The following is a 135,000-nucleotide window of genomic DNA, read 5'->3' as shown; positions in this document are numbered from 1 at the left end:
CTCTGACTGGAAGATACCGCGGCTGTCAAACGGCCTCGTCTGGAGAGATCCAGGAAACGGCGGCGTTGAGGTGTTCTGTGCTCAGGAAAATGAGACTGTCAAACACCGAGCACTTAAGATTCCCCCGGTGAGCCGCTTATTAATCCAAACTGCGCTGGTCAGCTGAGGACAGGCAGTGTTCCCTCCACCGCTCGTACAAGCAGAGGAACACGCTGCCTGTGCATTGTTCCTGCTGTTAAAGTGTGCCGTGTTTTACTTGGGTGTCGCTTTTGCTTGCTTTACTTTGCATAGTTTCTAAATTTGTTAGTATGAAATTATGATTTTTAACATGTCTACTGATAAATCAATAGATTTTTATTTGTGGTAAATCTTTTGATAAAAGTATTAAGTCTTACAGACATTTCGTTTTTTTTTTTTTCCTTTTAATGGACAGATTCCGTTTGAGGTTGAGGCTGATACAATGCATTACACTCCTGTGTCGAAAAGGTCATTGCCAATATGATGGAGGTCAAATTTATGCCTTCTGCTTACCTGAAACCTACTACACACATTATGATTTTTGCTCTTATTAATCTCTTTTTACTATATTTTAATTATTTGCATGATTTTAGAGAGCAGTTGACATTTTTAGATTTGTCTAGTCCTAAATTTTCTGTTGCAATTATTAAAATTCTTTGAGCACAACGTTGTTGTTAAAAGGAGTGGCACCAAAAGGAGTGCCCTGCACTGTATCTTTGAAGAGTAGCTTAGCAACCGTGGATCGCCATCTTATTAAGAGTCTACAACTGAAAATCAATTCAAATGAATTTATTAATTTCCTGGATGTACCACTATTCTAATGAATTGGTCATTGCGGTGGTGCATTGGGCGTGCCACATTTTAAACGGTTTATGTCTGAAGTTTGAGAGTGGATTAATCGTGTTGGTTTGTGGCGAATGGCAGTTATCTGCTTTCTGACTGTGGTGCATCGTCACGTGTGTTAGTCACAATACATGGCATGTCAGAGCTTTATAGCATTACATGGCTAGCAGTTATAATGGTGCACCGGCATTGCATATGGAATAAATGACCAAAATGTGAGATGTTTGTGTTTGTGCTTTTAAATGCTGAATGTTTTAAATGATCTCTGTAAATGTATGGTTATTTTTCATAACTCTCAAAAAGCAACAGAAAGCACACACACAGAAGTGGAAGTGGTGTAAGTGTTTGTTTAATCCATCGGCTAAATCACGTCAGAAGCAGAACAAGCAGAAAGAAATGGGCTGCTTTATGGAAACAGTGTCTGACTGTGTGTCCTGAGACATTGTAAGATGCTGTTCGTTGTTAGTGGACAGGAGTCAGGACTGTTTGTCTCTGAAATTGTTTGGCAAGTCCGCGGGTTTCGTGTTGCACATTTTCACGATTTTAAAACTTGTGTGGCGCAACGGCCCTGTTTCTCCCCTGAGTCTGTTTCTGTCTCAGGTTCTCTCGCCGTGTTCTTAGAGAGCCATAAATGTGTCCACCAGACTGTAGTCACACGTTACGGTGAGCATTAGAGGTGGTGGAGGTTGCAGCAGGGTACATTTCTGGGATAAATTTACTTCTCAGCCTGTTGAAGGAAAGCAGCGTTTGTGTGGAAACACCAGGCTGTGCTCTCTCTGAAGCTACGGTAAGGAATGAGCTCAGACCTGGCTGGGTCAGGGAGCTCTTGTGAAACACTGGCATTTTATATTTTAAGGGCTGGGCATTGGGGCTTTACAGATGGGCCATGTCAAGGACAAGGGATGATTTTCCAGCCTGGAAAGGTAGGCCTACTGACCTGGAATAGTAAAGAGTTTAAGGAAGTGGTGTCAGTGGACAGTGCAAGGAGTGGAAAGGGTGGGGAGAGGGGGGGTGGTATATGCTCAGGCCAGGTTTGGGAAAGTGACATTGGGGGTGGTGGCTGTGATCACCCCACGTACGTGCCCATGTTCCCATGGGGGGTAGAATTGGCAGGACCCCCCTCTCCAAGGTGAAAATAGCCCTACAGCGCTCACAGCACAGTTTCAGTTTCAGGTGCCTAAAGAGGATATCTCAGGCAGCACAGGACTCTGCTGTAACAGAGCACTTCCTGTCACATGAGCACTACAGTGCACACTTCCTGTCACATGAGCACTGCAGTACACACTTCCTGTCACATGAGCACTGCAGTACACACTTCCTGTCACATGAGCACTGCATTACACACTTCCTGTCACATGAGCACTGCAGTCTTCTCATTGAATAGAGAGAATCTGTGGATTATCATAGATAATGCGCCTACACCCGCACCAACATTCATAACAAAAACTGGGTTTCAACTCTGGTATTAATTACTTGCCTATCAATGACTATAAAGTACAAGGATAAACTACAAAATACTGAGAATGTGTTGATGTTGGTTTAATTCATTTATGTGTTAATTTAGTGATCCGTTGCAATTTTCCTTTGGGTGAAATGATATTGAGTTCTTCTGTTCTCCTTATTGAATAGCCAATGAGAATAACCCCCTACCCCTCCACTATCAGGATTTGCAGACAAAGCTGTCATCCTAGTTTTCCCAAAAATAATTGGTTTACAGGATTTTTTTTTGAATTGGATTGGCTGTGAGTTATCAGAGCCTTCAGTGGCTGTGAGTTGACTATTTTAGACTACAATAGAAAGGAAAGTAGAGAAAGTCACTGTCTGAATGAAGACAGACCGCTGTTAGGAGGCAGATGCTAACTGAGCCTGGTTTTAACAGCCGGTCCTGTGCATGGGGATTTGTGCTTATCGGCAGCTATGCCCCGCCCCCGCCCCCCCGCAGATAAAGCCGTCTGTGGGGTGCTGGTGGGCCATTGTTTTCTCTAGACGTGTTTGACGGGGGTGAGCTGGTCTGCAGGAAGTGGCAGGTCTGTAGAGTGTACCCCGAGCCCCCAGGCTGCGTGGGGGCTAGGGGGGGTTTCGGGGGGGGGGGGTAAGTGTGACAGGTCCTCACAATGAGACGGCCCAGGGGACCGGTGTGGGGCTCTGCCTGCACGGTGGGGGTGGCCAGTCTTTGGGCCAAATCCACCCACACGGGCCTAATGGGGCATTAGATCAGCCGAAGTGGCTGTGTGGTACGGTAATAGTGCCGGTGTAATCCAGCGTACAGTACGTCTACTGTCTGCACAACCCCCCCCCCCCCCCCCCATTCTACAGTGCATTTTAAAGAGACGTTTTTTTGGCTGCTGCGAAATTAATTTCCGTCACCAAGCTATTTAGCTTCTCTATTTTTTTCCCATCAAAACAGTAGGAAATTGGAAAAGCGTTTTCTAAAAATCAGTTGCTTCCCCGCCGTTGTAACATATTTGGAACACATCTCATTTCATGCAGCCTTCAGTTTACAGCAGGAGCACCTCCCGCTCCTCTCTCTGAGCTCTGGCCATCTGGAGGACTGTCTTGGTGTGGTTGGAGTGATCAGTGGAACAGGCTCATTGACAAAATCATGTACCGGCTTAAGTGTAAATGACAGAATACTGTTACCTTTTAAATAAGAGAAGGTAAGACATCGTACAGATGTGTAATACAGATCCGTCTTCTTTAGCACGTGCCGCTCATTGATTATTAGTTCATTTTTGTTTGTGACTGGACACGGTGTAAGACATTCCACAGCACATCTTTCACGTCCTGCGTTGGGTTGGGGCAGGGCTGTTCCGGTGCCTTCTGGAACCATCCAGGCCTCTGAGTGCAGCTGTGATTCTCTTAATGCCCAGCGAGCGTTTCTGTGCTGAGGGTCCCCCCGCCCTTATGACATCACCGGGCTGATTGTCCCCCCGCCCTCATGACATCACCGGGCTGATTGTCCCCCCGCCCTCATGACATCACCGGGCTGATTGTCCCCCCGCTGCGTCTCTCTCTCTCTGCGGCAGGGAGGATGGACCCCAACGGCGTGTCCCCTCGACACATCAAGAGCGACAGCGAGGACGACGACCTTCCCAACGTGACCTTGGACAGCGTGAACGAGACCGGCTCCACGGCTCTGTCCATCGCACGGGCTGTGCAGGAGTGAGTACCCCCCCCCCCCACGCCCCCCCCCCCACGGCCCCCCCCACCAACCCTAACCCTAACCCTCAGAGCGGGTACAGGGTGCCCCTCTCCAAACGCATGCCTGCGTGCCCAGGACACGCCGCTCATTCCTAAACAGTAACAAGCAGGCGGGGGGGCTAAGCCGTAAACTAAGATAATTATCCGGGAGATTAACCGTGAGTTTATTTAGAAACGCTTGTTGTAGGAAATGTGCTTTTAATCTGCTCTCGTGTTAAATGCTGCTATGTGGAGTGACCTGCTGACAGAGGGAGGCAGTGTGGCATCGTGGGTAGAGGTGCACTGGGCCTGCTGCTCTGAGGTTGCAGGTTTGAGTCCCAGGTGGGGAACTGCTGTTATACCCTTGAGAAAAAAACACATAAATTGAACTGCGTCAGTTAAATATCCAGCGTATGCATGGTTTATATGTGAAAGAATGTAAGCCGTGTGATTCAAGCAGCCAAAACATAGAGGTCATATTACTTATTACTCAACTATATGCCTACAGTGTGTCAGCAAATGGTTCCATAAATAAGTCATACATATGCTGAAAAACACATGGACTGGCTACTGAATGTTTGAGGCCTTTCAGACGAAACTGGCCCAGTTTTGACTTGTTTTCTTTATGGTGCACTTCGTTGAACTGAAATTCCCGGCCTGCACCTGTGGAATGTGCGTTCCTGGCTGCCCCGTGAGGTGAGGGTGACAGGCTCAGAAACGGCGCTGTTTATCAGCAGGGCAGACCCAGGCTTTAGGCCCCTGCTGAATGGGCTCCCTGCTGATGGTACTGCAGACAGCCATGGCTGTGTCTCATCTGTCTGTACCCGCACGAGTCAGGAGGGTGTACCTCAGCCGGCAGCGGGTAGGGGGCAGTGGGCAGGGGGTAGGGGGCAGGGGGTGGGGAGGGACTCCAGACTCAGGCCAGGTTTGGGAAGGTGACGAGGGGGGGCCATTAATCACCCCCGTGTTCCCATGGGCGGTAGAATTGGCAGGACCCCCCTCTCCAAGGTGAAAATAGCCCTGCAGCGCTCACAGCACAGTTTCAGTTTCAGGGGCCTAAAGAGGAGGACTCAGGCAGCACGGGACTCTGCTGTAACAGAGCACTTCCTGTCACATGAACACTACAGTGCACACTTCCTGTCACATGAGCGCAACAGCGCACACTTCCTGTCACATGAGCACTACAGCATACACTTCCTGTCACATGAGCGCTACGGTCATATACATATACATTCAGTGATACATCCGTCGCCAGAAATGGCTGAGAATGTTACCGAAAATATGACTCCTCCTGCAGATCAGTTCAGAATGTCGCTGGATTTGTTCCATCAGAAAGACTGAGCAGTGGAGTATGCTGTTGTGGAAGAAGCGTTAGTGTGCCTAGTAGGAACTACACTTTCCTCCCATTCTCAAATTCACATTCTAATTAAAGTAAGCTGCATTGGCATGATAAACACAATGCTTTTATGTATTGTAATAAAATAATCAGGAGAGACAGTAGAATATTTCTAAATATGTACATATTTTAATAAAAAATATACTTCTGAAGACACTATGGACACTTGAGGCATGAGGAATGAATAATGCTGTTTATAGAGGCTTAAGTGATGTTCCGAACCTGTTCTCTACGAGCTATTTCTCACAGGTCTGTGAACATATCCGGGGCAATTTGCTAAAAATGAACTTCAAACACCACGGCTTCTACCCAGAGATTTTCCAGTTCTCTGAGACCAACCGCAACACAGGTTATTTTCCATTTATAGGACAACAGACAGCAGAAATGAAAGCTGGACTCTCTCCTTCCCTCTTACCCATTTGTGTAGTGCCATTGAGAATTTTAATTTATGCCTTTTCATGACTAAAGGATCAGATGTTTAATTGTGATTTACATGCTGTGTTTAAATTCCACATAATCCCACAAGGGCTATCAGGAGCTGGCTGGTTCAGTGTGGTTCAGGCACACAGATGGAGATGTGTGTACACACGCAATCCTCTCTCTCCAAGCGGATCATTTGTGGTGAAACAGTTAGAGAACTGGGCTTTGTAACCTGAAGGTTGCAGGTTTTATTCCCCGCTGTGCCTTTAGCAAGGTGCGCATCCTAACCATATGTTTAATTACAGTTTAATTTTCCACATAATCCCATATTGTTTATCATGAGCAAGCGCAGTGGTGTCAGTATCAGGGTCTAGTGTGCAGCTGTGTAAAAGGAGACTGTGTAAGAAATGCAGAAGTCAGTCAGTTCACTCAGGATAAGAGCTTCGCCTAATTGGCAGTAGCGTGAATGTAATGGGGGGGTTTGGGGAATTTGCACTGCTGCCCTTCGTACATTTCCCCCTGCGGCGTTGTGTGTTTTTTAGGAGTGCAATTGATTGCCTTTCATTAACAAATTCACACACACACTCACACACCAATGGTGAAAGGCTGCAATGCAAGCCTCCCCGACTGGTACTCTTCCCTCTCTCAGTGCACAGAGCTGAGAGCTGAGCACAACGTGAGCAGGAAGTACTGTACTCCGCGTTCTTCACACTTGCACACTCACATTTGCAACCCTACAGTAAATCTGTCAAAGGAGAAATTGGCCTGTAAAGTGTGACCTCACTTCCTTAGCGACCGCTTGGAGATCCACACTTCGGAAATTCCACTGCCTTTTGCTGGTAACGGCTCTTTCCCCTGTACCGGTAGGGGTGTTAGAACTCTGATAAACAGCAGTAGGTTATTAGGTTAATGGTGAGAATTTGCTGATATATTGGGGATGTTATATTCTTGCACGGCTCCCAAAATGCAAGTAACATTTCTCAGACTTCAGCGTCATGCTGTGGGCGATGGTCTGCTGTGCCCACCGTGCTGAGGGAGGGGTTGGGGAAGCAGAGGCTCAGTGGAATGTTTTTTTGTTTCTCCAGATTGTGTTTCACGCAGAGTTAGCTTTCAGATTCAGTCTTCAGGTCGGGAGCAGCAGTCTGACACCTCCGAGCGGTTTGACAGCGCTGTGAGCGCAGAGCTGGGCGCAGACGTTTGAATGCTGTGTGAAAGCTCTGAACACAGGCAGCCTTCTCCAGCACAGAGCCTTTGGCAGGTGTTACGGGAGGAGTGGGGGGGGGGGGGGGGGGGGGGGGTGGAGGGTGTGAGGGGAGGGGGGGGGGGGAATTTGAACAAAGGATGAAAAAAATAAATCCTGTTTGCGAGTAACCCCAGCTACACTTCCTCTTCTCTGACTTGTTCACAACAAACAGGGGAATTCAGCGAGCGTGCTTGCCAGGGGTCACGCAGGGGTCACGGCAGTACTTCCCAAACTCGTCTCCAAACTCTGCTTCATGTGAATACACTGTCCCTCCGTGACTCTGCCTGGAACTTGGTGTTTTTGTTGCATTGTGTTACTGCATTGTTTTTTTCCATTTATGGCATTAATAGGCATTCAATAACTCTTGAAATATTGAACCAAAAACACTTTGTGACAACGCTGGCAGGAAAGAAAACAAAAGTTTGTGAATTTTTTATTTTTACCATTCATAATTTGTTGATAATTCACGTATTATCACCTCAAGATTATATTTTTGTACTTAAATTGCTATAAAAAATATGTACAGTGCGTGTTTATTAAATCTGTGTCAAATGTTAGTTTAAAATGAGTGATGTTCTCCGTGGATTTGAGTGGGAATCTCGGAATGTGATGGATGTGAGTTTCCGACCTGTTCTGTCGGCAATGAGCTTTTCCTGCCAGAATTCCAGACCAAACCGAGGGGGGGGGCATCAGTGAGTTTCCTCCTCTTCTGGACTCTGCACTAGCTGAGGGGGGGGGCATCAGTGAGTTTCCTCCTCTTCTGGACTCTGCACTAAGTTTCCAGTTTCCAGTCGTAGGCTATTTTTAATGGAGTCTTATCTCAGGATCCGTCTCTCCCCTGCCCCCCCCCCCCCCCCCCCGCGTTCTGGGACCCTGTTTTTCCAGACTTTCCATCACGTCGTTTTTCTCGTTTTTTTCCTCCTCACAGCCTCCCTTTGCAGGCGTACGCCGCGCACGATGTGCGTTTGCCTTTTTTTCCGTGCGGACGCCATGTTCGCGAGCGCCTCCTTTTTCTGTGTGTGGGGGGGACAGGGCCCTCCTCTCTGCGCTGTGGGATTGGGTTGGGGGGGGAGGGGGGGGGGTAGGGGGGGCAGCAGGAGTTCAGCTCCATTTCTGACCCATTCGCTCATTTCCGCCGGGCCCCAGCGTGGCAGCCCGCCAAAATCAACAGGTGATCCCAGCAGCCCGGGAGAGACAGGAAGTGGGCTGCGTGCACTGGAGACAGTTCACCAGAGGGCCCGCCTAGCCCCACCCCTCCTCAAACACCCCCCCCCCCAGCTCCACCACGGGGTATGACGCCCCTCCCTTTCTGCTTTGCCCCCCCCCAGGTCCCCAGTCAGCTCTGAGGGGCAGGGTGCTCTCTCTGGGGTACAGAATCGGACGGGATGTTGTCAGATACAGACTCCAGGCACCGGTCTCTGAAGATGCTGGAAATGACCAGTAATGTTAAAAGTTTTTTTGAAAAAATTTAAACTGATACCAGAGGGAAGGGGAGGGGGGTTGTCAGAGTTTCAGGGTTTTTTTTGTTTGGATGGGCGGGGGGTTTAGGGGTGTTTACGCTGACATAGCCTCTCTCTACCACTGTCTGTGTCTCTAGCTTTCTGTCTCCTCAGCTGAGTCAGACAGTGACTGATACTACAGTCCAACTTCCTGTATCCTGAGCTGACTAAAACTCCACCACTGACCCATCCGTGTGTCCAGCAGGGGTAAAACAGACTCCCCACGCTGCTGTGGAGCCCTTCCTGTGCGTCCCTGTCCTCAGTGCAATAAATGGCTCCCTCTAGTGGTGCTCCATGTACAGTTCAGCTTGCGCGCTTTGTTCTCCATCAACACCGTGAGAGAACGGCTCCATCTAGTGGTGAGAGCTCCCGTTGCGTGCCTCCATCAACACCGTGAGAGAACGGCTCCATCTAGTGGTGAGAGCTCCCTTTGCGTGCCTCCATCAACACCGTGAGAGAACGGCTCCATCTAGTGGTGAGAGCTCCCGTTGCGTGCCTCCATCAACACCGTGAGAGAACGCCTCCATCTAGTGGTGAGAGCTCCCATTGCGTGCCTCCATCAACACAGTGAGAGAACAGCTCCATCTAGTGGTGAGAGCTGCACCCCTCTTCCTGTCAGGAGCGGAGTGAATCAGAGCAGAGCAGGAGACCCGACCTGTCCGTCATCAGCGCTGAGGATCCGCAGCGTGTCATTTAGCTCCGCCCCCCACGTGCTTCTGCGCACGCCCTCTGACCCCGGGGCGTATACATACCCGGCCTGCGGCTGGGGGAGTTTGCTTTTTAACCCACCAATGACTGGAGGTGGAGCCCTCTGTCCGAAGTGTCTGCGCTAACATACACACCGCTAAAGGAAATGAAATGGCTGCCAGAGAGCGCCACACAGTGGAACAGCGAGGAGCCGCGGGGTCTGGGGTGGAATCCGGACCCCGCCGGCGCTGACTGTGGCCTGAGGCTCCACAGGGCGGTGTGCAGTGGGAAGCTGCACAGGGTACGGGAGGGTCCAAATGGAAGAGCGTTTTCACTTTAAAGAGTATTTTATTTACATTTCCTTATTTCATGAATTACATTTATACTTTCAGATAAAATAAACATTGTCTGGGTTACACATGCACTAATATACTTTGATCAGTTAATTCTTTAATTATGTGTGTTGTACTTAGTAGCAACATGTCTTATATAGCCAAGAAATAGTGGATAATTGAGTTGGACACTGACTTTTTGAATACTTGTTTGCTGAATGGCCATTGCATTGGAGTGTATAGTGGAGGGATGAGTACTTTACTGGATTTATTGATGCCAGGGTTCGAAGCCACACTGGAGCCATTTTAGGAGGCTTTTTTAGACACTAGAAAGCTGTGAAATGTTTCCAGCCGTGCAGTACCTGCTAATGGGCTTTAGGTGGCGCTGCAGTCATGGTTCACCAAAGTTGAGTAAAGCCATTTCTGTATCTTGTAGCCAGTATTAAACTTGATTAATAGTCGGACATATCATCGACTGTAGACTTTATTAAAAATCTGAACATTTAGGGCCACTTTAAATAAAGTTTACCTGAGTATTTCATGTTATTACCAAACGAAATGAAATCTGGTCTATTCTTAACACAAAGCTCTGTTCAGCTGACTCTTTAGTAAGCAGTCCAGATATTCTGCTTTGTCGGCCATGTTCTTGCATTTCGCTCTGACGTGATAATCGTTGTGTAATGAAGGCTGTGCAGCGATGGTGGATTTGTGCGATATATATTATATATTATACTGACTCTCCTATTGTGTTTTGCTGCAGCGCCATGTCACTTCAGTATCGAGGGTTATATATTATATATTGCAGTATATATTGTAGTGACTCTTCTGCTGTGTTTTGCTGCAGCTCCATGTCTCCGTTCAGTATCGAGGGTTATATATTATATATTGCAGTATATATTGTAGTGACTCTCCTACTGTGTTTTGCTGCAGCTCCATGTTGCAGTTCAGTATTGAGGGTTATATATTATATATTATATATTGCAGTATATATTGTAGTGACTCTCCTCCTGTGTTTTGCTGCAGCTCCATGTCTCCGTTCAGTATCGAGGGTTATATATTATATATTGCAGTATATATTGTAGTGACTCTCCTACTGTGTTTTGCTGCAGCTCCATGTTGCAGTTCAGTATTGAGGGTTATATATTATATATTGCAGTATATATTGTAGTGGCTCTCCTCCTGTGTTTTGCTGCAGCTCCATGTTGCAGTTCAGTATCGAGGGTTATATGTTATATATTATATATTGCAGTATATATTGTAGTGGCTCTCCTCCTGTGTTTTGCTGCAGCTCCATGTTGCAGTTCAGTATTGAGGGTTATATATTATATATTATATATTGCAGTATATATTGTAGTGGCTCTCGTCCTGTGTTTTGCTGCAGCTCCATGTTGCAGTTCAGTATCGAGGGTTATATGTTATATGTTATATATTGCAGTATATATTGTAGTGACTCTCCTCCTGTGTTTTGCTGCAGCTCCATGTCTCCGTTCAGTATTGAGGGTTATATATTATATATTGCAGTATATATTGTAGTGACTCTCCTCCTGTGTTTTGCTGCAGCTCCATGTCTCCGTTCAGTATTGAGGGTTATATATTATATATTGCAGTATATATTGTAGTGACTCTCCTCCTGTGTTTTGCTGCAGCTCCATGTCTCCGTTCAGTATCGAGGGCCTGCGGCGTCCGAGGAGGTCCGAGTCTCCCGACTCCAAGAAGAGGCGCATCCACCGCTGCGACTTCGACGGCTGCAACAAGGTGTACACCAAGAGCTCGCACCTGAAGGCCCACCGGCGCACACACACAGGTGAGGGGCGGGGCATGGGGATGGGCGGGGACACCAAGAGCTCGCACCTGAAGGCCCACCGCCGCACACACACAGGTGAGGGGCCATAAAACCGCACCTGTCTGGTCCAGCACCGTAAAACCGCACCTGTCTGGTCCAAATGCTCCACAGCGACCACACCTGCGCGGGATGAGCGTCAGGGTCAGAGCGGGACAGGTGTCAGGGTCACACCGGGACAGGCGTCAGGGTCAGATCCTTTATTACAGGTGGCGCAGACTGAAGACTCTAAACGGTGTCTGAGTCATGATGTGGCGGGACAAGCCCTGCACTGTGCCATTGTCTTGCTTTGGGTGAAGTCCAGCACACCCCTGCTGAAACAGAATAAACAGGAGAAGGGCGTCTTTAAAGGACACTGAGGAACACAGACCACGCCAAGCATTGCTTTTATTAAACCAGCTATGCGTCAGTTGTGATTTGAATCACTCGCTTGAGGGAGGCAGTATTGGGTCTAAAATGCATACCGTACATCGTTGTATTAGGAATAATTGCATCAGCCTTTCATAATGAATGCCAAATTTGTGCTTTCACAATAACTGTGACCTCCTCCCTCTCTCCTCCGTATTTAACGATCTAATGATAACCCCGTAGGGATAAACTGTGCAGTTAAGAGTTCTTGTTCTGTGCTCTTCTTGTGAGAATGGGCGTACTCCAGTTTACTCACAAACAGTCCCGTCTATCTAAAAGCGTACATATTTATTACACGTTTTTTATCACACACTCCAGAGTTTGCATATTTATTACATATTTTAAGATGGACTGAACAGTCATTGGGTCCATTGTGACAAACCAATTTCTATTCATAACTAAAGAATGGCTGGGATTTCAGGACAGTGTGACTGGAAACCAATGACCCCTGATCTGGTCCAGCAAGCCACTGAGTAGTGTGAAGGATTGAGCTGGTTCTCATTGTGCTGATGCGTGTGTCTGTGAAGGATTGAGCTGGTTATCATTGTCCTGATGCGTGTGTCTGTGATGGATTGAGCTGGTTATCATTGTCCTGATGCGTGTGTCTGTGAAGGATTGAGCTGGTTCTCATTGTCCTGATATGTGTGTCTGTGAAGGATTGAGCTGGTTCTCATTGTCCTGATATGTGTGTCTGTGAAGGATTGAGCTGGTTCTCATTGTCCTGATATGTGTGTCTGTGAAGGATTGAGCTGGTTCTCATTGTCCTGATGCGTGTGTCTGTGGAGGATTGAGCTGGTTCTCATTGTCCTGATGCGTGTGCCTGTGAAGGATTGAGCTGGTTCTCATTGTCCTGATGCGTGTGTCTGTGGAGGATTGAGCTGGTTCTCATTGTCCTGATATGTGTGTCTGTGAAGGATTGAGCTGGTTCTCATTGTCCTGATATGTGTGTCTGTGAAGGATTGAGCTGGTTCTCATTGTCCTGATATGTGTGTCTGTGAAGCATTGAGCTGGTTCTCATTGTCCTGATACGTGTGTCTGTGAAGCATTGAGCTGGTTCTCATTGTCTTGATGTGTGTGTTTGTACAGGGAGGGCCTCAGTGCTGATGGCTAAACTTTCATGGACTCTATACATTTACATTTCCATTGCATTCCATTGATTTCAGTGCTAGTTTTGTACTTGGCAGGATTGTTTTGTTTATTTGCTGAACAGGTTACCCTACAGGGTTGGAGTCCTGATCTATGTGGTCACTTATGGCACTACGATCTTTACTTCACTCTAGTGTGTTTTTCTGCACCTCTGCACTTTGAACTGATGCACTTGTTGTACGTCGCTCTGGATAAGAGCGTCTGCTAAATGCCTGTAATGTAATGTAATGTAACAAGATGAAGAGGAGCCATGAAATGACTGACAGTGCAGCCGGAAATACTTTGTGCTCCCAAAAATATCGGTGTTCTTATCCTGAGTGATCATAACTGGCCTGTTGTGCAGGATAACAGGGCAGAATACAGGGCGGCCCAGCCCTGTTCCTGGAGATGTACCTTCCTGTAGGTTTTCACTCCAACCCTAACAAAGCACACCTCATTCAACAGCTAGAGCAAGGCTGCCAAACCCTGTTCCTGGAGACTTACTGTCCTGTAGGTTTTTATTTCAACACTAATTTGGCACACCTGATTCTACTAATTAGCAGAGTGAAAACCTCCAGGAACAGGGTTGGGCAGGCCTGGTCTGTATTGCAGAGGGCTTTTGGTGAATAACATGTGAAGATGTTTTACATTAGACAACAAACCTGACTGTAATGCTAATGAATGCAGGGTTCCATGTTTTTCTCGACAATCGTCCATGTTTTGGTTCTGCTAAATCTAAGAACATGTTTGAGCACAGTGTTTCAGCATTTTATGTGCTTTTTCCCATAGTGAAGACCAGCAGAGCTGGAAAATCCAGGTTCAGAAGTAAAAAGTACTCCCCAGTATTTTGTTCCAATAACCTGGATTTGCTAATTAGCACGGTTCTTCAGGATGGAGGTAGAACTAATGAGTGAAATCAGCTGGCAGGAGTTCCTGGGTGGTGGAAACACGTGGCAGGACTTTTACTTTCTGACCCCTGGACTCTACCCCTCTGGAGACCAGTGGTAGACTACACATATTTTACAGCCTGCTTTGACGTGAGGTTGGGGGGCTGGTTTCTGGTTGGGCGGCTGGTTTCTGGTTGGGCAGCTGGTTTCTGGTTGGGCGGCTGGTTGCTGGTTGGGCAGCTGGTTTCTGGTTGGGCAGCTGGTTTCTGGTTGGGGGGCTGGTTTCTGGTTGGGCGGCTGGTTGGGCGGCTGGTTGCTGGTTGGGCGGCTGGTTGGGGGGCTGGTTGGGCGGCTGGTTGCTGGTTGGGCGGCTAGTTGGGGGGCTGGTTGGGCGGCTGGTTGCTGTTTGGGCGGCTGGTTGCTGGTTGGGCGGCTGGTTGCTGGTTGGGCAGCTGGTTTCTGGTTGGGCGGCTGGTTTCTGGTTGGGGGGCTGGTTGCTGGTTGGGCAGCTGGTTGCTGGTTGGGCGGCTGGTTGCTGGTTGGGCGGCTGGTTGCTGTTTGGGCAGCTGGTTTCTGGTTGGGCGGCTGGTTTCTGGTTGGGCGGCTGGTTTCTGGTTGGGGGGCTGGTTGCTGGTTGGGCGGCTGGTTGGGCGGCTGGTTGCTGGTTGGGCGGCTGGTTGGGGGGCTGGTTGGGCGGCTGGTTGCTGTTTGGGCGGCTGGTTGCTGGTTGGGCGGCTGGTTGCTGGTTGGGCGGCTGGTTGGGGGGCTGGTTGGGCGGCTGGTTGCTGTTTGGGCGGCTGGTTGCTGGTTGGGCGGCTGGTTGCTGGTTGGGCAGCTGGTTTCTGGTTGGGCGGCTGGTTTCTGGTTGGGCAGCTGGTTGCTGGTTGGGCGGCTGGTTGCTGGTTGGGCGGCTGGTTGCTGTTTGGGCAGCTGGTTTCTGGTTGGGCGGCTGGTTTCTGGTTGGGCGGCTGGTTTCTGGTTGGGGGGTTGGTTGCTAGTTGGGCGGTTGGTTGGGCGGCTGGTTGCTGGTTGGGGGGCGGGTTGGGCGGCTGGTTGCTGGTTGGGCGGCTGGTTGGGCGGCTGGTTGCTGTTTGGGCGGCTGGTTGCTGGTTGGGCGGCTGGTTGCTGGTTGGGCAGCTGGTTGCTGGTTGGGGGGCTGGTTGCTGGTTGGGCGGCTGGTTGCTGTTTGGGCAGCTGGTTGCTGGTTGGGCGGCTGGTTGCTGGTTGGGCGGCTGGTTTCTGGTTGGGGGGCTGGTTGCTGGTTGGGCGGCTGGTTGCTGGTTGGGGGGCTGGTTGCTGGTTGGGCGGCTGGTTGCTGGTTGGGCGGCTGGTTTCTGGTTGGGGGGCTGGTTGCTGGTTGGGCGGCTGGTTGCTGGTTGGGCGGCTGGTTTCTGGTTGGGGGGCTGGTTGCTGGTTGGGCGGCTGGTTTCTGGTTGGGGGGCTGGTTGCTGGTTGGGCGGCTGGTTGCTGGTTGGGCGGCAGGTTGGGCGGCTGGTTGCTGGCTGACTCACTGATGTCAGTGACTGTGACACACGTGGTGCGTTACCCATTTTAATATTCTGGTTTTAAAACACTGCCAATGTCTTGCAGAATTGCTACATTTGACTCAGTTTCTCATTATTCTGGTTCCCCTGTGATGTGAGACTTAAAGCAGCCATGTATTTTTGATTGAAATGATGTTGTCAGAGGATGGGCTCATGAATGCCTCTGTCCCGGGGCAGTGAGAGATAGGTAACCCTAACCCCAACCCCCAACCCCCAACCCCTAACCCCCAACCCCAACCCTAACCCCTAATCTTTGACCCTAACACGTGCCTGTTTGGCTCAGCTCGCTCTGTTTTATCTCATCCAGGTGAGAAGCCGTACAAATGCACCTGGGACGGCTGCACGTGGAAGTTTGCGCGGTCGGACGAGCTGACGCGGCACTACCGGAAGCACACGGGCGTGAAGCCCTTCAAGTGCGCCGACTGCGACCGCAGCTTCTCCCGCTCCGACCACCTGGCCCTGCACCGCCGCCGCCACATGCTGGTGTGAGGCTGGCCGGACGGACGCACGGACGCACGCACGGACAGGCGCGCACGCACGCGCGGGAGAGCTGGGACTCTTCCGGAAACGGGGTTCAGCTGGGCTGAGCGCCTCGTTTCCCCTTGCCCCCGGCGTGAGAGGCGGGACGTCCGGCCGGAGAGATAACAGGGTCTGGCTCCTCCGAACCAGCAGGGGGCGGCCTGGCAGCTGCCCCTGCCTCCCGAGTTCGGAGTCAAAGGAACCTCTCGTTCCAGCACTGTTTTTAAACAAGTTTCCCGTGGTTTTTTTGTTTTTGTTTTTGTTTTTGTTCCCCCCCCCCACCCCACCAAAAGCTTTTTTTGCTCCTCATCTGGATGCACCAGGTATTAAGGCTGTCATCCACAGCAAGGTTTTTTGTCCCCCGCCCCCATCTTCAATCAAACGGCTGCTTTCCTGCATCTATAATGTGAAAAAAGACTCGAACCCGGAACGGCTCAGTTCACACTGGGGCCCCCGGTGCTCTGCCCAAACCGGGCCCCTGGGACAGACAGCGCCCCCTAGGCCCCGAGGACAGCATTGTTGCACAGTTTGCCCCCCTCCCTTGGCGTGCCCCGCGCCCCAGCACCTCAGCGAGAGGCTGAAAGAGACGGTTCCCCAGGACGGGACGGGACGGGACGGGACGGGCGTGTGAGCCAGAACCTCAGAAAGGCCAGAGCGGGTTTCACTGCGCACAGGGTGGACACCGCTCAGAGGAGTAGAACCACAGAAGAAGAGGTAATCAACGAGCCCCTTTTAAAAAACAAAAAATCATACAGTATATAGTGCACACGTTACATATATGTACACGGTTACATATGTGTGGTTCAGTGTTTGTTTTCATGAAGTGAATTTCTTGAGCACACGATCTTAAAAAATGTTTATGTCTAACAGTGTATAAGGAGGCTACAGAAGTCACTTTGCCAGTAATCTATAACTGTCCTCATTTTATGCTTTTTGAGAGCCTATAATTTACTTTATTAAGTTTTTTTGTCTAGAAAAGCGTTATTGGTGCATTCTGTGCTGTGATTAGCAATCAGTAAAGTGCAATTTCATGAGTTATTGTAAACATGAAAATATGTTTGTGTTGAGTTCATATCTTAATTTGCCTGCTTTGGAACAAAACCCGTACTAAAAACACAGTATTTTACAACCTGCAGAACTGTGATTATACCAGTATGTATTGATTAAGACTCTTTTAAACTCTCTACGCTCAAATTGAATGTGACATTGACATAATGAAATCCCAAAATAGGATGATTATTTTAGTGTCGCTGGTGAAAACGTTGGTGTTTTGTGTGAAACTATGAGCACCAGCTGCGGAATGTTCCGGGCGGACTGAGTGGCACTGCTTCGACCGGCGAGCTGTGTCATACGACCGTGTCATACTTTCACCGGTGAAGTCCCCCAAGCTACTGATTCCTCAATATCAGTACCAAAACTTTTAGCTTTGGCATTTTATGACACTCAGAAATATGTTATCGCTTCCATAAAGTGTAGCTTGACTTCCTTTGACACTTCATGTCAACTGAAATGGGCATTTTTGGTCACCTGACTAGGGCTGCTGGCGGTAGGTTAAAGTCAGTGGCAGAAAGTGCCCCACGTCATGAGTTAATCTCATTCTTTCTTTTAGTTCATGCTGAATTATTAGCAAATGTAGGCGTGGTTACTGAAGAAAATTGATTCCATTTGCTCATGGAACAAAATGAACTGGTCTGGTGGCGTCACAGGCTATATAGACAAAGCGATGCTAATTAGGCTGAAGGTATAGATGCTTTTCCATTACTGCCGTCGCCTAAATACTGCCAGTATAAGTATTTCTTTCAGTTATATAAAATAAGTATTGTCCCTAATACTCTCTATCTTACTCAATATTTATATGGGCCACACACACATACACACATTAACCTTTTAGCTATGGTGTACTTCTTGCTGACCAGTGCAATTAAATAAAATTTAAATTATAACAATTAATTGACATTAAATGACAAACAAATATGAGTTCTACGTAATATTTTTCCCTCGAATAACAGGTTTCTCAGCATGTAAAAGCACAAGCCAAACATGCATTCATAGTTACATGATGTGAATAAATATTATGTTAACATTAAGTGTATTGTTTTCAGAGATTAAGGTCTGAAATTTGTGATATTAAGAGGACAGTGCCGCAAGAGGGCCATTCCATCCTGGTCTTCTTAGACCAAGAAATATCTTCTTTTTTATTGGAGTCCTTTCCTGCCTAGTTCAGCTACAGGGAGAGCAACTACAACATATCAGCTGTTGGTACTCTGACTGGTAGTCTGACCACCCGGCACATATCCCAGCCAGGACAGTGTCTGCTTCTGCACAGCGTCTTCTCATTCTTACTTTCTCAGAAAAATAATATGAACCAAGGCTGGTATTACGCTCAATTTTTTACATTTATGATTTCAGAAATCTATGAATGTGTGTTTTGCACTAAACTTTCATACAGACTTGATCCAAAATTTTCAGAAATAATTTTGTGAAAAAAGTCGTCCATTTATTTTTATTGGAACAAAAGATTTTTTCCAATTCTTATCGCCATTTCAGATGACTCAAGATTTTGACTTTAAATTTGTACTGAAATAATAGATTTATAAATTAAGATTTTTAGTGGATTTGACATGAAATTAGAAGCATCAGCGAGTAGAAAACGTAAACGAGTTTGTTTTTATTCTGTGGCAGGCCGTCCCCCGTTCAGCAGTTGATCATTTGACAGCTGAGATGTTTCTGAAGTTTTATGTAAAAGTTCCTTCCTCTGAGTAACACAAGGATGCAATAGTTAATTTAATAGTTGATTTAATTGTTTTTACCGAAAAATGTGTTCTTTGTCAAATTTTAAAGAGGAATAAAACTCGTAAAACACACACATGCGCGTTTGCACAAAAATAGTGCACGATTTAAACACGACTCCTGTCACAGAATAACCAAGAGAAGTGTGAGCGGAGTTCTGATATCTTAATGTGTGACATCTTAAGAGTTAGGTTATGTCTAAATACGCCTTCTGTAAAGCATTTTACTCCTGTGCTGTTCTGTGTGCACATTTCATAGGACAGCCACAGGTCACATGACCACCCCAGTGTGAAGCGTGCCATAGGCCAAGCTGGCCAGTGCAGTATAGCTCCCCCTGCTGGCCAGTGTAGAGTAGCTCTGTTCTGACCCCACTCAACCAATCCTCAACACATTTTGTGCTCAACTGAAGAAACTCAAGCGAGTGTAGCTCGCTGTGTGAAAGGAGAACTGCGCAAAAACATTCTTCTTTGATTTATTTTATTTTAGTCTGAGCTCGCTACACCGCTTGTGGGGTTTAGTACATTACATTACATTACAGGCATTTAGCAGACACTCTTATCCAGAGTGACTTACACAACATTTACATAGCATTTACATTGCATCCATTTCTACAGCTGGATATATACTGAAGCAATCCAGGTTAATTACCTTGCTCAAGGGTACAACGGCAGTGTCCTACCCAGGAATAGAACTTGTGACCTTCAAGTTGAAAGACCAGTTCCCTTACCCATTATACTGCACTGCCACCCAGTACACGGCTGTTCTGTTTAATCTGGGCCTTTGTATGGTCAAGTGTCTTTTTGTATTAGCGATGCTCTGGGTGAAGTCACATGACAGGATCAGGGTGGAAAAATGAACTGAAGGCGAAATAAAATAATTGTCCAGTCTAACAGCAGTGCTTTCAGTCCTATATGTAACAGCCTAAATTTAGGCAAGTGTTACTCTTAAACTGCTTACACAGCATCAGGAGCTCAGTTATCACTAAAATAACAGACAGCTGAGCTCATAAAAATAGCAATACTTGATTTTTAGTCTTTGGACATATTTGAGGACAAACTGCAATGCTAAATAATAGAATAAGCCCTTAAATTGCAAATGCAGTATTCCTTTATTGAAGTAACAGTAATATAATAAAATTTGTTAACCTGAGTTAATCTAAATCAGAAAGTATATATATCGATATATTCAACCTAAAATAAGACCAATATGTTTATTTTATTTTGCTTGAGTATTTTATGTGTTTATGTTTCCTATCTGTGTATACATTAATAGATCATTTTATCATTTTACCATTCAGTTATACGATTGATCGCCTTTTGACCATCAGACATGTCATCAGCACCTTGTTTATGTGTATAAGAAAATCAACCTAAATTAGAATGATAAATGTTAAATTATACGCAGTAATATTCATCTACATACTTTCATATAATTTACTTTTTTGTCCTTTTTGAGATGAGGGGAACTTCCTTATAGGGCTATCTGATGTATAAACAGTGTTTTCAGATAATGTCATTTATATGTAACGGTGAGGCAAGCATTTCGAAGCTCAGTTTTGCATAGACTGTACATAGTGTTCAGTGAAGGAACTTGTATTTTTTATTTTAAGAAGTACCTTTAATACATTTTTACAGATGATAAATTGTAGAATTTGGTATTTTCCTCTTGAATTTATGCATAGAAACAATCAACTACAATCTATGTGGTTCTGGAAAAAACAAATATTTGGAAAACAGGTTTACCATGAAGTGTATGCCCCCCCCCAAAAAAAAATACCTTGAACATGTAGTCATTTAGTCATTACTCGCATGTTGAGTTCAGTTTCCAAATTTGTCCATATTTTAAAGATAAAGGGTCATTTGGGGCTATCTAGGGTAGTTTGGGATTAACTTCTTCAAAAGGCGCAGGTATATGTGGTTAATGAATTCCTTTTAATAATCCTAGCAGTAGTAGCTACAAGCAACAGTATCCCTTCATGCCTGTTTTGAGGTATTAAATATGATTTCTGAAGTGAAAATAAGGCTGCTTTATATCACATTTGAATACAAAAAACCCATTTACTTCTTTATTTCATGTGTTTGTCATGGGAACTCACAGTAAACCTTTTTTTGTCTCCCTCATCCATTCTGAAGATGAACACATCAGATGCACATGCAGATGTACACAAATAAAGTGCTTTCTTTTTCTTTTTTTTCGTATGTTCTTATGTAAGGGAAGAATATTGCATTTTCTGTGGCATAATTTTGTAACGGCAAGCAGGGTCAAAGTTATGCAATAATGACTAGTGCCTCCTAAGAGCCTACTGCAGTGTGTGCAGATGAGGAAGTGATAATGCCAATATGGTTACTACAGTACAAAAGTGCACGGTCAATACTGAACAAGTGCAGATTTCATTTAAAATAAGCACAGACACCCCAAAAGCAACACTCACTTTAAACAGACACCCCCAGCATTTACCTTTCTGTCAGCCTAATGACACTGAGCCTTATCCTTCAGAACCAGCTGCAAACAGCCAACCATCACATTAAAAATATATTGTATGTGTCTCCTATGGAAATGACATATGATTCATATGGATGTATAACCTCACATACTGAAATACTGAACAGATTTATTATTATTATTATTATTATTATTATTATTATTACAAATTGCATATCTATTGTCATGCAAAAGCAGGCAATGTGGAGTCATGATTACAGTTGAACCACATGATTCACACGGCGTCTGCACTGCAATTCACAGGAACTCTTCTGAATGTGAGCAGACTGGGAAACCAACCTCTGGAAACTTTTTTTTCTGTGAATAACGCCCAGTTTCATTAATGTATTTGTACAATGTTTTTTTTTTTCCATTTAATATTGGTTCCAGATTTGTTCTTTGCATTGTAAACTTAGTAGATTAGCTAATGCCTATGTTAAAAGTTTAATGATATTATGTATGTGTTGTTCTTGTATTTATGTATAGTGTATGTATTGTAAATATATTCAGAGCTTTTCATCTTACTGTAAAATTGTGATTTCACCCTGCAGTGCTTTTCAAAGGGAGTCCCTGTTTGTTAAATTCTGTCAGAGAATTGAAAGTCCCCGTCTCTTTTTAAGAGAATGAAAAGAACAATTTTTTTCTTCTTTTTACCGATAGAGTCTAAACATTCTGTCTGTGCTTTGCTTTCCTTCCTGTATTTTTTCCTTCTCTGGATTTGGCTGTGAATTGAAATTAAGTTTAAACATATACATGTATAATAATCTGAATGGAGGCATGAAGGCAAATAAAGTTGAATTTTGTATGTAACAGGCGAGAATGGTCTGCAGAGAAGTGTTGGGGTCTCTGGCAGAAGGAGGCCTTGCATCCCCCCCCCCTCCCCTCCCCTCCCCTCCCCACTATTCAGAGGTGGCAGGCTGGGATTGGGAGGGGTTGGGGGGGTTATGAGCTGGCAGGCCTGGCTTAAGCTGCTATTACTGTCCTATTCAGGGCTTATTCAAAGTAAAGTATGGTGGCTGAACAGGGACACCCTGCCTGCGTTAGTCAAAAGCCAAACGGAGGAACAATACATATCTACACGAAGAATATTTCACACCATTTTCAATCATTGGGTTTATATAACAATAAAGTGGTTTCAATTTTTTCATCATCATTTTTTTTTTTTTATTAATGCTTCACAAGAAGATTGATTACGTATCCATACTGATTTCATTTAATCTCTGGGCATTTACAAAATTTCAATCATATTTGCGAGATCAAGACCATGTGGTCAAACATGATATTGTATTCAATAGCAGATGCTCTCATGCAAGTGTACAACGTAACAACGGACTTCGTTGCTTTCATGCGGGATTTAATTATTCTTTGGTCACATGTCAGCAGTGTGCTGCTGCGGTTTTCTCGTTTCAAATATAAGCTGTAATAGCAAAACAAACAATTAATCCTTTAGACTACATTTAGAGTTTTAATTAAAAATGTATTTGGGAATTTTTTCTTGCAGTCGTTTAAATGCAACGCAGTTCAAATTGATATCTGAGCGTAGACGCGACAAAACAGGTTCCCTTCCAGTTTTCCCCTGTAGAGGGCATCAGTTTCCCGTGTTTCCTAAATCACAAATTTCAAACGTACCAGCTGTTTCAAATCAAGCAAACTGCCTGTCACTTTGCTGTCTTGTTTTGACAGTTGAAGACTTTTATTTTATTCGGTTTCTTGACAAACTCATAAAAGTCCACCCAGCAAACAGGCACAACAAATAACTTCAAAACTGTCTGAACACTGCGATTCCAACCTTAAGAAAAATGTCACCTCGTAAAAAGCTTCACCTAAAATTATAACACGATAACGCATCAGCTGAAGCAATCGTGGGGCGATCTCCTAATCCTTTCTGAAAACTCCCACTGAAAGAAGAGTGCGGCGTTTAGGTTGGGACACTGCACTTGTTACTTCTATTTTTGTGGTAGACCCACATTGCTGCAGTACCAGAGCGGTTTTACATGTAAGAAAAATAAATAAATAAACAGACATGACAGGAGTTTGGCGGCAATCCATCAGAAACGCCTTAATGACAGCTGTAGTCATTACAACACTAACCTCACTTTAGTGTGCAGGAACTGAATTTGACTCGCTACCGACTGCACATTGGGAACTGGAATGCCGAACCGAAGCGCTCGGTGCTCAATGAACAAACATCCCCGAGGCAGAGCATAATTAAATAAATCTCTTTGTTTTACTTCCATGAATAAAAATATTGGCGACTGCAGCATTCTATGTTTGCACACCATTACCATAATTGCGCAACATGGTTGAATTTTTTTTTTTTTTTTTGTCTGTCTTGAATATGTTAGATATACAATATATTTAATAATCCATTAAAGTCATTTTGCATACAAATCTGCCTCTAAATCTGACGGTAAGTTCCTGCTGTCTTCAACTGCTCTGGTCTTGAGTGTGTGGTTTATTTAGATAGCTTCAGACAGAATTCAGCTCAATGCGTTTGAGTTGTTCTCAGTAAAAAAAAAAAAAATTAAAAAAAAACATTGAACAGACTGAAACTATTATTCGCTGTTACCAATAGATGCTTCAGGTCTTCGTTAGCCTCCGGTATCAGTGGGTGGAAAATGATGGGAAACAGCAAAAGATAATAAAAATAATTCCTGCGAGTGAAATAATAAGGATTGTTATTGAAATCGCCGCGATGGCTTTATCCAAACAAAATAATTACTCTCATGACAAGACCTCTGGGTGTATTACGAGGAAAAGTATGTTGACAAGACATTCCCAAGCGAGAGAGTACTTGTTAATATTTCATTTGGCGGCAGTCCCACTTCTCTCTTTCTCCCTCCTTTTCTCTTTCTCCCTCGCACTGACTTTCTCTCGAAGAGTTTGAACTTGAATCACGGTTCTTTGTTTCTCTGTGTAATTGAATCGTAATAAATTATTGATGGTGGGTAAGGTGAGATTCCCCCTTCAGTGTAAAGAGCCTTGATTCAGAAAAAGGCTACATAAATGTGAGCTATTATTATTATAATTATTGTTATAAAAATAGGTAAATATTAAGAAACTGAAACTGAAATACTCAGAAGCACTTTATCAGTTACATATCAATTCATGTGACTGTAGTTATCAAAGGTTTCGCTTGGTTATAACCTGAGTGTTGTTGTGTACTTTCCAGGAAATCAGATAAAGTTTATTTCCAACAGAGGTGTTTCCAAGAAGGTATGATCTAAATTCCTATGAAGTACACATTTAACTCTAACTATAAACAACCTAAACATTTGATAACTACAAAGTAGTTGCTTAGTATTTACCATTTTTTTTAAACCAGTGGTAATTACTCAATTATGTGCTATTTTACCACTTATTTACTTGGTAAATGCCTAGTACTTAGAAAGCGTTACCAAGTTTAGCTTTTTGAAGTCGATATTTTATTTTACAAGAAATATGTGCATATCACACATTGTTACTATCACACCCAGGTATCAAATGAAACCTCAAACTAGATTTCTTTACAGTAATTTAGAGATTCTGATCATTTTTGTGTGGCAAAAACACCATTGAATAAACAACAAGGGTATAAACTGAAATAAGCTGATGAAAAGCAATGTACTGATAATCTGGCATATGTTCAAGATAGGGAAAAAATGACAAATGGCAAATAAACATAAGAAATATAAATGCCATGTGGCATGAAATAAGAACTACAGAACAGAGAGTCATGAGAAACGTTGACATTACCAATACATTACTTCAGCAATTTAATGCAATGCCCTAATTGAATTGGAACAACACAGGGAAACGGGGCTTGTAAAAGCCTTTTTGCTTTTAAAACTGGAAATGGATTCAACAGTAGAAAGTGCATCTGTAGACTTTATACATATTTTAACAACTGACTCCAAAATGTCTCTGACTTGAATTAGTGAAAGTACATGTGCGCTTACGACACAACAATAAGCTGCTAATTATATTTGCCAGATCAAAACATTCATTGATTATTTTCTGAGAGTACTTTTTATAACCACATGTGAGTCATGTGTGCACTATAATAGCCCGTATGAATCAACGTCTCGATGTTATGGATGGCATATCAGTCATAATATTCCGTCTTTATTGACTCTGGATGTTGTTTGGGAGGAGAGAGGGAGCTAAGAGGATGTGCTGAAAGGTTTCACGGCATTCTGATGAGGGGCTTTGGATGGAAAGATCAGACCCCTGTTCTGATTGGTTCCGCTCTTTTTGACGGTAACTCGAAGTCAAACCACCGCAAAAAGGATTTTTTAATTTCACGTTTTTTTTTTTTTTTGTGGTGCAATTTTTTTTTTTCAAGGTCAATTCACGCATTTGAGGCCCAAGTCATGTGAAATGGCAGACTGGTTTAGAATCTCACAGCCCCTGGCATTGAAGCACAGCGCTAGCTATCGGGAACAGGCTGCAAAGCAGTACAGCCACGCACCATTACTGTCATTAGCCTACTTTTATTATTCGTCTAAGCGCAGTGCTTTTTGTACACCTGTGAAAAGTTTGACAGCCAACTGTCGATACGGTTAATCTAATCCCAAGAACAGCGAGCGCTCATCATAAGTGAGCGCTGGAACTGAGCTCCGGGGAGTTCCCCCTCCCGTCCCTGTTCTTCAGGTGGTGTCACTGGAGCAGCGCTGACACTGTTGTGCAGGCACAGGACACGTCTGTGCTTCCGAGGGTGTTTCCACCATGACAGCCGACGTCCCCTTTCAGGCCTGGGGATTGGAGGACTGAAGAGGGAGCGTGTCACCACCGCGTAACCGCCACCGCGTGAACCTGCACCGCGCCGTGACTCAACGTGGAAGAGCTGCCAGTCTCGGGCCGAGCATGCTGGGACAGCTCCACCGCTGGGTGAAAGGGGGGGTTTGCACCCCATCGCCACCTCCCTCCCTGGACCCTGGACCCTGGACCTAACTCCTTCCATCTGCCATGACTCACCAGCGCTCACCGAGCTGTTAGTTTCTCCAGCGGACTCAGGGCAGTGTGGGAACCGGGCTCTCCGCGCCTTGCACGAGCACGAGCAACAGCCCCGCAACGGACCCGCAGCGCCCCCTCCCCCATCCCCCCCCCCACCCCCCTCTGGACCAGAGACAGTTTTAAACAATGAGAGAATAACAGCTTTCCACACCGTGTTCAGGATCCTAACCTCCCCCCCCCCCCCCACACACGCATTCCACCCCCCCAGGTCAGGTCAATGTGAATATAACATCTTCGCAGAACAATGAACAACATCTGCAATATTTCCCCTATAACCAGGGCGGGGTCCGCATCCCACACAGTCCACTGTGAGCGGGAGAGGGGAAGCGGCTAAATAATAACAGCTATGTTTTATGTTATTATGAATAATATCTCAGACGTATAATCAGGATGGTTTTCGGCAGAGCAGAACCTGCTGGATGGAGCATGCAGCTGGAGGGGGGGCGGGGGGGGGGGGGTCGCGGTGCGCTCCGGTCCACAACAGGACCACCTCCGCGAACAAACCCCTCGGCAAAAACACAGAAAAAAAGAAAACCAATGCGGAGGAATCGCGTCGGGAAACAAACTGCAGAAACAAAAGAATTAGCAGCACGGGGAATAGCCGTTTATGGGTGTTGGGGTTGCTGTCCACCCCCACCGCATACCGTCCGGGGCTCCGGAGATGCGTATCTCACACACTTGCTCCTTCAATAAGGGGGGCGCTGGGCTCCGGGAAGGCAGAAACCCTATAGGTGTGTTTCTGTGAAAGAGGCCTGTCCTTTGACTCCTCTAAATGCTTCCCTCGCCGTGCTCCAGCAGATCGGCTGAATGTGAGGCCTCCACCTTTAACCCAGCCGGTTTAGGCTTACGATTCTGCTCCCTTAGCCACCAAACTCCCCCCCCCAACACACACACACACACACACACCCCCAACACACACACACACACACACACACACCCCCAACACACACACACACACACACACACCCCCAACACACACACACACACACACACACACACACACACACACCCCCAATAACATGCACACAGACGCACACACACCCACACACACACCCCCAACACACACACACACACACACACACACCCCCAACACACACACACACACACACACACACACACACACACCCCCAACACACACACACACACACACACACACACACCCCCAACACACACACACACACACACCCCCAATAACATGCACACAGACGCACACACACACACACACACACACACACACACACACACACCCCCAAAAACATGCACACACACACACACACACACACACACCCCCAACACACACACACCCCCAAAAACATGCACACAGACGCACACACACACACACACACACACACACACACACACACACACACACACCCAAAAACATGCACACAGACGCACACACACACACACACACGCACACGTAGATGAAGATGCTTTCCCTCCGTATTATGCAGGCTCATTGACTGAAACATGAAACACGTTCTCAGGAATCTGACTTTTACCTTTATTAGTAACTGTAAGGTGATTATGGTACAAACCAAGCATTAAAATTTTTTTATTTATTTATTTTTTTACAAAAAGGAAGAACACGTTTGACAGGATGTGTAAAAGGTCCCTGATTTGTTTTGGTTTGTTTTGGTCGAGAGGACCTTTGAGAATGCGAGCGGTCCTTTTGTCCTTTTGCATTCACTATGAAAGGAATGTTGACAATGGAAAAAGTCATTTCTATTCAGCGTGCACAATGTCTTAAGGTTGTGTTCCCACCACTGATAATAAGCCTGCTTCCCTGGTTTAGGCCCGAGCCAACTGTGGTTACAGCTCCTCACGAAGCTTCTCCACTAATAACTCAGGATTACTCCTGATGACTCCTTACATACCAGCCCATTATGCATTATGTCCGTATGACAAATAAGATCTGATTAATCGAGGAAACGCAGTGTTTACCTTTGCATGAATGTACACACTAATACCTGCCATTTTCAGTTTTGTTGAAATGCACAACTGTTGTTCACAAGTCAAATACCATGTGTCAGAACATGCAGAAACGCATTAGTGCACAGTATTACAGATGACAGGAATCTGAAATGCACAAACACTTATACAGACATTACTCACACTCACTCACACACACACACACACACATGGCAAACACACACACAGAGCTGACACACAGAATCCATATATAGAATCTTTTTATTCTGATAACGCCATATCACTTGTTCGTTGTGACGGATCTTTATCTTGCCGTCTACACATGACTGAAGTTGAACTACAACAGACTGATTTGATTGGCCGATTGCCTATCTGATTTCTTTATGTTACAAGGATTTCCACACCAGGCACCGACTGCACACATCTGTCATTACAGCACAGGGGAAAAGGCTGGGGTACAGATAAAAAACAAAACAAAAGAGTGCTTGGCAGAAACCAGACCTCTGGCTGCGTGCTGGCATTGGGGGGGGGGGTTCACCCTACCTGGGGCAGGAACTGCAGTTTAGTCACAGACACCTGTCCCCTCTGATGCCTTTGGTCTGACACACAGGGCACCATGGGATTCCTTCTCTGCTCACACCTCAGCAGGAGACCACACTGCTGCACTATAATCAGGATATAATGGGAGTGGTCAAGCCTGGTCTTGCTCAGCCTTTGCTCCCTGTTCCCAAGAACGGAGATTCCACATGATGGTTTTCCTGATGAGACACGTGTAGATATGAGGATGTGTTTCTGCCACAGCTTTGCACACTAGTTCCTTCTGTGCTTGCACTGTAGTAGTTGATGACATTCATTGTTCCAGTCTTCCTGCTAAGATGCCAAAAAAAGTTGAACAAGTAGTGTTTGTCATGTGAGGGAAAATACACTTCCTTCTGTAGGTCTGGACATAATAACCACAAGCTCATGAACAGACAGTAGTACACTATGACTCAGCTTATATAAAAAGATGTCTATGACACCCATGCACTACATAGAGCATATTGGTAGCCAATTTGTTGTGTAACCTGAAGACAACAAAAACCGTTTATCCACATTTATGTGGTATAACCAATATATGCTATACAACTGATTTAAATAGGGCAACACTGTCAAGATGGGCAATAAACAATACAGATATTACTTACCAAAAATGTAGGCCTATATGTAAACTAAAATCAAAATGGTGGATATGCATGGAGTTTTGCAGGTGATACACAGATAAAAAGAAAATGGTCAGAAACCTGTATTCCATATAAATTTCATTGCTTGTGAAGGACAGCTGAAGATTGATCTTGTCAAATGCATTAAATGTTCTACTACCGTCGAATATAATAACCAACTATTAACAGCGATGGCTAACAGGCGCGTGTGCATGGGGCGACTTCACTGACGTCACAATATAATACACAAATACACAGGCTTCCGTTTTTAAATTACCAATAAAAACGGTACTTGGGTTGGTGTGGTAACTAGCCGTTCGGAAAGACCTGCCGTTACCAAAGAAATTACAATTTTTAAAAAGAAAACTCACAAAATATTATTTAAGCAAGAAGAGGAAGAAAAAGAGCGAAGAACGGAGGTGTTTGTGGACGCCGCCTCGCGCCAAGCGCTCCCGGCTTCCAGAGGAACACAGGACACAACTGTTGTTTGCGCCAAACGTTTTCTTCGAGGACAAGGTAGGTTTTTATGGAATAACACGTTTAATTTCAGTCCCGTACTTTGCAAACTACCAAACGAGCATACCTGGCTAGCTAACGGTCAAACAGTTGAGGTTAAATAATCATGTGAGTTATACGCAGGCCTATAGCTAGGTAACATAGCTGTGATAGGTGTTTTAGCAAGCTGTGCTCGTTTGCAAGACTGGCGACAAACCGAATTAAATTTAACCTTAGTTAGCTAAATGTCTAGTTTAGTAGTATATTAGCTAACGAAAATGCGCCAGTAGGTTAATTTAGCTGTATATACTGTTAGATGCATAATATTGTGAAAACAACGCCATTCTGATGATGGTAATTAGCTTGGCTAATTGAGCTATGGTAATGGGTGGCAATAAAAACCCTGCATACACAATTCTGGTGCCCCCTCCTTCGGAGAAATTGCCCAGTGTTCACACTGTAAACATGGTATAGTCATTTAAACGAGTTTGGTTGCTTTTCAGAGTGAGTCTGTTGTCATTGTAATATGAGATTGTGGACTAATTAACATAGCCTAACTTTAAATTAAGTTGTCATATTCAGTACTTGCCTGCAAATCCTTTGCATTTGATGACTGCTTGAGGTGTGTGGCCCATAGACGTCGCCAGGTGCTGGGTATCTTCCCTGGTGATGCTCTGCCAGACCTTTACTGCAGCCATCTTCAGCTCCTGTCTATTTCAGGGGGTTTTTGCCTTCGGTCTTGTCTTCAGTGTGCAACACATCTGTTCAGTTGGATTCAGGTCGGGCGATTGACTCAGTCAGTCAAGAAAATTCCACTTTCTGACCCTAAAAAATTGTCCTGGTTGCTTTAGCAGTGGGGTTGGGGTCACAGTCCTGCTGCAAAATGAGGCGCTGTCCAACGGGTTTTGAGGCATTTGGTTGGATCTGAGCAGATAAGATGTTTCTGTGCACATCAGCAGTCACATCTTCAGTGAGGACGAGTGAGCCAGTTCCAGTGGCAGCCATACATGCCCGAGCCATAACACCCCCTCCCCCACGTTTCACTGATGAGAGAGGTGCTTTGAATCATGAGCAGTTCTTTTCTTTTGTAGTGCTCTTCTGTTTCTATCATCTTAGTACAGGTTAATGCATATCTCATCTGACCGTAAGGGTTTGTTCCAGAACTCCACAATCTTTTAAAATGTACTTTTTTAGCAGACTCTTACCTGGCCAGGCTGTTCTGTTCTTGAAGCTTACCAGTGTTTTGCATTTTGCAGTGTTATGTTGGTGTTGCTGTCTCTTTATTATGTAGCCTAGACACATCTATGCCTAGGCTACATCTCGGAGACTGTTTTTGATCTGTTCGACAGTTGAAGAGCGGTTGTTCTTCACCACTGAAATTCGAACGTATTCTTTGGTCATCCACTGCAGTGGTTGTCCGTGGTCTACCATGCTGTTTGCTATTGCGGAGCTCACCATTGCATTCCTGCATTCTTAAAAATGTACCAAGCAGTTTATTTTGACGCACCCAACGTTTTGGTGATTTTTCCACCCCATGATGGCCTGCTTTGGTGCTCATGTTGAGAGAACAGCAACGGATTCCAAATGCAACTTCTACACCCAGAATCAACTCTGGACTTTTTTTTTAGCTTTCTTGTGCATGAACTAATGATGCAACGGCCAAGTTGGCTAAGAAGCACCCGAGCAGCCAATTGCCCAATTACCTTCGGTCCACCAAAATGAAGGGACTATGTATAAAAGTGGGCTGCGGTTCCTACATAGCTCACCCGATGTGGATGTAAATACTCATATCCGCAAATTAAAGCAGACAGTCCGCACTCTAACCACATGTTCATCGTCTGGTTTCAAATCCAATGTGCTGGAGCACGGCGCCAAAACCACAGAAATTGTGTCACTGTTTGAATACTTACGGCTGGCCCTGTAACCAACCGCTATGCTTCCTCGCCAGCTCATTAGCTGGCTTTAATCAAACTGGTCATTCCTGGCACTTCACTGCGAAAAGGCAGCTTTCAGCAGTTTAATGGGGCCTGAGAAGGTTATCTCTAGCCGGGCTCCCAAATCTAACATTAAATATAGATTTAATTGTCATCATCAAATTCAACAGTGTGGTGTTGCAGGGATAACAGCGAGGTGGGAAACAGCAGTGGGCTAACAAACACATCGCTGCCCCTTCGCTGACAAAAGAGGGCCGGTCCAAAACCTGGACATCCTGGGAGAGACGGGGCTGCTGCTCCACCTGCGCTGTGGGAGACACGGGGCTGCTGCTCCACCTGCGCTGTGGGAGAGACGGGGCTGCTGCTCCACCTGCGCTGTGGGAGAGACGGGGCTGCTGCTCCACCTGCGCTGTGGGAGAGGCCGTCCACCCCGGCAAAGACTGGGGTGGACGAGAAGGTTCATTCCAAATTCTGTTTGCAGCAGGATTATGGCAGTCCTGTACTTGAAGGACAAATAAAAAGCCAGTGTCAGTTGACTGTAATTGCATTTTTGGACATCACAAGCTTGATATGCCACTTTGATTTTCCGTTTAGCCTTTTAATTGGAATTTTAATTGAACAAGCACAGGCTTTTATAGTTGGAAGTGTGGCCTGTTGTAACATGTTGTCAAGAGCATAAACACTGTTAAGTCAAGAGAATCTAATATTAAGGACAGCATATTCTATGAAAAAATAGAGTGCCAATAAAACAAGGAAATTGTAGCTCAAGTCATTGGAGAAAAGTCGTCTTTAATAATAAATCATCTTTACTATTAATAATAGTCATACTCTGGTTAGAAGACCGGTTTTTCCTACATGTGGTTGTACACATAGTAGTAGGCGGTAAAGTTCTTCAAAACAACTTGGCCTACCTGTCGGCCTGCCTACCTGTTTTCCTGAGTAGTTAATCATACACAGTGTAATGGATAAATTGTGTATATTCCAGCAGGAAACGCTGTGGACGTGCGTACACAGAAATGAAGCCTTGTCATTGATTTTGGCTTCCCAACTGTCAAGCACTTCAAGCCTTGATTTAGTTTCACAGTCTGATGTGTGTGTGAATAGAGTGGATTGCCAAATTGGATAATAGTTCTTTGAATTGGATTACTCTTTACTCCAGGGGTGAACCTAACAAATCAGTATTTTTAGAAGGCTAATAAATATCCCTGGGTGAAAACAGTGGGGCCTTACTCATGACAGCTCGGCTCATTGCTGAGTCCTGCCCGAGGCGACAGGGTCAACATCAGAAGGTTAACTTCAGAAATAGTTCTGATTTATTTTTGGTTTGTGAAATTCGTCTAATAAGACGGCTCGCAAATATTTATGGATTTCAGCATTCGTTTGTGGACATTGTCAAACAATAAAGCGCCCTTTCACCCTAAGCCAACTGACTTGGGCATGTGATATCTAAATGGCTGTCATAAATCTGCTCCTCGAATGGCCTGAGAAATGAAATCAGTGTTTACCAAAGGGGAGGGCTGATTACCGCGGGCATAACGCCGCAGTGATTGGCAAATAGCTCCGGAGAATGTGTGTTTTGGCCTCGTTCAGAATGACAAACGATGATAAAAAAAATTTAAAAAAACGACGGCTCGCGGTTCCCTCACAGGTAGAAAGGTAAGAAACGGAGGCGGCAATAAAAGAAATGTGTACATGCCGAAGGGTCCACTTGAACGACGGCCTGGTATTTAGAGAAACATTAACCGTTACCGCGGTAACTCATTAGCTCCCTGCTCCGTCTCCTTCTGCGTGGATTCAGAGCGTGCGCCATGTCCGGGGTTATGAGTGAAAGAGAAATGCATAACTTATGCACACTCTCCAAGATGGAGGCCACAAAAGACTGTATTAACTCTTACAGCACTCCCTCCGAGGGCATTCCTTTCAGGAGCGGGACTTGTTAGATACACTGTTGTGGACTTAATTAATGCATTAAAGTAAAGCAGTTTTGTTTGGCAAAATACAGAAGGCTATATATATATATATATGTTCAAAAATCTCAAAAATATTTGAGCGGCATTTTTTGATCTTGTTTGTATTCCAACCAAAATGCGTCTGAAGACATTTCTGATGATTGTTGTGTTTCACTGGAATATAGCCCTGCCCATCAGATAAGGCGACATAAAACTGCCTCATACTTACCTTAAATTTTAAAGAGCCAGACTTTTGATATGTTTCATTGAAATACATAATTAGCTCTGTTTTTGCGTGGTTCTGATCAGACCAGCGCTATGGAAACTGATGGAGATCATATTATGAAAAACTGCCTTATTAGTATAGTTGGGAAAATTGTCGAAGCTGACTGAGCTAATTGTCAACCATTTTATGCAAGTACATTTAACTCAAACGGCTCAAGTTAAACCAACTCAAATAGGTCCGTCAAAACAGTTCCCTTATTTTTAAATCCAGCGTGTTTCTCTGACAGAAGAACAAACGCATGTTGGCACACTCACAAATAACTAAAATAGAGGAAAGGGGGGCACTTAAATATTTTATGAGGAGTTGCGCGTGGCTGTGGAGGCTATTTAATAAAATGCTGAGTGCATGGTTTGCATTAATACTGCAGGCCAGTGCCGGAGAGCGTGTACCACCCCAAAAACACGGGAGCAGGAGGAAGCGTGGTACAGTCACTCCTTCAGAGGAAGCGCCCTGAGAGCTTTCCTCATCATCCTCTCCTCGCGCTCACTCCCAGCTCGGTCGCGCCGAGCGCCCCGCGCGTTCGTGCCACGGACGTATCGGCCCGGCTCTTCTGCTCTTGTGCTCGCGTTTGCATCCTCAGAAACGCGAGGTCAGGGGTCAGCTGTGGCGCGAGCGTTGGTTAGCTAGCGCTCGAAATCGGTGAAATAACCAGGTAAAATGAAAAGGGGCAAACTCTTATTCCCGGTTGTCATCAGGGTAAAGGTTTCACCGCAGTTTTCTGGCGTTCTCCACCCCTCCCCCCACCCAGCCATTATGACATCACAGTCACCCGGAGCAGCAGTTCCATGTGAATGAAGTGTGCATTGCGCACGTGGTGACCTGTAACGCATTTGTTATCTCTTAAGTGATTTAATTTGAGGAGCAGCCGCGCGTATTTGTCGCGGTGTCGCGGTGCAGCGCGGTCACAGGAAGCGGCTGCGGCGTGCACCGCCGGGCCAGCTGTCGCCGTGGTTTCGCACAGAGCGGTGAAATCGTGGAGGGCTGGACTCAGGTGTGATTGCAGCGCCGGGGAGGCCGCGATCGCCGGGTCACACGGGCAGCCTCGCGGAAATTCCTTGGCACTTTGACGTGGAAACGTCGAGCGTCTCGGAGATAATTAATCACGGAGAACAGCGCGTCGGGGCTGAGCTGCTGATGGGGCTGGGGGGGGAGTGGGGGGGGGGGTGGGTGGAAAAACAGCCCTCGTTATTGTCTGTACACATTAGTTATGATTTTGAAAGAACACAGTCCGTGCCTTCACGAGTATTTGCTGCCAAAAGAAAAATCCCCACACTCATTATTGCGAGCGACTCCCACTCCCTCACCTGCTCTCCTGGAGTCTGGGTGGTCTGTGGAGCTAAGCTGGGAAATAGCACTGAAACAGCATGTCCGAGGCTCTCTGCCAGATACCAGATGTAACTATTACAAATTTAAAACATATGCAGTAGCTCTCTCTCTCTCTCTCTCTCTCTCTCTCTCTCTCTCGTTTTGGATCTCCTTCCAACGGCTACATCCCTGATTAGCGTAGCTGTTAGCCCCAATCTTACGCACACATGCCTTATCGGACATGCAGCCTTATCAGCCTTATAGCACAAGTCTGCTCTTAGCTGCTCATTTACATTCGTCAGGACACCGTACCTCAAAACGGGATGTTGCACAGGAGCCTTTTATAGTCCGTTGTTACCACTGGTGTCAGTAATTAATGAGGTTTATGCCGGTGGTGATCATTGAGGACAAAGTAAGAGAGTGGGTTTCTCCCGAGCCTGACACTGTTTCAGGTATTTCAGGTGTTTCTAGATTATGACGCCCAGTTTAGCAACATTTTGTCAGGTGGGATTTTACGAGCATTAAACTGCCGTGTTTGTCTCCGGCAGGGTGAGGATAGCGGTGCCGTTGTTTTTCACTCTGTTGCATCAGAAGCCGCAGCGTCCGACCGCATTAGAAGACTCTAAAGCTCTCATCTGTGGCCACAACCCTGCGATGCTGTTATTTCCCCTCTGTTGGATATCAGAATGTTGGAACTCAGACCTGGGCTTCCACGTCTATTGTTCCAAACGAGAGTCTTTATCATATGTTCTTACGTTATGTCAGATTAAATGAAATGGCTGCCACTGCAAACTTATTTACTTGCAGTTCGAGATGACGGATGGAGTTGGTCTGGAACATTTAAATCACTGTGAGTCACCCCGTTTCCTTAGTGTTCGTTTAAAAAAAAAAAATATTATTCACATTTATTGAGGAAGCAGTTCCAAGGAACAAGAGCTGGATGTAGAGTCAGTATTCAGAAGGACTTTAGTTTGCAGGCCTTCGGTTTTATTGCTTGTTGAGGAGCTGAGCTCACACATGTTAGTCTTTTTTAATTTTTTTTGCGCGAGGTGGAACGGGGAGCCATCCACCTCCGCTTTCACCCCGGAGGGGACGTCCCGAGGTGGCGGAGCAGCCCCCCCACCCCCCCGCTCACGCTGGGACGTCCCGGTGTCAGCAGAGCTCTGGGTCAGAGAAGAAAGGCCCGTAGGAGGAACCCCCCCGGGGGGGGGGGGGGGGAAACCGGAGAGTTCTGTTTGAGCGCCGTCCGCAGAGACGGCCGGCCCTGTTTGGTTTGCGTTTGACATCTGAAGTGCATTACGTCCAGGGCAGAGGCTCCGCCACCGAACCAACCAGGAACATGTGCGAAGATGAAAAATCCCCCCCTTCCAATCATAAGAGTGTTTATTTTCTTTCTGCATGTTTCCGGATCTGATATAAGAGCTGCATTGTCTCTTTTTTTCCCCTTTTTTTTTAAGGATACAGTACCAGAGGAAGTCATAATGAAGTTACATTGAAGCCCCCTGTCGGAATGTAAATAATTAGTGTCAGATTTGAGAATGTGTGGGTATGAAGTAATACAACTGCAGGCTTGAGTCTTTTTTTGCCAAATGGCCTGTTCACACTGTTCTTCAATATTTAGAATTTGATACAGATCAGATATGATGCAACTATTCAGTGTCAGTGATTTCATTCTGCTGCAAATCTGTTAGTCTTCCAGTCAAAGGTTTACAAGTGCATAACTTTTAAAAGACACTTCACGTTTCAGTAATGTTTGTACAAAATTACTTAGTCGCTCAAGAGGAAATGCCTTGGATTCAATCGATGTTTGTTCTTAATGTTCTCTTGCAAGTGTTAAACTTTTTTTTTTTTTTTTAAACAAAAGTTTGGTTAATTTTTTAAAATCAATTAGTTTGGTGAATTAGTGGTTGCTCAACTCTGAACTATTTGTGTGAAGACAAAAAACGACTAATATATCATTACTATATTAGCTGTTACGATAACTTTATCTCACTTGACATTGTAATCATTTTCTACTTGTTAGAATTGACTCCTGATTTTAGCTTGTTTAGAAACCAATGCCAAATGTCAAAACATTAATGGCTAATTTTTTGATGCAGTAGTTGTCAAAGTGCAGTAATTGTCTAAATAATGCACTTTCACGATTAATGTTTGTCTACCCAGGACTGCTTTTTCAGGTTCACCACTGGAAATGTCACTGTGCTCACAATGGGTCTCATTCACAAAACCTTTAAAAAATTGTTCTTACTTTTGTTCTGAAAAATGTTCCTACGAAAGGAACTGTGAGATTTATGATGCATGTGCAGACCTTTGTTTTTTTGCATGTCACAGAGATGACGAATGCTGGCTGTCTGTCAATGTTATGTGCAGTCCTGTTCATGTGATTAGCATAAGGAAACAGCCATGAACAAACACCGATAAGAAAAAAAATTATGAATGCCAATTCTTGGAAACGTCCTTACACGCAGTTTAAGAGTCAGATGTGATCGTACGCATGTTTGAGGAATGAGGCCCAGTTTGTGTCAGAGGGGAGGGTGAGTGGGGTTCCTCAGGTTACTTAGTTGATGCGCCTGTCTTAACGACTACTTGTATTTTTATTTATTTTTATTTTTCCATAGATTGCGTTGTTGCCGTTCTCGTTGTTAGTGTTAATCAGTTTAACCATCAGGGTCCAAGTTGAACTATGCGGTTGTTCCCTGTACTTGGACCGGTACTTCTCTCTAGGGGTTTCGTCATACTTGTTCCTGGTTATGGTTATACACTTTGTTGTACGTCGCTCTGGATAAGAGCGTCTGCCAAATGCCTGTAATGTAATGTAATGTAATGTTTCCTTGTGAGTGCCTCAAGAACGCTGTGTGAATGACTGAGGGGAAAAACAAAATTATCATTTCAAAAATATCTTTGCTATTAATTCTATACTTGCCCAGTCATTATTATCCCATATTAAATTATCATAATGGAATTATGTGGTAAAATGTGGTGAGATGACTCAACTTATACACGTTTGAAGCTTTCAGCTTTAAATTTTCTCCACAATACCAAATGCTTCTCTTTGAGCCTTATGGGACTTTGAGAGTTATGGCAAATATACTAGAGCCCAGCTGCTAATGAGCATTTTAATCGTCTGAATTGTCCCACTAACAGTTAATTTTCCAGCATAATGTAGGTTTGGCTTGTTGTCATTTTTTTAAGTGACTGGCTGACCGCACTTACGACACCAGTGATTTCACCTGTCAGTCTATAATTGAATCAATTAAAAATGTACCCGCTTTTCAAAAGGAATAATTTGTCATACCGCACATTTCAGAAAATTAAAGCATTAATTGATCTGACTGATTTGAAGTTCTGGGATGTGAATGTCGAATAATTATTGTGGCATCCACCGCAGGAACTTTACCCCGGAACTAGGAAGCTTTTGAGGAACTAAGTGCGTTTCGACCGCAGGAACTAGGGTCTAAATTTAGTTCCGGGGGCTTTATTTTACCCCCAAAAAAGTTCCTGCTCGGGGGGTAGTGCTTTCCAAAAGTACCGGAACCTTTGGGGTGGGGCGCAAGCGCTGAAAATTTCTAATTGGTCGGCTACTTGCAGTGTTTTATTTCAACCGCCATGGTTAAAAAATATGCAGCCGCAAACCGATTTATTTTCATAATAACTTCAAATCAAACATGTATGTTATGCGGCGCAGTAGCCTAGTTTTGGTTATAGCCTGCCAACGTCTTGGAATTATAACGTGTGCTCTTCTGTTCTTTTCTTGCTTTAGTATTCGTTTTATAAAATGCTAAGCATTCGTGCTGGGACAGCATATTATGTACCAAAACATTCAAACGGATTAATTTGGTTGCTGAATATTTTCTTCAGTAACTTCGAAGGAAAGCAAACGGTGGCTGTACCACTGCTAATTTAAATTTTCACGCAAGTCCGAGTTTTTGTTCTATTCTTGTCATTTTGCGATTAGCCTATATGGAATTGACGATGAGAAAGTAATCAAACAGCAAATTGTTTACAACGTGTGCATGTTTTCTGCTGTTGTTGGCAGTTATATTGGAAATGTGAATGCATTCTGTCGCCTCGGATGTCAAGACATGAAAGTGAATGTTCGCATAAAAAATAATGAATGTGTTTGAGAGGATATATAAAACAGTTACAATCTGACTATTGGCCTGTTATATCCTATTTGTTGCATAACAACGGTCCAAGTTCAACTACCAACGACAGTTTTGCTTGACAACGGTAAAATATGCCCAAACGGCTGCAGAAGAATATTTCAATTCCAGGTGATTAAATCGATAAAAATCAATAAATACAAAAGTAACCATATACAGTCATTGTTGGTAGCCCGTTGTATATAAGTGGAATAAACCCCTCCGGGCTGTCCCGGTTATTAGAAAATAATGTAGGCTACTTCGGTGGTAGTATGGGGTTACAGAAGAAATCATAGGACAGATGGACCGACGACAACGTCGTTTTTTCATACGTCAGTGGGCTAATTAGCCTAATCTTCGCAGGACTTTAGACCGTGGTGGAAACGCAGACAACAATGGGCTGAAGGAACCTTTTAGTTCCTTGAAAAGTAGTTCCTGGGACTAAAAGGGTACTTTTGGTGGAAACGCTATAATGTGATCTTAGGAAGCTAAATCATTCTTCAGTAGACATTAAGAGTTTAATTGGAGAACAATTAGCGGCTCGTTACTATTCAGAGGTAGGGATTATGAACCAGTACACACAGTGGGTCCCCAGGATCGAGTTTCATAACCCCTGCTGCGGACAACATGAATGAATGTCATTCCTTTATTTTTAGATTTAGAAGTGCCACTCTGCTCAGATGATTAAAAAAGCACATTCCTCCAGAGAACTTCAATCAGAATCAGTGCTTCATTTGCAAACTCAAATATTCTGTTGTTCGCCTGGGTAATCCTGAGTGTAAAAATCTGTTTCCGTTGACGGCTTTATCTTCAGTATTTAACTTTTGCTGTTTGTCATGCGGCAGTTCACCCCCCCCCCCCCCCCCCCCCCCCCCCCGCCCACCTTGCATGATAACAGCAGTTTGCTCTAGAATGGCCAGCTCCACACGCAAACATGAACTCATCTTTCTCAGGGCATTAGCATTTTGGTGCCAGTGGTCTTGTAAGCATGATTGGAAACACTCAAGTTTGAAACATTTTGCCTGTTAACAGTTTGAGATAGGAAAATACACGACATGGCCAAAGGTATGTGGACAGCTGACATCCAACCTATCATCCAAAAGGATGTGCATTAACATGAAGTTGGTCCACCCTTTGCAGCTATAACAACCTCCACTCTTCTCTTCTGGCAAGGTTTTATATTAGACGTTGTAGCATTGCTGCAAGGATTTGCTTCCATTCAGCCAGAAGAGCATTTGTGAGGTCGGGCACTGATTGGTTGATTAGGCCCGGCTCGCATTTTGCTTTCCGATTGATCCAAAAAGTGTTGGATGGGGTTCAGGTCAGGGCTCTGTGCAGGCCAGTCAAGTTCTTCCATACTATACTTGAGAGAACCATTTCTATATGGACCTCTCTGTGTGCCTGAGGGCATTGTCATGCTGGAACAGCAAAGGGCCTTCCCAAAACTGTTGCAGAATCAGAATCATCTAGAATGTCATTGTGTTTAGTTCCAGTGAAGATTTGTCTTCTCTGGAACTAAGGCGCCTAGCCCAAACTGTGGAAAACAGCCCCAGGCCATGGGGTGTCCTGATACTTTTGGTCATATGGTATAGAAAACAATGCACACACACACCTCTATACTGACAAAAATGAATCACTTATTTCTATAACTTAGAATAAAGCTTGTGAACACACTGAATTCAGATGTATTCTCACATACACTTTCCACGCAGGAGTACATGGTGTGCGTTTGATTTCATTTTGCCCTTAATGTTTTTTTTTTTTGGGGGGGGGGGGGGGGGGGCGTTCCTTTATTTTATAGAGCAGTGTAGAGAGACAGGAAGAATTAGGAGGAGAGAGCGAGAGACGTGCGACAAAGGCGGTCAGATTCAAACCACTGACGTTGCGGCTCGCATTGAGCATGGGGTTAGCGCTCTACGGGCCGCGCCACTAGAGGCCCCTTCATTCTTCCCTCCTTTAGACTGACGCTGTGCAGCTGCTGTTCAGCGAGCCTGTGCGCAGTGATACTTACTCCCGCTCAGATAAGGCAGTCTGCCGATTAAACGGGTTTTTAATCCTGACGGAACGAGCAGCCTGCGTTCGCTGCAGTTTGTCTGAGAGCACTCGCTGGAATTTGGAAAATGAAGTTGGATAAGGATTGTCGTAAGGGCTGGGGATGTCTCAGGACAGGCCGACTTAATTTAGCAGAATTCTGCCGCCGAGAGTCTTGATAAAGGGCAGCTTGGAGATTGTTATAAATAAAGCTTTAATATACAAGACGCTCGCTGCGATGTTAATATACGAGGCGCTCGCTGCGATGCGTGGCAGGCCAGAAGCACTATCAGGTCCATGCAAAGAGGTCACGTCACAACTCAAGACCGTGTGATGACACTGACTTCTTAACTGTCCTAGACCAGATGCACGTATTTGTTGAATATGGGCAGTATTCTTTTTTTTTTTTTTAACCACGTGGTTTGAAGGCTTTTGATTGGCTCAGTGCTCAAGCTGCATGCGTTAACCGGGGCCTATAGCTGGTGGGTTAAGCGTGGGCCAGTCATTGGTCCACTGGGCCCGGGACACTACTCACTCGTCTTCATCCCTGTCGGCGTTTCCTAGGTTACCACTACATATTCATTCATCCTAGTGGTGCACTGGTTGGCCACAGGCTACTAGTTGTCACCGATGAGATGCTATTCAGGCTTTAGCTCATGGGCAGGCGCTCCACAGGAAGTGCATCTGCTTCAGCTGCCGCGCGTTACTGTGGGTGTGGGATTTAACTTGCACTATATAGTACACTGCATGGCCAAAAGTATGTGGACACCTGACATCCAACGTCACGTCCAAAATGATGGGCATTAATGTGGAGTTGGTCCACTCTTCATAACAACTGCTATAACAACCTCCACTCTTCTGGGAAAGTTTTATACTAGATGTTGGTGCATTGCTGCAGGGATTTGCTTCCATTCAACCAGAAGAGCATCAGTGAGGTCGGGCACTGATTGCCCACTGATTAGTCATTGTCAATCTGAAACAGGAAAGGGCCTTCCCCAAACTGTTGGGGAAGCACAGAATCGTCTAGAATGTGATTGCATGCTCTAGCATTAATATTTGCCTTCACTGGAACTAAAGGACCTAGCCCAAACCATGAAGAACAGCCCCAGACCAAGGGGTGATAGATACTTTTGGTCATATGGTGTACTTAATGATGTTAGGCTACATCTTGACTCGCTGGTTGGGAAGATCTGGCACTGTTGCTCATATTAATCAGGTGAAAGCACTTTTTCTCTTGTACTGTAAGTTGCTCGGGATAGGAGATTTTGCTAAATGCATGTAATATGTGGTAAATGAAAAAACAGGGCTGCAAATGAACAATAGATCACATGCTATTCTGGAAAACATCTCAGTACTTCACAGTGAACTTTGGTGGTAGTGCTTAGCAACAAGGGAATGGACCAAGGCTTCATATGTAATTGTCATAAGTACAATAATAACTTTTACAAGTAATAACAACTTCTTTACTCAGGGTTTTTTTTTTTATTCAGTTCTTAACAGCGATGGATGTGTAGGACAACCATTTCAGCGGACCTCATCGTACGGTTTACACAAACATTTTCAAAAACAATTATATAAAAACAGAGTCGTTTAAAACGGTAAAAGTCACGCAATGTAGAAGCAGGGCAGCCTTGCCCTTTTGTTTAAATGATTGGAAGAGAGCAACCAACACTTCTGAAAAACAATATTTACATTTGGATGCCAAGTATTTACATTAAGGCATTTTAGTTACACAAAAATGATCAATCTTACGTATATGATTTAGTTTCACTAAGTGGCACAATAAATAAACAAAAAAAACAAACAAAAAAAAAAGACTTTTACGGTAAGGAACCGAACTGGTTGAAAGAGCTAAGAATAGGCAGCAGTTCGCTCCCGTTTAATAGCATACCAAGAGTAAACCCCACGAGAAACTCCTCCAATCTCCGTCTTCCAAAGTACCTTTTAGCAGTTCAGTTGCATTTCAGAAAACCTCAAAGGCACTTAGGATGAAATGTGTTCACAATGCATATTACAGACAATGCAAATACCCTTTTCTACATTCAGTTGGCTTCATAAATCAGAAAATAAAAAGTAAGTCGCATGCATATGTGTAAAAAGAAGTCTGTACAAATAATACATCCGTTTAAAGTCGTGTGATCCCTCTTCTCGACAATCCCTTTTTTTGTATCCCTATATGGTTTTAAATAATTCATTACGTTATTAAAAGTTCAGTAGCAAGAGATGTTTTTCCCTCTTGAGGTTATAAATACTTCAACATTTTATGTCCAGTTTGAAATATCAGCTTTCAAATTTTCTGAAAACTCTGAATCCCAGTTCTGATAGTGATTATTCCAGTGCTATAAAATGATCAAATTACATTTTCCAGTTTACTAGATAAAGGAAAATGGTGTCAAACATACAGTAATAATGCAAAACCTTTTTCATCTGGTAAAATGTTTTGGAAAATGGCAACACCCTTTCTAAAAAGTGCTCGTTGCTGCACCAAGTTTAAATGATAAGATTACCCCAGTATTACTTTAAGTGTTACATATACAGATGTAAATGGCTTTCTAGCTATTCTGGAAGTAGTGTTGGAAATAGTACTTGGTTTAGGAGAATGTACAGTATTAAAGCCAGAATCATAGTGTATATTAGAATGTACAGTATTTATTAAATCCAGAATCATCTAGTGTTTCTGAGGCTACAAGACTTTGGTAAACATGATGGGCGTCAGTCCCAAAACATAATTATCAGTGTTTATGTTGTTGTATGTATGCAATTTAAAACTGTTGAAACGTGTCATTATTCTCAATGCCAAATATGTGAGACTGAAAATGGAAAAGAAAAATGTTCAAGTAAATTCCAAGCTTTGTTCTTTGGTTTGCAATACCTTACAGCCAACAGGAGTCACCTTATCTGTGTAACCATCTTTGAATGATTAGGAAACACTCTCATTGTAATGAACTGGTGCTTTGGTCAAAAATCAAAAAAATAATTTACAATTGAATACCTAAATATATTCTCCTATCAAGAAGACTTCAGACTTTTGCATCCAACTATTTGGCTATACACTTTAAAAAATAAGATTGAGATGGCAACCAATAAAAAAATAAAAAACGCCAAGGAGTGTGGATGGTTTAAATACAATTTCCAATTTCTGAAACAGCAAAAACTAAAATAATTGCACTGTGTATGCAGTAAATCATCATAAATATAAAAAGTTCCAGTTCCCCACAGATGATTATACATGGTTTATAAAAAGAGCAGGTTTAGTGGCCAGATCGCTGGGGTTGGGGGCAGGGTTGGGGGGCAGGTTTGGGGTTGGGGTGGGGGTGGGCGTGGGGTTGGGGGTTGGGGTCGTTGGGGATAGGATGGGGTTTGGGTCATTGGGGATGGGGTGGAGTTTGGGGCAGGCGGTGGGGTTGGGGTGGGATTTGGGTTGGGGGGGTTAGGGTTTGAGAGCGAGCTTTGGGGTGGAGTTGGGGTAGGGGGTGGGGGTGGAGCTGAGGCAGGGGGTGGGGGCGGATTCGAGTTGGGGTGGGCGTGGGGTTGGGTTAAGGGGTTAGGGGCGGAGTTTGGGGAAGATTTGGGGGCGGGGTTAGGGGCGGAGTTGGGGGCAGTGGTCTAGTTCTGGTGCCTCTTCATGTGCAGCGCCAGGTGGTCGGAGCGGGAGAAGCTGCGGCTGCACACGGCGCACTGGAAGGGCTTGGCGCCCGTGTGCTTGCGGAAGTGGCGGGTCAGCTCGTCCGAGCGGGCGAAGCGCCAGTCGCACCCGTCCCACGTGCACTTGTACGGCTTCTCCCCTGAAACGCAGAGAAGAACCGCCCGTCCCGTCAGAACGCGGAGCAGACGCCAAAATCACCGCGCCCGTTTATTTTACATCACAGACATTTAGCGGACGCGCTTATCCAGAGCGCTACCGTCTCACACAGCATTTACACACTGCATGCATTTATACAGCTGGATATGCACTGAAAGTTAAGTGCATTGCTCAAGGATACAACGGATGAACAGAAAAGAAAGATTTTTTTGTATCTCAGAGGTTGCTGGTTCGATTCCCAGCTGGGACACAGCCCTTGTACCCTTGAGCGAGGTGCTCAACCTGAAGTGGGTAAATAAGAGAATAAAAAGCTTTATGAATGGATTCTGTGTAAAAGGAATGCAAGCTGTGCACGTTGCTGTGGATATGAGCGTCTGCTAAATGCTTCCGAGTGAAGGGAATGTCCGCAGCCAGGGGGCGCTGTGTCTGGACCCTGCAGAAAGGTATTTAGCCGGAATTGCTTGTGTATAAATTTCCAACTGTATAAATACATACAAGATATGCAAGCTACTGTGGATGAGACACACACACATATCAAAATCATTCTAAACTTAACTCCAAAAAAAAAACTGTCACCATCCTATTAATGCCACAAGCGCAGTTATGTAAGGAATTTGCAGCTGAAAGGATAAATTTCCATTTTCATGATATGCGGATTTCAAGGTTTCATCAACAATTTAAGTGGAAGTTGTCAAAAATGTCAGTGGCTGCAAAACATATTAAATTTCCTTGTACCTTACAAATTATTGAAAACCTGCGTTTTTACCAGGGGGGTCTGTGGACCCCTGGAGGTCCTGTGAGGTACTGTAGGGGGTCCCGCCCAGACTTGATATGCAATGACTATATATATAGATTTGGGGAAATATTTTAAAATATAAAACTTTTTTTTTTAATACAGCCTTTCTAAATTATGGTGGGGTTCCCTAGATGTCTTTCACCCTGGGTGTTGGTTCCTGGGTCAGAAATGGACTTAATGCATGGAACTTTCTAGAGAAATGACTTGCATGTTGGAAGCCTTGGTTAGCCAGGAAGTTTGTCCCACTCTCATTGGTCATATCTGCGATTTGACAGCGAGCAGTGGAGCGTGTCATTTTGAGCCTTCGCCAGCGTTAATAAAGACTGCCGCCATTTTGATGCGGCGTTCACAGACAAGGTGACGTGCCGATGCTGGTTATTGTAACGTGAGAAGTGGCCCGGGTGTGGCCTGACAAAGCGAAGCAGTCTGGCTTTCTCAAGGTGCAGCAGATAAGGATTTAAAGGCAGCTCTTCCTGGGGAACAGAACTATGAACGCTGGCTTGGACGCCAGCCCGCGTGTGTCATGCCCGCACTAAATCTGTGCTTATTCTGTTCCACCTGCTGGGCTGGGAATGAGCAATCACAGGCCTGGCTTTAAAAATAGAACCCAAACCCAGAGCCGACAGACGAGCGTGCCACCGTAAGCAGGCCTCATCCTCATCAATGCTTCAGTGAGAAAACACCACAAGAGTAAATGATACAATTATAATGTCAGATAATCTTCTGAAAACCTATCCCTGCACGTTTCGCAAAGACGGTTTTTTAACTCGATGAGGAATTGTTTAGCCTGCTAATGAACACCGAAACCACAATTCTTTGTGGTTTTTTTTTTTTTTACATCTTGGATGCTCCCCACAACTGATTAAGAGCGTTCTTAGCACAGACAGACCACCTTCCCCACAGTGCTGCTGTTTTTAGCCTTGAAGCGGAAACACGCACATTTAAAAACTGCCGATTAATTTCTGAACCGGGGACCCTGGAACATAACGTTGCCTTGCAAAACAAGAGCAATCCTGGAACGGTCTCAGGCTACAACATGCAGAATTAGCTAAAGGAAGCCCAACAGAAACCGGCTCTCTCTGACGAGCCAGTTATTCCCCGGGAGCAGACCTCTGGCATGCCGAGGACAAAAGGGGAGGGGCCTAACCTGAGGGACAGGGCACAGGTAACACAGGTAAATGCATTAACCTGTTTGAGCTGCCAGGAGCCCTTTTCAGTGCAGGAGACAGACGGGATCGTCTTTATCACGGGTGATTATCAGCCTATTGTAAAGGCCTTTTCAGCTTAGAGAAGCCAGCCCCCCTGTCCCCCCCCCCCCCCCTCTTTAAATATTTCAGATAATAGCCGTTGATAGAAAGGTAGCAGGACCTCCCAGCGTGCTCATAATGAATTAGGCAAAATCAAGCACAAGACACGGACTAAAGCTGACAATGGAGAGACAGAGAGAGAGAGGAAAGGGGGGGAGACAGAAGTGGGGTAGAAGGGGAGTGAAGGAGAGGTATAGAAGAGGAAGGGAATGTTAAAATCACTATGGATGCTAAAAATACTTCCTTGGTGCAACCAGTGAAGAGCCGCAGTGTAAGAAGACGAAAGTGAGTCTGTGGATGTTTTCATTTTTATGAAGTTACTTTAGAACACACCTGGCCCAGCACCGCCCTCTCTTACACACACACACACACACACACACACACACACACAAACACTGCTGCAATGTTTGCAGAGCTCTGGAATTTCCTCAACGTGCACGCACATAAAACACGGAAAAAAGTTTTACATTCATTCTGCAATTTTTGTTGCACAGACACGGTTCGTGCTCCATTTTGGGTGAAAGTGTTATGCGTGCGCATCCAAACAGGTGCTGGGTAACAACATTAATCAAGTGTCATGTGAGGTAACATTTGTATACGGAAGAGGAAGTGCACTGTATTGACATAACGAAGATCCTGTTTTGATCGGAACGTTGTCGGTCTACTAGTAAATGGCGAAATGCATTTTTGTGTGCAGGATTCTTTTTGTACGCTGCAGCTATTGTGCTACATTTTGGCCACGTTCTACCTTTTCTTTTTCTGCAATGGTTGATTGTAAGAACTGCTACCCTGCGTACATCTGCTATTCGCAAGGCTAACCGACTCAGTTCTGCCACAGTGAGCTGTACACCACGGTGCAGCTGTTCAGGACCTGTTCTGACGGTGAAGTTGCTTTAAATCTGTGACATGTTTGCAAAGATTCACGCAGAACTGTTTTTCAGTTTTACGCTACGTTTGTGTGGAAACGCGGCAACAACAAAGCAAAAAAAAAAAAAAAAAAAAAAAAGCACCTTACTGGTGCAAATATGCAAATGCGTAAACCAAAAAATGCAAAAAGGAAAAGATACAAAGAGGTGTCATTATTAATTCTAATTCTGTTCATTTAATGTAGAAAAATGTCTTAAGGAGTCTAAGAAAACAAGCACCCCATTGCATTTTCTCCTTCAGAAATGCACAATACTAAATGAATAATAAAATAAGGAATGCGTGCAACAAAAAAAAAGAACTTTTTTGAAAGCCGTTAGCTGCATGTGACTTTCCACCTGTTTTTCCCATGGAATCTGCTGCTGGGAAGCGGAGTGCCGGATACCTTTCAGGGACCCGCGGAGAACGAGCGCTTGCGCATGCCAACCGCACACGTCTGCCTAGCAACACGGCACGGAGGAGCCAAAATAAGGCTGGCCCTCTTCGACGGTCCCGTAAAAAAAAAACTCTGATAATTAAAATGCTTACCCGTGTGTGTCCTCAAGTGGGCTTTCAAATGCGACGACTTGGTGTACACTTTCTTGCATCCTGGTTTTGAGGAGAGAAAAAATAAAATAATTATTAAAATCATTTTTTAAATTTTTTTATTTGGCAGCAGTTGGCACATTTCCACTCAAGATTGCTCGTTCATAATCATCAGAACCCAGAAGGAAAAGCATCTTTCTTATGAAACTGAAAGCACTTTGATGTTATTAATGCAGTCATATCCCACAGAGCACTATTTTCATGCTTTAAAATGCAGCGCACGCTATTGCAGCTTTTAAACTACTCTGTGTAAATGGACTATTAATGTCCATGCCATATCTTTTTTTTATTTGCTTAATCTTTTTGACGCAATGGGATTCGATAGTAATTTCAAAGCCATTTCCTTTCATTTATTTAGAGCTGGTAAAAGGCTCTGGCAATCCCTAAATAATTTAGCATCAAACTTGTCTGGGCAGACCCAGGAAAATGGCACACTTACTCAACACTGTGAAGTGACAAACAAAAAAAAAACAAAAAAAACTTTAATCGTTCCCGTTACCGATACGGAAAGCTCTGCCTGTGTGCACCTCTTACTCGGACACTCAGAAGTGCAGGTGTCAACCCCCCCACCCACCACCCCTAAAAAAATTGTGTCTACCTGCTTTGCAGCTACAAGGCTGATCTACGTGGATTTGTGACGCGACCACTTTTCTACCCGTAACAGATCAGTGTTTCGTACTCATCGAATCACCGACGTTAAGAAAAGCGTTAATTTCTGCCCTGCTGACCGGCGTCATGTGACCTCCGTGCCCGCCGCCGGCCAGGTGCTGATTAGGTGTGTAACCGCGGGCGGAGTGCCCGGCGGGGCGTGGCCCTACCTGGGAAGTCGCAGTGGTGTATCCGCCTCTTCTCCAGGTCGGGGTTGGTCCGCCGGTTGTAGCGGACGGGCATGGACTGCGGGGGCGCGGGCAGGGCAGCGGGGAGACTGGCGCTGTGCCCCCCCAGCTTGGAGGCGATGCTGGCCGCGTACGAGGGGGGGGGGCGACATGTTCTGCAGGAGCTCCTTCTGCCTGTCCGGGCTGCCCGGCTCCGAGCTGGGGGGCGAGGGGGGCAGGTAGGCCGCCTTCTGCTGGGCCTGCGGGGCGAACTGGGCGGAGTGGGCGGAGTGGGAATAGGCCCCGCCCCCGGCGCCGTCGCGCATCCCGCCGTAGGGCTTGCCGGGGCTCTGCGGCGGCGGTAAGTGCAGCTCGCCGTAGGGGGACACGGACGCGGGCATGGGCCCCCCCGACAGCGGGCCCTCCAGCTCGGAGCTGAGCAGCTGGTACAGGGGCCCCTCCTGGGCCAGGTCCAGGGACGGCATCTCCTGCTTGATGAAGATGCTGTTGCCGTCGGCGGCGGCGGGGTTGGCGGGGGACGGGCTGAAGATGCTGGTGAACTCCGGCAGCGTGCTGCTCATGCCGCCGTGGCAGCTGGGGTGCATGAACGGCTGGGTGGGCTCGGCCTTCACCTGGGCCACCGGCGGCCTCTGCGGCCGGCACAGACCAGTCCGCAGGTACGTGAGGTCCGGCAGGAACACGTTCATGTTTATGCTGTAGGGGGAGCCGTGCTCTTCGCCAAAGAACTGGTCAACCACAGAGGAACTGTCCCGCCGCACCTTCTTAGCCTCGGGGATTACAAAGGGCTGGGGCGTAAGGTATTTGTCCATTTCCGATTTGGCCTGAGTGAGAAGCAGGTAGTGATGTCAGCAAAGGCAAGCAGTGCACACCCGAGTGTTTAATCTCACCATTCTTTCTTTTTCAGCCTTAAATTCATTTTGCGAGTTTCACAATAAAACTGCATGTTTACAAATACAATGGAACAGTGGTGGTTAATTATAACACTAAACATCAGCAATAACAGGCTTACACAGTCACGTTTGTTCAATTAAAAACGAATACACTAAAAAAAAAAAAAAATGTACACGTACGTTAAGGAAAGTATACCTGGTAGCGTGGTTAGACGTAATTTATGCTCAAATTTAAACAAATGTGAAATCATGTCCAGGTCATGCCGCTTTGATTCTGCAGCATGATTTCGTGAGTATTAAGCTATTCAAGACGGGACAACAGTCAGTCAAACTGGAACCAATATATTCAAATCTTGATATTACCCAGAGGCATACAAACAAAACGGTGCATGATTTAGACCCCACAAATAATCCATCGTAATTCTCACATATTCAAAATAGGAATGCGAACCAGGCCTAACCAAAATTATGTAGTCAGTTCATTTTTTAAGACGTCAATATTTAGCAACAAAAAAAAACGTGCTGTCAACGGCCATGTTGGCATCCATACTACAATGCTGGAGTATTCATGACATCCCAAAAACGCAATTCATTCCTCTCTCAAAAACTACATTGGATCGCACGTTAACTAGCAAACACTTGATTGTGAAAACTGTCTGTCTGAAGCCGCTCCAGATATATTTAATTCGAAACGTTCTCGGTATACGCGTGCCCGGAGTGTAATGTCAAACGATAAAACTGTAACCCTAGACTCGACATTTTGATGCCTAAACTGTAATCATTCTGTAACTGCGCCGAAGCGTGTGTGGGCGGAGGACGGCCGAAATGTTACTAGCTGGAACAGTCATCAGCAAAACATTTATCAAGTACTCTACACTGAGCAAACGCTACATTCCCCCTTCTCCTGTAAAAAACCGCTCTCGTTCCGGATCCTAAAACAGAACATGCTGACAAATGGAAAAATGTCCACATTCGCTCGCCTTTTCCCGCCCCAAATTATTGCTATCCATCGTTTTTATAAGGCCGCCGCGTGCAGCGCAATTATATAAATTGTGACTCTATAAGAACAAAGGGATTATTTCAAGCGACAGGTAATCGATGGGCAGAACGCGAGGCAGAAAAAGACCCATTCGACAGAGCTAGCAGCCGCCAGCTCGAAGTGCTATGCGTAAGCTATGAGAATCCATTTCTGAATTTAGATCTTCCAGCTGTTCACTGGACATGTATCTCTTTCACAAGTTTTCTGATTAAGGTCGGCGTTGCTGGGAAGTTTCAACTCGGTCCAGAAGTAATGTGCGTGGGCGAGGGGGAGTCAGTTGTTGACGGAATGGTAGTCAAGTGACCAACTGCGTGCTGCTGGTGCCAGCCAGACAGCCGAGTTTCAACCAACCAGCCAGCCATCCACCCACCCAACCAGCCCGTCTCCCACCTTCAGTAGCATAATACCTTACGGGATACTACGCCCTTGCATATCCTTTCTTCTGATTTTAAATATGCACACATAAACGGCAAAAGCACGCGTGCACCGAGTCTAATCGTGCCGCTCCAGACCGCAATAGGCGCACATACACCTATGTAAAATGCAGATTAAAGCCAGGCTTCCTTCAAAACAACTCCGGGTAATGTACCGTATGATTTACCTGGGTGTAGTCGGTCGACACGGTACGTCCACAGATTGTGTTCTTCGTATCCACGGTGAACAGCACCGAGCCCTCTCCTTGGAAACCTCCAGTCAGCGCAGGTTTGAGATGCGAGTAAAACGGCTCCTCTTCTCCCGGAGCTAGTCCAGCGCTCATCGTTAACATGGTGGCCATAAACGCCGATTTTAAAAGTGTAATAAGTCCCAAGCTTTATTTCCCTTAATAAAGCTGTGTATCAGTACGAGAGTACGAAGGAAAAACGTGAGAAAACAAATGTAGACGTGAACTGTTGATAAGCGTGTCCTCTCGTCTACTGTACGGTTTAACTTTCTTGATTTTGTAGCGCTGGGCGAATATATTACGCATCGGTCAGTTTTCTATGCTTCACGGAGGGGCGGGGCCGAGGCTTCTGGATTGACAAAATGACACGCCTATATCTACAGACATCTGAACACTTTACATTCCCGAGCGAGTTCACAACAACGATTAAAGGCGTCACAATAATCCTATCTTCAAGGGTGATTTGGTGATTCTCGACCGGAGGAGCTGTTCATCTGTAGTTATGATAAATATAGTAGCACGATCGCTAACAGAAATGAACATTATATAATGGATTTATGCTTACTCATTCATTTCTTCCGCACATTCGTTTTCAGGCCTATAAAAAGCCAGTTCCAAAATACAACTTGTCCCACACGATTTTAGTCCTCGAATTTGCCACACAAATCACAGACCCACAGCGCAGTATAGAAAAGAAAATTGTATGTGTAGGAAAATGTGCCGCATTGATGTGGTACTAACCGAGACCGCTTAATTGGGGGCGTATTAAAGGCAGATTGAATATGTATTATTCATTTTGAAGCCAAATAAGCGAAGAGTCTTGTGGGTAGGCAAATGCAAGCGCCCCATGCGAGAAACGGGATGCCTCAAAGATAAAGGAATGTCTTACTATTTTAAAAGTGAATGTGGGACGCGCACGATATGCGCCTGAAGGAAAGTTAATACACGCACAACCGTTTTGAACCTTGTACGTTATTGTAGACATCCCGACAGCGTTCAAAGATTTGGCAGAGAACACTGCCTTGTCCATAGGAGTGCTCTAAATAATAACGCAACCCAGTTGCAATGCTGAAAGCGATCAGATCTGAGGCTAAGGAGCAGGTGTTGAGAACTGAACAGTTAAAACGTTTAAAAATAAAGGAAGTGGATTTCCTGTTAGTTTTATTTTTTACACATACAAAATGCATTTCTTGAAAACATTTTACACACCTCAATCTGACCACAAAATTTGGGTAAAAATATACAAAATGTATTTAAAATGATACATGCTGTACATCAGCTGTATAAAATAAATACAAAAAATGTTTTGGTACAATCCTCAGAAGAATGGCAACTACTCTACATTTCACACAAATCATATTACAAAATCACAGCACACATTACTAATACTGCTGCTCACTAAATGTCATTTGGTCCTTTGTTTTAGTTTCTTATACCACTCCGGGACTTCTTTATTAGTCTAGAAAAAGAAAGAGACAACGATTTTCATGAAACAACAATGAAAATAAGGGAAGACCAGCAAAGTATGTACAGTTTATTTTCCCAGATACCCTAACAATGTGCAAGGCCCACTGTGCCACACTAAGAGTGCAGCTTAAAACATAATTGGACAACTGCTGTGGCTTCTCTCGCTACTGTTGACGTCAGTCTGGAAAGCCTACATTAGAGCTCCTGAATGCTGTCCAGTTTCAGCTGTCGAACCTGGAACACAGCTACTGCCCGCATTCATATCTGATTCAACCCAACAGTCTTTCAGCTTTCTCAGGCTTTTTTTATTCCCCCCCCCCCTCCCCCTTCCACTTGACTTTTGTGTTTATTTTGTGTGCTTTGTTCAGACAAGTAGAAAGCAGAGGGAGTAACAGATTGAGAACGGACCAGAGAGAAAGCGCCATGGTGGGGACTGAATTTGGGATTGGTATAGACTGGAGGACTGGGATTGGTATAGACTGGAGGACTGGGATTGGTATAGACTGGAGGAATCGCCTCGTATACGGACTGCGCCACGTGCCTGGTCACACTCAGTGTTCATCAAACGGAACATCTTTACTTAATGTGTAAAAGTAGATTTTTTAAGCGGATAAGACGGTATTCACTCACAAACACGGTGGGTTTGGGTTTGGGCCCGTGCTCCTCGTCCTCGGTCCCGAGGCCGGTCCCTCTGGGCGCGTAAACCGCAGTTCCGCTCGCGGCCTCCGGGCGGGGCGGCGGGGCGGCCCCTCCGTTCTGCCCCGAGTGCATGCTTATGAGGACTTGTTTCATAACAGACAGTTCCTGAAAAGCACAGACAATAGGTGGCCACTGGAGGTAATGCAGTGTAGTACAGACAGACAGAATGGGCTTGATAAGCTGCCCATCCCTGCTGCAGCTCAGATTACCTTTACTTATCTACATTCCTACCTGCCGGTCTTTCTCTTTATTGGCATCTTATCTCAAACGACTATTGTTTCTGTTCCTTCACAATTCAAGCTTGATGTACACCATTGATGGGTCATGGCCACATTCTGGCTTCTAGCTGTACACACAACTCAACCCCTATCATTTAATCTTGCCATTCTGGCTTCTAGCTGTATAAATAACTCAACCCCGATCATCTAATCTCACCATTCTGGCTTCTAGCTGTACAAATAACTCAACCCTGATCATCTAATCTCGCCATTCTGGCTTCTAGCTGTACAAATAACTCAACCCCAATCATCTAATCTCGCCATTCTGGCTTCTAGCTGTACACATAACTCAACCTCGATCATTTAATCTTGCCACACTGGCTAGCTGTACACAGTAAAATGTCCGGTGTTAATTCCACTCTAACAGAGTACATATGAGTCCAATGGGGACCATATATACTCTGTAAGAGTTTATTTTTATACAGTATTTTATTGTGCACCCGGTTTAACCTGAAAAGCGTTTTCAGGTTAGCTCACTTTTAACTCACTCAACCCAGAAAACGGTGCCCTCCCTGGCTCTCTACGCATTAGCGTATTGCCCAACAGTAGCCGCCTACACGGGCCTGTACACTTCATGGCTCCACGTAAACTTCAACACGTCGATGTCTTTCAGTTCAGCTCACGTCTAAAATCAACAGCTCACTTTGAACATTCATCCTTTCAGTAAATCACAAGCATTGAAAGACGGAGTAGTCTTTTTTTAAAAGTGTGGGAGTCACGGTCAACTGGTGGACATACCCTCTCCCAGAGTTCAGCACCTGTTATTAGTCATAAGTGTTTCAGTTTGTAATCACAGTCCTGTGTGCTGGCCTACATAACTGCAAATAACAATCTGTCTTCATCTTAATATACACCAAAGAAGGACTCAAGTTTTTAAAAGGCAACTATATTCACTTCTTACAGAACTACCTTGGCTTCCACACGTGCCATGAGTTTTGAGAAAGTACTATTAAACATTGCGTATTTAACAAGGAAAACTAGGTAAAGGCCCCTAGAAAGACAGCAGGGGGAAAAAAACCAGATTTTGCCGTTTTTTTGTAACGCATTCCTCAGAAACCGCGCTTTCCCCAGCGCGTGGGCATCTTCCGTGTACATGCAGTCTCCGCTTCAGCGGTCAGAGTCTGGGCTCCGGGTCATTTAATATTTCTATTTATCACCCACGGCCATATGCGCTGGCATGTAAAAAAGCTCAACTGCAGAGCAGCTGTCTGCGCGGACCGCATACTTTATCCCAGCATGCCGCTGGAAGTTGTGAAGTCGGCAAAGACGATGCCAGAGGGAAGCGTCGAGAGAATGCCGAGATGAAAATAGCTCGCTATATTATAACCGGGTTATCTACGCTTCCATTCATATAAAGAGTTCTGCGGTTTTTTAACGTTAACAACTTGTGTGTGGCAACCCAGCGTAGTTTTAAAGAACTTGGGCAGTTAAAAAAAAAGTTTTATATTCATTATATTACTGTACAAGCCGACACAATATGATTTAGTTGGAATACTTCTTCACAAATGTATGGCACAGGTAGGAATTGTAAGGATGAATGGTGAGTTTAAAATAATGCGACTGAGAGAAGTCCTACTGCCGAATTCATATTAATCTTTTTCGTGAAGATCAGCAGTTGGTCGGTGCCTTCAAATAGCGGATCTAGTAGTTGCCGTTTAACAAGGGTAACACATTTCAAGGGTAGAATCTGATCGGCTCGACTCAGTAGAGTAACATTAGAAACTTAAGCTGTTCTCCCCTAGGACATGTCAATTTCCAAATTATAAATATAATGAATTTATCATTTGGAACCATTATTAATTAACAATTACAAATTTTCGGTTTTGATATTTTTCTGGTTCACAAGTTAGATCTATAGATGTGGCAAATGGCTGTATTTATCTGTTTATAGAGCACACAAAAGCCCCACAGCACAAAAAAGTCAGAGTTGGCTTTCTGAGCTGTGCCACGATCTAGACCATCTTGCACCCACTGAATCGTGATCCTGATCCAGTGTTTATGCTTTTCTCCACTCATCCCTCACTTCCTTACACCTTTTCATTCGATTCCAGGTTGGCTGCTGATAAAGACAAATTCTTGCTCCCATTATTATTATTATTACTATTATACATACGTAGCACATGAAAAACAGTTTAAACTGCACATCTTTCATCTGCTCCCTAATGAACCCTGAACCAGTATATAATCATATATATGAGACAATAATCATTTGTGTGAGTATACAAGAGCAAACTTGCACAATCTGTATGATGTGCTCTAAAGCTTGAACATTACACCAGGAGTTCCCAACCCTGGAGCACACCTGTGTCCACTGGTTTTCATTCTAACCTTACACCTGTGTGTGCTGGGTTTCATTCTAACCGTATTAGCAATTCCTGAATTAGGAAGAGCTATTAATTGTTTTTAAATTAGAAGTGTTAATGCCCAATGAGAGATGGTTTACTCTCTTAATGCCACATTATATCAGAAACAGGTATAGAATAAACATAACATACTAACTTCATTCAGTTAGATCAGTTCTCAGACAACTTGTGCTTTAATTTTCTATAATGTGCTGTGGCAAATGGCTCCTCCTAAAATGGGGGTTACATTTTGTATTGCTTAACCGGATGCACTGCCACTGCCTTACACCCCAGCCATGGCACAAAGAAATCATCCATGGGGAAAAAGAGAAAATAAAAAACCCTTTAATCTCATTAGCCAGAAACCTCATCTTGACGTGCAGGATGGAATCTTGTGTACTGTTATCGCTGGAGCCAGACAACGCAACCATGGAAACACCCCGACCTGAAGAACCTGTTTCTCCTGTGGAGAACACATTTCCTTTGGAGTTTATATGGAAAACGCTACGGTCTTATATATATATATATATATAATGGTCTTAAATGCAGGGCCTTATAACGTGGCCCATTCTTTCGCTCGGTGTGGTGGGCGCCAGCTCAGACGTATCGCGGCATCGTTTGAGCAAACACTCTTATTTAATTCCGGCCTTTGTGTGTTTACAAAGCGACTTCAGATCAGCCGCTTTTCTGTAGTGGCACTCACTCTCTCTCTCTCTCTCTCTCTCTCTCTCCCTCCCTCTCTATTTTACTCTCCCTTTCACATACATGTAAGCCCATGACAGACCTTTAGAAATCGCCATACTGTACGTCAGAAAGAGGGATTAATGCGTTGCATAATTCCCCATGCCTGTCGAAACGGGGGAAAGGCGAGTGTGCACACGTGTGTTTGAAGAGCGGGCGAAACGTGACGTCTGGACAAAGCGGACGGCTCACCACCCACGGCTACGCGCGGGCTGCTGTTGGGAAATCGCTCTTTGTGCAGCTCAAAAAATGTTCAGAAAGTTTTAGGACGTTCACGCACAAATTAATTGTACCTCCCACGGCCAGTGACACTTTTGAGCGCTCCACGGGTCACGCCTAGAAGAGCCCTTTGTTTCGGTAAAGCTTCACCATTTGACAAAGCAAATACCTGTCAGCCCACACTGCTGAGTCAAAGAAAATAAATAAATAAACCAGTCACCGATGCTCTACACTACACTGAGACTCCAAATCCTTTCCCATTAATTCAAGAATTTGGTAAAAGTACAGAAAAATCATGGCCAAATTACCCTTACATAAAAATCATTTACAATTCTTTGGGCTATACGTTTTGGAAGGGTGCTCACTAGCTGTGCACAGCAACAAACAGGAGCATGTTACAGGGGCATTCGGTCGTTTGTGGTCTAAAGCTAGAAAATACATTTCAAGCAACTCATAAGCAGCATTTATGTAGGCCTATTTAGAGGCTCTTAACATAACATAAGGAGAACAGGCCATTCCAATGTCTGGCCCAACTGAAAACATACACTAAAACGGAAATAATGTTTTAAAAAAAATTTTTTTTAAAAACCCCAGAAAGTAAACTATCTCTAATAGCATAATGGGAGCCTTTTGATAAAACTAGGAATATAATACTCTGCCAACTGAAATGACTTCTCAGGAAGATGGATCACACCATCTTTACTTTGGGTTTTTTTCTGCAGGGTTTTTTTCCTGCACTCTTCCCCATTCAACTGTTTCCTTGCACTCTTCCCCATTCAACTATAACCCATATAACAATTAGACATTATAAAGTGATCCAAGACCCGCCCTTGCTGAACCTAAAACAGTTGTCAGTAGTACATTTAATACAAATCAAAGATGTTTAATCTCGTCAGGGAAGAATCCGAAATCATGACTACCAAGACAAACTGTAATTAATTCACGTGTGCATTTTATGTACTAGCGCAGTCACTGTGCATTTGTTAAAGCAATTATCTTTAATACGATACCACACCGTGAACACGCCTGGTCATGTCCAGGCGAGTACAGTACAGGTTGTCTTAAAAAAAAAAAAACTTTTATTTGCCAATAAAATGTGTCTGAAGGTAGTTTCAAATATATTAAATTTAGCTTAACGGTTGCGCATAACTTGAAAAACTTGAGTAGCAAGTTAGATCTGAGGGCAGTGTCAGAAAGGGACGGTTCACACAGTCAAATCTCACCAATTTCCGGATCTTTCCACCCCTTCAGGCTATTCATGCAGTGACCAACTTCTTTTTAAAAGTTTAATGCTGAATTGGATGGGTCACGCAAACACATGCTAGGCTGTATTATGTATGTCAGCTCCAGATGAACTGTACAAATTAATGTCTTTACTGCTTATACACAGTGGGGGAAATGGCAGATGTTAGCAGTCTTTGGTGGGAATTCATACAGTGGAGAAGAAAAAAAAACTCACACTGATACCATATTGTATTAATTAAACTAAAAAATCCTGAAATACAAAAAAGAAAATTAAATTATCATACTCCTTAAACACTGTATGTAGCTTTCATTTTCTTCTTCTCTGACTGAATAAAGTACAAAAACTATGCAGCTACTGTAATGTGCATGTGTGTGTGCGTGTAATTAAAGTTAAAGTTGTCTTAAATATTATTTATTTTGTAAATTGTAACTATTTACTTTTGCATAAATTTGTGTTGGCTAGCTGGAAAACTGTATGGGGGTGGGGGGGGGTGTTATGTGGTAATGAAACCACAATGTACTAATTATGCGAAAGCAAGAGGCTATTATGCCATTTCCGATAGCTACACACAAAACTGAAAATAAAGCTACTTGACGCAACCGTTAATTTAAAGGGAATTTGGAAAGAGTTCTGATTGGCCAGTGCACGGTCACACCTTTACCACGTCTCCAAATCCTCACAAGCTGAAATGACACCTTACTGGGCCGTAGAAAGTGCTGCTATTGACGGCAAAAATCAAGAGCAGGATTAATAATGAGATGTCAAACGGAGGCTTTAAAAGACATTGTCACTCGCTGACAAGTGAAGTAGCTAGCCGACACATGAAACATTTCAGCAAGGTTAATTGCCTATTACGTCACCCTACTACTAGTTTTCCTTGTTTCCAATAAAGAAACGGTGCATTAAAAATTCCCCAGGGACATGATAAGCCTGCACTACCTCCACCTGCCTAAATCCAGGTGGACTAATTGGTTGTGTTTTTTATTGTCAGGCTTTGCTTTTTGTAATCGCCTTGAAGATGTGCAAACGACAAAGCAAGGTGTCCTCGATAATAACACCAAAAAGCTGCTCACTTTGAAAAGCACATTTTATGATTTGAAGAATGCAGCTGTGTGACATCATCTGTTGTCTTTGTTGTGGGGAAAAACGGCCACTAACCTTTAGGGATAACAACCAAAAGTGAAATAAATACTGAATGTACCCAGAATAACATCATGGATCATGGGGGTGGGTTGGAGGGTTTGAACAGGGATTAAAAAACTCAAGTGCCTGCCCTGCTATATGAGGAAAGTGTGCATGGTGGGACATTGCAAAAAAAATAAATAAATAAAATAAAATAAAGAAGTATGTGTCTGTTTTCAGACGGCCAGTATCATGGAATGTGGTTGTCACGTCCAAAAAGATGCCTTCTTCAGAGCTCAGCTTCTTTTTCAAATATCAAGCGATGGGCCATGAAGACAATCACGTGTATAATCTGTGGTAATGGCTGAGATGTTCGCAGGGCCGGGCAGTGGAGCGACGCGTGAGAATTACCTCCCTGTGATTGAGCAGTCTCTCCAGATCGGCGGCCATGTTGTTCTTCACCTGCTGCAGGGCCGTGTTCTCTCGCTTCAGACTCCTGCCAAAAACAAAACCAAGGGCTGCGAGCTTCACTTCCGCTCTATCTGCCCCACCTGCGGGGGGCGACTGGGTATTTGACCGCGAGTGAGGCAAACGGAAATTTTCTGGCTCTAAAGGACGTGACACCGTCGCTCTTCGCGGTGTTATTGCCGCATGTAAATGAAGTTCGTTTAACAGAAACAGACTCTCTGGCTGACTGAGCACGGCACACAGCTGCTTTGCCAGTCGCCAGCACAGCCTTCCCAGATGCACCCATCGGCAGTTCTGAATAAATCCTAGTTCTTGTCCTGTCATGAACTGTCCCAGTGGCCCGATCCCAAGACTTTTTAAAGAGGTGATTTAAGTTTATTTTTCTGAGAAACTGGTTTGTACCCCGAGGATGACTTCACAAGCAGGCTGCAAGAGGAAACTTGTGCATACATTTTGCATACTTGGGTCCAAGTATGGGAACACAGTTGCTGAGCGATTATTTATGGAATCTTAGCACAAGTGTATGTGTATGTGTGTGTGTGTGTGTGTGTGTGTGTGTGTGTGTGTGTGTATGCCACTGTATTCCCGCTGGCTGGTGTGAAGTGCACCAGGAACACCAAATTAAAGTTTTCTAGGGTCTATGTTTTCTCAGGTTTTTCTCCTGTGAATCAGCGATGTGGGGGTCCGGCCTTCTCTAGACTGGCACACAGTTCTCTCGGGTAGTTAGATTAACACACAGCGGTGTGAGCGCAGCGCGGTACCTGACGTCCTCCTCCAGCTGGCCGACCTGCTTTCTCAGGGCCGCGATCTGGCCGTCCCTCTGCTGCACCGTGTCTATGAGGTAGCTGTACGGCTGCTGAGCTTGCTGCAGGAGCTGATTGGCCGCTTCCAGCTGAAAAATAAAACCCAACAACGTGCCATTGGCTGAAAATGTACTGTTCAGAATCCTGCTGCAAGCATAAATGACTGGGCCAAAAACAGCAGCACGTCAGGTGACAGAGCCATCACTGGGCGGCAGTGTAGTATAAAGGGCAAGGAGCTGGTCTCATAACCCAAAGGTCACAGGTTTGATTCCTGGGTAGGACACTGCCACTGCTATTGCTTCAATATATCTCCAGGTGTATAAATGGACACTGTGCAAAAGGTTGTGCAAGTCGCTCTGCTAAATGCCTGTAATGTAATGCAATGCAACGCAATGCAATTTACCACCACAGCACCACGAGGCTTCACACGCAGCATGCGCGTGTTCAGCTGCACTGGAAGAGCGTGCGCATTTTTCGGGTTCTTTTCCCACATGCCATGAGCCATTTCCACCACCACAAGCGCACGAGACCCAGCAGCGATCGAGACCCAGAGGCTGCCTCTCACAGATGCATTCTGGGGAGGAGCTCAGTGGTGGTAACCCACACAAACCCTCCCTACCTCTAGGAGGACCAAGCCGTCCATGTCCATCCAGTAGCCTGGCAGGTCTTAATGAGTTTATGCTACAGCTCAGTGAGGGCTCACACCAGTCATTTCTCAGACTGTCCTGGCGTTTTGTGAACTATGCCACCAAGCGTCCAATTTCATACGGGCAGCTGTTGGTATCCAGAGGAGGCATACGAGAGATGACCCAATTAGGCGTCTCAGAGAATTGTGGGCAGGTCAAGCTGAAGAGCTACAGGTCAGGCTACTATTACTATTACTTTTCTGGCTGGCCTTCCTGCTTGTGCTGTCATACCATGGAGGCCAGCCAGGAAAGAGCTGCTGTAGTCTTTGCAAGAGAGCATCGGGGCCTGGATACAGATTTGAGTTCAACAAGTAGTCAGTAATAATGAGCAATTGGTGAACTGGCTGAATATTTTAATTAAGGACCACTCTCTAAAAAAACAGGCAGGTCCCTGCAAACATCAAGCTGCACCACGTGTGTCTGTAAACCAAGCAGCACACCTATACAACCGACCATTTAATCTGCCCCACCATCACACACAGCCACAGAACCAGTTTTTGCATTCTTAAGAAATCTACAGAGAATCAGTCATTATGTACGGTTATCCCACGGATGACCTGCACCTTTCCCTCCGCATTGCAGCTACCGCTTCTCATGCAAATCAAAAGTGAAGACACAACCCAAAGGAAGAGAATGTTTTCATTTACTTCATCTTTTTTTTTTTTTTATTTTTTTTTTTTAAACAACCGAAAACCCCCCCCCACGCCACGCCCGGTTTGTTGAGTGTTATTAAGCAGAGATCACTCCTGGCCTGGGTGAGTGTGTACACAGCGGACCACACAAATGCTACGAGAAGCACAGCAGTGTTGCAGTGCATCTGAAGCAGGGCTTGTTCATTTGTCATTTCCAGACACTTTTCAGGAAAACAAATCTAGCCCCTGCACAAAGCATCGCGATCGCTGGCTCGGGTGATGTTCAGATCCAAACTCACTCAAAGCATCGCGATCACTGGCTCGGACGATGCTCAGACCCAAACACGCTCAGAGCATCGCGATCGCTGGCTTGGGTGATGCTCAGACCCAAACACCACCTGGGTGGGGCTCTCCGATCCAGCGGGTTGTGCGAGAGACTGGCGTAGCTGGTTGATGTGACAGCCGTCACACAGAGAGGTCTGCCGGAAAGGAAAACATGAGCTCCTCCCACTTTCACCGCGAGCCGAGCCGTCAATCAAACCCAAGGGCCGAGGGACCCGCCCGCTCTGGGAGGGACCCGCCCTTCGGGTCGCCAGCAGTGTTTATACGGACTTCCGATTGGTCAAGAGGACTTCCCTTTCGCGTTCTGCCGCCCTCACGCGGCGGCGTACACATACACCGACACGTGAGCCGTGTGAAGAGTTCCACAGCTGTGCCGGCGGGCTCCTCGAACACGCCTGTGCGTCGTGAGCAATCGCAACTGAAAGACAGACGGTTTCATTTGAGGCTTCTATGGGTGTTTTAAGCCCTTTAAACTCGTAATTACGGCTTCCATCCCTCCCCAGCACGCCACTTTAGCCTCGTGGTGTGCAAAGTAACGATTAATCATACGAAAAGAAAAAGAGGCTTGCCATGCGGTGGCCCCCCCCCATGTAATCACCAAATGACATCATCAGTACCTGTGATGGTAATAACAGTGGTGATCATAGAGTATTATTGAAAAACAGGTCCTAACTCTCCGCTCATTTGGCTACGGGCTTATCTGAGGGATATGAGAGTACTGTACCTGCACAGGGTGCATGTGCAGACCTGCTCAGCTTTATCCTCTTATGACACATAACATCCTCTAGTGGGGAGAGATACCTCTTCAGAGATCTGTCCCACGTGAGCCGTCTGTCTCTCCAAGTCTCTCCTCAGCAGGGTGTTCTGCTTCTCCAGCTGCAGTAGCCTCCGAGCAAGGTGAACACTGCGCACACAAACACAACATAAACACAACTCTGCGCACAGAAACACAACACAAACACAACAACACTGTGCACATAAACACAACATAAACACAACGCTGCGCGCACAAACACAACAACACTGCGCACACAAACACAACACTGTGCACATAAACACAACGCTGTGCACAGAAACACAACACAAACACAACAACACTGCACACACAAACACAACACTGTGCACACAAACACAACATAAACACAACGCTGTGCACAGAAACACAACACAAACACAACAACACTGCGCACACAAACACAACGCTGTGCACACAAACACAAAATAAACACAATGCTGCACACACAAGCACAACATAAACACAACGCTGCGCACAGAAACACAACACAAACACAACAACACTGCGCACACAAACACAACAACACTGCACACACAAACACAACATAAACACAACAACGCTTCGCACACAAACACAACATAAACACAATAACGTTGTGCACACACACACACTGCTCACACAAACACAACATAAACACAACAACACTGCGCACACAAACACAACATAAACACAACAACACTGCACATAAACACAACAACACTGTGCACGTAAACACAACAACACCGCGCACGTAAACACAACACCGTGCACGTAAGTTTTGTTTCTGCGGGCCCAGGGATGCGACGCGATCACGTCCTACCTTTGCTTTAAACGTCTTTTGGCCGTCGTAGGAACGTTGGCCCCGTAGCCGTATGAGAAAAGAACTCTCTCTGCCTCATCTTCGTTCTCTACTGTAAACAAAAGCGTTCAAACACACAAAAGTTCAATTTTAGAGAGGACAACAAAAAAGAGTGAGCAGCCGTGACTGCTGACAAGATTTAACTGAATAAATGGATTTTATTGAATAAACAGCACAGTAGTGCGTGACACTGAGGAAACATGGTCCCTGTACAACTGCACGTTACTGTATGTGGGGAGTACAGTTACATTAACGTTACAGGAAGTGGCCCATGGGGGGCCAACCGACCCTCCCCCCTCCTCCCCCTTCCAAAAAAAAGAGCTCTTAACCCACACACACAAACCCCTGTCAAGACTGCGCTGGCTTCCATGGGAACCGTTGGGGTTGTGAATGAAAACACGATAGCATCACGCGAGTGACTAACAGGTTTCCATTACACCGGCGACCTACGCTCCGCCGCCTGCATGGTGACATCATCGAGCTCCTGCTCCAGCCGCTCGTAGGTCTCCAGGCGTGCCCGCAGCTCCGCGTTCTGCGCTTGCAGCCCCGTGACGCGCTTCTCCGATGACGTCTGAAGGCCGTAAAACTCCTTCGTCAGGACCTGTCAGTGAAAACGACAGAGACTTCAAAAAAAAACGCACTTGCCATTTCTATTGTTTTTTTTTTTTTCCACCAATATCCACGACACTCCTGAGCAATTACTGCCTGCAGTGTAATGCATATTGACGCAGTCATCCTAATCATCCCATCCTTACTACGAATACACCAGACATGAAGGACTGCAACACTTTTATGTCAATTCTGTCTTTTGTTGACATTCTTCAGGTTTCATAAGCAGAATGACCCTAAGGCTTTCCTTTCACACAAGTATATTTCGTTTAAAATTCAAAGAAAAGACTGCAGTTTGTTTTGTTGCACAGTCAGGTATGTTTTGCTACACACTGTTTAAGGGAGAGGTTCCCTCTGTGGGGATCTTTTACTGGGTTCATCAAAACACCTCAGTTTATATGTGGCAGGGATTTACAGCGGAGATGAATGGGAAAATATGAACACTAAGATCTCCCACATCTCCGCTTAAAGAAACATAAGCCTGGATCTGCCCAAAGACACCTGCTATTACACAATTACTGAGGAAGGAGATTTAGATTAAGGGTTGAAAACGCACACGCACACACACAAGCATGTACGCACACACACACACACGCACACACACAAGCATGCATGCATGCTCGCGCACACACACACACAAGCATGTACACACACACACACACACACACACACACACCACTCTTTCAAAGTGAAAATAAAACACCAGGGACAGAATGACAGCAGTCTGATCGTTGCCTTTTATGTTTATCATTTTTGGTTTTGACTTCACAGGAAATCTGTTTCCAAAATAAGCCACTCTTGCCTCCACTTTTCTCTGCTGCTTCTCACACTCGGTCTGGCACTGGCCGAGGTTCTTGGACGTTTCCTCCAGCACCATCTGAGCGCGCTCCACTTCAAAGGACTTCAGTTTCACTTGATTGAGCAACTCTGCCACCCGGCTGTCTGTCCCGAGCTGAAGCTGTCTGAACCTGGAAAGACGAGACACCCCACAGGCTGCTGTAGCGTATCGGAGCCTGCTAATCGCACCTAAAATTAGCCCAGCTGCTTTCTTACAACATTTATTTATCAAAAAACTGTGAAATGAGATCATCTTACGTATCGCTACCAGAACAAATACAATTTCTTAAAACATAAAATATAAATAAATCAATAAATATATCAATAATAAAATTTAAAAAATGGAAACATGAGCTAAATCAGGGTAGGGGGCTAATCAAAGGCAATTTAAACCTGTTCCCACGCACATTTCTTCTATAAGATATGAAATATACTGCATATATACAGAAATCGTTAAAAACTGGAAAATGCTTCTGTAACAGAGGCTTGGAAAAACTTGGCAATTAAACAGGACAAGCTTCATTAATTTGTTTTCATCAATCTCTTGATTCTTCCAAAAAATATTCCAAAAAAGATTATTAGGACCAGACCAGTTCTCTAATTAGGGGTTGACAAACGATGTTTTCATAACACTTTAGGTTTTCAGGGGTGTGGGGAAAAATTGCATGAAAATGTGACAAAATAGTTTTTTTTTTTGGCAAATCCAAGGACTGCCATCGGTGTGTACCAAGACTGAGCACATCTGCGTGTTTCTGCACACTGACTTCATGCTATAGCAGATTTACTTAGTCAGCCCAAGTAATCCTAAAATCGCTATAATCCAAAAATCACCATTGTTCACAATTTCACAATTAAAAGCCTTAAATTAAATCTAATATTTTTAACTCCAGGATAACCAAAAATTTAAAGCTGTGTTTTCTGTGCTATAAATCACTGACTCCCGATCAAATTTTGAACCCAAACTAGCTGAACCTTAGCTTGTGCGGTTTACCCCCTGTGATGGCAATTTTAACCAGCGACGATCAAATCCTAAATTCTAACCTCGACTTTAGACGTGACAACATCAAACGTGTATTTTTTTCCCCCCGTTGTTTTCCCAAAATAGAGCCGAGAGAGAGCAATTCCTCAAATCTCTGAATATCTCGGCTGCAGGCGAGCATCTGTCACTTTTGGCTCGCGGTCGCTGCCTCGTGCGAATGCGAGCGATCTCTGTCCCCGGCAGAAAAACTCAGAGCACGCTCAACAACTGGAGCGCGGGTCTTGGAGAATGCGTGGCATGCGGCTCCAGCAACACGGCACCACTCCGCTCTGACATGGGCAAATAAGGCATTCAGAACGGAGATGGAGCAATTTAATACCGCCGCCATGTACTGGGATCCTCTTTATTACTGCCCAGTCTCTTCTGTCATTTCATATTATAAGAAGGAAATGTCACTTTCTTCCAGCCAATTTTAAATGAAATTATTCAAATGAAGCATTTTTCCACCATTTAAAAACAAGACTAAGCTCAAAGTGATGACACTGAAGAGGTCAATATGGACACAAACTATATATATATATATATATAGATAGATAGATAGATAGAGTTTAACTTTCTTTAAACCATAGTTCTACCTTTATTTAAAGCAACTCCTGTTTGTTTCAGCCATTTTATATTCACCTTTCTCGGTCTTAAAACATTTGAACCTTTAGGGACTTGGCGCAATCAAAAACAAACATACAGACAAACAGGTTGTTAGCACACACCACTACACAGACAGCATAGAGGTAAAGAGCTGAATTAATAACAGATTACTGTACATGACGATTCATGTTGAGAAACCGCACACACATCCACCAACCGTCCAGGTACCAGTGATCTGAGTGCACGGGCTCACCAGCTAACCAGGCCGGCAACATTCCATTTATAATGAGTACCTCTTAATTAAAGCTGCCGCCTTAATTAAACACGCACAAACAATTCACACAGGAGACAAACACGAGGACAGTGGCCTGCAAACTACTGCAACATGGACAATTTAATAACTGTGCACAAGCTACATTCTCTATTTCTTGCTCATTATTATTTTTTTTGGTTCTTATTGCAGCTGTACACACATTGCATACGTAACTGTTGGCAGCAATTTGCATTCAAATGCATAATAGTTTGAAATGACTTTGATCTAGTTTAATGTCATAGTGATTCACAGGATAGAAGGTTAGCTCCATCACATCAGTATACTAAAGATATGCACACACACACACACACACACACAAATACACACACATGCCCACAGACACACACACTCACACACACACCAGCAGTAAATGAATCTGCTTTGTAGTCTTTCATGCAGAAGCAGAATAGGACATTGCAGAGCTGTAACTTTGCCGAATTGTTTATTTATGGGGGTGTCAACAGAAAGGGTTCGTCACTCCAGAAGAAAGGCAACATCAGGCCCTGATTGAGCTGACCATATGAGGGACCTCCTCATGGAAAACACACCAGCAGAGGCCCTGCTTTCAGCCCAGATTCACACTTTAATTCTCCTTCCCACGTTTGTACCATTCACACGGAAATATGGTGACTGCACACTGAAGACCTTTCACTGCGTAGCAGGTTGGGCTGTACTGGTGACCATAAGGAGGAGCACAAGGGGTAATGAACCACACAATAACATAATGATGCCAACAGCTGTATTCTTTTATCTTGCAGAACCACAGGCAAAAGCAGGCAGCCACATGCAGAATAACACGGACGCTATTAAAACAATATGAGGCAAAAAAAACAAACAAACAAAAAAATTCCGTTATGTCTAAGCTAAGCAAAATGTGAGAAATTTGTTTAGTTGTGGCAAAAGTGTGATGGTTTACACATTCCATCTACAAGTAACTGCCACAGCAGACACAGAAGGAGCGATACACTGGAGGCAGCAGCGGGGAGGCCTGGAGGAAGCAGCTGCTGGCGGTGTGTGCTCGAATTCTGGCCACTAGCTCATTAGCTTAAGAGGGCAGCAAACAGCGCACAGATCTGTATGACTCTGACTGTATGACTGACTGTATGACTCTATGACTGACTGCATAACTGACTGTATGACTGACTGTGTGACTCTACGACGGACTGTATGACTCCATTGGTACAACTGACTGTATAACTGACTGTATGACTTTATGCCTAACTGTATGACTGACTGTATAACTGACTGTATGACTCTGACTGGCTGTACAGTTGACTGTATAACTGACTGTATGACTCCAACGGTACGACTGACCATATGACTGACTGTACAGAATTTCACTGCACAGAATCAATTCAATTATGCTGCGTAATAAAAAATGACATTTGCAAAAAAAAAAAAATTGTTGTCATAAGCAGTATGTTGGAGCTGCATATGCGGGAAGCTGCAAGTCTCCACACGTGAATCAAAGCCCTTTCATTGTTCCACCCTAAAGTAAATAAGCAGGCAAGTCAAAGGGCATGCCCATCTATGGATGTACGTATGCACAAATGATTGTATTCATACATCAGATCATAAAGGCGACCAGTGGATTATGATGATTAGACACAGGGGAATTTCAGCTATTTTGTTTCTTAAAGCAAGTAAACTGTGATACAGCTCATATTTGTTTTATTCCTCTTTAAAACAGCGTATGTCAAAGCTGTAACAGACATGAGCCGCTGCTAAGCTACAGATCTGTAAACGGTTTCTAAGTAACGTGTTAGAGCTTCTTAAGGCTGTTTAACCGAACTCTACAGAAAAGTGGCTCTACCGTTTCAAAATACAAAAGCTCTGGTGAGAAATCGCATGTGACTTGGGAAGAGATGGAACTGAATGTCACTGGCATTAACTCAAGGCTCAATTACACAGCCCTTAAAACTCATATTTCAAGTTTGATAGCAGCAAGCATTTGAACTCGCCCTGGGAAATCTAGCGAACAAAGTTGCGTGTCAAGCTTCCCTTAAAAGAAGACAGACGCTCAAAATAATTATGTGCATTCCTATTAATGATATGATTCACCCACTCACGTTTTAATACGGAAATGGAAAGCTATCGTCCTGAAGATGATCAGCAGTACAGCCGTATGTCCTCGTTTTAATAAATCTCATTTTAAAAAACTAACATTTCTAGATTTTGTACAGAACATCTCAGCAGTATAGATATGTCAGTAGTGATAGGTTTTTGTTGTACCACTGGGCCAGGGGCACTAGGCCTATAACCAGGGTGGGAAATGAACACCAGCCACCCGCCAAATGTGATCTGAGGCTGGGCAGTTTGTCTACTCTACCTGCCACTTTGGTAGGTAGCCACCCTTCATTTGGAGGTCCTGTTCTATGCTAAATATGTAGCCGTGCAGTTGGTGAAATGGTGAAATTAGCTGGTGAATCTTGGGACAAAAAGTTAGTTTCCTGTCCTGCCTACAACTGTCAGCGCTGTGCATTGATTGTAATGACCAAAATAGTACACCTTCAAAGACGTTACTATGTATACCTTACATAACGTGATCTATGACCGCCTACAGAACAATTAGTTTCTTCAAAATGACACATAATTTCATCAATATGAAACCACCCAAGATGCTTTCACACCCATAGTGATATTGCGTCCAGTGTAGTTTTCCTCAATATGCTGCAAGTTACTCAACAAAATCCGGTTTTACTTGTACTCTCACGTTCTGATGACAGAAAAATGAGTAAAATAATTTTCACCAACTGACGCCAGGAAATTCTTTGTACTTGACGAACTCCCTTGGTATAATCACACGTAGAATACCACTTAGAAATATGATACCCTCTGACGAGTGATAAATTTGAAACGAAACATAGTATTAAAAAATTCTTTCTATGCGAGAAACTTTTCATGGAGGTCACACAGCATTGTAGCACTAAACGTATAATGGTTTTGTCAGTGAACTACACCCAGATAATCCTAAAAAGCAGGACAGCAGCTACAATGACCCAGTGGGCCCTACAATAATCCAGTGGGCCCTATAATAATCCAGTGGGCCCTACAATAATCCAGTGGGCCCTACAATAATCCTGTGGGCCCTACAATGATCCTGTGGGCTCTACAATAATCATGTGGGCCCTACAATAATCCAGTGGGCCCTACAATGATCCAGTGGGCCCTACAATGATCCAGTGGGCACGGTAGACTGGAACAGCACAGGATGTGTTTAGCATCAGTGGGACCAACTTTCAGCAGAGGGTGACAAATGCAGTTATAGCCCAAATTCTTTAGGACTTTTCTCCCAATTTGGAATAATGCGGAATAAAAAAAACCTTCATGTCTGAATGCAAGGACAACAAATATGTTTAAATGCTGTCTACTGACTTTTATGTTGCATTAGCCTACAATGTATTTGGTAACAGTGCATAAGATTTTTTCCAACTGACCTAAATGTTTATCAAATGCCTGAATAAACGTTGCATGAGAAATGTGCCTTGTAAACATCTCACGGATGACCGTCTTTCAGGTGTTAGTGAGAACTTGCAAACCATGACGGCACTCGTATTGTTATAGCCACAAAAGAAGACACATTTTCTTGAAGGCATCATGAACAGCAGCAGAAGCTGCCGGCCTGTAGGTCTGTCATGCATCAGGTCACACAGGCTTGCGCTTCAGCTGCCAGCCAAAACCTTCTGTTAACCGCACAACCCCTTTTCTTTAAAAAAGAAAAATCAACGGCAGACTGTACAAGTTTGTGCCTTTCATGGTATCTGCATCTGCCAAAAATGTGATGCACTGAGATTTAAAACAAATATTTCACAATACACTTTCATATCACATTATATTAAGATACACAAAAATATATCCATACGTAAATGCTTACAGTATGAAGTCCGCGCATCTGTTAAAGCCTAGCAACATGCCAATTTAAAATAAAAGGACCACTCTTACCATGTTCAAATGAGACTTCATGTTTATAAACGGATCATATAAATTACATAAATTAAATTTTAATTATTTAATAATCTCAAAACTTGCAAATATGTTCATAAATTATTACCCATGTTCACAAAGAAGTCTGATCATATGATCCTATGCATTAGCAAGTGCATACATATTAAATCGATATGTTTATACACATAGATGTTTGAACATGTGACAGGTGCTAGCAGTGTGAAACCATCTCACACACAGGAAAAGCAGCACGTATCAGATCAAGGATACTCAATTCTACCATTAAAGAGCACCATCATGAGGCCGCTATATGCATGCACAGTCTATCTGTCCTGCTACAGTGTATACCTGCAGGGCTGCCTCTGACATTGAGCAAGATTTTATTCGCCCCCCCCCCCCCCCTTATTGGTGAGCCTGCATATATGGATAATGAAAGAATTCAATTTCAACTCAATTTGCTCAGCAATACTTAGTGAAGACAGTGGGGTTATCAGCTATTATTAAGATTTTTTAATCTTTCCTACGTGTCTTAGGATGCATGTAAAACTTCACCTCACCTGCAGCTTTCTACCTGTGTCAGGCCCTACAGGCGCTCCTTCAGTGGACGTGAAAGTGCAGTGAATGCACAGTGAGAAACGCGAGCAGACTCACTGATCCAGGAGCTGGCTGTATTTTTCAGTGGCTTCTCTCTCGGCTGTGACGGCTCTGTCTTTCTCCACCAAAGCGTTGTCTTTCGCTTCTCGCAGGTTCCTAATCGTATTCACACAGGAAAGACAAATCAAATCAGCACAGTAATTAAAGTTATAAGCTATAAGTTTCAGCTGTTTAATGTCATACTTTAACTTTCCTATTCATTTCTCTGTTGAGTGAATTTACTTAGTTGATGCCACACACTGCTCTGAGAAATGTGCGTGCTTTCGATGAAGTGTGCCCCTAGTGGACATGTAGCACAACTGCTCATTGAATTTGAATAGATTCAGCTCATTAAATTACATACAATGTTGACCCAGTTTTGCACTAACCTTGTTCAGTAAGCTATACATTAATTTGTAAAAGAATAAATCCTTTTCTGTAACTTTTTTAAATGCTAAAGAGTCTTAATTTTTTTAAATGAGATAGTGGGTCAAATTATTTGTAACTTTAGGCCCATAGATTAATTTAACCTTCAGGACTTGGATATGTGGATAAGGAGTCTTATTATACACTGTAATGTAATGTGCATCGATCTAACAAGTATTCGTACCTGTTTTCACGCTCGTACATCTCTTTCGACGTTCTCTGAAGACTCTCAATTTCGTGTCCCGTTTTCAGCCGAATTTGTTCCAGCTCATCGCGGAGCTTGTTTTCATATTCCGTTTTGTAATGGTCTCTGTTAAAAAAAGAAAGCGTACTGTCTGTACAATTCATACCTTTATACAGGCCAATATGTAATTATGTTATTGTGAATGATAGTTATCGATCTGTTTACAGTAATTACAAAATATGAAATGTATTCATTGTGTGGGCAGCCCATCGAACGGCGGCCAAGATAAACGGTCAGTCCCAGCTGGGGAACAGGCTCTAAATGCGGTGCTTTGCAGATCCATTGAGAGTGCTCTTTTTACATTACAGTTACAGCCATCACGCTTTCAGCAATTAGGACACCACTGATTTAGCCCGTCATCCTATACAACTAAAACAATTAAATAAGTAACATCTTCCAAAAATAAGCAATCACTATACATCACATTACAGAAAATGAAAGCAATTGTATCTGACAGATTAAAAGTCCTGACATGCATGCATAGCTAGAGAAAGTATCTTACCAAGAACCATTAACAGCTGGTTACAACTCAGAGGTTGCTAATACGGTTGGAATGAAAACCAATAAATAGGGAGGGTTCCTAGAACAGAGTCTTAAAATTCATAAGAGATGAGATAAGATGCACTGTAATGAACCCTGTGGGGTAACCTGTCCTCTGCATTTAACCCACCCTGGCTGCTTAGGAGCAGTGGGCAGCCACAGTGCAGCGCCCGGGGACCAACTCCAGTTCTGAGGCCAGAGTGGCAGCAGCGTACCTAACCTGACATGCGTGTCTTTTGGAGTGGGAGCAAACTGGCGTTCCTGAAGGAAACCCACACGAACACGGGGAGAACACGCAAACTCCACACAGAGAGGATCTGGCCAGTCAGAACCTGTTCTTGTGAGGCCACAGGGCTAACCGCCACACCACCGCTCATTCTCTGAATCACAGCAGCAGTGTCCCCAGGGACTGAGGCCTTACGCCTCTCCCTGCTCATGAGGCGTTGTGTCCCCCCCTCCACACCGCCGCCACCACCGCCATACCGTGACGCAACGTATTTCTCGTAGGCCTCCTCCCGGGCCCTCTTGGTGTCCTCCAGTTGAACCTGCAACCTCTCCAGCCGGTCCTCCTCGTGGGCACAGCGCACGCTGAGCTCCATGTTCTGCCGGTTCAGGTACTCCTTATCCTTCTGCAGCAGAGTGACAGACTGCTGCAGGGTGGCCACCTGAGAGGGGGGAGGGGTGGAGAGAGAGAGAAAGAGGGGGGGAGAGACAGTGTGAGAGAGTGAGAGAGAGAGAGGGGAAAAGAGAGAGGGACAGAGACAGAGAGAGAGAGTGAGAGAGAGAAAAACAGTTGTTTATGCTGTAACCTCTGTGAGGACACATATGGCACAGGTGTCCTGGTCCAACAGTGGTTGGTTACTGGCTCATTATATGCTCTAACACTGTGTATAAATGTACAAAAGAAGTAAGTATGTGCCGTTAGGTTTGCCGTAAGTACACTGTAATGCGGGCGTAGAGCATCTTATAAGAGACAGTCCATCACTTGTAAGTTCACCTCTTTGCTCAGGTCATTTCTCTCCTTGGTTTGAGCGCTGTGCGCTACATCCAGGACTTCCAGCCTCCTCCTCAGGTCACTCAGCTCCGCCTCAAAGGCATCTCGTTCCCTTCAGCAAGGAGGATACACATAATTAAAACCACCTCAATCCCACCTGACTCACAGACCACTGTGACATTGGCAAACGGGTGCATAACATGCACAAAGCAATAAATAAATAAATCTAATTACAGAGCAAACAATTAAAAAATGACAAAAGCAAAAAAATTTCTTGGATTATTGTAGAATACTTCTTTTATTTATTAATATTTTATCAACCCCAAACTCGGCAGCATATTCTCGGCTTGTCCGTCCGCAGGAGCCTGGTCTGACCAGGAGTGGGTGCTAGAGAGTGATGTTACTCCAGTCCCGTGTCCACTCTTAGGCCTCCCTCACACAATCAGGTCCACAGAAAAGCCCGTTTTCTGCTGTCTGTGACAGAAGGCTGCCCAAGGCTTCGGCCTACAGGGCCGTCCTGTCGTGCCACGGGGAACACCGGTCTCACCGTTTCACTTTGCCATAGTTCTCCCTCTTGTAGTCCCCCTCCTGGATGAGCTGCTTCGTGTCTGCCAGCTCAAGAGTGAGGCGCTGACTCCTGATCTCCAGCTCAGAGCGCATTCTTCTTTCCTCCTCATAGCTCTAGAAAGAGGCAGAACCAAAATGAGTAAAAACAGACACAGACACAGAAGCTGTGAAAGCTCTCCATATAACTGCACTCAAACGGTCGCTGAATAATATAACAAAAACAAATGATAGCAGCTATTCAGTCACAAACTGTTGATTGAAAATTATTATTTTACTTACTAGTACCATGGCGCACTTTCCAATTAAACTCATTCAGTGTTTGTTAGTTCCATTAAAAGTGTGGTCTTAAGTTGTATAATGTTACACATTTAAAAATACTGTTTTGTGGGTATACTCTGTGTTTCCGTGCGTGTGTGTGTGTGTATGTGTGTGTGTGAGTGCATGTGCTTGTTTGTGTGTGTTTGTATATTTGAGTGACAGTGGGAAATGGGAATATGTCAGACACTGTTTCATCCATACCTCCATCAGTGACTTTATCTGGCTCCTGTGGCTGTCCAGGTCTTCTGACAGAGAGTTCTTTTTCTCCTGAAGCTCCTTCACCTGCGTTCTCAGGGGAGTCACCACCTCATAGAACCGCACCTGAATCCCACAGGGAAACCAATCAAAACCCCGGGTAACTTACACAAACTCTCCCCGGTGCTGAGTTTTAGTGCCGGATCCCTACCTGGATTTAGCTCAGTCCATTCTTGCAATTTACTGCTTGTCTATTCTTATTGCAAATTGCCGCTTCTACATATTTTTTGTAACTTAGCCAGCTTTTTACCTGCCAAGGGACTCCAGATTAAATTTAGCTGTCAAGCTAATTCTGGGGCAGTTGCTAACTGTCCATTGTCCCTTTTCAAATAAACAAATAAATTTAAAAATACAAATAAATAAATACTGTCCCCCTTTCCATGAGCCCGGTGCCGTGGCCCATCCCCCTATCCGTGCTGATAGTGCAGTATAAGCGAAGCTGTGATGGAACACTCACAGACACGTATTCTGGGATTGAGAGCCTTTCCTCCGGAAGGTCCTTGAGCTCGCAGTACTTCCCCTCACTCAGCTCTAGGTCCCTGAGGCTGCGTCTTACGTCTCCTGCTTTCTCACTCAGCTGCCTGTTGGTCTCTTCCAGCTGCTTCTGACGCAGCAAAATGCCATCCATTTCCTGTTTCCTGAACGCCTGCTGCTTCCTGTTCGACAAAGACAAATCTGTTAAAAGATTTCAATTAAACTGAACTCATCAATTAAGCTGAATTAAACTGAATTCATCAACTGATCAAAATATTTTCCAGGACATTTAGGCCATTTTCACATTACCCATGAGTAGAACACTCACAAAAAATCAGAAGTATTGTCGGGTTTGTAAAAAAGGAATGTCCGGTTTTGGATGATTTATTAAAAACCTACCAGTGTCCAAGTTGAGCCATTTGGTACATAGCTGCCACATTAAGGGAAAGGATAGGTTTCGTGTTGCTTTTTGCACCAGACCATGAGAACATGGCTGAAGTGAAAACAAGCCGTGAGCTCACACTCACCTGCTCTCTTCCTGCTGCAGCTTGAGTTGGCTGTCGAGCCGTAACGCCAGGAGCTGTTTCTGATGAAGGGCATCATTGAGCCTCTCTTCCAGTTCTTCAATCTGTGTTAGACAAGGACATGTCATGATCACCACCCTTCTGCTCGTAGCGTTGTCAGTGGCGTTCAGAGACATGTGCTGGTGCAAGGTGGTGAACCATAGTTCTGAAAAATTATTACATATCGCATGCAATGCACAGAATGATGCATGAAGTTGCTCAATATACAGTATATACAGATACTGGACAAAAATGGGAATGTCAAGTCAAATTAATATGATGCTGGACCATCAAATGGTCGATATAGCCTGTTTACACCATGGAGCCTAGCACCATCTGGAACTACACAGTAGGATTAATCTGTCACAGTGAATGGTCCAAAATATCCTTAATAATGCTTTATCTTGAGAAACCATAGAATATGGACAGTTCATTGTCATACTTCAATCAACTGGGCATCTACTCCTTAGACAAAGACACCACCTGCATTTTTTTTTTTTTTTCCAAAAACGTATTATCTGTATACTTAGTTTGGTCATTCTGAAACGTAGCTAGTTTATTTTTAATGTAAGAGCAGCAACATTAAGACATCTGTATCTTTCTGTGAGAATGTAGCTACAAAACTCCTTACCTTGGTCAGATTGTCCACCTTGAGGTTGTCAATGATGAGATTTTTCTGCGACAGCTCAATTTTCAACAACTGGAGATTGTGGAGCAACTCCTTTCTCTCAATTAACTGTCTTGTGATTTTCTGCGCCCCATCTCTCTCGTCTGAAGAGGAAATGTCCTCGGTGGGAACTGTGGTTTCTAAACTGAAGTCTTCGGACTCCAGAGAGCTGGAAACGTTCGCTTTGGCATCTTTGTCATGCTTTTTAGGAGGCATGTTTGCGGAGCCTTGATGTCTGTTTAAAGAGGCGGGAAGGGTGAAAAACCGATCACTGTTAACATAGTGTGCTAGCTAAGCTCGTTAAGTTCTAAACAAGTAAATGTAATGTTGCAATAATCAGACAATTTGCAAGCCATATCAACAACTTGGAACCAGGTCGCTAGCTAACATTAGCCAGCTTGCTATAATAACACCCTCTACATGACTGGCTATAACTAGCCACTTCATTGAAAATCTTTCCAAATTAACAATGGAACTGCTTTACTGGTCAGTCGTGTTTAAATACAACGATTATCATTAATGTTTCAACACAGAATTCAATTAATACAAATGACAATGTTGACAGATCTTGACACTTACAACTTAGCCAACTAACGTTAGCTACGTAGACTAACTGTTAAACAAGGCTAAGAGAAAGTTCGTTATGCTTACCAGTTTGATGAAGGGAAAAGTTAGCCTACATCAACACATTTGCCTAGCTGAGTCGTTCAAATTTAAAAATGACTTGTTTCGGAAATGATAATCGCAGAAACATGACTGGCTAGCGAATGAGCCATAGCTAGACTAGCACGGTTTGTTGTCATCTTTTTTCAATGGTCCCGCTCCTGTCTTCAGGAAACCGCCAGCAGTGACCTAAACAAACGGGCAAACTCAACGGGCGGTTTGAGACGGTAACTTACTGCAATAGACTCCCGTTCGTTTTGGGACTAATCCGCACAAAACCTGCGCAGATCCACCGAGCTGTATATTAAATGAATATACCGAAATTGCTTATTCTGTTGTAGACTAAGCCGGTTTTTAATATTTAGGTATTCTTAGTGGATTTGCGCAGATACGACGCATGCGACCAATGCAGTGGCCGTTTCTGTGCACATTTGGGCATAAGTCTAGGAATAACCAACTAACCGGCCTTTGGACACTGCCGTATAATTTTGTCTAACATATCAATGTGAGGGATGAAATAATGTTTAAAAATTAAAATATCCGTCAGCAAATATCTACAATCGCAAAGCAGCGTACACCGATTCAGCACAGACTCCGGGGGCGCTAATAAAAAACACACCAACCTTTTTTTTTTTGCGTTTCTCTAGTGCCTTATGTTAAAGTTCATTGGTTAGATGGCCTACTCTAGTTTTGCGCAGAGTTGGTCATACGCCCAGTGTTTACAAGTTCAACACCCGCACAAATAAATATCATGCAAATGTGTGTTGAGGATAATGTGCTAAATGTAACAATACAAATAAAAATGGTTCGTGGACAAATTAAAACAATTGTAAGAATGCTGACTGAACAGTTGAAATGAGCGAACATACGAACACAATAAAACCCCGGAACAATATTGGTTGGATATCCGCCGGCACACGTTTCTCAGTGGGGTGCTTTAGTTGTGGCGAAGTGGTTTATTAGTCGGGAGACGATTTTATGAATGAAATTTCAAGTTTGAGGAAAGTTGACCAGGAAAATGTTAAAGACGAAAACGTTCGTCAAAAAGACCCGGTCGGGAGGGGTAATGAAGATAGTCCGGGAGCACTACCTGAGAGACGACATTTGGTGTGGAAGTGAATTTTGCGTGGAGTGCAAACAGGATTCCCCCGTGCTGCAGAAAGAAGCGTGCATTGAAAGCAACCTGTGTCCCTTCACTCACTACCTTATTCCTGACACAAACGTCGTGTTACATCAGGTACCAGTTGTAATTCGTACATTGCACAGTGTGCAGAGATTAACTAGCCGAAGTCATCTTGCTAGTCAATGTAGTTTTTTTAATAGTGCGAACTAGTTAAAGTACCTTGCAAATGGAAAATATTTATTTAAAGTTTACGCAAAACATAAAGTGCACGTTTTCTAAGCAGGGTGTTTGTGTCACTGAGTAGAAATTTTCAGATAAGTAATAGAGCTGTAGTAGTCGCTTGTGCTCTGTTTTGATTTGCAAGCATTTGATCAGAATTTGTATGAGGAGGCTTAATGCTAACTAACCATTTATTTAGTTGGTAAGTTTAGCTACTGCTGTTTTCATAGCTGCTGATATTTTCATCGGGCTTACTTTCCTCGACCTAATGTTACGCTTACTGCGTTTTGTACAAATATTACAAATTATTGGATTTTACTTATAATTAACCATTTTAGTAGGCGGTGATGTCTAATAATATATTTTGTAAACACCAGATCGATATCCTGGAAGATCCCCTGATCAAGAACGTCATCATTCTTCAGACGGTTCTGCAGGAAGTCAGACACCGGAGCGGCCCAATCTATAAGCGAATTAAAGATATCATCCATGACGCGGAGAAGCATTTTTATACTTTCACCAATGAACACCACAGGTAATGGTGACAGCGGCTGATTCCGTTCTCTAGAAACCGAGTTGCTTACAACACAATCATTGACTCAAGTTTGTCTGGACACTTTCACAATAAATGAATTTTTACCCACAGATACGTGGTTAAAGTCTAATGTTCCGATTGCGTTTATTTTGACAGCGAGACATTTATAGAGCGTTTGCAAGCGGAAAGCGCCAATGATCGAAATGACAGAGCGATTCGCGTGGCGGCCAAGTGGTACGGCGAGCACCTGAAAAACGCCCCAGCGGCAGAAGAACTGAAGATAGTTCTGCTGACGAATGACCGAGGGAACAAGGAAAAGGCCGAAGAGACTGGCCTAATAGCGCACAAATGTGAGAGAGATTTGGAAACCGTTGGAAATCTATAATTGAGAGCTGTGTCCGTTTTGAAAAGCGTGTCAACAGTGAACGTGCTCATCTTTAATTACTCTCGTTTTATGGATACAGGTGACGAATACGTCAAGAGCTTGATAGCCAATCCTGAACTGGTGGACCGTCTGGCTTTGACGTCGGATGACAGTGTATGTGCCTCAAGTTGCTTCAGCATGTTATAATTGTTTTCATTCAAAATTTGAGTAGAAGATATTGCTGGATATTTATATCTGCTGTGTTCCTGTCCCTGCAGAACGAGATCACGAGCAGCAAGCTTCTGTTTCCGGAGCACCTTCCTTTGTCCAAGATCCAGACCGGGATTAAGAACAACACCTTCCTCCAGGGGACGTTCCGGGCCAGCCGGGACAACTACCTGGAAGCCACGGTCTTCGTCCACGGAGAAGGAGAGGACGGCAAGGAGGCAAGTCCACTGCTCAGCCGTGTGTGTCTCTCGCCTCAGATGAGAGCAGGACGCTAATGGAGAAGCACACTGTTATTCTATTCTTTGATAAGAAGCGCTACACAGATGGAACTGATTTGATTAGAGTATGGAGTGGGGCTCAGTATGATGGGGGTCTCCCGGTCTGATGCTCATCCCCGCACTGCTGTGCTCCGCAGGTCCTGATCCAAGGCCTGCAGAACCTGAACCGGGCCGTGCACCAGGACGTGGTGGCGGTGGAGCTGCTGCCTCGTGACCAGTGGGTGGCGCCCTCCTCCGTGGTTCTGCAAGACGAGGGTCCGAAGGACGAAGACGAGGCAGACGAGACTGAAACCATGGTCAGTCGTGCGGTATATCAGTGGTCAGCAGACTGCAGTGTGGTATTTCAGTGGTACATATTTGTAAATAAATATAAACATGTACTGTAGCTGTAAGTGGAGCTCGGCAGATTTTGTATTTCAAGCGTTAACGCCATCTTTGTTTTCCTTCCAGTTGAAGAGTGAAGCCAGTGAAGCCATGTTGAAGCCCACAGGGAAGGTGGTGGGGATCATTAAGAGGAACTGGAGGCCATTTTGTGGGATGCTGTCTAAATCACAGATTAAAGAGGTACCATAGAGTTCTGCATGAAAACTAGATAACATTTCTTACTTTACTATAGTTGATACCACATTCTGGATATTTTCGAATTACCTTGTGTAGACTTATTTAAACTCATAAGTTCGGATTTGATGATTCAGATGTTTTTTGTTTCCACATGCCTTTGCCACTAAAGCCTTTTTTGAGACGGTTTTATTTATATTTTCCTCACAGGCCACGAGGCACTTGTTTACCCCGGCGGACCGCAGAATTCCCAGGATCCGCGTGGAGACCCGGCAGGCCGTCGCTCTGGAGGGCCAGAGGATCATGGTCGCTATCGACGGCTGGCCCAAGCACTCCAGATACCCCAATGTACGTCATGTGCCTGAATCCCACAGCCAGCTGATGGCTTATATATGTGTGTGTGTGTGTGTGTGTCCTCGTCCTCATCCGCTCTGCACTGTGGCATGTGACAGCTGTCATTGGGCGGCTTGTGTAGTATTGTTCTGTAGTAACACGTCCTGTGAAACCGTGTCGTTTCAGGGCCATTTTGTGAGGAACCTGGGGAGCGCCGGAGACAAGGAGACGGAGACGGAGGTGCTGCTGCTGGAGCACGACGTTCCGCACCAGGCCTTCTCCCAGGCCGTCCTCAGCTTCCTACCCAAGATGCCCTGGGGCATCACTGAAGAGGTGACGAGAACGCTGGCGTTGCGGCAGAAATTCCGTAGAGGCTCACACTGTGACCTTCACTTTCAGATCCCCTTGTAAAGAGCAGAGAGACGTGATGAAACAGTCTACATGATAATAAGCAGTGATGAGACCTATTAATAGTTCAAATAACTGGGCAGTCTCTTAATAATTTTCATGTACAGGTGATTATTTCATAAAGGTGTTTATAGCTTCCATTAAGTGGTAATTACTCACACTGCTGTGTATTTGGATTCAGGAATATCATGCCCCGGTTTCTCCTTAGGAAAGAGCCTATCACTGTGTCACACGCTGGTGTGACACCCCTGGGAGGGAGATGTGGCATTTCCGGGAGTGGACCGTTAGTTGCCGCAGGGAGAAAGAGAGAGCACACCCACACCAAAGCGAAAATAAATAAACACGTTCCTCCTTCCCACTTACGGGTTCCAGAAAAAACAATGAACTAAAACAACAAACTAAAATAACAAAGACACAGGAAAGTAAAACAGAGCGACCGCGTTTCAGCACGTCGCTCGGCGCTGGCCAACTTTTCAGCTGCCAGCTACACTGCTTTTCAGCTGCCAGCTACACTGCTTTTCAGCTGCCAGCTACACTGCTTTTCAGCTGCCAGCTACACTGCATTTCAGCTGCCAGCTACACTGCTTTTCATCTGCCAGCTACACTGCTTTTCATCTGCCAGCTACACTGCTTTTCAGCTGCCAGCTACACTGCTTTTCAGCTGCCAGCTACACTGCTTTTCAGCTGCCAGCTACACTGCTTTTCAGCTGCCAGCTACACTGCTTTTCAGCAGCAGTTTTCTCTCCCGTCTTTAGTGTGCAGAGAAACGAAAAGCAAAAAACTCGCTCTCTCGGTGTGTGCTCCCGGTTCTCGGCCCCAAACTGTGGAGAGGAACATGCCTTTAAGCACCTGGGCTGATTAGTGAACACAACCCAAGTGCGTGTGCTCTCCACCAGCCATCGCAGCCGAGACCAGTCCGCTTCTCCAGCAAACCGAATGCCACACGCACATTTTTTAGTTGAGATTTTAAGCTTTTTTTGTGTCCTGCAGGACATGAAGAAGCGCCTGGACCTGAGGCAGCTGTGCGTGTGCAGTGTGGACCCTCCTGGATGCACAGACATCGACGACGCGCTCCACTGCCGGGACCTGGAAAACGGGAACCTGGAGGTAGGGTTGCGTGTGCGCACAGCGGATAGCTCCACACCCTCTATACTGTCAAACCCTGTGAGAACCCTGACATCACCCTGCTGTCCAGGTGGGCGTCCACATCGCCGACGTCAGCCATTTCATTCGCCCCGGAAATGCTCTGGACCAGGAGGCAGCCAGCAGGGGCACAACCGTGTACCTGTGTGACAAGGTAACGATGTCCGTCAGGCACCGGGCAGGCAAGCCGCTTACAGGTGCCTCTGAGTGGGTCCCTGCCGTGGATAAATCTGCTGAACATGACCGGCCCTCACTTTCTTACCCTCCGTACTGATTCTGACTGTTTGTGTTTGAGCAGAGGATTGACATGGTGCCTGAACTGCTCAGCTCTAACCTGTGCTCTTTGAGGTCCAATGTTGACAGGTAAGAGAGAAGTTTGGATCTCCTGTCATTCACGCTCTTTCCTCTCTTTTCTCATTGGTGCTTTTTTAAGGGTTATTTCTGAAAATCTCTTAAATCTGCAGGTTTGCCTTTTCCTGCATCTGGGAGGTGAACCACGAGGCTGAAATTCTCAGCACCCGTTTCACCAAGAGCGTAATAAACTCCAAGGTAAGCGCGCGGTTTGCGTTTCTCCGTCGGCGTTTGGCGCTCGTTAATCGGACGGGGACTGACTGATCCGTTGTGCCGCCAGGCCTCCCTAACGTACGCAGAGGCCCAGATGAGGATCGACGATGCCCACATGAACGATGACATCACCAGGAGCCTGCGTGGGCTGAACAAGCTGGCCAAGATCCTGAAGAGGAAAAGGATTGAAAAGGGGTACGTACTGCAGGAAGGTGACATCGTGTGTTACATACTCCAGAACAGAGCCAGGGGTGTCTAGACCTTCAGTACCACTGCAAACCCTACCCTCTGTGGATTTAGCTCTGGGACTTTGTGTGCATCACATGTAATAAAACTTAAATTTTTAAGTGCATTTCTGAATGTAAACTTCTGTGATATGTTCCTAATTCCTAATTAAAAAACTAATTGAATTACCTAATGGTGCTTCTGAATATGATAACTCAGCAAATGGATACTATGTAAAAAAAGCTAAAGTTGTGTAAGTTGCTCTGGATAAAAGCGTCTTCTGAACGCCTGTAATGTAATAACAGTTGGCATTAGCATCTGCTAAATGCCTGTAGTGTAGTGTAGTGTAATCTGGTTTAATAATGGTTGACGTTGTTGTTCTTCCAGGGCTTTGACCCTGTCCTCTCCAGAGGTGCGTTTCCACATCGACAGCGAGACTCACGACCCCATCGACCTGCAGACCAAGGAGCTGAAGTGAGAGAACTTTCTGAATCCATCACTCATGACCGTCACACAGCTGCTTCCATGACCAACATCAAGAATCCATCCCACACCTGCTTCCATGACCCTCATCAATGCGGATATCTGCTACTAAACAGTGGTGTTATCAGTTACATTTCAGAGACCAAAAATGTAGTATACTATTACACCGAAGGGCTATCGTGAACACTGTGATATGTGAGCTTTGTGCTGTGTTGTATCTGAATTTATTGAAAGTATGGTGTCTATGCATTTATTTGGACTTGATGACCTTTGTCAGTGTCTTTGTCTTTTTCTCTTTCACAGGGAAACCAACTCCATGGTTGAAGAGTTCATGTTGCTCGCGAATATTTCCGTAGCGCAGAAGATCTACGATGAATTTTCAGAGTGTGCGCTTCTCAGGAAACACCCGGCTCCACCACCGTCCAACTATGACATCCTGATAAAGGCCGCCAAGTCCAAAGTACGATTTCTTCCGACCTATTTCATTTCACAGCCAGAAGGTCTTGGGTTTGGATCCCGGCCTGGGCCTTTCTGTGTGGAGCATGTTCTCCCCGTGTTTGGGTGGGTTTCCTCTCACAGTCCAAAGGCTTGCAGGTTTGGTTAATTGATGAGTCTAAATTGCCCCTAGCTATGAGTGTGTGCGTGATGTGTGTGTGCCCTGCGATGGATTGGCGGTCTGTCCCGGTTCAGGACCGAAATGCATGCTGGGATAGGCTCCAGCATCCCCTGTGACCTTGACCAGGAATAAGCGGGTTAGATAATGGATGGATGAAATTGGTAATGACCTCACTGTGTACTTTTCTAAGTGGTACATAATGCCAGTGATTATTCAGAATTATTCGATGACTGTTGTCTCTATCTTTACGTGATAAATTCTGTTTGCCGTGTATTTTAAATGTGAGAGTTTTAAATGGGCTCCAGAGCCGGTGACTAAGCGGAAATGCTTTTCCCGCCCAGAACCTGGAGATCCACACGGACTCGGCCAAGGCCCTGGCGGATTCGCTGGACGAGGCCAAGGTGGACGGCTTCTCCTACCTCAACACGCTGCTGCGGATCCTGGCCACCCGCTGCATGATGCAGGCCGTCTACTTCTGCTCCGGCATGGACAGCGACTTCCACCACTACGGCCTGGCATCCGCCATCTACACCCACTTCACCTCGCCCATCAGGAGGTGGCGCTGACGTTCCCGTGGGCGGCGGGGGGGGGGGGGTCTGCCTCTGCTTAAATCATAACATAACACAACGACAAGGACAGGCCATTCAGCCCAACAATGCTCGCCATTTTCCTGACTGAATGAGTGCTCTGATTACCTACAGAGTAGATAGTATAGTAGATAGTAACACTGTATCAAGCCTGGTCTTGACAATCCCAAGAGTTTCTGCCTCTACTACATGACCTGGCAGACTATTCCACACATTAACTACTCTCTGTGTGACAACAGTCTTCCTAATGAATTAATAATCGTGTCCTCTGATTCGCCCCCTTCAGGTATGCTGACATCATCGTCCATCGCCTCCTGGCTGTGGCCATAGGGGCAGATTGCACATACCCGGACCTGATGGACAAACACAAGCAGTCGGCCCTGTGTAACAACCTCAACTACAGGCACAAAATGTCGCAGTACGCCCAAAGGGCTTCTGTTGCCTTCCATACACAGGTACTCATTGTAGATTTTCGGTTTTTGTTTGGTAGAAATATCTAGTGAACAGTTTTGAGAGTTATTATTGCGACGCTATTGACCAACTCAACCTTTAATTCCAATCGGGTGATTGTTACAAGTGCGTAACCGCGGAGACCCGGGTTCAATCCCCGGCAGCGGTACTTCCGGCTTGGTCAGACGTCCCTACGAACACAATTGGCAGTGTTCGCGGGTGGGAAGCAAGGGTATGAGTCCTGATCATTGCATTAGCGACTCCTCCTGGTTGGTCAGGGCGCCTGTTCAGCAGGGAGGGGATCTGGGGGAGATAGCGTGAACCTCCGTGCACGTTACGCTCTCCCAGTGAAACTCCTTGTGCCTTACGCTCTCCCAGTGAAACTCCTCGCTGTCAGGTGAAAAGAAGTGGCTGGCGACTCCACACGTATCGGAGGGGGCATGTGTTAGTGCACACCCTCCCCAGACCGACAGAGAATAACGCATCGACCAGGTGATACACACGGGGAATTGGTATAACGACTAAATTGGGGAGTAAATGGGAGAAAAATGGCAAAGAAAAACAAATGCGTAATCATGTGTATTAATGTTTTAACTGTCTTTAAATGTTTTATTTTTAAGCTGTTTTTCAAGAGCAGAGGCAATCTCAATGAAGATGGCTTCATCCTCTTTGTGAGAAAGAATGCCATCATCATCCTCATCCCGAAGTTTGGACTAGAGGGCACCGTGTTCTTCGAACACAAAGACCAAAAGCACAGTCCAAGTCTCACCTTCAACGAAGAGGTAGCTAAATATATCGGGTTATATGCTTACACATTTTAACCATTCACTAACTTACAGATACTAACCAATGTAAATTTTATTTATTGTCTTAAAATTAGTTATGGGCTTTTTGTCTTGAATCCTTTTGCAGAGGTTGTTTGGGTTAATTTTCACACAGGTATCCATTTGGAAATGTTTCATTTGAAAGGTTTGAAATGTCTGTCCTCTAGGGGCCCACACTGACAGTGGAAAAGCACACTTTCAGCATGTTTGACAAAGTGAAAGTGACCATCAGCTTGGACGCGTCCAACATCCAGCATCAGAAAATAAGAATGGCTCTCATTGAGCCTGTGGTGAGTTTCCTACTATTGTATTATAACATGACTGTTATAACATGAAACCCTATGGTTAGTTGAATGTACATAATAGGTATTTACAAGACTGATTTATATCCAAATGAATTCAGAATGCTTATCTTTTTTAATGCACCCTTCAATTTAATGTATACACACACACACAAAAAATTTTGTCTCGACACCAAATTAGCAGTTAGCCATGTTGTTAGCGTGTTCGGCAGCAGTTAGCCGTGTCGTTAGCATGTTCGGCAGGAGTTAGCCGTGTCGTTAGCGCGTTCGGCAGCAGTTAGCTGTGTCGTTAGCGTGTTCGGCAGCAGTTAGCTGTGTCGTTAGCATGTTCGGCAGGAGTTAGCCGTGTCGTTAGCGCGTTCGGCAGCAGTTAGCTGTGTCGTTAGCGTGTTCGGCAGCAGTTAGCTGTGTCGTTAGCATGTTCGGCAGCAGTTAGCCGTGTCGTTAGCGTGTTCGGCAGCAGTTAGCTGTGTCGTTAGCATGTTCGGCAGCAGTTAGCCGTGTCGTTAGCGTGTTCGGCAGCAGTTAGCTGTGTCGTTAGCATGTTCGGCAGGAGTTAGCCGTGTCGTTAGCATGTTCGGCAGGAGTTAGCCGTGTCGTTAGCGCGTTCGGCAGCAGTTAGCTGTGTCGTTAGCGTGTTCGGCAGCAGTTAGCTGTGTCGTTAGCATGTTCGGCAGCAGTTAGCCGTGTCGTTAGCGTGTTCGGCAGCAGTTAGCTGTGTCGTTAGCATGTTCGGCAGCAGTTAGCCGTGTCGTTAGCGTGTTCGGCAGCAGTTAGCCGTGTTCGGCAGCAGTTAGTCGTGTGGTTAAAGCTCGGAATGATTGCCATGTTTCAGATCCCTGGGGTCAGCGTGGCTGCTCCTGTGGACGGGCCGGTGGTGAAGAGGCCCAAGCTGGACCGCTGAACTGTGCAGCTCACACAGCCGCCAATCTGACGTAAACGTTCCTCAGCGACATTCTGTGTGATTTTTATACGCGTTTTATTATTGTTTTCTGTCTGCTGTTTCTAAGTCCATATTTAGGTCATAAAACCTTTTTATGATACTGATGTTTGATATATGAACTGAGTAACACATCTCTAGCTATTAAAAATGTAAGTTGTAAAAAAACACATTTAAAGTGTAGTATGATTGTGTACAGTAGATATAGCAGACAGTGACAGGAATAGTTTCATATATACTGAGAATAAAGAGAATTGTTTAACAGAAACATTAAGGAATGGTTTGGCCAGTTTGGTGTGGAAGGACTCAACTGGCCTGCACAGAGCCTTGACTGCAACCACATCAAACACCTTTGGGATGAATTGGAACAGATTGTGAGCCAGGCCTCATCACCCAACATCAGTGCCCCACCTCACTAATGCTCTTGTGGCTGAAAGGAAGCGAATCCCTGCTGCCATGTTCCAAACTCTAGTGGAAAGCCTTCCCAGAACAGTGGAGGCTGCTATAGCCACAGAGACCAACTCCATATTAATGCCCATGGTCTTGGAATGAGATGTTCTACAAGCACATGGATGTGATGTTCGGGTGTCCATATACTGTATGTGACAATGTACACATCACTAAAAGCAGTTTGTTTACATAAAAATAAAACGTCACAAGAATCGAAAAAAATACATTTATTTTGAAGCAGCATAAATTTAGTGGTTCTCAATGAGTTTCCCCATTTGAGCAATAAAAAAATGCCTAAAACCTCGAACATACAGATTTCCCATATTTTTCTGAGCTTTTATTAATGCTATGTCATGCACCGTTCAAGTCCACAATCAATTCACAAAAATACTATTATAAATAAAACTGCAAATGTTTTGGTGAGGATTTCATAGTCCATAATTAATTCTAGCCTATACGATTATTAAATAATAAAACTTTATAAACAAGAATAGGCATTTGTGCAAGCAAAGGCGTATTCGTTTTTAATATTTCCCTGTTACAATTTGCCCAAGTTCATTCATTTTGGAAACTTGGCAGTTTTATGTTGAGCTTCCGGGGAGCTGGGTGTGCGTGTCCCCGTCATCAGTGGTGCAGAGTAAACATCTGTGAAAACAAACAAAACACGGCATGATGCACAATTTCAAATCAAGCGCAAGTGTGTGTGTGCATTTGTGCGTTCTTCGTGCAGTAATAGCAATACTATGCCAACCTTGGTCAGAATCCTTGTAGAACCATAACCAGTGCTGTACAGATAACCTGATTATGGAATTTAGGAACTCAGTAAATCCCTTCTCTGTATAGGTTACCTTTGATTTAATATGTTGAGTCTTGGTATATAAAAAAGCTGCTTCAGCTACTTGTGGATCCAGCGACTCCTTTGTCTGGCTGTCTGAGCTGGTCCCATCAATGGTGCCGTTTGTCCCGACTGAATAAGTGTTATAACCACTGTCCACCTGAACAAAGAGAGCAGTCTGTCAAAACAAAGGGGTACTCAAAAAACACCCCACCACATTTCGCATGAATTTAAATAATGTCATAAAAAATCAAACAATATTCCCCCCCCCACTGGGAAAACTTTTGTTTTTACATTTTGTACAACATGACAGTACATGGAAAAGCCAACTGCATGATAGAACGGATAGCTTCTACAGAATTACAAATGCACCGATGTGCCAGTCGACTGGCTGATTCCCTAAGAGCACTTGGTGCATTAAAAGCAAACCAACCTGCATGCTGTTATCGTACGGCATGGTGCTGTTCTCGCTGTGACCGTACGGCATGGTGCTGTTATCATACGGCACGGTTCCAGTATCATACGGCACGGTTCCGGTATCGTATGGCGCAGTCCCGCCTTCCGCCAGCAGGGACACAAACATGGCGGAGCTCTCCGCGTGGAACATGCTGGCCGTCCGCGAGCTGGTGAGGCGGGCGGGGCTGGCGTCGGCCGCGTCCGCGTTCCAGGCGCAGCAGTCCTCGCGTTCCTCGCCCGGCTCCGCCATGGTAACCACACTGCTCTCCCGGGTCTCCTCCATGGGCACCAGGTCCGGCAGCGCCGCCCCTTTACCGCCCGGGGCGGGGCCACAGTCCGACGCCGGCAAACACGTCTCCATGGCGACGGGAGGCGCAGAAGCGCTGCTCCCGCGGACGCCTCGGTCTGCAGGGGCAGGGCGGCCGAGGGGCGGGGACAGCTCCGAAAGGGATGCTTTGTAAGGAGGAGGCGCCCGGCCTCGAACCGGGGGCCGGATGGGGGAGGAGCTTTTGATGGGAGAGCACCCCTCCACGTACAGGCTCTCTGGGCGGCTAGCGCCACTGGCATTGCCCACGGTCATGCCCTCAGGGGTCACGAAGGTCAGCTGCTTCTTCTCCCCTGGGACAGAGGGTAGGGGGGAACAAACCTCAGCCCACAGTCATCACACATTTCGCCTATCCTCAAAATCCCAGTGCATTCACTAGAAATGTGCGCAAAGAGCATCCAACAGGCAAATACATTTGAATGCATTTCCACACTTTAACCAGAACTCTAGACCCCAACACAGTATTCAGCCGTTCTAAAGCCAAATGCAACATTTCACTTTAGAGGCCGTACCTGACACCGGCGTCTGCATGTACTGAAGAACGATGGGCGACAGTGCCGGGGACCTGAAGCCTGGAGACGGCCCCTCTGGGAACAGCGGGCTCGCCACGCTGCCCAAACTGTAGGCCCTGCTTCTGCTCTGAATCGGACTCGACGAGAACTGACCCTGAAATTAAAAGAAAAATATTTTAAATAAGCTCATTCACGCAGAAACGTAGCTCCACTGAGCTGGGGGGCTTTTTTAAATCACGGGCCTCATCGTTAACCTTGCGCCTCAGAAGCGGCCCGGTGAGCGCCGTACTCACAGAGGTGGGCGTGACGGCCGCCATCCCGCGCGGAGGCAGCGGCGAAACGCAGGCCGCGTGTGGCGCCCCGCCGCTCCCGGGCCCCGCCCCTCGCGGGCTCCCGTCTGGGCTGGACGGGGTGGACGACTCGGACCCGCTGCCGATCCCGTCCAGAAACAGCTTCCGGCGCAGGGACGAGGAGCTCAGGCTCTCCTGGACCTGGTCTGAGACTTCCTCCAGCTTGTAGTGCTCTCCTGTGGGCACACAGCAGCACAGCCTGGGTGAGTACACAGCAGCACAGCCTGGGAGAGTACACAGCAGCACAGCCTGGGTGAGTACACAGCAACACAGCCTGGGTGAGTACACAGCAGCACAGCCTGGGTGAGTACACAGCAGCACAGCCTGGGTGAGTACACAGCAACACAGCCTGGGTGAGTACACAGCAACACAGCCTGGGTGAGTACACAGCAGCACAGCCTGGGTGAGTACACAGGCATCCCCCCAGCAGCACAGCATGGGTGAGTACACAGACATCCCCACAGCAGCACAGCATGGGTGAGTACACAGCAGCACAGCATGGGTGAGTACACAGCAGCACAGCCTGGGTGAGTACACAGCAGCACAGCCTGGGTGAGTACACAGCAGCACAGCCTGGGTGAGTGCACAGGCATCCCCGAGTACACTGAAAATGCAGCTCATTTGCTCACTCACCCAATATTTTTTCCAGATCAAAATCCACAGGTAAAGACAGCACCGTCTGACAGGCAGCTGAAACACAAAGAGGAACTAAATCAATTATTTTTAATTAAGAAATAATGTCATACTATTCACAAACTCAAAGCTCAGGGAATGCTAATGTAGTGTACCTATAGACAGTGTTTGGATGCAATGATATTAAAGTACAAACCACTGCATTTTCCACCAGGAACATCCTCCTCTGGAATTTCTGGAGACAGGGAACCTTGAAAACATAATTTCCGTTTATTTACAAAAACTGACACTGGATTCAGATACCACTCAGGAACAATGAACAAATGTAGTAATGACTAAACAAAATAAAACGGGTGTGTTTGGGAGGGAATCTAAAAAGCAGCATGTCCTCTAAATTTGGCTGGACTTACTCTTCACAAAATGCATTTGTTTTGATGGTTTGCTTGCAGAAGAAGCCCAAGGTGAAGGAACAATTGGACCCTTTGTGAAAAACTGGATCCAAAAAAGAAAAGTCAATTAGTCTTCTGAAATTAAAGCATACAAAAATTGTAGTCACAAAGACATTTTCTGATTCATTTTCAAAATGAAAAACACCATACCTGCTCAATTGCATTCTGTCGCTTTTCCTCAATTTCTGCATCGGCCCTGGAAATTTTTTATTTTTTCCGAAAGACACGGATTACAATTAGTGGTGCGGTACAAGCCAACAAATATTACTTCTGAATATGCAATAATTTGATTGCCAATCTGAGATCCTTGTTCCTGTGTTCTAGTGCACTCCACGTGCATTGGCTGAATGGAGATTCCAAGCGTGATCAGTGGTTTGAAACATATCAAAACTTAATAGCATGCAGTGAAGTAGTTAAATGTGTTCATACAGCCCATGAGTTATTCTACAGCTTAGTAAGTAAAAATAAAGATAATAAATAGCCTTTATGACATGCAATGGCGGCACAGATTAATACAATTCTGATGGCCAGATTCCTATTGGCAACTCTGAGCTCAAAGTTTACTAATGTCAAAACATTTTAGACCACACATGAAGCAATCATCCTTTTGTAAAACACGTGCGGGAGTCATTCCCAGCGATGTTAATGCAAAATAAAGCAGGACGTTCACCTGGTTTGACTCAAGTACAAGCATTGGCGGTGAATGTCTTCAGGGTCAATTTCAACGGGGAGCAAATTTGCCATTTCATCTATTGACCACTTGAACTTTCCTGGGGTCTGAAAAAAAAGAATTACGAGCAGGAGGGTGTGAATCATACTGTTTTCAAGTTCCGCCTACATACCTTCACAGCAATAAGGTCTACTGCGCCAAACGGTCATTGGCAAGCAATTCTGTACTACAACTGCCAATGTGTCATGAAAACATTGTCCTACATTTTTGTGATTAATAACAACGGTGCTTCGATCTTCCTAAATCTTGTTCTACTGGCTTCCTCGGGTCAGACCACTGAACTGGACGACCGAATTTGTCTGTCGTTTTCAAATAGCATCGCTTATTTCGACCGCCTCTTCTCTCTCCGCATGTGAACTTACGGCTGATGAAGCTCTTGAAGACCTGAATACAGACGGACTGGGGACCGTGGATTCGTGCAGACGATGGTAATCATTTGGGCTTTCGAAAGGGTTGTGAATTGCTGCCCGCCCAGGTGTTTCTGGCGTGATCTGAACTTCGGCCACATCTCCCATGGCACCACTTCACCACTCCAGTAATCCCTAACGTACAGCAGCCCTGAACCTGGAATACAATGAAACAGCAAATCTAGCCAAACACGTATCAGCATGTTGTATAGCAACAAGCAGAGAAGTTAGCTTGCCAGCCAGCCAAACTAACCAATGGGTTTATTTGAAAGCAGGCGAGGTAGCCAGCTAGCTTTATTTTCTGGCTGTCTAGCAATCAGGCGTAACTTACCAACTCAAAATAAACAGCAAATGAACTTCAATAACAATTCATTTCACATATATCACACTAGCTAAGCGCGTTACTCATGTCTAACTGTTAAAGCTGCCAATTTAGCCAGTGAGCAATACTGCTCCTAACACAAAACATAAATCCTATCCTGTGTAGTTCAAACGTCCGTTTTAATTTTCCCTCGATGCCTGCTAACCAATCGGAACAGTGAGGAAGTGCGGAATGACCAATCAATTTGAAGATCCTCTCCGATTTCAAACGTTCTGCATGATGTTACTTCCGTTCAACAACTGAAGCTTTATTGACTGCGCTCAAACCTCAAAACCTCTTGTGTACAAAAATTATAGATGCGTTCCTTGGGTGAATGTAGAAGTAAGAATTTCAGGTGGACAGGTGGATTATATAAATCATACGAATCCCGAAGTTAAACGCCTAGTTTACTTTTTTTCGCAAACTCAACATGGCTAGCGCACCAAATATGAACGCTGTCCGGGAAACCATGGATGGTAAGATGAATGAATGTAGCTAGTTTGCTAACTTAGCTATCGATTTTACCAGCAGCTTCTGTTGGGTGGTAACGTTATCTAACATCAGATAGCTATCTGGAGATGTAGCAACGGTATAATTATAATGCGCTAGCTAGCCGTCATGCCGAGAACCGTTCACGATGGCTATTGTTTCCCTGCTTGGTGAGCGCCTGTTTTCCCGCTGTTCATTCTCTACCAGCCAACCAAAACGCACATCGGGCTTCTATCTTAACTATAAAGGCCACTTCTTTAGAGAGGTGTCTGTTCAAAATGTATATTATTACTAACACTACTGGTGACAGTTGAGGTAGCCTAGATAATGTGGGTATACACAACGTGGAGCCATAATAGAACAATAAATCACACTCTGATTCCTGCTCTGTGTTTTTTTTCTCTCCTTGTTTCTAGTTCTGCTGGAGATATCTAGGCTTTTGAACACAGGACTTGACATAGAGTCCCTTTCCCTTTGCGTGCGACTTTGTGAACAAGGAATCAACCCCGAGGCTCTGTCTTCCGTTATAAAAGAGCTCCGCAAGGCCTCTGACGCAATGAAGGTGATTATGACTGGCTGGGCAATATGGACTAGCATGATATCGCAGTATTTCCAGACCCTTGCAAACCGTGACCATCAAAATTGCGTATCATTTTAATTTAGTGGCTCCTTTAGTGGATATGTAACATATTTGGTCATGCTGTTCTTGATATTTCTTATATATTTTCTGGGGAAACCCCCGATAAGAATGGCTGTAACTGTTGCACTTTACCAGTACTTAACCTAACAGTGTTTTAACAGAGATGAAATGCATTCCTGATCTCATATTTAATGTTCACTGTATTAAGTTTTTGAAATACAAGTTAAGAACTCAGTCAGAATTTGCATTCCCACATAAATAGATTGATGGCTCGAGTCAGTTCTTCAAACCATTACATGCATGCATATGCACGTGTGCATACGTACATACAGTGAGTACTAATTTAGGTGGATTTAGTCGATTGGCTTTTGTAGCAGCTTTGCGATCGGCGACAAGCACACTAATGCTTTATTTCACTTTCCAGGTGTCAGAAAGCAGCAAAGGTTAAGAGCCGAAGAAATGCATAATGAAGGAAAGGATCAGACTGACATTAAACGCGTTAAACAAACGATGATTTCCCATACTTTATGGGATGCCACTTTGGTCGCTTTTAAGTTATGCAGTATGGCAAAGTAATTTGCATGATGTCTTTGTGACAGTTTGAAGCAATTGAATCTGATCATTTTGAGCTGTGGGCATATACATATATGTGATGAAAATTTGAATTTCATCAGGAATGAAATGTATGCTGTACTTAGCTGTGCCCGTTTTTTCAGTTAACTTCCCCCAAAGTGGTGTCCTCAGCAGCTTGGTATTTTGCCTGAAGTGGCTGTCTTGGAAAAGCAGTTGGTTGCTTGTCAACCTGAAACACAATAGAAAGTCTTAAAGACTTGAAAAATGGCTGTTTGTCTGCTTGATGCTTAGCATCTAAAGAGAGAGGAGACAGTGGCCTGTGTTTGACAAGGGGATTTGTGTTTGACCTCAGGCCGTTTACTTGTTTGTTTAAAGTGTCTTCCCTCAACAAACACCAACTCTGAAGCTCACCCTCTGAACTTTTTGCTATATATATATATATATATATATATATATATATACACACACACACAGTATTTTTTTATCCGGTTAATCCTGAATTATTTAAATAATAAGTATGTTTCAGCCTGGGGGAGCTGTTTTTGTGTTGTTAATTTTTGTTACAGCTTTGATGTGAGATTTTTAAAAATTGAGTATTAATTTCTTACACATTTGAATAAAATAAAATCTTGCTGAAGATGTATGGAGTGGTTTAAGTCTCAGTCCAGTAGAATCTACATTTATTCAAGCTGCTCGTCATAAATTAGACCCACTGTTTCATTCTCAGTTTTCTTTTTGCCATCTTATGTTTTAATGTTTATTATCAGTCAGAATGCCTCGTGTAAATTTACTTCAAGTGCAACTGATGAATTATGTCTGGTTTTGTGCGGAAATGTACATGCAGTACTATCCCACACCTAGATACTGTATCCACCTTGCAGTCCGTGTGGTTACTCCTAGAAAATTAGTCTTTCTGTAAAGGATCAGTGATTATACATCCTGTCGCTAAATTAGATTTTCAGATTTGTATTTTAATATTTTTTAACATAAAATCATGCATGCAAAAATAAAGACAGCATTTCCAATTAATACACAATATACAGTATCTCACTTGTCACAATGCAATTTCTCCAGGCAGTTGCATTATATGCCCACAGGGTGGCGGGAGTTAGCTGTTGGAGGAGTTGCCTTTCTAAACATGTAAAACCATGGAAAATACTTGCAGTTAGTCCTCATCAGGGTAGTGAGGATGCAAACTTTGTCAGTGGTTAATTAATCACAGGTATTTGTCTTCACAACTTCAGGTAAATTGACTGAAAATGGCAGTAAGGATGATGAGAGGGAACGTCTATGTATGAATGACATCATATTTCTATATAACCTGCATACTTTTCATATTTGAATATTTCACTGAACCAGATGTAAGTACAGTAGTGTAAATGTAATTATTCACATTGTTTAATGTTTGTTGTTGGCTTTAAATGGAAAATAATACTTTCAAATATCTGTTTCAATTCACAGAAACAAACTGCAGATGCATTGATTACATTAATGCACAGGTTTAAAATGTTTGAAGCAGTTAATTCCATATACTCATGGAAATAAGAACTCAAAGCAGGACTATTTCTGTTAATTTAGTGGCCTCAGTGGCCTTGCTTTCTGTAATACTCAAACTTCCTGCTACTTATAATAAGATAAATAAGCTTTTCTTCATGATCCGACAGTGCAGACTCTACATTATGAAATGCAGCAGTTCCTTTTTCAACTACAGCAACCCCATTTCCTCAATGATTACCTCTTTATTGTGAATTTGAAAAGATCCAACTCGATTAGATTGACACCACAATGCATGTAATATAAGATCTACTACAGTACAACCTGGGACATTACAGATTAAAATAAAAAATATATACTGTTTGCACGGCAGACAGCCTTATCCAAGCCTTACCTTGCGATTTATTTACCTTAGCTTCAAAACAAGCTGAAGTGACTTAGGTTACAGTAGGCTACCTTGCTCAGGGCTGTAACAGCAATAGGCAGTGTGGGTAGCCTAACTGGTCATTTAAACCACAAACACTCTGGCTGCAGGCCCAGTTCTCTCACCACCACTCCGCACTGAATTATTTGGATTCCTTTGTTCTGACCGTTGCAGAACCAAGGCCGCGTTTCTTGCGTCTTGCCTATGTAGATGCATTCAAATGTCTTACGCGATTATTCAGGGACTGCGAACGTGAAGATAACGGGCGGCGGTAGCCGGTGAGCGAGGCCCACCCCCGGGGAATCATAACCTTGTCCGGCTGTGCCGGTATGAGCGCGCCCGGTCCTGAAGCCGGTTCCCCGAGCGTGGCTCCGTGTGGAGGACTAGAAATGTTTAGCGATAGTCTGTCGCTCTGCTGGGCTGTGTCTTTACTGTAAGTCAGGACCCCGAAACTGGAAACTGATGCATCCCTACTCCCAAACCACCCATTAGGAGGCGCTGTTTCCCAAGGGCTTGTGGGTGTCGTCAATCACCGCAAAACGTCAGCAGTGGGGGGGAAAAGACGAATCTTTAATTAACGTTAAGCTCATTTAATTTTTTTAATAAATTAACAGAAAAAAAAACAAGTGCAGAAATTCATTTTTGTCATTCGAATTTTCACGTTTCACGTTTAGTAATCAAAACATATCTGGCCTTTAATTGTGTTAGAATTCTCTTTTCGAGCATTGTTAGAAATGCAGGTCGATTCAGCCGGTCACATGTTTCTGATGTCGAGTCCCCGGTAATAACAGAACAAACAACTTAAAATCTAATTGCTTCAAGTCCGCTCGTTAATTTGTTGTTGTGCGCAATCATTGCCGGCAAAGGATGCTCAAAGTAAAAGGTTAGCACATCTTTGTTTTTGCAGATGAGATCTGACACCATGTGATGAAGGCAACACATTTTGCTGAAGTGCTTGTAATCATTTCTACCTCATGGAAAATGAGTCCCTGTTTGTTAAACACCAGACAACACTGGAACAATCCTCCAGAGAGATGTTCAATATAATGCACTAATTAAATGGAATAATTTAATTACTGTAACTCAGAAAGCATTCATCAATATAAATTGTTCCTTGCAATGCTATTATAATTGATGTTTGAATTGAAATGACTCAGTTTCTATAGAGACAGGTTTCGTCCCCTTGTTCCCTCCTGCTCCCCTTTCTTCTCTCTTTTTTCTCTCTCTCTCTTTTTGTCCGATCTTTCATGTGCCGCTCCTGCCACTGTTTGTTTGATAGGCAGTAATATCACATTAATACACATGTTCCCACAATTTAGTTTAATCTCGCGACATGTATTTGCACAGTGACGAGATGGATATACCTGCTGACAGATAGCCAGTGTCCAACTTTTTTTCTTTTTTTATCAGCCGCGCTTTCATAAAGGGCCTCAGTGTTTGCCGGGATCGCTGAGCATGCCTGACATCGACTCTGTCTTGAATTCCACCGGCAGGGAGACGGCACAGAGCTCAATTCGTCCGAGCAAGCCAAAATAATAAAACATAATTTGGGCTAATCTGCCCGAAGAATGTTGGCTGTTTGAAGCAGACGGTCGTCTATCTTCCGTGGAAATAATCGGCTATTGACTAAAGCGAGAGAGTCCAGTGCCGGGGTCTGTTCTGCGCCCCTTCGCTCGCAGGTGTCCTCCCGGACAGACAATCCCGGCCTTGTTCGAAAGAGGGGGAAAAAGGTCCCCACCGAGAGAGAAAAACAGACAGTGGAAACTCTACCTCTCATTTTCTGAGCTTCCCTGGAATGTGCTGAATAATAAGGACCTCTCAGATCCCCGTGTAGCAAAATGGTAAAAAAAAAAAAAAAAAATATATATATATATATATATATATACATATATAAAACAGAGAGTGAATCAAGGAATCTAGGCTCTCGCATTACAACAAATTACATCCACAGGGTGGAGCTTGTATTATCTATAGCTGGTTTTGTTTAGATTGTACATTTATGGGTGAATATGAAAAATTATTTTAAAATGAGAAATAGAGATATTTGAGAAGTGTAGCTCAGGATTGGTAAATTTGTACTTATCCATAATTGTGTAATAAGTGTTGTGGGGAATGGGTTGTTACAGCATTGTACATTTAGCAATGCTATTTGACCGTGCAAATTAATTCTGTTAAATTAACTTGTCATTTAAAGTCCCTCTTAAAAGCCCATGCATTCCTGGTCAGTAATTCCAAAATATTGATTCATGTTACAGCTCAAAATTTGTTTTTTTAAGTAGACCATTAATGAGATTTCTGGGTTGTTCTATTCAGTCTTGCGTTCTTCAAGGGTCAGAGAACATATTAATCAGCTCTAGGAAATCCAATTCCGCACGAGAGATAATATTGCTGTGGAGTTACGCATTTTTTTTTTGTAATCCCCGTCAAAAGCTTAAAATGGCGATAATATTGCACGGAGAATGACGAGGACACGTAAATTAACCGCGCTACCACCACGCGAAGGCCTTCGTTTCCTATTTCCGGTTTCAGTGCACAGGACAGCAGCTCAGAGTGTGTTTTCTCTCTCCTATTACTTCGACCACTTTGTGAAGTTCAGTAAACAGGCAGGCTGTGGCACTTCTCTAATGGTAGGGGCTGAATATGGCTCTAAACACTGTGCAGCCAATGACCTGTCCAATCACCTTTTCAGAAAGTCAGGAAAGTGCACTGAAACAAACTCCCGAGACAGATTTATTTTCCAAAATTTGAAAGTAATTTAATGTTTCAGTTTATTCATTTTTTTCATTATTTATCAGTGAAATTTCTTTTCCCAATGATTAGTGATGTTCTTGCTAGAACATACTTGCTTTTATCAAAGAGCATTAGATGCACTCTGGGAGAGATTCTTTGCAGTTAGGGTTTCTGATGCACAACTGCCCCACCTCGATGTGAAATGCACGAAAAGCCTCAGATTTCATCCATATCCATTTCTTTAGTCTTTTTATTGAATCTGAAGAATGATTCAAGAAAATTCCCATTCATCTCGCCATAAAATTCTTTGTCTTTCACCAGTGGGTAAGATTAGCTTCTGTATGGGGGATCATTCCTATCAAATGTGGCTTCCCTCTTCCTTGTTGTGTTTTTGAGATTTTAAGGACCAGTTCGTGCTTCAGAATGGAGCATCGTGGACAGATCTTGGTTTCTGAATGTGTGCTGTCCTTTTTTCCGTCAGGTGGAAGAGCCCGTTTTAAAGCTGTTTCGGATTCAGCTATCAGCATAATGGGTCCAGGGAAGGATCCAACCCTTTGGCCTGGCAGCGCTCTGTGTGCGCTGATTAGATTATGTCCGACTGCATTAGTCCTTCGGAAGACATATTCCATTTGGCGTGCATGCATTAATTTACATATCCTATTAAAAGGGATTTCTCACTGTTCACCTTGACATATTTCTGCTGGTGGGAATTTTTGTTTGTTTGGCATCCTTGTGCCTCTGCCCATGGATGTTATTTTTATGTAGACGGTACTGAGAACATGTGTGCTGAAGTTCCATAGGTTGAACCGTAAGTCCTCATTGGACATCCCTGAGCCAATCAGAGCCTGAAGGGACGAGTGTATAACCAATGGCATGGATGTCAGGGACAGTGGATTTTTCTCCAGCACAGAGAAGTAAATGGAAGCGGAACATACAACCGCACTGTAGAAAGGCACAGATGACGCCATTATTTTATAACACAATAAAAAAGCTACTTAGCCAAATTGTATTCTGCCCAACGTCTTGGAATTTGCTGTAATTTCATGAACCTTTGTCAGCTGTATAAAAGTGAAAAAAGCAATGATCAACTTAATTAAATTGCCAGTGATACATTGCCAGTGTGTTTGTTTAGTCGCTTTCGCACACTTAGTACGAGGCCCCGATGGGCCAGTGTGTGTAGATGAGACTATCTCCATTCTGAATTCCACTGAAATGCTCATTTGTCTAGAAGAACTGCCAGTCTATTGAGTTTCCACAAGTCGGCCCGATTGAACAGAGCTCTTCTAATTTCAACTGAAGCCCCATCTGAACAGCTGGAGCAGAAATACTTCAGGACAGTATATGGATCAAAATCAGTTTCGGTAGAAATCCAGCCTCGATGCACAGAACCCAGGTTTACATGTAAACTCCTTAAATGAGTCGGGCCTCCTGGGTTATACTCAAACCCCATCGTCCCCAGCTCTGAATCAAAACAACCCTCCATTCTAAAAATAATCAGGAAAATGACACTTTTGGTGGTGATATCTGTATCTATGCTACGGTTTCACAGTTAGACTCAGAGTTGGAGATTGTGCATACTGGGTCTCTCATGACATTTTAAACTCATGCGAATGGAAGAACTGAAGAACTGGCTGAGATTATTATGAGTTTACCTTTTCCAATATGGCTCCCAAAGCACGTGAAACACATGGTGCAAAAAGAAGTTTGTGCACCTTCGTAGACAATGACCAAAATTGTGCCAAATTTCAGTAAATTTAGAAAATGAGTCAAGACTTGTGCATGCTGGAAAAACAGGATGCCCAAACAATGGCGTTCAGTGCGCTGGCAGACTTTATGTAGAGTGGCCTCTAAAACTAATGATACATTGTTTTTTCATATGTCATTTTTGCCCTCAGCTGGGACCACCAATGACTGAGTTGGTATGTGTGGCTAATTGCAATGTCCAGGTTTCCTGTGATCTGCATCCCGTGTTTAGTGTTCACGTTTCTAACCAGTTGGTGGATATAATGGGCACAGTCTCATTCGCTGAATTTTCAGGGTTTTGATGCATTTTACAAATGTGGTTTCTAAGTTTGTAATTCCTGTTTGTGGGGGGGAAAATCTATTTCCAAAAAAGAGACACAAGCACTATCCTCTCACAAAAGGACAAAGAGATGTCTGGTGTGAGATTATCACAGACAATGGTTAGGAGTCCTGTGGTTCACGTTGACTAGAATTTGGCTGCACAATTCAAGAACACGTTTATTTATGAATTGCTTTTTTCCGTCACGAACATACCTTCAAATCACTGTATTAGACACAATTTCTTTGGTAGTAGTTATTTAAAATGTAGATAATGTAAAATGAACTGAATAAGTCCTATGCGAACACTGCTATACAGCAATTACATGTGTTTGATAAGATACCAAACCTCTCTGCGATTATGAGGTTTTGGGTTTTGCTCGTAGTTCTGAAGTCAGTGAAGAAAAGGGGCACCTTCACGATTAAAGAGATCAGCATCCCTTGAAAAGCAGACCTGTCAATCATTGCTGTGCTCTGAGGAAATCTCATTGCCACATGTTCTACATTCTTTGAGAAAACCTGGGGAAATTAATTTGGTTTCATAGGCTCGGCTACAACAACGAAATCTTTAAAAGAGTGTATATTTCTGGGGATACATTACTTCAGTAGTTAGGAGGTTTCCCTCGTGAGGACTGTAAGGTCCTTACTGTATTGTATTTTATTCCAGGGCTGCGTTCCTCCTCAGTGGTTCTCAGTCAAGCAGATTGCTTGGTTTAATCTCCGTCAGACTTTGTATCTCATGTTGTTTTTTTTCAGTCATGGATGTGCAGTTGGAAATGTTTTCTTTGCTTTAAGAGGATGGCTATGGCTGCTACCCTCAAATTTTCCTCTTGCATTCCACAAATCTAAGATGCCTGATTTTTAAGCCACAGATCTTTACGAGCTTGGTGGTCACTAAAGTTTGCAATAAATATTGCGTTAACCTGCGTCTATAACCCTAATCCTTGTTTCTGAATGGTAAGATAAAGTAAAGTTGGAATGGTATGGATTTCTGAATAATACAGTACAGTTGCCCTGTAAGTAGCAAACTAATCAAAATTGAACTTTTTAAAAACAATATTTTTTGTGCCATTTCATATAAAAAATATTTGTCAATCATACATTAAAATAATCCCTTAATCAATACACATTGTTCCATCCAGTGTCATATAGGCACAGGCAGCTTTAATATAGCATTCAGACTGCATTTCAAAGCACATTGCAAAATGTTCAGTGTTAAATCAACTCTTATGGCATCCATATGGTTCCCTATGGGCTCGTGTGTGCTCTGTTAGAGTCGAGTTAGCACTGGATGTTTTACATTCACAGCAGCTGGACATTCAGCAAAGGCAGGAAAGGGGGTTGCTGAGTGTCAGGCCCTGCTAAGGCACTGATCTGGCATGTGATTGGGCCCCAGGTATGTTCTTGAGGACTAATATACTGCACGTTATAATCTTTCTGCTTGTTTATCTTTCACAAACATTAATTATCAATTTAATTGGAAATTCAAAATTTGGAGAAAAAGGGGGTGAAAACAAGTTAAGTAGAGAAATATAAGATCACTTTTTTAAAAAATGAGAATTTGTTAAAAATATATTATTTATATTTATGGACATCTGCAGAATATTAGAAATAATACTTGTTAAAAAAGGAGCATGAATGTCAAGAAAAAATCAGAGTTTTAATTAAGAAAGGGCTATTTGGAAAACAAAACCATGATAAAGTTTTCAGATTGTGAACAATTTGTAATTTTTAAACTGGTTTTTAATAATTAAGAGCACTTTGGCATCAAAGAGACTGGGGGTTTGTTCAAAGGTATTAATTAGAACTTCATTTATGCAGATGCCTGAGAAATTTGCATAAAAAGCAATTCCACAGATGGGTTTATTGAGTAATGAATGTTTCATCGTGTAGCGTAACATCTGCTTTACTGCAATGTTGAGAGACCCGCTGCTTAAGAACATCTTGACAGAAATGAAGGAAAGAGGTCTTTGGAAAAGTAAGAGGAAAATGGTTGAGTAGCTTGGAAAGTGTAAATCTGTTTGTAAACCAGAAAATCTGTCTGTTGTAATTTTTTCTTATTAAAATGTAACATTGTAAAATGTTTCTTATTAAAGCTCCTTTTGGAACACAGGCCAGGGGTAAGATATTTGTTGTACAAAAAATGTGTTTTTCCTTCTCATTGTGCAGTAACAGAAGTGCTCTTGTTTTCACGTTTTGACATTGTTGCTGAGATAACTGGGCACCCGGGTTCTTGAAGCCTCATGCAAAGTTTCAGAGCACAGGGCTACTAGTCAAATCGCTATTTGTACATTTAAAAAAAAGAAGAAAAAAAACTAAACCTGTCTGCTACAACTGGAATTCACCCTATGTTCACAAATTCAAAAAGCAGTCCAGGATACAGACGCATTGTTTCATCCGCATTAAATAACCCAGTGCTGACTATGGAAACTGCACAGCCTCGTCTCTCCTGCTCTCTCAAAAAACTATAGGCACAGCATAATATACGTTGAGTGGTATTCTTAAAGTGGTATTCTATTCATTTTGCTTACTATTTTGAACAGAACTGAGACTGATACTTTTTTGTATTTTGATATTTATGATGTGATGTGGCTGAACAATAAAAATTTGATGAAATCATATTTGCATGTGCAGTATTAGATAGCCATCCCGGTGTTACAGGACAGTGGTGGCCTTCTATTCACTCTCTGTGTGACCTTTGGATTTACTGAAGATGTCTATCAGGTTAACTGTCTTTTACTTCAATCAATAATGTGTAACACAATTAAATGTCCACAAATCTATACAACCGTTCCATTTGTCCCTGTCAAAACGTACGTCTTTTCAAATCTTTTCCATTTGTTCACTGTATTTTATTATTATTATTATTATTATTATTATTATTATTATTCGCATTTGTAGTAGTAGTAGTAGTAGTAATATTATTTTATTTAATTTGCAAACACCAGCCCTGTAAAATACATATACATACACGCCACAAGCACACGCACGCACACACACACACACACACACACACAGCAGAAATACCTCATCCTTAAACTCAGCCTGCACCCTTCTGATTACACTTAACCAGGTCACCGCACAACTTCCTTACTGCACGTACGTGAGATCACATCTGCTGAAAAAAAATCTCACCCCTCTGCCTTTCAGAAAGAAAGAAAAAGAGCGGGAGTAAAGAGTTGTCCTCAACGCCCGAATAAAGCTTTTCCAGGCGTTTAGTTTAAAGTTTTAATCTCGGGGCGCTAACACAGCTCCGGTGGAGCCGCAAGGTCACTCCGAGTATTGATAAATCACACAGCCGCGATTCCCACCTGACAGCTCAAACTAACATCAAGCTGGATGGGAGAGAACAAAAGACCATCAAGCGGCCCTTTTCCTGACACTTTTATTCAATCACGGCCAGATTGCTTACGACAGCAGCAGCAGCTGTTTTGTCTTCAGCCTTCCCCTCGTTTGATAAAGCGTGTCAACTCGTATTTTTCTAAGTACTCCGCTTCACCCCTACTGTGCAAAACTGCTGCAATTCGGCATATGCATTCCACATGAGGGGACCATCAAATGGGTCAGAGATTAATGATATCTCTCTGAAGGTCATCTGGCATCGAAGAGGAAACCGCGACAAAGCTACAAGCTGAAGGTCAAAGATAAGACCGCGAACAGAGATATCGCAGATAGGAACAAGAAGATTAAACAATGAGGAAAGCAGCGCGATTTGATTGTGTTGTTTTGGAAACGGTTTATGACCGTTATTTTTGGAATGCTGTTCGGTCCATAACCTTGTCCGTACAGCTTTGGAGGTCACTTATTGGACTTAGACTATGAATGTCCATTGTTTGATCGTCCATTGTGCATTGATACCCCAGAAACGAGCTTGCCATATCGTCGCTAATACCATATCGCTTTCAAGTTGAAATACAGATTGCATTTACAGGTGCTACTTTGTGGGAACAGTAATGTGCAATAGTAATTAACAGCTCCGTTTTAGTTCTTCTTCTTAACTGAACGAACACCACATTGGGATTCGGTCACTAGAGAAATAAAAGAGAATACACCCTGATCTGAGAGCGTATCTATAGAAAACCAATATATGCACTCCGCGTTTGTGCACGATCTTATGTAGGCTGTGCGAGACGCATTTTTTGCGTTGGCACCTTTTTTTCACCAGTGGGTGGCGCTGAAAGACAGATCTCAGGCTACCCGGAAATGAAGCTGAATGCCCAAGATATTGACCAGGGTTTTGGCAGCCGCGGCGCTGGACTGCCGCAGATGATTCCGGCAGTTTGTTCCCTCAATTGCGTGACAGGATTAATCATTCTGCTAAATGAACACAGGTGTCCATGGGTTCAAAGAGTGTACTGTTCTGCTATTCTGGGAGACTAAAAAGAACAGCAGATTGGGTCACCCAAGAGGGGAACTGCATGTCCATTAGGAGATATTGTATGCTCAGAGATACACATGATCTTTTTAAAAGCTGTTCTCACACCCACCTTATTTTAAATATATTATTTTTTTCAAGCTTATTTAGGTTTTGAATAATGAAAAATTATCCCGACTATGAAATGAAAGCTTGACTATCCTCTTAAGCTTGTCTTGGAAAAGAATATTTCCTATCTTGGAAAAAGAGCCTGATTAATTGAAAGTCGTATACAGTGTCAATGAAAATGATGGTCTGAACAACACAATTAGAATATAAGGAGATTTTGGCCAATAACCTAAAACCGTTCTGGGTTGAATGATTCAATCATTCCATTGGTCATGGACAGAGAATCATTTGATAGCCAATCACGGACAGCGGTTTGTGTTCTAACCAATCAATCAGGCCTGTGGGTGTTGACAGGCCCAGAAGGATAATGAATGGGAGATGATTTAGAGTCTTAGAGAGCTTTGTTCTCAGGAAGTTTTGACCACATTAACTGTATATGGACAGTGTGGGGAGTGGGTCCCCTGTTAGAGGGAACTCTATATGGACAGTGTGGGGAGTGGGTCCCCTGGTAGAGGGAACTGTATATGGACAGTGTGGGGAGTGGGTCCCCTGGTAGAGGGAACTGTATATGGACAGTGTGGGGAGTGGGTCCCCTGGTAGAGGGAACTGTATATGGACAGTTTGGGGAGTAAGTCCCCTGTTAGAGGGAACCGTATATGGACAGTGTGGGGAGTGGGTCCCCTGTCAGAGGAAACTGTATATGGACAGTGTGGGGAGTGGGTCCTCCTGTTAGAGGGAACTGTATATGGACAGTGTGGGGAGTGGGTCCCCTGGTAGAGGGAACTGTATATGGACAGTGTGGGGAGTGGGTCCCCTGTTAGAGGGAACTGTATATGGACAGTGTGGGGAGTGGGTCCTCCTGTTAGAGGGAACTGTATATGGACAGTGTGGAGAGTGGGTCCCCTGGTAGAGGGAACTGTATATGGACAGTGTGGGGAGTGGGTCCCCTGTTAGAGGGAACTGTATATGGACAGTGTGGGGAGTGGGTCCCCTGTTAGAGGGAACTCTATATGGACAGTGTGGGGAGTGGGTCCCCTGGTAGAGGGAACTGTATATGGACAGTGTGGGGAGTAAGTCCCCTGGTAGAGGGAACTGTATATGGACAGTGTGGGGAGTGGGTCCCCTGGTAGAGGGAACTGTATATGGACAGTGTGGGGAGTGGGTCCCCTGGTAGAGGGAACTGTATATGGACAGTGTGGGGAGTAAGTCCCCTGTTAGAGGGAACTTTATATGGACAGTGTAGGGAGTGGGTCCTCCTGTTAGAGGGAACTGTATATGGACAGGGGGGGGGGCAGTGGATATGTCCCCCAACTTTGGATGATGTCTGTTAGTGCCCCCCCCCCTTCCCAAAAAAATAAAACCCTAAAGAACATGTCCTGTTTGTTGTGCTCCCAAAAGTGGAAATGAGATCTACTTCCTTGCTCTCGAATATTAACACAGTCATTTAGGAGGTGCATCTTATTGGAGCTTAAACCTAATCTAGTAAAAGTCATATTATCTGAAAATGAGCCCCAAAGGAAAACCAGCTGCACTATTAAGATCCACGCGCATGTCTCTACATCCTCTATACAGGCATATAGGTGTGTGTTGGGACACTCTCCAACACCGGAATCAGGACATGTGCGTTTCACTGATTTTAAGCTTCTGCTTTCACACTGAGCTGAACTTTTGTGTTGCTGAAAGTAAGCATGTAGAGTACTGATTTTCACTGATGGAAGAACTTCCAGGAGTTTTGAATTAGGCCACAGGAAATAAAACATTAACCAATTACTGCCTGTTCACTGGAACCCGATGCTCTGGCGATGTGTTATTTAGCTAAGCATGGAATTCAGTCTTGGGCTTTACGGTAATTAGCACAAGGAGAGTAATCAGTCCTTTATAATTAAGGTTATATTCAGTCATTAAATAGGCTTAAAATATTGAAATTTGTTGCCCAATGTGGCTATGAGCATGTCCGATTCCCACCCCAGATTTGGAAAGGCCAATCAATTCAAGGAACTGGATAAAGAACTGAAAACGCATGCTTCCTAAAAAAAAAAAAAAAAAACCAAACAAAACATGTAGAATGGTCAGGAGCAATAACATGACTGCAATAATTTCTTATTAATTAGTCGCAACAAATGGTTGCAATTATACAACAAAATAGCGTGTATGAGTCATATAGTCAGAGCTGGCTGATGGAATAAACCAGGCTCAGATCCACAGTATCTCTGCCATGTGCAGATTGCGCTTGGAAACCTGAATATTTCTTTCTGAGAAGTCGGGTATCTTTCCCCATGTGCTTCATACCTTAATCAGCATTTTATAATATCTACCCTGTATCAAAATGCAATAAGCTTGCCGCTATCTCCACAGAAATCTCAATTCAGGGCCGATTAGCCAGAGTCAATGTTTTCGCTTGCTACTAAGTGTTTGAAGTCATTATCAGTCTATGAAGTCTGGAAGCCATTATCTCTCTATGCTGTGTGTAGACTAAAGCACTCCATCTATCTCTCTTTCCTAATCGCTGTAATTCCAGTGTTATGGTGTAAACAATTATAGCTCACTTAGCTACTGTATTACCAGTTATTGGCCATGTTTGACTAAAATGAGGGTTTTCAAACTTGGTCATGGGGACCCATTGCGTATGCTTGTTTTTGAAACAGCCAATCCCCTTAATCAATTTGCTGGGAAATCCGTGGAGAACACGAATGGGGTAGTTAGTGAGTGTGGGGTGTGTAGTAACAGAGTGTTGGGTAGTTACAGTGCAGTAGTTAGAGTGTGCGGCAGTTAAAGTGCAGTAGTTAGAGTGTGGGGCAGTTACAGGGCAGTAGTTAGAGTGTGCGGCAGTTACAGGGCAGTAGTTAGAGTGTGGGGAAGTTACAGGGCAGTAGTTAGAGTGTGTGGTAGTTTTTTGCATGTCAGGGTTAGGTAAATTCCTGCCATTGCCCTTGACCAAGGCCCTGGTCTCAGAACTGCTGCACTGTGGCTGCCTACTGCTCCTAAGCAGCCAGGATGGGTTAAATGTGGAAGACAAATGGGGTTCAATAAAGTACATCTCTATCTATCTAGAGAGAGAGAGAGTGAGGGAGAGAGGACGAGAGAGAACACTGGAACACTGTCTTCCCTGCTGTCATCTGTACGTAAGGACACACACAATGGCTCACCATGGCTCAGGTGTCTGTGCGTCTGTCCAAGCGACTAGCCGCAACTCTTTGTCCACTCACCTCAGACCCGCAGACAAATTAGCATCCGCAACCAGCTCTCTCCTTTGACTCTCTCTCTGTTCTGCTCCCTGTACCTCTGCAACAATGGTCTAGATGGGCTCCCCAGCCTGAACTGTGGATTTCCACATTGAGAATAAATTATTTTTTAAACAGAGATCTCTTCTTGTTCTGCCTCAGTTTGCCTCTCAAAGGGAGGAATAAACAGAAACAACCTGCTGTAGCCAGACAGGAAGGTTTGCTGAAATGAGAGAAGCAGGGGAGGTGATAATCTTTTGCTTTGCATGTTGCCTCTGTTCTGCGGTTCAGAGCCCAGGTTTTGTGTTTTTTATGGCTGCCTTTTCCTCTTCAGGACAGCAAGATGTTGTCTTGGTATGTTGCACCTGCAAGTTTTTTTTTCAATTGACCCATTGTTTTTGTGTGCGTGTTTTTTCACTTCAAAGTGGGAGCCGTGGGTATATACAAATTAACGCGATGACGTCACGGAAATATGCAAATAAACCTAGACGTCGTCTAACGACAGTGTTGGCTACTCTACTTCCTCTGAGTAATTTTGCGGCTCTCTGGGCCTGAAAATCAACCTATAGCTGGTACTCTCTACACTTCCCTTACTATCTGTTCGTTTCAAATGGCCTTTCACTTTTGGAGGGCAGCTTCAGTTTCCCGGCAGTTATATTTTCAACCAATCTTCTTCTTTGTTGTTATAAAGTGTTACGGAGGCGCGAGGCCAATCCGTCGCTTCTAATCACTGTGTGCGGTAGATGGACTGAGGCAGTAAACTACAAGCTCATCGACATGGTTAGTCAAAGATATCCTTTATTATTTTGAATATACATTGTCTAGGAATAATTCATAAGCCAGAAGGCAATATTGGAACTCGTTTATTGTTTATTCAGTTATTCGTACGCTAGTTTGTAGAAAGCTAGCTTGTCCAACAGGTGCAACTGAAGCGCCTAATCAGTTGGGAAATACTTAGATCTGTCCTGCTAGGTGGCGGAGTAAACTCATTAGTCGCTTTAAAATGTAAATGAGGCAAAAGACGTTCATATTGTTTTTACGATGCTCATCTAGATGCATTTGCAGAGAAGATCATGATATAAGGACGCATTCCTACGACCGGCCTGGCCAGTACAGAAAACACCCCTTGAAGAGAGATCGTCAACTCATGGGGTAGGTATTTAATTGAAAAACAAACAAAAATAATAATTACATTGCATTGTTATGAACTTAATTTCGTTTTTGGAAATGAGTGCAAAGGCAGTATTTTTACAGAGCATAATGGCCAATTCAGCGAGATTTTGTCATTCCTAAAGACCAACATGCCAAGGAAGATTAGGTCCCATCAAGACACACTTAACAGCTTACTCATTAAGCTCGCGCACAGAAATGCACGTACATGCTCCAATAGTGACTGGTTTAATAATACAAGGGGCTGGCATATAACTGGCAGACCAATGTCTGCTATGGAATCTATATTTATGTTGTATGATTATGTATTGACGATTAGTGTTTTTTTAAATGTATTGGCACTGTTCATTGCCTAAACCTATGTTTGCCACTTGTCTAAATTATTGTGGATAACAGCATCTGCCAAGTGTAAATGTGGATTCTACTTCTTATTTTCCAATTTGTTCTTTTTTTAACAGCACATGATAATTTTATGTTTACACTTATTTTATTTTTTCCACATTCTGTATCTGACTGGGCTGTTGTATAAAACCTATGATCAAGGAATAGTTGTCAAATGTTATGAGTGTAATCAAAGTTCAGGTTGCATACTGCCCTCTCAGAAATGCTTGACTCCCTCCAAAAGTGAAAATTGAAGCATTTTATGTGGGTAACAAGTCACAACTAGTCTTAGGTCTCTATTTTAACATACAGCATTTTAACCATTCTTGAGCAGATCAACTTACACAAATTCAGGTCAGCAGTTCATACATAATGGCTAGAGCTGGATTTTTATATATAGCTGGTCGGCTTTCAGTGAAGATGGAACATAGGAATTAATTGGTAACCTGATTAAACATTTCCTCTTTAGTTATACAACTGCAAATCCACTGTCAGCATGTCTCATGTTTAGGAGATTTCGAATGTTGCAGCATGCTGTCCAAAATGGTCCTGGTATTTTTAAAAACATATTTAATGATATGTAGAAGTACATGCTATGTACACGTATGTGAACATTTACCATGTTATCACAGTTCTGCACAGATGTCAAAATTTTGTTCCCCCCTCCTTCATTAAAAAAAATAATAAATATAAAACGGTGACAGGGTGGAAATTTTGTTTTGAAAAGTTTTCAGTCCTGGAATTTGAGGGAAAAGTGCTGAAATTGAATAAATTAAAAATACCCCAAGGATCCTTAAGGTTCTGTATATCATCAAACAGCTGCCCATTTCGGATTCATGACGGTAGGTATGTGAAGTCAGCAAAATATGTTTATAACCCGGGGTTATGTTTGACTTGGACAGTGCAGTTTCTCGTTCTTTGATCTGGAATATGAATGGCTTCTCTCTGAAAGACATGTCTGAATAAATCATTTCACATTTTGTTGTCAATGTCTGGAGATGAGATGAGATCTTACAACAAGCCTAACCTTCAGTTACTTGCTCTTTTTTATTATTATTTTTTTTTAGAAGCTTCAGTACACACACGCTGGAACTCTCTACTGTTCTCCCAGTAACATTTGTAGTTCCATCATCAAGATGATAATTATATTTGCAAAGCTGATTCCTTAATCTTGGTGTAATTACACGGCTTATATTTTACATATTGCCGATTCTTACTGCTTGTTATTTGCTGACATAATGCAGTACCTTTCAGGATTTAAACCTATTGTATATATTTTTGACTATATGTTCTGTAACCCAACCTCCTTATCGACCTGCCCCCCAAGAACTAAGGTTCCCCACAAAGCAATAGTGAGAAATCAAATCTCGGCCTTCTTTTGGATACAGAGTTGTTTTGCAGTGTGCTGCTGGTGTTCAGCATGCTTATCTTATATTGGTTACTATGGCCACACGGCATTCCAGAATTCAACCCAAAGCACCAGGGAATCGTTTGGTTTACAAGGTCCCTGGGAGTAATATTACTGCTGTATTAGGCTGAAAATCAAAATCTACTGGTTCTGTCACTAGTCATTACAGTTTATATAGCTGGGTACACTGGTTAAGACACATGCAGTAGTATAATACTGGTGGATCATATCTCCATGTTATAGCTGCTATACAGCTGCTGTTTTTATGGCAATGCTATTTCAGTCACGGACATGGATTGAACGGCATTGAACTCAGCATGTATGAAAAATATTTAAACATTTAAAACCAAAACATGGCCATAATCGGGTTTTTAAAAAAAATTTTAATTCATGCAAATTCTGTCAGCAGAAATTATTGAACCATTCAAAAAAACAAAACAAAAGCAACAACTGCAGTGATACTGCAGAAGTGATGATGCATCTTTCAGCAGGAACTCCTCTGAAATAATTTAAACAAGCAAACTGCGGTGCGCTCATTTACCCATAATGCCCTTGCTCAGAGAGGCTTCTAGGCCTTGGTAAATGGACTGCATTTATATAGCGCTTTTATCCAAAGCGCTTTACAATTGATGCCTCACATTCGCCAGAGCAGTTAGGGGTTAGGTATCTTGCTCAAGGACACTTCAACATGCCCAGGGCGGGGTTTGAACCGGCAACCCTCCGACTGCCAGACAATCGGTCTTACCTCCTGAGCTATGTCGCCCAATATGTCGGCCTTGCTGCTGCAATCCTCTAAACTACTGCATCCTGAGCTGGACTAGCTGCTTTAAAAGCTTCCCTGAGATTTATAAGGATTTTCTGTGTAGGCGCCTATTTTCCACCTTTTTATCCCTCCTCCATCTGAACCGTCCGGTTGACTTTGAATGGCGGACATTTTGAAACGGGTGTGGACTCGTAATAAAGACCTTCTTATTGTACCATGTTTCCGTTTTTCATTTCTCACAGCACAAGATGTTCCTCTGCATTTAAAATCATTTTTTTGCTTTCAAATTAATACTTAGCTAGTGTATATTATGTTGACTGCCATCTTATTCAGTTATAATGCTCCAATAATACATTTTGATAACATCTAAATATCTTACTTATGGAGGTTTAAAACAGGTAGTTGAAATTGTCATCAGTACTGGGTAATAAGAGTCTAAAAGAAAAACTGGAAAATGTTTAATCTCAGTTTGACTGATAGTAAAGAAGATTACTGCCTCTGGTTTACGAGCTCAGGTGTGAAAAGCGCCCCCCTACCTGTGAGGAGGACCTGGTACAGCCAGCCCTCCTTTAGGCCCACAGCACTGTGGGGCACAGTGGCCAATACTAAATACAGATATCTTGTGTAATATGGCATATTCTGAGGAATAAATAATCGTGTAACATAATTAATATTGATATGGTTTTCTCTTTGCCCTTAGTTTTGAAAAACACACACACAAGCAAGTGTTCATTTTTATCAGTACAAACACAATTCACAAGGACCTGATTCAGTCACACTGGAATCTTTACTTAATTATTATAATAATATTTTTTCATTAATTAAATTCAACCACCTGTATCCAACACACAATGTTGTGTAAGATGTTATATCCTGTTTAAATCTGGTATGGTATTCAACCCTAAGGAGGTAGTACCATGCATAAGGATTGGTACAGGCCGTGATTATTATTATATTTTGTCTGTGACTGTCTACCTCTGTCATTAAGCAGGCCTGGTCATGAAAGCCCATAAGTTTTGCTTGTTCAGACTCATTAGATCTCGGTGTAGAGCTCGATGCCGCTCTCATTAAAGTATCTGTTCTCCTGTAATTAAGATGTCCATATTATAGACTGCCTTGTATCGCTCCCTCCAGTTGCATGCCTATGTTCTGCAGCTCCGGGCGAGTCCCTTGCGTGTGACTACACTCGTCCTTATTTCATACACAAAACGAGCGTCGTTATGCGCTTCGACATCACCGCGGGGAGAAATATCATCGCTTTAAATCGGCTGTGTGTTACATTTGGCGTTCGGAAATTTCCATTTGCGAAAAAATGTAATTAGGTTTGAATTTTATCTTTTGTAATGGTTAATTTTAGTCCGGTTGTCGAACCGTGGGTCTGTTTTTCTCCCTTCGTAGGTCGTTAATCTTGTGTTATCAGATGTACATTACCATTCCAAAGGCGGGTCATCATCTATCAAAATCATTAGTTAAAACAAGTGTCTTACACACTGTGTTATGGTTACCATTTATATGAGCAGTGGACCAAATTCATAAGTTTATGTCCTTCACATCCCAAGAATGTGGAAGTGAAGTTTGTGTAGTATCGTCTTGGTAATAATGTTGTACTGCAGTGTAGACCCCTGAATGTTCCAGGCTTGCAGTGCACATAAATCAGTCTGAGTTTGTGTTGAAACAGAAACTTGTGTGGGACAAAATAATATACTTTACCTCCCATTCATACCTTTTTGTATATTATTATGTAAAATAGAAGTAGTCCGACAGGCCTTTATATTTGAAATACAGTAAAAAATCACATGGGTATTCATTTAATAAAAACTATTCTGTTGAATAGTCTGTTCAGTATTGCTTTAAGGACATTAGCTAATGGAATTTTTTTTCTTTGTGAAATATGGAATGATGGGTCCTATTTGTTAGCCTCGTCCCGCCACTTTATTACGCTGAGTGTAATCAGCATGTGATATATGAAAAAATCAACAATTTGCCCGACATAATTATGGTTCAATTAATATTGTTTCACAACAATGACAAGCTGCACTATTCACATAATTTTATACTGTCAAGGACAATGCTGGGGAATTGCCAATGTATTCATTAAGGGCTGCATTAATACCAGCTCAGTGACATCTTGTGTTTCACAGATGACTGTGAGCCTCTTCAGAGAAATTACACTTTTTCATTAACAAGTCTGTAGCTGGTATTATTAATACTTAATGGATTTCCATACAACATGTAAAAAAAAATGTTTTTATCATATCTCTCCGTGCCAGGCTTTGGAAGCTGTGCAAGCACTTTTTTTTCTTGAAAAAGAATTCTTGACAGCTTGTTTAGAAATCTTAGTTTTTTTCCCTTTTTCAGATATCACAAATGCCAGTGCTTGTATCATTTTACAGGGATCATGTGGTGGCAGAATGTTATGTGTGTTTAAACCTGGACTGATTTAATTTTTGAATGTACACAGAAATGTAACCATGTTTTGTTTTTGTCCTTTTTGTCCATTGGCCAGTTTCATTGTTTTGATGTGCCTGTGAGAGCTTTTAATGAAGAAAGCCCAGGTTATGCTGTCTGAGGTATTTACACTCTAACCCGGAAGTACTTGGTGTTGGGATCCTGCGGCCACAGATTTAAGTCCCCTGCTGAGGAAGATTAATATCGAAAAATTATTATGCTTATGAGGACAAAAGAGGAGAGAACTTGACAAAACGTGTGAGATCGAACCTGCTTTCCTTCTGAGTGGGCATTGGTTGAGCACAAATTAATCACATCACAGATGACTTAGATCAACTTTGAAGAAGACCGAAACAAAAAACCCATAAAATGATTGCAAACGCTGCCGAGAATGACAAGTATTATCAACAAAAATTAATCAGGCGCATCTTCTTGTGAACTCAATTAATAATCTGCAACAACAGGGTCTTTTTTTTTTTTTCTTGGGATGAAAATTAATTAGTGGAGGGAAGGTCATCTGAAGATGCTGACATCAGTCATCAGCCTGCCATCGCAGTTCTAATTATTTGTCTTCTAGGCTTGGGTGATCAAAAATTATTGCAATACCTGAGCAACATTTAGAAAAAAAGTCTTTGTTTAAAGCTCTTTTAATTAGACCTGGTGTTTGATTAATGCCCTGTGTGCAGTTCAGGAGCATCCTTATCAGGGCTCAGATGGGGAAGTTTTTTGGGGTATTGTAGTGTGAAAGACATCTCATTGACGCCGACCAACTGTTTAGCATCCAGCTCCGTCACTTCTGCTGCAATTAAGGAGCTGTTTACCGAGAGAACACCTACTGAGGTAAATAAAGATGTTGTCAACGGCGACAAACCGCCCATTATCAATACGAGACAGCGTGCCAGCAATGTTCAACACTAAAACACGTGTGTGTGTCCTCAGGTTCTTCAGAAAATAAATGCCTTTTTTAAAATTAAAAATATAAAATTAGAACATTCTGAAATTAAGCCTCTTCTATGGCCAGGCTGCAGAGAATTTACTAAGGAGAGGGTGCTTCTCTTTTTCCCCCCCATAATTCAGTGCCAGGAAACTCGCAGATTGTTGCAATAGAATATTAGAGCGTTACACACCATTATCACCCACAGGTCTTTGGCCTAATATAACTGCCCTGTGGGGTCATGAGCAGACTTGGCAAGATTATAATTATATGGGAAAACAGGTATTCCTAGGCCCAACTACCTGACTGAAAGAAGTGCCTGTCAATAGACAGCAATATTTGACAGGCAACCAAATGCCTTGTGGCTCAAATTATGTTTTGTATAAATAATGTGCACTCAAAGAATTATGATTATTTTGGGCTCGTAAGGTTAAGTGTCTCTTCTGGTTTGGTGCAGTTGGCTTGATTTCAGGTATTGAGTTAAAGGTTTATTTGGACTGTGGGGACATGGCAGGGTAGCAGTGGTGCGGGGGGGGGGGGGGGGGTGTCGTTCGTGGTGACGATGGTTTCCGTTCCAGCTTGTGGTGCTTCCCTAGGTGATAGTGAAAGGTATGTACCTCAAATCCACCGACTCCATCCAGGTGGATCCTGTTAAAGGCGACCATTTTGTAGCTTCCTTTAATGCTGCCTCAGCGGGTGATTTATATCCCCCGCGGGACAGCGATCGCGCACGGAGATTTTATTTGGGTTTATCATCAATGTTTTGTGTCATGTGGACAGAGGCAGTAAAGTTATATGATGCGGGAGCATATTAGCTAGCTTTCCAAACGAAGCGAGATCATTACAATTGAACAAATGGGGCAGTTTCTCCGTGCTGCCCTGACAGACAGCAGTGTTTCCAGATCCTGTCTGTTCTGACCGCACGGCAGCTGGGTGTAGTGGTATAATTCTGACTTGCCCGTCTTGCTGTTTCTAGTCGTTAAGGCGATTGCTGTTACTCTGAGCTGTGCTCTTAATCCAGAGCTGTCCTCTTCTTCCGTAAGATGAGACACTTGGATTCTGTAGGGCTTGATTACCATAAATGTCACAGTGTACCATTAATTTACACAGGCAGTAGAATACTGGAAGGTAATGGTCTTGCAAACCCAACAGTGCATGGTACATCATAAAATGTCTTTTTAATTGTTTTATGAGTGTCATAGTAAAATGTCTGTTTTGCACATATTTAGGTGTAATAAATAGATGTTATTAAAGCACTGCTGTGTAGCAGTGAACGAGGTTATTTGGTCAGGTGGACTGAAATCAGAGATGTATTATAGTGTGGCGTAGTGTAGGTACACTAGGAATGTGTTTAACGTGTGAGACTGGAGGAATATCCAGAATTCTGTAATGAGATTACAAGGCCCGCAAAACACAGCAAGCCATCATTCTCAAACGATCCATGATACTACACAAAAGTAGGCTGAACTACAGCTGATGTTATTACTCTGTTTCTCTATTCGCTAGATGCCACATTGACAACTTTACATACTTACGTACATTAATGCAGCTGGACATTTGCAGTACTGATGCGGTTTTATGTGCCTTGCTCAAGGGAGTACACAGCCTGAGATTTGAGCTGGCAGCCTCCAAAAGTAAAGTAGTTTAACCACTATGTGTATAGCCATGGTCCTGCCTCTTACTTACAGGTATGGCTTCATCCTGGTGTCGGACCTGGTCTGGGAGCATTTTGGTAGTAATGGGACACCTGTGGAACCTGATCAGTGTGCAGTTTTCCAGGATTTTCCCTACCCAGTCTCATCTATGGCACAGAATATCAGCACGGGCACCGCAAAACAGAAAATTGGGCCAATGATGAGATTTGTTTATGAGTAGTGTGTTTGGAGTTGCAGTGTCATCACAGATAAATGACCACAGAAATCTGCAACATTTACAAGGTAAATGTAAACTTTTTTTAATGCAAATGTCCTCACCAATTACATTTCATTGAGAGTTAATTTAAGAACGAACGTTGATTGAATCCTGGCCTGGTTTACGTTAGACCACATTTAACTTGAACAAAATGCACTGCGTGCCTTACGTTGCATTCTCACAATTAAACGCAAAAATTATCATTCTTTGTATCATCACAGTTATTGGAGTATTTGCTTTCATTTGCGAATACACCTTATTTTAATCTTGTGCTCTGCTGAGAATGTTCACCTGTTAAACATGAGCGTCTCCTAATGAAACACATCAGAATTCTGTTGTTTTACAGACCTGATCATGTGAATTCTATTATTGCGATTGTGCATTCCTACCTAGACATCCAATTATCATACAGCTGTTCTTTCATTTAGTGCATTAATTGATTGAATTAAAAATCCAATTATATTACAAATAATGTATGTAGTCTATGATTGCCTCTACCTACACACAAAATTTGCATTAATCCCCTTGCGTTCAGTTTATGATAATGAAATATTTGTTAAATTGGAACTTTGTATTTCCATGGATGTAATAATTAATTTTTCAGCTCATTGTTGCTCTGGTAATATGTAAATACTAATAAGTTGATCATGGAACTTAAACGGTGTATAAATTGTGGTTGTAGTAATGAACCGGCTGTATTCCTGTGGATATTACTAATTGATTTTGTTTTCATATATTAAATCCTCCTTTTCCTAACAAAGCAGTTAATATGTTTTGAAACATCATAACAGAATATGTTGCAGCACACTAGTGTTATGAGGACCTAAAACCCTGCTTTAACCTTGTGTTCCTAATTGTTTATTTGAAAGCAGCAGATGTTGTTGGTAATTGACAAAGGACTAAATTGAGGTGGAGAATGTTTTAACGGTAGAAAGCGTTTTGAAACGAAAATGTACTTAATACTTGCTGCTGAGCTTATAAAAAAACATTTAAGACCAGATTAAATCTCACCACAATGGAGACTTTTCCTTAACATTGAATAAACAAAATAAATTATGTTTCATTTGTCCTCAGCAATCATCACAAGGAAGGAGAAAAGTAAAAAAAAAAGTAATTTTCAAGAGAAAATGTTGTTCTTGCTTGAGATGCTTACAGTAGTTCAAGTAGCCTTCAGAGAGCCGTAGTGGTTAGATTTAGTCTGGCATGTTCTCTTCACTATTAGTTTAATCCAGTCCTTTGAGTGACAGGACAGTGAGTGACGGGGCAGTGTCCTCTGTCAAAGAACTGCACCAGCAGAGGGAGCTTAGAGAGCGCCTCAGTAGACCTGTCCATAGTACTTTGTCTGGATCCTTTTGATAATCCATCCATCCATCCGTTTTCTAACCGCTTAGTCCAAGTCAGGGTCGCGGTGGCAATAGGGCAAGCAGAGCAGCCCAGACGTCCGTCTCCTGAGCTACTTCCTCCAGCTCAGCTATGTCCTGGGTCTGCCTCTGGCCTGCCCGTCGGATGTGCCTGGTGCACCTCCAGAGGGAGGTGCCCAGGGGGGCATCCTTATCAGATGCCTGAGCCACCTCAGCTGGCTCCTCTCAATGTGGAGGAGCAGCGGCTCTACTGTGAGGCCTGTCCAGGATGGCTGAGCTCCTCACCCTATCAAGGAGAGTAAGCCCTGCCACCCCACGGGGCAACCCCATTTCGGCTGCTTGTATTCGCGATCTCACTCTTTCAGTCACTACCCATAGCTCGTGACCATACGTGAGAGCTACTTTGGATTACTGATATTTAATTGTGGTAAACGGCAAGAACGACTGATACAAATGTGTAAATATATTGATTGAGACGGCAAATATTTAATTTCCCAAGTTAGTTTGAAGTTGGTCTTTCCAGTAATTTGAGGAACAGCAGCACACACTCCTCATCCCCTTAAACTTTGACCAATTACAGTCGAAGGCCAAAAAATGACACAGCGCTGTGATTACGTTTGTTAATTGTGAAGTACCACGTGTGTTTTATTTGTCGTCTGAGTGAACAGTGTTTGATGTGAATCCAAAGATCTCCCACTGGGTGCGTTTCCATTAAATCTGAGAAGCTGTTCCAACACAAATTTGGATGCTCATGGTTTAATATGACATTATTAAATATACATTTCCAGAACAGCCATATCTAATATCCAAAAGGGTGGTCAGGCACATTGGAACCATAAACTTACCTCATTTTCAACCACCGCTTACCTCAATTTCTGATGTGGTAATATTTTCAGGTCTTTACGCAAGCTTAATTTACACCACGGTATATTTAACCTCCCTTTTCAATACAAAGCGTCTCCATGACGCCTTGCTTTCTGTTTTTTATTTTTTTAAAGGCACAAAGGAACTACATTTTAAGTTGTCTGTTTGCTGCAAAAAAGTCCCCTGCCCTGGGAAGTAGCAGTGGCACCTTCTGCTAAACTCAGAAAGTTTTGTGGCGGTGTCAGCGATGGAATGTCTTCCCGTAACTGCATCAATTCACATTACCTGCAAATTAACAAAGTAGCACTCTCAACCTCACAGTACGTTTGATCCAAATAGACTTTAAATGCCACTTCTGTTCCTATTAACCTACAGATCGGCGTGGCAGATATTTTCATGAGGCTGCCCGGGCAAACAGGGTGCTAATGGGCTGGTGGTGACAGCACTATTCACGATGATTTATGATTCTGTGTTTAACTTGATTACTCCACTGCTGACTCTGAATACTATTTCAATTAGCGCACTGAAGGTCACATCGCAAATATCCCTCTATAATCTATTCCTATTAACACTAATGCACCGAGCATCCATATCTTTTCACCCTTGTTGATTCAAATCATCCTTGCTCCTAACCGCGAGCTTGTTTACCAGTTTACCAGTTTGGACGTATCCGAGATGGTAATGCTCGGTCTTTGGAGGGTTGTCAGCGGCTGCAGTTTGACTCTTTCCTTTCAGGGACATCTCAATAGCTTTATTTGTGCTTTATTTGTGCTTTATTCTGTATACCATAGCTTTCGTCCCATTATTTCTTTTACAGGTTCAGAGATATTTATCCGAATGGAAACAGGTCCTGAAATAAACATGGACAAATATGTTTCCAAGGTATATAAATAAAAAATCAAAACATCAAACTAATCATATTGAATGTTGTTATTTCACCACATGGGACAAAAGCTTTCAGTAAATTCATTTAGAGGCTTGAATCCATACCATACCCCTTTTAGTGGTCTTCAGTTTGGTAGGGGAGTAAGAACCCCCCCCCCCCACGCGCACACACACCCACACCCCCACCCTTCTTTGGCTCATCTACTTGATGATAGCCAATAAGAATCTGCTTCCATTTGGTGGAAAATGACAAAAAACATTACAATGCAATCTGTTTTTTTGTCTGTTCAGGTACCACCTGATGGGCTAAACAGTGATTGACCCTCTTTAGTCCGATGTGCTGATTGAAGTACCAGGTTTATTGAAACTGATGCAGTGTATCAGCTTTTAGTTTAGAAGAGTAAAAAAAAAAAAAAAAAAAAGGCATCCAATGTTATACCAAGATTTAAATATTGGCACATCTGTAATCAGATACCTGAGCTGGCATTCTAGTGTATATGACATTTGGTTAATTTGTGTGATATTAAAATGGAAAACATTAATTCATAACAAAGTAAGGGAGGGGGGGATACTTTATTTGTTGTGTGTTGTGACCATTGCTCGACTTCACTGACGTGTTCCTGCATGCTGCAGAGTTTTCAGACCGGATTAATCAGTTATTTTAAACGATTCTCTGATGTGGTGCTCCAGGTTAGGGTGTAATGTACGGGCTTTTAATGCAGCGGTACGAAACCCCAGTGGTGATAAATCAGAGTAAACGGGGGCGCTGGGCGGCGGCTGGAGCCTGCGGGCTGGACCGATGCCACACTTTCAGGGAGCAGTGGCGCGGGGTGCTAGCGCTTGTGATGTCATATTAGCGCCCTGACGGGATGATGTCACGTACGCAGTGTAGTCTAAAGGAAGTCATTATTTGAATAATTAAGAAAATTTAGAAGACTCCTGAACATTGCCTGTGTGAGGGCTGTATTTGCCGAATGCGATCCGAGTACACTGGATATGATGTTATGTATCATAGCTATACTACAGCGAAGCATCATGCTAAATATCATATTCTATGGCAATAATGCAAACAGAATTTCTTTGTCTGTTTTTTTTCTTTAACCCTCCCCTATAACAATATCTATAACATGGTTATTTTGGTTAGTTAGCTATTGATGAACATTGCTGTGATCTACTATGTGTGCGTTAAGAAGCCTAAAACTACTGTTTAGTCAAAATTAGTATATATCCTTTGGTGTAATAGCAGTCATGATGTGTGTACATAATTAATGCCTGTTTTTTAATATGCATAGGTCCATATATGAAACGGACAGACGCAGACATGTGTGTGTGGGTGTGTTTGTGTGATATATGGACCTTTGTCTGTCCAAAAATGAACAGCATTTCTGCACATTGCACACACATCATGACGATGTTCATTACAAATGATATGACACCAATGGATATATTATAATTCTGACTAAAAAGTAGTTTAAGGCTCAACTGTTCCAAATTATTGCCACCCATATATGTGGGCTATGATATAATAATATTGTTCATTCAGTTTTCTTGAATGTTTTTGATTGGCCCAGATATTGTGTGTGCATATGTGTTTGTTTTTAAGTATTTACAATGAGTGCAATGTGTGGGAACTGAATGTATACATTAGTATTTAAATGATGAAAGCAATATGCTGAAACCTAAAAACTAAAAATATTTAGTGGATGCTATTGGGATTTGTATTTAACATAAAACGTGAATGTGCCATCATGTGTAATTCGCAATATATTCCAGCGGCGTAGGCAATTAGATAACTGGCATACGATATTAGCCATGCAAATTCATACAATGGCCACTGCCATGTCCAGGTATCGATTCCGACCGTCAGCGTCTTCTTGTGTCAAGTGTGCAGCCGTCCTGCCAGCGGCGACGCGATCAGCTTAGCACAGCACTACGGAACGCGGCCAAACTGCGCAGTTCAGCAGATTTGAATAACAACAACCGGCATCTGCATTTCAGCAGCCGTGGCGACGCACTGGCGACCGGCACACGCGTTCGCTGCCTAGCCTATGAATCTCCGGTACCGCCTCCGTGTTCCGGCGCTTCGTCCCTTGTTTTATGCGGTTTACATGCGTAACCCCTGTTGGTGCGGCGCTGTGTGGAGATTGTTCCATTTTGCTGTGGCTTAGTGGCGGATAAGGCGCGAGTGACAGAATTATTAAAGGCAAAGCCATTAACTACAGATATGAACGTTTGGGTTTTTTTTCTAGTCGGAGGAGTAGGCCACTGCTTTATTGATCTCCAGACAGGTGCATTATGGGAAAGGGAGACGTATCTAAAGAACAATAGAGAAGGACACGTATGCTAAGTATTACAAATGAAATAAAATGTAATTAAATTAAAAAAAAAAAAAAAAAATTAATACAATCTGAAAGGGAAAATTAATCCAAAAATTCAGGGTAGGCATTTTTGAAAAGCAAATTAAACATCAGGGGCCGATATTTGTTAATCTGACCAAACTGGAAAATTGATTTATTCGGCTACGTTGGCTTATTGGTTATAAGCAGGCCTTCTGTGCCTTCATGCTTAAATCACACTCTTGTATTTCTTGAGACTAACAATGGTGTTCTCCACTTTTATACTGATTGTGATGTCAGGATCGTGATGTAACAAATGTGATGCAATGATTGTAGTTGATGTAATGATGATTTTAATTTCACCATGCAGTCTGTCATACGGGTTGCAGCGTAAAAAGCCATCATTGGGGTAACAGATGAAGGGACTTTTGACAATATTAGTCAACGTGACTATCTGACTGTTCATACATAAAAATTGATTGAATAAATAAATGGCCACTAGAGTATAGGAGGTAGCCTCTATAATGCATCCAACAGTATTATGACAGAAATGTTATTTCACATTCATGAATGGGAGATTTCACATCTACACACATTATTATCATTGAACTTATACTTGGTGCCACTATTGGCACAGAAACCACAAACTCCGCTGCAGTATAGGGTGGAATCAGAGAGACAATACTACACCTGTCAGAATGGCCTACTGAAATTACCTCATACTTTACCTCTAGACAACATTGATGCACCTGCCAAAAATGGCATGAATTAAAAGAACACGACTGTGAACAGTTTTCTGAGAATTGAGCACATGTCAACAAAACTGACCATGAAATGCAACCACGGTGGCAGTTTGACCTTTGGATGATGAATAAATGAATTGTGATATTTGTTTCATACATTTTTTTGTTGTTGCAAATTTTAAGAGAACTAAAAATGGAGGTGGGAAGACGTTGGCGACCATTCAGAGGAGTGGTCAGTGTCCTCATTGGTCAGAAATGCGCGCCGTCCCTTTAAGACCTGCCACCCAATGGCGTTTCTTGTGTTCTTCTGTACCTCATTTGCATATCAGAGGGCATTTCTGCACTTCAACAGTTCGTTCATCAAGGTCAGCATTAACTTCTCTTCTGACCTGCTCAAGCTGTGTGGCTTTATTGCAGGAGGGAGGAGAGAAACATATCTATTTGAATATGTTAATATGCAGGTTAAATATATGGATTTGAATGTGTTAATAAGTAGGTTAAATACATTAATTTTAATGTTAATATATAGGTTAAATATATGGGTGAAAGTAGTTTGGGCATATAAACCAATGTAGGTTCATGGTACATGTCTGACAAAATTAAAACGTGTTTGAAAGTTCATTTCAACATGACTGGTGTGCACGGGTGTGGTCAAATAAGGAACTTTGTGGTGTTATCATAACAATAAAATTCCTCACTCTTAGTGTACAGGTTAGTGTACAAGCCATCTGAGAGAGATCAAGTCCCACCAAAAGGCACACCTCTTACAGAATGAATTTGTAATCGCATAACCCTCACTTTGAGTTTCCTTGCCTTAGGCCTGTGTGATATCAGCCTGTATGATACCAGACTGTGATATCAGCCTGTGAGATCAGCTTAGCCTGTGTGATATCAGCTGTCTGTTTTAAAACTGAAAATTCTGTGAACAAATGGAAGTGATTGTGGTAGTTTGCACACATTTGTGTGATTTTGACTTTTTTGTCAGTGTAAAAGCTGTCATAAAATTGGTGGTTTGTGCAAATTGGTTTGAATACAGCGTATTCATATGAACAGAAACACAGATTTTGTTTTTTTTGGTTGATATTATGGTCTAATGATGTCACAGTTTGTGGAAGATGTATTGTTTTTTTAGCCTGGGGTAATGTAAGTGCTGTCCAAAAACAGCTAAAGTTAATGTTATTATAAAATAAAAAAATAATAGGCCTTTGATTGTGTTAACACTTTGCCTCTATGTTTACGAGGCAGATTTGAACCTAACTGCTCTGTTCTGGAAGTGAAATTGTGTGCCTGAGCTGTCCTCCATTGGCTAGCATTGATGCAGCACTTAACCATACTGGGCCTTTTAAAGCAATTGGGTCAGTATTCTTCATCCTTAAAAAGTGTCTTACGTTTGACTTCTCATTCAGTCACGCTGTTAAACATAAGAGAACAAAGTGCGGGTTACAAAGAAAAGATCTTTCTTTGAATTAAACCAGCGTCTGCAGCACATAAAGGGAACCAGTGTTTTTTTAATGAATTCAGAAAATCATTATGCATTAGATTATACAATCTGCAAGGAATTGCATAATCAATACCTGTCTTAAGATAATACAGGCTGAAAGATGGACTGAGCAGCTTAAGAGAGAATCAAGTCCACATAAAGCTTTTGTGGATAGATACCATTTTCTTTTTTTTCTTTTTTTTTTTCGCGTGGTAAAAAGTGCTGACATTGAGACATTGGATATAGCAGGAGAGCACTGAGAGATAGGTGAGCCAGTTTGGTTTAGTGACATCAATTTTCAGGATGATTTAACTCTATGCTCCTCTGGTAAGGGAGAAAAATTTCAATACCCCAATTTACCTCCTTTTGACAGACACGCAGCTCCCGGAACAATGTTTCCAAGGCTACCGGCAAATGGCGAGTGTCGGCGTCCGGAGAGCCATCCCCATTGGTTTGATTTATACGGCTCTGATCCAATAAAAATGGCAATTAAATCAAGCCAGCCACTTTACAGGTGGAGAGGGGGCTGATTGAGTTGTCGAAGGCCTGACTGGGGACCAGAGTGATTATTCTGAGAGGGAGGGAGAGAGAGAGAGAGAGAGAGGATGGGGGTCCGGTCTCTTAACCAACAAGGACGCCATACATCTCCCGCTGTTTTTCTGCACTTCCGCCGTCCGCCAAGTGTATCCAAAATAACCGCCGAAACCGGCGGCTTGCCTTCCCGCCGGCGAAGGTTATTTGTCGACTGAAGGACGTTTCTTGTCAAGATATGATGAATACCACGCGTGGAGAGAGAGAGAGAGGGAGAGAGAGAGAGTGAGGGGCGTCAGGACGGGAATTAGCCGGAGGGCTCGCTGATCTGTGAATAACCTGAAGAAGACGGCCACGCGATTACCGCCGAGCTTTTAGGGACGATCCGTCAAAACCAGCCCGCAGATCCGCGCGGATGAGTCGTCCCGCTTGATTCCCGAAAAACCGGGGGGGAACGGGGTGTGCCGGCGCCCCGAGGCCGGAGGCGTCGGTCTGGGAGCGGCGTTAGAGCCGCGCACCGCCGCCCTCCTCGCAGGCCTCACTCGATCACCACAAGATGGAGGCCGCACTCTCTGACTCTGCTTAAAATTAAATCCCTTCATATTTGCCTGAAACAATTTTGTGTTGTTTGTCATGTTAATGTATTTGTAACAAAATATTAACAAGACCAGGTTAAAACCTAGTATATGGCCGGACCTAACACACGTGATCCGGCCAACCAATGGTGTAACTTCACCACTCAGTCAGTCAGTCAGTCAGTCAGTCACTCACAGACATTCGTGTTTGTGGGGCTGGCCCCGCTGTTGCGGTCCAGCCAAAAATAGAGAGGAGTCCTGCCTGGATACACAGTAAAATGTCCAGTGTTAATTCAACTCTTACAGAGTAGCCTACATAGATGAGTTTGGTAGGGACCCTGTGTACTCTGTAAAATCAGAATTAACACTGAACATTGTACTGAGTACATTTTGAAAATACAAACAGAAAGGTAGAAGGTATTCTTTGGGCATTGGGGCTATAATGAGTTGGTGAACTGGTGAATTGGTAATGCAGGCCCCCCTTGCAAAAGATATTTAAATCTCAACGGGGTTTTCCTGGTTAAATAAAGGTTAAATAAATTTTTTTTTAAAACTAGAACATAGAAAACCGAGGTAGTCATCTATAAAAAATATACATAATAAAATACCTTTGTTCCATGACAGTTTCCAGTGAACAAATATGTAAAATAATTCACAGTTTAATTGTTTATTGGAACTTGTCATGGAATAAAAGCATTTTAGTATGTCATTTTCATAGAATAATGCCCAGGCTTCCTTAAGTCTAGTTTACATGCTGTAACAGAAGTTGAAAATTGCATTGCTAAGGAGCGATTATCACTGCAGTTATAAAAGAAAATAATAATAAAAAAACCCACTCCCAAGAACCCAGAGTGGGTTAAAAAAAAACCCTACGCTGTTAGTATTCACACAGGCATAATTGAATAAAGGAAAAGATAAGATAACCCAGGGGATACAGAAATATTGGTTAAACCACTTTGAAATACAAACTAAATAGCGAGTTAAGTATTTATCTTAATAATGCGTTGTGTTGGAAGACAGAAGGAATTTAGAACGAGGAAGCCAGGGGACCCAGTGGTGCAATTCAGCACAAAGTGTGTGAATTGCAGTGTGCGTTTTAGTCATTTTATTTAATGTTCTCTGTTGTGCATTCGAGCTTGAGTATAATTCTCAGAATGTAGATGGATTCGGCTTTTAGCAGCTCGGTCATCTGCTGAAGAATAAGACCACCGGTGTGTCGGAGATGTTTATTTTCCTTTTTGCCGGAGGGCGTCTGCTGATGCGGTTCTGGGAGAAGATGTCTGAGTCTGCAGCCGTCCCTCATGCGACAGAGCGGGACTGTAAACGGAGAGCAGGGGCCGCTGAGGGACTGGCCCGAAACCGTGTGGCCGAATCGCGCCCTCTCAGCGGAACCTTCCGGAGAAATTCGGACGGGAGGAGCGGCTCGACTCTGAGGGTTGTGTTGCTCCCGCCTCGCGAGAGAGGGGGTCACGTGTGTGTGTGTAGGACAGGTTAGCGCCAGTCAGCCAATGGCGTGGCTTACGATGTCTGTCACTCAACTTGTTCGGCTGTGTCCACAAGTTCTTCCCTTATCTCGCCAGGCGACCCAGATTTGGGCTTTTAGTGCAAGACTCCGTGACACATGAAACCCGGGAATGCGGGTGGTTTTCCGCACGTCTCTGGTTCTTACAAAACTCCCTGGGAATTTTTTTTGAAATGCTCTGTTTTCATGCTTTGGTTATTTATTTATTATTTATTGATCGCTAGTGGTTGTAGAAGTTTGTGTATTTGTGCACGAATAGATGCATAAAAGTGTTTTGGTTTATTTCAATGTTCTAAACATAAGACGTTTTAGGTTCTGGAAACATTTTGAGGTAGATAAGAGTACTGAAGTCAGACATGAAGTGAAAACAAAAAAAAGAGACAAAAAATGTATTTGCTTTTCTCAATAATCTTTCATTTCAGAAAGCCGAATTTGGCAGAAAATCCCACTCTGTTGAGAGGCCTTAAGGGATTCTAATGCAGTAGAGAACTGGTGCCTGAGGTTAATCACAGCCCTGTGTTTTGTCTGTGTGCAGTGTTTAAAATCCCCGTGACATCAGAGCATGGCTGCAGGGGTTGGCACTATCTTCAGCGTGCTGAGGTTTTAATTGTTCTTCGATCAAGGCAGAGGTAACATACACCTGCTCATGTTCTCTGAAACATTACTTGCCGGTTATTTACCATGTAATTAAGATTTAACAAGTATGTGTGTGAGGATTCACACTTTCTAAAGAGTTATTGCTCATCAGTCTCATTTTCTTAATGGTTTTGTGAAAGAAAAGTTTTTTTTGTCCAGTGTGAAGTGTGGGAGAAGGTCCACATGAACAGCAGTTGAGCGAGAGGTACGAGGCCACAGGTAAACTGTCCGCTGGGGGATCTCGCTGGAATCTCGGCTAACCACAGCACGATGTTTCACGTTTTCCGTGCTTGAGGAAGTACATCTCCAGGAAGTTTACTGGATTGAAGCCACAGCAGCTGTTTAAGTGCTCGCTTTGTTTCTGATAAGCGAAATGAAATCACTTCTTCTGTTATTGTAACATTAGGCTGACTTGTTTCATTTGGCGGGCCGGAAAAAAAGCGGGAACAGGAAAACAGGGCTGAAAGGAACAGCCTGTGTCCAGTGCAGGACCTTGGGGCTCAAATCCAACTCACGAAAGAACAATCGAATCTGAACAGCCATTGTGATGGCAACAAAAACCATCTCTTAAATATTACGGCAGAGCACTGGATGTTTGGCCGTGGTTGGACACTCGGAAATACGATGCAACGAAATCTAATTTGAGCCATTTTTGTCATTGGCTGTATTATTGAAAAATCTTTAGGTGTTATGTTTTGTCCTTCAACATGTGTTTGCAGACTGTTTTAGAAATTCAAATTTAGCTGTACTGGATAAATACAATGCAAAAACAAATACAAAAAATCGTACTGCATTTGGAGTTTATTTTTATTTATTTGTATTGCTTCACAGAACAACTGGTGCCCTGTGAATAATTGGATATACTGCATTACTTCTGAATCGTATGCATTGTATTTGCAGCCATGCATGCATGAGGCTGTGAACACGTTTGTATGGGGAACGAGACTGTGAGGGGACTTACTCCAGTGTCCTTGAGTTTGATTAAACACACAGAATGGTGATGTGTGCCCTTTACCTTCGGTTGCAGTGAATGCAGTTTGCTATGAGCTCTAAAGTCGTTTTTTTCAATTCTAAAAATTAAAAGAAGAGCCGAGTTCAGGGATTGGACGAGGTAGCTGGCCAATCACCCGTGAAACAGGAAATGACCATTCATTGATTTCTTTATTTTTTTTCCTCCCAAAAAGATCAATTTGTTCTTCCTTTTGTTTCCAGACTACAGTGCAGTAAAGCCGCTTGTAGCAGGATGTGTCGGTGCACGCTGAAATAAAGCCGCTTCAGATCGATGTGTGGGGGGAGACGAGCCGAAACAGAGGCGGTGTTGATCGCTTCCGCGCTGTTCAAAACTCTCAAACGAAATCCTTCTCTGCTGTTCTGCAAATTAAACTCAACAGATCAGATTTGGAATAAATATTGTAAAACAACACAGAAAAACCATAAATTGTTAACACTAGATGGAAAGATGAGGGGGGAAAAAGCAGCACACTGTGCATCTCAATTTCAGACAATGGAAAACATGAAGCACATGAAATAATATACGAGGCCTTGTGTGTGTGTTGTGTAGTTTGATGTCAAACAATTTGAGCCTCTCTAAACCTTGTGTATTGTGTGTGTGTGTGTTTTTGTGTGAGTGTGTGTGTGTGTGTAGGTGTGTTTGTACGTGTGTGTGTGTATGTGTGAGTGTGAGTGTGTTTTTGCGTGTGTGTGTGAGTGCGTGAGTGCGTGTGTGTGTGTGTGTGTGTGTGTGTGTGTTTGCATGTGTGTGTTTGTGTGTGTGTGAGTGTGTTTGTGAATGTGTGCGTGTGTGTGTGTGTGTGTTTGTGTGTGGGTTTGCTTGTGCTGTAACAAGGGAAAGGATGTGTCCGGATCACTTTCATATTGGTGGCCTGTTTAAAATTCATTGATGTGTCCGTCAACCCCCACCCCCCCACCCCCCCAATCAATATCTTCTGGAAATTTTGAGTTGTGCATCTCTTTCACAAGCTTGGTTTAAAACATCAGCACAAAGTATTATTCATTTTATTGCCCGCTGTAAATGAAAATTAATGATGCTGACATCCACAATTAACAATGAAAAATGCAGATTCTTATAATTACTTTAGCAATAACATTGTTCCCGGGCCCAAGCTCAAGGTGCTCTCCATATTCTCTCACACATTCAGTAAAACACAAAAAGACAGCTTCATTACATTTTATTTGCTACAGGAAACAAAAAAAGGCAAAGAAAATCCTCTGGTCTTTTGGGAATCTCTCTCCATGCATAATTAAGCAAATTTGATTGGAATTAAGCATGACTTCTTTGGTTGAGTTTTAATGAATGCAAATCAGGCATCTACATCCCTAAGATTAATTTCAGCCAATTAAAAAACAAAGCTTATTGGAAAGTGTAAAAGTGTTCAAAGAAGAGTGGCGAAGCATTTTCCCCCCCCCCCTCCCCCCCTCCCTCCCTCCCTCCCTCCCTCCCTCCCTCGCTCTCTCTCTCTCCTCATCTCATCTTCATAACTCGCACTCAGGAGAATTTTCCCCGCTCAACTTTGATCATTAGCATGAAGTTCCAAGCGAGCGTCATGAATTCAAATGTAGTGTAAAAACACGGCCCCCTCTTGAATCACTTGGCCATTACCCTGTAACACGGCACGATAAAAGCTACTGTGAAATCTGGAGTCATTTCGTTTGTGTTCTTATTGCTTCTGTTTTTTTTTTCTCCAGTCAGAAATGTAACAGAAAATGCTTTAATGTCTGGGCTTTCTTTTAAAATGTCAGGTACTGATAAAGTACTGTATTGTGATTTTCCAAGCATAAAAATGAAAACACTTTTCGGATTACTACTCCCTACAAATGATTATTCTTTTTTTTTAAACATATTGTTTTTGAAATATACAACCACAAATTAAAAAATAAAAAATTGTTACTATTACTATAACTTTCAAAATCGGTATTATTCTGTAAGTGGGTCTGACCACTTGGTAATATGGTTTCAAAGCATGCTGCCGCTGCTTTTGCCAAAACAAACCTTTCTACATCTCCTTTAAACAGTTAGCCACTGACCAGTTAAACACGAGACTGAACTACCAGGTATAGCTGGAGGGTGAGAGGCCCCCTCTGCGCGTTTATAAGGCTTTTCTGTCTTCGTTCGGCCAGGAAACGAGCTGAGCAGCGCGTGTTTCTCAGAGTTGATGTGTGCCGTCTGACATGGGGGCGATGGAAACAGCTCTGCCGAGGGCTCAGGGAGCAGTGGCGGGGGGAGCAACGGCAGGTCCCTGGGGGAGCAGCAGTGGGGCGCTCGGGAAGCAGCGGCGAGCCTCTTGGGGAGCAGCGGCGGGTCGTTGGAGGAGCAGCGGCGGGGGAGCAGTGGCGGGTCACTCGGGGAGCAGCGGCGGGGGGAGGAGCGGCAGGTCGCTCGGGGAGCAGCGGCAGGTCGCTCAGGGAGCAGCGGCGGGGGGAGGAGCGGCAGGTCGCTCGGGGAGCAGCAGCGGGGGGAGGAGCGGCAGGTCGCTCGGGGAGCAGCGGCGGGGGGAGCAGCGCCTGGTCGCTCGGGGAGCAGCGGCGGGGGGAGCAGCAGTGGGGCGCTCGGGGAACAGCGGCGGGTCTCTCGGGGAGCAGCGGCAGGGGGAGCAGCGGCAGGTCCCTGGGGGAGCAGCGGCGGGGGGAGCAGCGGCGGGGGGAGCAGCGGCGGGTCGCTCGGGGAGCAGCGGCGGGGGGAGCAGCGGCGGGTCGCTCGGGGAGCAGCAGTGGGTCGCTGGGGGAGCAGCGGCGGGTCGCTCGGGGAGCAGCAGCGGGTCTCTCGGGGAGCAGCGGAGGGTCGCTTGGGGAGCAGCAGCGGTGGGGGGAGCAGCGTCAGGTCGCTCGGGGAGCAGCGGCGGGTCTCTCGGGGAGCAGCGGCGGGGGGAGCAGCGGCGGTGGGGGGAGCAGCGGCGGGTTGCTCGGGGAGCAGCGGCGGGGTCGTGGTGAATGCTGAACGGAGGGCTGGGACGCCGTGGCTCTCTAGCGGGTGAGTGAGAGTTAACGACAGACCGAGGATGACAGTGAGCCGGTCGGCTGTGGAGGTCCATTACAGGAGCGGAGTCCAAGTCCGAGGGGGGCGGGGGGGCGGGGGGGCCGGTCACGGTTTGACTCCTGTTGACTTTATTGTTGAAATAGTTTTTCGATGTTGTTTATTGTCTTCTTTTATTGCCCCGCCCGTGCTCTACAGTGCTCTGCCATCCTGGGAAAATATGTGTCTTCAGTGGCTCAGTAATAACACTCATAAAGCAGCTGGACCTCACAGGGGTCAGCTGGAAATATCTTGGCAGTACGGACTCCTTTCCTTACAGTTCTTTTTTACCAGAGAGCAGCAGCCAGTACCCTGAGGAGATTTGCCAAACTGAAATTAAATGCTGATAAGCATTAGCCTTTTTTTCTCTCTCGCTTTTAGGCCTTCAGATACCTGTGTGTGTGTGTGTGTGTGTGTGTGTGTGTGTGTGTGTGTGTGTGTGTGTGTGTGTGTGTGTGTGTGTGTGTGTGTGTGTGTGTGTGTGTGTGTGTGTGTGTGTGTGTGTGTGTGTGTGTGTGTGTGTGTGTGTGTGTGTGTGTGTGTGTGTG

The 135,000-nt window shown here is 43.9% G+C and overlaps 6 protein-coding genes and 1 long non-coding RNA gene across 14 annotated transcripts in view; 4 read left to right on the top strand and 3 right to left on the bottom strand.

The window, feature by feature from the left end:
• LOC118213959 (Krueppel-like factor 12) overlaps nt 1-22,027 on the top strand; it is a 61,431-nt gene extending 39,404 nt beyond the window's left edge. The window contains exons 4-6 of one of the 2 annotated variants that reach the window (XM_035393244.1): nt 3,888-4,023; nt 11,265-11,422; nt 15,730-22,027. In XM_035393244.1, the coding sequence (XP_035249135.1) occupies nt 3,888-4,023; nt 11,265-11,422; nt 15,730-15,911 (476 nt within the window). In that variant the 3' untranslated portion in view covers nt 15,912-22,027. Of the gene's footprint in view, nt 1-3,887; nt 4,024-10,462; nt 10,896-11,264; nt 11,423-15,729 lie in introns of those variants that run through there. The other variant, XM_035393245.1, reaches the window with a different exon arrangement.
• Nucleotides 22,028-45,026: 22,999 nt separating this feature from the next.
• On the bottom strand, nt 45,027-52,824 carry LOC118213955 (Krueppel-like factor 5). Its single transcript, XM_035393236.1, is given in 5 exon segments — nt 45,027-45,265; nt 48,838-48,897; nt 49,713-49,875; nt 49,877-50,551; nt 52,261-52,824. Coding segments are annotated over 5 exon segments (1,251 nt in total). The 5' UTR covers nt 52,435-52,824; the 3' UTR covers nt 45,027-45,086.
• Nucleotides 52,825-53,464: 640 nt separating this feature from the next.
• pibf1 (progesterone immunomodulatory binding factor 1) lies at nt 53,465-79,270 on the bottom strand. 4 transcript variants are annotated; one of them, XM_035393216.1, is made up of 18 exons: nt 78,908-79,270; nt 77,973-78,243; nt 77,306-77,406; nt 76,762-76,960; nt 76,251-76,370; nt 75,712-75,845; nt 75,168-75,276; nt 74,654-74,835; nt 73,571-73,696; nt 72,979-73,077; nt 66,411-66,576; nt 65,450-65,600; nt 64,961-65,051; nt 64,167-64,269; nt 61,664-61,794; nt 60,846-60,930; nt 54,418-54,591; nt 53,465-53,779 (listed from the first exon to the last, which is right to left on the bottom strand). In XM_035393216.1, exons 2-18 carry the CDS (start codon nt 78,222-78,224, stop codon nt 53,726-53,728), a joined length of 2,277 nt encoding a protein of 758 aa, XP_035249107.1. In that variant the 5' UTR covers nt 78,225-78,243; nt 78,908-79,270; the 3' UTR covers nt 53,465-53,725. The 4 variants fall into 4 exon arrangements, with proteins under 4 accessions (XP_035249107.1, XP_035249108.1, XP_035249106.1 ...); XM_035393217.1 differs by lacking the exon at nt 78,908-79,270 and adding an exon at nt 78,660-78,899 and having other exon boundaries at nt 64,961-65,048; XM_035393215.1 differs by lacking the exon at nt 78,908-79,270 and adding an exon at nt 78,660-78,898.
• A 111-nt stretch (nt 79,271-79,381) lies between these two features.
• On the top strand, nt 79,382-89,604 carry dis3 (DIS3 exosome endoribonuclease and 3'-5' exoribonuclease). The gene is made up of 21 exons (XM_035393214.1): nt 79,382-79,908; nt 80,391-80,548; nt 80,705-80,898; nt 81,013-81,086; nt 81,191-81,358; nt 81,556-81,714; nt 81,869-81,982; nt 82,187-82,324; nt 82,496-82,642; nt 83,708-83,824; nt 83,913-84,014; nt 84,159-84,223; nt 84,325-84,409; nt 84,492-84,619; nt 85,037-85,123; nt 85,436-85,592; nt 86,090-86,304; nt 86,622-86,790; nt 87,406-87,567; nt 87,777-87,899; nt 88,747-89,604. Exons 1-21 carry the CDS (start codon nt 79,690-79,692, stop codon nt 88,813-88,815), a joined length of 2,850 nt encoding a protein of 949 aa, XP_035249105.1. The 5' UTR covers nt 79,382-79,689; the 3' UTR covers nt 88,816-89,604.
• Nucleotides 89,605-89,802: 198 nt separating this feature from the next.
• bora (bora aurora kinase A activator) lies at nt 89,803-94,559 on the bottom strand. 2 transcript variants are annotated; one of them, XM_035393230.1, is made up of 12 exons: nt 94,330-94,559; nt 93,954-94,155; nt 93,532-93,638; nt 93,012-93,057; nt 92,823-92,904; nt 92,609-92,662; nt 92,413-92,469; nt 91,723-91,955; nt 91,430-91,583; nt 90,570-91,210; nt 90,150-90,314; nt 89,803-89,946 (listed from the first exon to the last, which is right to left on the bottom strand). In XM_035393230.1, exons 2-12 carry the CDS (start codon nt 94,104-94,106, stop codon nt 89,926-89,928), a joined length of 1,713 nt encoding a protein of 570 aa, XP_035249121.1. In that variant the 5' UTR covers nt 94,107-94,155; nt 94,330-94,559; the 3' UTR covers nt 89,803-89,925. The 2 variants fall into 2 exon arrangements, with proteins under 2 accessions (XP_035249121.1, XP_035249122.1); XM_035393231.1 differs by having other exon boundaries at nt 90,150-90,296; nt 94,330-94,551.
• A 57-nt stretch (nt 94,560-94,616) lies between these two features.
• mzt1 (mitotic spindle organizing protein 1) lies at nt 94,617-104,882 on the top strand. The gene is made up of 3 exons (XM_035393270.1): nt 94,617-94,835; nt 95,265-95,410; nt 95,913-104,882. Exons 1-3 carry the CDS (start codon nt 94,790-94,792, stop codon nt 95,934-95,936), a joined length of 216 nt encoding a protein of 71 aa, XP_035249161.1. The 5' UTR covers nt 94,617-94,789; the 3' UTR covers nt 95,937-104,882.
• Nucleotides 104,883-110,693: 5,811 nt separating this feature from the next.
• LOC118213974 lies at nt 110,694-131,713 on the top strand. Of its 3 annotated transcripts, none has more exons than XR_004762560.1 (4): nt 110,694-111,046; nt 111,166-111,254; nt 111,528-111,626; nt 131,635-131,713. It is a non-coding gene; the product is annotated as an uncharacterized LOC118213974 (long non-coding RNA). The 3 variants fall into 3 exon arrangements; XR_004762559.1 differs by lacking the exon at nt 131,635-131,713 and adding an exon at nt 111,729-112,903 and having other exon boundaries at nt 110,950-111,046; XR_004762558.1 differs by lacking the exon at nt 131,635-131,713 and having other exon boundaries at nt 110,950-111,046; nt 111,528-112,903.
• The last annotated feature ends 3,287 nt before the right edge of the window (nt 131,714-135,000 follow it).

This window comes from Anguilla anguilla, chromosome 15, assembly GCF_013347855.1.
Source record: "Anguilla anguilla isolate fAngAng1 chromosome 15, fAngAng1.pri, whole genome shotgun sequence".
In the NCBI taxonomy this organism is placed as follows: Eukaryota; Metazoa; Chordata; class Actinopteri; order Anguilliformes; family Anguillidae; genus Anguilla; species Anguilla anguilla.
Note: the sequence above shows the minus strand (reverse complement) of the source record. Positions and strands in the feature narration are given on the sequence as shown.

Coding starts and splice junctions, on each gene's coding strand:
- bora (XM_035393230.1), bottom strand. CDS start 94,106: ATGGGAGATGTGGCCGAAGTTCAGATCACGCCAGAAACACCTGGGCGG. Junction 92,470..92,608: donor TCCTGGTGGAAAATGCAGTG/GTTTGTACTTTA, acceptor TTTGTGTTTCAG/CTGCCTGTCAGACGGTGCTG. Junction 90,315..90,569: donor CGTACGATAACAGCATGCAG/GTTGGTTTGCTT, acceptor TTGTTTTGACAG/ACTGCTCTCTTTGTTCAGGT.
- pibf1 (XM_035393216.1), bottom strand. CDS start 78,224: ATGCCTCCTAAAAAGCATGACAAAGATGCCAAAGCGAACGTTTCCAGC. Junction 74,836..75,167: donor GAAATGACCTGAGCAAAGAG/GTGAACTTACAA, acceptor CCCCCCTCTCAG/GTGGCCACCCTGCAGCAGTC. Junction 65,601..66,410: donor AGCAGCAGAGAAAAGTGGAG/GCAAGAGTGGCT, acceptor TTTCACTGACAG/GTCCTGACGAAGGAGTTTTA.
- mzt1 (XM_035393270.1), top strand. CDS start 94,790: ATGGCTAGCGCACCAAATATGAACGCTGTCCGGGAAACCATGGATG. Junction 94,836..95,264: donor TGTCCGGGAAACCATGGATG/GTAAGATGAATG, acceptor CCTTGTTTCTAG/TTCTGCTGGAGATATCTAGG. Junction 95,411..95,912: donor AGGCCTCTGACGCAATGAAG/GTGATTATGACT, acceptor TTCACTTTCCAG/GTGTCAGAAAGCAGCAAAGG.
- dis3 (XM_035393214.1), top strand. CDS start 79,690: ATGTTAAAGACGAAAACGTTCGTCAAAAAGACCCGGTCGGGAGGGGTA. Junction 79,909..80,390: donor CAAACGTCGTGTTACATCAG/GTACCAGTTGTA, acceptor TGTAAACACCAG/ATCGATATCCTGGAAGATCC. Junction 86,791..87,405: donor CTGTTGCCTTCCATACACAG/GTACTCATTGTA, acceptor TTTATTTTTAAG/CTGTTTTTCAAGAGCAGAGG.